This window comes from Nicotiana tabacum, chromosome 22 (assembly GCF_000715075.1).
Source record: "Nicotiana tabacum cultivar K326 chromosome 22, ASM71507v2, whole genome shotgun sequence".
Classification (NCBI taxonomy): domain Eukaryota; kingdom Viridiplantae; phylum Streptophyta; class Magnoliopsida; order Solanales; family Solanaceae; genus Nicotiana; species Nicotiana tabacum.
The window spans coordinates 12,077,345-12,221,523 of record NC_134101.1 but is presented as its reverse complement, the minus strand read 5'-3'; the positions used below and the strand labels follow the sequence as shown (position 1 = coordinate 12,221,523).

At 38.0% G+C, this 144,179-nt stretch overlaps 5 protein-coding genes and 2 pseudogenes across 13 annotated transcripts; 5 read left to right on the top strand and 2 right to left on the bottom strand.

Annotated features, from left to right (window-relative positions):
- Window positions 1–54,644: 54,644 nt before the first annotated feature.
- On the bottom strand, window positions 54,645–54,787 carry LOC142176820 (U1 spliceosomal RNA; annotated as a pseudogene).
- A 14,332-nt stretch (window positions 54,788–69,119) lies between these two features.
- LOC107832069 (uncharacterized) lies at window positions 69,120–74,904 on the top strand. 3 transcript variants are annotated; one of them, XM_016659873.2, is made up of 3 exons: window positions 69,120–69,436; window positions 72,724–72,874; window positions 73,056–74,904. In XM_016659873.2, the coding sequence occupies exons 2-3, from the start codon at window positions 72,730–72,732 to the stop codon at window positions 74,525–74,527; spliced, it is 1,617 nt and encodes a 538-aa protein (XP_016515359.1). In that variant the 5' UTR covers window positions 69,120–69,436; window positions 72,724–72,729; the 3' UTR covers window positions 74,528–74,904. The 3 variants fall into 3 exon arrangements, with proteins under 3 accessions (XP_016515359.1, XP_016515357.1, XP_016515358.1); XM_016659871.2 differs by lacking the exon at window positions 69,120–69,436 and adding an exon at window positions 71,546–72,299; XM_016659872.2 differs by lacking the exon at window positions 69,120–69,436 and adding an exon at window positions 71,670–71,859.
- Window positions 74,905–83,488: 8,584 nt separating this feature from the next.
- Window positions 83,489–86,047, top strand: LOC107832070 (uncharacterized). 2 transcript variants are annotated; one of them, XM_016659875.2, is made up of 2 exons: window positions 83,490–84,308; window positions 84,459–86,047. In XM_016659875.2, the coding sequence occupies exons 1-2, from the start codon at window positions 84,060–84,062 to the stop codon at window positions 85,506–85,508; spliced, it is 1,299 nt and encodes a 432-aa protein (XP_016515361.1). In that variant the 5' UTR covers window positions 83,490–84,059; the 3' UTR covers window positions 85,509–86,047. The 2 variants fall into 2 exon arrangements, with proteins under 2 accessions (XP_016515360.1, XP_016515361.1); XM_016659874.2 differs by having other exon boundaries at window positions 83,489–86,047.
- Window positions 86,048–89,741: 3,694 nt separating this feature from the next.
- On the top strand, window positions 89,742–95,415 carry LOC107832072 (SNAP25 homologous protein SNAP33). Of its 2 annotated transcripts, XM_016659882.2 has the most exons (7): window positions 89,880–89,938; window positions 90,412–90,488; window positions 91,191–91,739; window positions 92,221–92,314; window positions 92,453–92,583; window positions 94,765–94,862; window positions 95,102–95,415. In XM_016659882.2, the coding sequence occupies exons 3-7, from the start codon at window positions 91,248–91,250 to the stop codon at window positions 95,199–95,201; spliced, it is 915 nt and encodes a 304-aa protein (XP_016515368.1). In that variant the 5' UTR covers window positions 89,880–89,938; window positions 90,412–90,488; window positions 91,191–91,247; the 3' UTR covers window positions 95,202–95,415. The 2 variants fall into 2 exon arrangements, with proteins under 2 accessions (XP_016515367.1, XP_016515368.1); XM_016659881.2 differs by lacking the exon at window positions 90,412–90,488 and having other exon boundaries at window positions 89,742–89,938.
- A 107-nt stretch (window positions 95,416–95,522) lies between these two features.
- On the bottom strand, window positions 95,523–105,200 carry LOC107832071 (heparanase-like protein 2). Of its 5 annotated transcripts, none has more exons than XM_016659878.2 (11): window positions 104,804–105,199; window positions 103,610–103,876; window positions 103,449–103,485; window positions 103,045–103,228; window positions 101,977–102,125; window positions 101,641–101,874; window positions 98,334–98,384; window positions 97,952–98,141; window positions 97,737–97,862; window positions 97,518–97,617; window positions 95,523–96,217 (listed from the first exon to the last, which is right to left on the bottom strand). In XM_016659878.2, exons 2-11 carry the CDS (start codon window positions 103,817–103,819, stop codon window positions 95,828–95,830), a joined length of 1,671 nt encoding a protein of 556 aa, XP_016515364.1. In that variant the 5' UTR covers window positions 103,820–103,876; window positions 104,804–105,199; the 3' UTR covers window positions 95,523–95,827. The 5 variants fall into 5 exon arrangements, with proteins under 5 accessions (XP_016515364.1, XP_016515362.1, XP_016515365.1 ...); XM_016659876.2 differs by having other exon boundaries at window positions 103,610–103,867; XM_016659879.2 differs by lacking the exon at window positions 104,804–105,199 and adding an exon at window positions 104,373–104,394 and having other exon boundaries at window positions 103,610–103,867.
- Window positions 105,201–111,145: 5,945 nt separating this feature from the next.
- Window positions 111,146–113,631, top strand: LOC107832073 (uncharacterized). Its single transcript, XM_016659883.2, has 4 exons — window positions 111,146–111,730; window positions 111,914–112,082; window positions 112,224–112,305; window positions 112,377–113,631. The coding sequence occupies exons 1-4, from the start codon at window positions 111,586–111,588 to the stop codon at window positions 112,566–112,568; spliced, it is 588 nt and encodes a 195-aa protein (XP_016515369.1). The 5' UTR covers window positions 111,146–111,585; the 3' UTR covers window positions 112,569–113,631.
- A 2,027-nt stretch (window positions 113,632–115,658) lies between these two features.
- On the top strand, window positions 115,659–119,599 carry LOC107832074 (transcription factor PIF7-like; annotated as a pseudogene).
- The last annotated feature ends 24,580 nt before the right edge of the window (window positions 119,600–144,179 follow it).

Sequence of the window (144,179 nt, the reverse complement as noted above, 5' to 3'; positions counted from 1 at the left end):
CGCATGGAGACGACAATAGCTCAAACAACTACGCAGGGAGAAACATTCCGCACCACATCTATAGTTCCATTAAAATTCCTCGATTCCCAATTTACAACAAGCGCTTCACGTCGCATAAGAATGAATAGGAAGGGAATTAAGGAATAAGCCTCAAAGGAATCGAACCGCACGATGAGGTATCAAGAAGGGAAGTGCTCCTAGCAGTCCTGCAGCCTCAAGAAGATAAGTACAAACGTCTCTGTACCGATCCGCAAGACTCTACTAGACTTGCTCATAACTCAAATGAAACCTTTTAAATCTCAAGTTCTTCAATTTCAACTCCTTTCAAAACATTTAATAGCAAACTAAATCTCGCTCCCTCTCGAGGCAAACAATAAAAATACATCAATAACAATATCAACAAGGTAAGATGTGAGCCTAAAACTACCCGGACATAGGCATAGCTAGTAGCTACGTACGGACTCTCGTCACCTCATGCGTACGTAGCCCCCACAAATAGAAGCACACAATAACTTGGTTCACCTATGGGGTTAATTCCCTCTTACAAGGTTAGAAAGGAGACTTACCTCGCTCCGAAATTCCATAATCGGCTCTAAAGCCTCTCCAACAACTCAAACTGAAGTCTGTTGCTCCAAAACTAGTCAAATATGATGCAACTGAATCAAAATATACTCTAATACTCATAATTAATCATTTTATAACAATTTCCAACTCCGTTCGAAAAGTTGATAAAATCACCATCGGGCCCACGTGCCCGGATTTTGAAAATGTTTTGAAGATAAGCTTTACCCATAACCCCACAAACTCAAATAGATAATTTATTCTCCATTTCATGCACAAATTCGTGATCAAAATCCAAGAATATCAATTTCTAGGTTTCTTACCAAAACCCCATAATTTCTACAAATTTCTATGTCCAAATCCATATATAAACCATGTATTTAACTTGCAATAGGTGGGAATCACTTACCTTGATATAGATGATGAAGATGGAGCTCCAAATTAGCCCCAAGACTGGCTCCCATGGAGAAAATGAAGTGAAAATGGCCAAAACTCCCGTTTTAAAACATCTCACTGCCCATTCCTACTCCTTCTTTGTGAACGCGGCAACCCCTTCGCGTTCGCGAAGCTCAGCCAACCCAGGTCCAGAAAACCTCCTTCGCATTTGCATTCCTCACGACGCATTCACGAAGCTTTCCGCCCTCACTACTTCGTGTTCGCATACTCAGCCTCGTGTTCGCGTAGGCCAAACATCCTCAGGCCTAGTCCTCATTTCCTTCTACGCGTTCACGACTCCACCCTTGCATTCATGTAGGTTCCTCAAGTTCTTCACTGCGTTCGCATCTCACCCTTCGCGTTCGCGAAGGCCAATCTCATCAGCCCCACAATTTTCCTCTTCGCGAACGCGGGACTTCCTTCGCGTTCGCGAAGAATGACACCAGACACCAGCAACAACAGTTCCAAAATAGCCCGAAATGATCCAAAACCACCCTGAAACACACCCGAGGCCCTGTCCAATCATACCAACCAGTCCCATAACATAACACAAACCTGCTCGAGACCTCAAATCACATCAAACAACATCGAAATCATGAATCGCACCCCCAATTCAAACTTAATGAACTTTGAAACTTCAACTTCTACAATCTATGCCAAAACCTATCAAATCACGTCTGATTGTCCTCAAATTTTGCACACAAGTCACATTTGACATCACGGACCTACTCCAACTTTCGGAATCGAATTCATACCCAGATATCAAAAAGTCCACTTCCGGTCAAACTTCTCAAAAATCTCTAAATTTCTAGTTATAGCCAAATGACTCCAAAATGACCTACGGACCTCTGAATCCAATTTCGGACGCGCTCCCAATGCCAGAATCACCATACGGAGCTATTCCCAGACTCGGGATCCCAAACAGACATTGATAACATTGAAATGCACTTCGACCCAAATTTATGAAATTCTTCCAAAATGCCAACTTCCACAATAGGCGCCGAAACGCTCTCGGGTCATCCAAAACCCGATCCGGACATACGCCCAAGACCGAATTCATCATACGAACCTGTTGGAACCTTCAAATCCTGATTCCGAGATCGTTTACTCAAAAATCCAACCTTAGTCAATTCTTCTAACTTAAAGCTTCCGAAATGAGAATTTGCTTTCCAAATTAACTCTGAACTTCCGAAACTTCAATTCTGACCATGCGTACAAGTCATAATACCTGATGTGAATTTGCTCATGGCCTCAAACTGCTGAATGGAATGCTAGAGCTCAAAACGACCGACCGAGTCATTACACTGGATTTGCCTACGCAATGGTGCGTAGGCTACGCTTCTATGCTGCGTAGGCTACGCTTCTATGCTGCGTTGGCTACGCTACTATGTTGCGTAGGCTACGCAAGGCTCGCGTAGCTATTCTGCCACTCTTTAGTAAAAAGGTCAATTTCTTGTAGGAATCTACAAATGACAAACGGTTTGAATCATTAGAAACTAGACACATAGACCTTTCGTTGGATAGGTTATACACCATATAACTCTTCATATCTTGCGAGTTATACTCGTTTGAATTTAGGTATTGTGCGAACTCACTTGAAACTTTACCCCATCGTATAATTTCCAACTTGACTTAGCCTTGGGGCTCTTCTTAGACCACACATCACTTATAATATGCCTTGTACACTTATTATCATATCCAATTAATATCCATCATATTAATAGTTCTCGTCTGCACACAAAATAATATAATTAGCACACATCAACTTTCTAATTTCGCCAAAATGCGTTGAATTGTTATACGGACTTCCAACTCCAATTCCGAGCATACGCCTAAGTCCGAAATCACCATGCGAAGCTATTGGAATAATCACAACTCTATTGCGGGGTCGTTTGCTCAAAAGTCAATTCTCTGGTCAAATCTTTTCTTTTAAGCTTCTTAAATAAGAATTGTTCGTCCAATTTGATCCCGAATCATCCGAAAAATCAAACTCGACCACACAGGCAAGTCATAATACACATCACAAAGCTGCTTGGGACCTTAAGTCGCTGAACGAGACACTAATTCATAAAACAACAAGTCGGGTCATTACATTCTCCCCCTCTTAAACATACGTTCGTCCTCGAACGTGCCAAAAATTATTCTGAGGACATTAAATTACTGAGTGTATTCTTACACACATTCTCGCTGGTGATTCTATGCCACCGCAAATTTAACATGGCCTGACAACACCATCTCAGTTGCGATTATTTTTTTTATCCTCATTTATAAACTTTAAAGACAACTTCTTACACTCCAATTAATTTCAAAAGGCCTTATTATCACATCAACGCATGGTATTAGTTTCAACAAGCTATAGCAACTCGTGCCTACGCACACATCAACGTATGCACATAACCACATCTCTAGTCATAATAGTGGTTTATAATTAATTCCAGCATCCTAAATTAATCTCATATTAACTAAAATCTCATTTCAAATTTTTGAAACACTGACAGCAACACGCGAGGCATGAAGACCTCATAATTATTTATTTGAATTAACAAGTCGCATTTAACACCACCTGGACACTCACCTTATAGGCTAAAACGTAATGTTTACAGTTCCAATATGGATAAATATGCACAGAAACATATAAAAGAATTATCAAATAAGCCTAACAAGCATGACGCCCCATTAATACTATAGTTCAAATTTAATTTCACAAAGGGAGAATTTAAACTCATAAAGTTTTCACTACAGGGACCTCGTCCTTATATAACTTCCATCGCGGCTTGTAGCCTAGTTTAAATATTTCATATCATATAAAAGTGTGAGGATCTCGTACTCAACTCTGAATCACAAGTATTTTGCACATTGTGCCAACTGAAATTTTTCCACTTCCTTTCTTTCTTCTTTTTAATAAATTCCGTAAATAATTTTCACAACACATAATGAAACCCCATACCAATAGGGCATGTAATTCATAAAATTGAACTCAATTATTCCAAAATCACATCAAAACCCACTGTAGTGAGTAATAGAAAGTCATTTTTTGGACTTATAGCCCTCAATAGTGAACAAAAATAAAAATGATAGACACGTGCTAACATCATCAAATCTCCCAACAGGGATAAACACGTGAGTGGTGTACAAAATCACTAACTCACCATACATGGATCATGATAGGAGGTCTCACCTCGATAATTGTAATTGAATCAAAATAAGAACAATGCTCCTCTATTACGAGTTAAATCATACTTGTAATGACACCATCTGGTGTAGCGGCCTCGGCCATACCATATCAATTATATCAATGGGTCGAGCCTCCCCCTCTAGGGCGCCGTGTACCTGCTTGTCCTCCACCCCTAACTGGTTGTGCATGTGGGGTAGTAACTGGAATAGAGCCTGTAGCCTGAGTATTCTGATTAAATCCGCCTCTCTCAAGTCTGGGACAATCTCTCATGATATGCCTAGTATCACCACACTGATAACAACCCCTCTGCCGGTTCGTCTGCTCATACCGGGTTTGTGTCGGATAACTGGAATAACCATTATAGGAACCCCGTGTCAGTGGTTCATTAAAAGAACTCTTTGGAGCACCCATAGTATTCTGAAATTGTTTCCATGACCCCGCTGATACTAAAATGTAGAATTGTTAAGGACGCGGGAATACCGCAAGTACCAGCATCATCCCATACAATTCTCAGCTCTTAATCATATATAAGTTTTGGAGAACTTTTCAATACCACATATATACATCTCAGGCCAAAACTGATATAACACATGACCCCGCAATCTGATCGTTAATAGTGGACTCCCCCACTTGGCGCGAAGCCATAGGACACAGTCCGATGATCCACAATACTAACCTTCACCGCTCGTACGTCACCAGTCATAAGACACATCAAGCCATTTATTAGGTGCTTGTCATCCTCGTGACAGTCAAAATTGCTTCCTCGAGTGCCTTGACTGCTAGTATGTACCTTTCACAAAATGCAAATCCCATACGAACTACATAGTCACTAATACCACCAACTATCTTCAGATCTACATCCACCTCGTGACCCTACCACGATTGTGACGATTAGGCAATTAATTAAACCTTCTTAAGATCATACTTATCAACCAAATGTCAGAACCTGCTGCACCCTCATGTGCACAACTGAATGTTCTCTCAAAACTTCCGCATCCTCGATCTGGACGACACGTTGTAACAATGGTTGAGCAACCCTGGCTCCCTTATAACCCCTTTGTAGTATCACGAACCGTTGGTGCATAGTTGATACTGAGTGCGCAATTTCATACACGAGTGGATGCAAAAGAACATAAGATATATGCCTCAAGCTAAATAAATGCCGCACGATAAGGAATGAAAGAAGTGGAAATTTTCCTACTAGCTTTGTAGCCTCTCGAAGATAAGTACAGACGTCTCCGTACCAATCCACAAGACTCTACCAAACTCGTTCGTGACTCGTAGAACCTATGAACCTAGAACTCTGATACCAACTTGTCATGACCCAAAATCCCACCACAGGCGTCATGATGACACTTAGTCTCTAAGACTAAGTAAGCCAATTATAATTACAATTCAAGCTAATTTTTTTTATATATAAACCAACAACGAAAATAATTACAAACAACCTCCCAAGACTGGTAATACTGAGTCACAAACTCTAACTGAATACAAGCAGTGATCTCAAGGATCGAATACTCAATACTATTTGATTAATAATTAACAGTACAATAAAATGGAAAGACTCCAAGGGACTGCGACGACCAAGGAACTCTACCTTGAATCCTTGCGATCACACTCTAACTCTGTCTGAGTCCGATATCTCCAATACCTGGCTTTGCACAAAAATGTGCAGAAGTGTAGTATGAGTACACCACAGTCGGTACCCAGTAAGTATCAAGACTAACCTCAGTGGAGTAGTGACGAGGTATAGTCAAGACACTCACTAGTCTAATAAACTGTGCAATATAGTATACAAAAATAATAGAAAAATAAATAACAATAATGGCAACACTAATCAACCAGTGATATACACAGTAGGGCAACAAGAACACCATTAATATTGTTCAACAAATAATAAGTACAAATACACTCAATTAATCAAGTCCTTCAAATATAAATCTTCCGCCTATATGCTTCTCAAATAATAATCTTTAGGATATAATGATTTCCAATAAATATATTTCGGATATATTCCCTTCAAATAAATATCTTTCAAATATAATCTTTTCAAATAAATCTCTTTCAAATATAATTCCTTCAAATATAATTCTTTCAAATATATTTCCTTCAAATAAATATCTTTAGAATAAAAGTCACCTAGTGACACCTCATTTCAAAATCATAAAATACGGGTCTCAGCCCACTTTCATATCTCCACGGCACCTCGTGCCAATTTCTCTATCACAACCGCACGGACAACTCACGTGCCAATATCATCATCATTTAACCACGACACCTCGTGCCCACATTTCATATCATAATTGCACGGACAAATCACGTGCCAATATCATCATTATTTACTCACGGCACCTCGTGCCCACATTTCATATCACAATTGCACGGACAATTCACGTGCCAAAATCATCATTATTTACTTACGGCACCTCGTACCCACATTTTATTTCATAATCCGCCTGGCAATAGCCACAGACTCCCATTTTCAACATAGATCAGACTATTATCAAGTTTACCGAAACAACAAGACAAATTGCACAACATATAGAAATAAACACAAGGAAAATCACAACATCACATAAAAATTACCAACGTAATAACTCCACATCATCACATATCATCCCTGATAATAGCCACCATTATCACTCCTATAATAGCCTCCCTTATCCCTCCGCCCTGATCTCTCCTATTGCCACCCTTATCTCTCCTATAGCCACCCTTATCTCTCCTATAGCCACCCTTATCGCTCCGCCCAGACAATATCCCAACACACATAACAATGGTGAAATGCCACCCTTATACCCACATAATACCAACAGTGAAATGCCACCCTTATATCCTTAAAATAATAACTCAAATAACACAATAATTTATACGAAATATTATCACGGCAACATAACAAAATCGATTCATATCACAATTTGCCCAATGGCCACAACCAATTCCAAAGATATAACAAAATGAATTAATTTCACAACAAATAGCCCAAGGCTCCACACAATGTGTATAAAACCTCAAAACAACAATAGAGACGGAAAATACTCAGTATAGGGCAACACCTTCATTAATCCAAATTCTGGATAATTATATAATGCCTCAGTTTAAACTTATTTCATGAATTATTTGCAGATGGAAAATCCATAATATAATTATTTCCAGGAAATATCAAATCACCAAACTCACGGAATTCACATAAATATACAAGCAATAACCACATCAAATTGTCATATAAAAACAAATTCAACAAAGGCAAATTGAGGCATGATAAATAGATGATTTAATAAATGCCAACAATTATCCAATTTACAACACAATATGCCTAAGACTTTAACCCAATCAATTTTACACATATAAGCCCAAGTACGTACTCGTCACCTCGCATACACGGCTTTTCACATTTCACAAATGGCACATAAGACTCGATGCCTAAGGAATAATTCCCCCACTCAAGGTTAGGCAAGATACTTACCTCAAATAATGCAATCTCAATCCAATAGTAGACCTTTTCCTCGATTATCCAACTCTGAATAGTTCGAATCTAGACAAAAATAATTCAATACAGTCAACACAAATTATAGGAATCAATCCCATATGAAAATACTAAATTTTCCAATAGAAATCCGAAATTAACTCAAAAATTGTCCGTGGGGCCCACATCTCGGAATCTGACGAAAGTTATGAAATATGAATGCCCATTCAACCATGAGTCCAACCATACCAAAATTACTAAATTCCGACATCAACTCGACCCTCAAATCTTCAATTAAACTTTTTGAAAATTTCTACTATTTTCAACCCGGTCTTTACCCATTTGAACTCAATAATATTTTCACAAACCTTATTGGTACGTGTATCTATAAATAATACTCTTACACCCAAGAATCATACTCCCAATCAACCATCTTTGCCCAAAATGGCATTCTCAAGACCCACCCTTAGGGTTCATGCAATATCCCATTATAACTTCAAATAAAACTCATAAACATGCTACCCATACTCCAATATGACTTATATATAAAGCTCAAGTGAAGGGATTACCTCTTGGTGGAAGAATCTCACTTTTCCTCTTTGTGGTGTTCTTGAAGATTCAACCCATTTCCTATGGATTTGATCCATAAAAATGTTAGTGTTATCACTAAATGATATTATATAATCATCCTTGTGCCAAAACAACTTACCTTGAAGTGTATCCATGGCGGAAGAGCTCCTCATTCTCTCTAGAAATCAATTCCAAGTTGAAGAATTAATGTTTTCTCTCTCTAAACCCCTTGTTTCAGCCCCTTTAAAATGCCCCTTGAAGCTGCATAGCCTCCTGTGTAGGCTACGCACAAAGGCTACGTAGGGTAGACTTCTATCCCCCTTCAGTTGGAAGATGCTGGATTTGCCTACGCAATGGTGCGTAGGCTACGCTGCTATGCTGCGTAGGCTACGCAAGGCTTGCGTAGCTTTTCTGCCACTCATTAGTAAAAAGGTCATAACTGCTTCTAAGAATCTACAAATGACAAATGGTTTGAAGCATTAGAGACTAGACACATAGACCTTTCGTTGGATAGGTTATACACCATATAACTCTTCATATCCTGAGAGTTATGCCCGTTTGAATTTAGGTCTTGTGCGAACTCACTTGAAACTTTACCCCATCGTGTAATTTCCAACTTGACTTAGCCTTGGGGCTCTTCTTAGACCATACATCACTTATAATATGCCTCTTACACTTATTATCATATTCAATTGATATCCATCATATTAATAGTTTTCGTCTGCACACAAATTAATATAATTAGCACACAACAACTTTCTAATTTCGCCAAAATGCACTGAATTATTATATGGACTTCCAACTCCAATTCCGGGCATACGCCTAAGTCCGAAATTACCATACGAAGCTATTGGAATAATCAAAACTCTATTGCGGGGTCGTTTGCTCAAAAGTCAATTCTCTAGTCAACTCTTTTCTTTTAATCTTCTTAAATAAGAATTATTCTGTCACGGCCCAAAATTCATTAAAGGCCGTGATGGCGCCGGACACCACTGCCAGGCAAGACAACACTAAATAATTAATTAAATTCTCATTTTAGTATTTCTGAAAACATGAATTTCCTTCAATTTACTAGTAACAAATACAAACTTTATAGAAAATAATAAAGTTTTCCAATTTCAAAACTAAATATCCCATAATCATCTTAGAACACGGTGTCACAAGTGCATGAGCATTTACTAGGAAATAAAATAAAATACAATAACTGTCCGGAATATAAATTTGGACAGGAAAAATGTAAGTACAAGTACTCTGAAAGAGACTCTACTGGCTGCGAATCCTCTCATAAAATGCAGCTCACCTAAGTCCTCGTATCGACCACGCCGTTGTGCCCACAAGGCCAATAATATATGTGTCTGCACAACAAAATGTGCATCAAGTGTAGTATGAGTACGAAAATCAATGCGTACCCAGTAAGTATCTCGCCTAACCCCAAAGAAGTAGTGACGAGGGGTCGACTCAGACACTTACTATGGGCTATAATTAAAATACCAATGGTATGGTTAAGTATAAATTTCGTAGGACAGCTGTAAGCTCATTATTTTGAAGTAAGCAAGAAATTCTTTTATAATTAAGGAATATCAAAATTTATTTTCTATGTTTTAACAATTTATATCTCCGGCCAATGGGACCATATCAATTGTCATAAATTTCAAGGCAAGCAATACAAGCATGCGCAATTCATGCCGAGGTCGTACAACCCGATCCAACATAATATTTAAACTGTGCACTTCCAGAGGGTCGAATGGCGCGAATCATAGATGCATCTATTTAATCTGCCGGGGCGTTCGGCCCGTTCCACAAATAACAATTTCATTCAAGAAAACACAAGTTTCTCATTTACAGTCAAATATTTCATACAAACCTTCAAGTAGTGAATTTAACCTTATACAATTCTTTTATCAATTTCTATCATGACTAAGTGATTATATTAGCAAGTAAGGGCACAAACATTCCAAGTATAGCATGATACTGGTCCTAAACTACCCGGACAATAGCATAATAGTAGCTTCATACGGACTCTCGTCACCTCGTACGTACGTAACACCCACAATTAGGTACATACATTTATTTAATTCACCTATGAGGTTAATTCCCTCTTACAAGATTAACAAGGAGACTTACCTGCTCCGACGTTCCATAATCGGTTCCAAAGCCTCCCTAACACCTCAAACCGATGCACGTTGCTCCAAAACTAGTCAAATAAGTTGCACTCAATCAAAATATACTCTAATAATCATAATTAATCAATTTACTACCATTTCCAATTCCGCTCGAAAAATCAGTAAAATCGCCTTCGGGCCCACGTGCCCGGATTCCAAAAAATTTCGAAGATAACCATTACCCATATCCCCACAAACTCAAATATATTATTCACTTCCAATTCCATGCCCAAATTCGTGGTCAAAATCCACAAATACCAAATTCTAGATTTTCTACCAAAAACCCCATAATTTCTACTAATTTCTATATTTAAATCCATATATAGGCCAAGTATTTAACTTGCAATAGGTGGGAATCACTTACCTTGACATAGATGATGAAGGCGGAGCTCCAAAATCGTTCCTTGGTCGGCTCCCATGGATGAAAATGAAATGAAAAGGCCAAACTCCCGTTTAAAACAATATGCCCAGATGCTGCCCTTCTTCTTTGCGAACGCGTAACCTTCCTCACGTTCGCGAAGCACATGAGTCACTGCCCCAGCATTACTCTTACACGAATGCGATCTTTTTTATGCGAACGCAAAGCACACCGGGCTAGACCTTCGCGAACGTGATCCTTTTTACGCGAACGCGAAGCACAACCTCCCATGCCTCAGACCAATGCCTTCCGCGATTGCGTACTTTCCCCTGCGATCGCAAAGAACAACTTCGCCAGCTCCCAGTCAGCACTATGCGATCGCGTGCCCGTCTACGCGATCGCAATGCACAACCAAAACACCAAAAACCAGCAATCATAAACAATGGGAATTTGGTCTGAAACCACCCCGAAACACACCTGGGGCCCCCGAGACCCCAACCAATCATACAAACCAGTCCCATAACACACTACGAACTTGCTCGAGACCTCAAATCTCATCAAACAACATCGAGATCATGAATCACACCCCAATTCAAACTTAATGAACTTTGAAATATCAAACTTTTACAATCGATGCTGAAACCTATCAAATCACGTCCGATTGACCTCAAATTTTGCACACAAGTCATAATTAACATTACGGACCTACTCCAACTTCCGGAATCAGATTCCGACCCCGATATCAAAAAGTTCACTTCCGATCAAACTTCTGAAAAACCTTTAAATTTCTAGCTTTAGCCAAATGACTCCAAAATGACCTACGGGCCTCCGAATCCACTTCTGGATGCGCTCCCAATTCCAGAATCACCATACGGAGCTATTCCCAGACTCGGAATCCCAAACGGACATTGATAACATTGAAATGCACTTCAACCCAAATTTATGAAATTTTTCCAAAATGCCAACTTCCACAATAGGCGCCGAAACACTCCCGGCTCATCCAAAACCTGATCCGGACACAAGCCCAAATCCAAAATCATCATACGAACCTATTGGAACCTTCAAAACCTGATTTCGAGGTCGTTTACTCAAAATCACACTTTAGTCAATTCCTCCAACTTAAAGCATCCGAACTTAGAATTTTCTTTCGAAATCAACTCCAAACTTCCCGAAATTCAATTCTGACCAAGCGTACAAGTCATAATACCTGAAGTGAAGCTACTCATGGCCTCAAAATGCTGAACGACGTGCTTGGGCTCAAAACGATAGGTCGGGTCATTACATTCTCTCCTACTTAAACATACGTTCGTCCTAGAATGTGTTAAGAAGTGCGCTGAAGTTGTCTGAAATCACTGTTTACCACCTCGTGCACCTACCCGTGCTACCACAACTCAGTTGAGCACATTAGCTTGATCAAATATGAAGATATTCTCTTTTATTTAGGCAAATAAGCCTTAGAGCCCAGTTCCAACATCAGAAATTCTCTTCCAGGCATGCTTCCAACATACGAACACCGTATCAATCACCACACGATGTACCGGAACATTACTGCATATCTTTGCTGAATTCACACCATGCACCGCAATATTCGTATGACCATAATAACATTCTCTTATCATAATAGCTGACATTCCCCAAATCGGATGCTCACTATGCACCTCATGACATATATAAGTCTGGTTCCAACTCTTGCAATACCGCCAAGACGGAAGGGACGTGTAGAAATTCATAACCGATTGCCGAGTCAACAAATCATTGAGTCTCTCCTCCTGACTAGTATCATCACCCCATTATAACCAAATAATGGTATTTGCTCTTTACTATACTTTACATAATCCGATCGCACTGATCCCGGATCCAATAGTCTTATCTCACCCAGTATAAGCTGCTCAGGAAATAAGCCACCTCAGACACGATCAAAAGTTTCATGTGATGCCACAATGTGCCAACAAGCTACCAACTTGAACGTGATACATAAGGAAAATGAACTCTAGAAAGGATTACTCAACCCACGTAACTAATTAGACAACCGAAAAGGTTTCATGAACCTTCCTCAAAAAATGGGACACAAAACACACAAAATATAATATAGGGAATTGTACTCAACATCACACTGTTGCGGCGCGCAACCCGATCCAAACAACATGCCTGTGGCGGCGTACCACCCGATCCACACATAAAATCTATATAAGGAGATACTTACTGAGCTAGAATGCTCATTATTACAAAATACCCGAATATCGGCCACAAGCACGCTAAGTGCATAATACCATCCCTGGGGAGACAGATAGTGCTATACGCTATAAAACTCAAGCACAACTACGGTGCTATATATGATCTGAATCTCGAGAGCCATCCTGCTCATATAACATCATCGCTACGCGGAACCTCAACACATAAAAAATTTATCAAGCTGTTTCATAGCTCACAAGGCACAATATAGTATTACATGAAACAGCCATCGACGAAACGACGTCCAACGTTTGAATACTCCTCCATAAGGAGCGCTATGCTGAAATGAACTCATCTGGCCTGATATAGAGCCCATATTAATATTTAAATCCATCCACAGACCTCAAGCTGATTCTGATCGCACCGTACTAGGCTAATAACCTTTCAACGATCCATAATAACCCTTTTTCCCATAATACACAAGAACAACCATCATAACCAGAACAAACTTCCACAGTCCACAACCAAATGAATCGAGCGCCCTCCAGGCATATATTCTCGAATTAGCGATATCGTCACAATCTTCATACTTGGTTTCAATATTCACTCAGGCATGTGGCTATATGCCACTCTTATACAACCTTCCCGTGGGACACGCTCCCACGACCTTCCACACCAGACAACGAGTCAGCACATTCATACCACCGACCGTACTAAAGTTGTAAAGCAAATCAATAATCCACAATTTAATACACAGGGCCTCTTACACATGACATCGGCCTTGGGTGACGCCAAAAACAATACCATCTTGCTTTAAGCATCTAAATCCCTTTCCTGCTCATCCGAGCTCATGACATCCTTGTCAGCACCGAACTGCAAATCCTGAATCCTTAACTTTCGAATCCCACGCTGCTTGATGCACTTAATCACGCCAATGTGCAGGAGTACAAAAATTCCATCATAACTCCCGAACCACTAATAGGGCAAACACTTTATCATATAGAAACCTTATACTTAACTCTTTTCAAGAGAACCATTGCAACACGTGACTGAATTCCCATATCCGCAGAAAATACCAAGCCCAAGTAGTGGTCTAAACCACCATACTTCTTCCGGGATCCATCTACACATAACATGCCATAATACTTGAATTCCTCCAAATAAAATCAATTACGACGGCCGTCAAGCCTCGCACGTACCGCCACAAATCACATGCATAATTCAATGCGCTGAAGGAACTGATCATTGCCACTATCATGCCAATTCAACCATTGTTAGTCGACCTTTCTTTTCCCAATTTATTCTTACTTGCCTTAGAAATAATAATAGCTCCATTCATTACACCACTAACCTAAATCCGCACTCATCCCGAGTGACCTTACTTCACGAGACCACGCTATCCCAAATCCCACGAACCATCTCATACCCTCCTTGTGTGCATGTTCGCATCTTCAACCGGTACCCCTATTTTGAAAAATCCCTCTATGAATCTGAAGTTATTTTCTTCCATTCCTCCAATGCTACACCACAACTCGAAGATAACGTAGAACACTCCAAGCCCCTTTCTTAATCTGCTGCAAAAGCTCGATACTTAACCATACTACAAGCTTGAAATCCTTAGGCACCGTACTTTAACTTATGAATCCACTAAGACCGTTATTGAGAGTCACCCACTCTGACTTGTTCCCAAATACGATTAAACTCCAAGGCTCTGCTAGCATAAGGACACTCTCTCAATAAGCACCCGGCTGAATCACTTTCCTTGTACATCACATCTACACAAAACATAAACTCTAAGTCTTCCCAAAGCCTGAATATGAATCGATAAGGCCAATTATAGCACACATTCCTCAAATTCTTTGCCCAAATCACCACTGATGAACCTCTTCCTTAGTCATAATATCCCACCAATATGCCGATAACTAGAAATCTCACAAATAGACGATCATGCAATCCAACTGTAGGCGGTGGACTTCTCCCACTTAGCTTGAAGCTACCATTACATAACTCTAGAACCCACCAAGATTCTTTCTTCATCGTTGACATGATCTTTCACAATCAACCCACCAAATTCCTCGAAACCTTTCTGTTAAACTCTTCATAGCCACTCTGAATCACTAGCCATATGCACATATTCGATCGCTTCCTAAATAGCCAGTAGAATTCTTCGCAGAACTTCGTCAACCATGCAACCGCTAACCTGCTCACAGGAGATAACCCACCCGTGGAAATTACATGTCTACATCTTCCAACGTCGCTGTACTGGGTACAATTAGTACAAAATCAGTAACCCATCCTGTGCCGGTGCTCATTAACCAACTGAACAAGTTTGTTCACTCCTCATGGACATCAACTAAAGATATGATAATACAATCCAACCTAGAGTCATGTTGTATCCTTCTTCATATCAAGCAACTCATCTCTGTTGCATCAAATCTCCTGCCCGCCTAATAGCCAATATTCCAAATTGAGTCTGTAGACCTCGTCACTATCCACACTGAATCCCAAATCACTCTAAACTTTTCTCAAGGTATGTAGTCATCCTACCGCAAAACCCATATGCTACTCTGCCACTCTTCCACTTTGGTCAAACCCTCTCTTCTTTAAGCAACTACTCGACTTCTGTTTCTCACACTTGGCCTTCTAGAATTTCTAACCACTGCAAGACACCTCCCACATGTCCTTCCTCATCCTTCGCTGCTCAGTTGTTGCCTTAAATCAAAAATCTATCTCTGTAGCACTTGAACCAACAGATCGCTACTAACTTTAAACCTCTTAGAAGATCATCTTTCTCGAGCCATCAATACTAGAAGTACCAGTTCGATTCTGAAACCGCTACACTCCGTTATCTCTGACAACCGCATCTCAAGCACCATTTCACAGTACCCTGCCCCAAAGGTAAATTGAAGAAGGCCATAACATCGGCGAACTTAACACATTAAAACCAATCAAGGATGATGAAACCACATCACAGTTTGGAACTCTACTATGCTAGAAAATACCAAGCCTCGTTACTCCATCAACCCAAATCTGGACATTCATAGGCCAATTGTTTTTCCTTCGCCGAAAATAAGATACTGAATCTCGGAACCATGCACTGAGTAAACCTCCTTCCAAGTCATTCACTACCCCGACACATAGGCAAGCATCCTACCATCACATCAATACCGTGCGATTACAACTCATGAGCATCATAGCAACCTGTACATAGCCTCAAAGCATCTTAGAAGTACAGCTACTGAGCTGAAATGATAGAATATCCTTCCGCAAGGCGACGACAATAGCCCAAACAACTACGCAGGGAGAAATATCCCGCACCACATCTGTAGTACCATTACAATTCCTCAATTCCCGATTTATAACCAGCACTTTACGTCGCATAAGGTTGAATGGGAAGGAAATGAATGCATAAGCCTCAAAGGAATCAAATCGCACGATGAGGAATCAAGAAGGGAAGTGCTCTTATCAGCCCTGTAGCCTCTCGAAGATAAGTACAGACGTCTCCATACCGATTCGCAAGACTCTACTAGACTCTCTCATGACTCGTGAGGCCTAAGTGAACCTAGTGCTCTGATACCATGTTGTCACGACCCAAAATCCATTAAAGGTTGTGATGGCACCGGACACTGCTGTCAGGCAAGCTAACACTAAATAATTAACTAAATTCTTATTTTAGTATTTCTAAAAACATGGATTTCCTTCAGTTTACTAGTAACAACTACGAACTTTATAGAAAATAATAAAGTTTTCCAATTTCAAAACTAAATATCCCATAATCATCCCAGAACCTGGTGTCATAAGTGCATGAGTATTTACTAGAAAATAAAATAAAATACAATAAATGTCTGGAATACAAATTTGGACAGGAAAAATGTAAGTACAAGTACTCTGAAGGAGACTCTGCTGGCTGCGAATCGTTTCACAAAATGCAGCTCACCTAAGTCCCCGTATCGACCACGCCGTTGTGCCCACAAAGCCAATAATATATATGTGCTTGCACAACAAAATGTGCAGCAAATGCAGTATGAGTACGAAAATCAACGCGCACCCAGTAAGTATGCCGCCTAACCTCGAAGAAGTAGTGACGAGGGGTCGACTCAGACACTTACTATGGGCTATAATTAAAATACTAATGGTATGGTTAAGTATAAATTTCGTAGGACGACTGTAAGCTCATTATTTTGAAGTAAGCAAGCAATTCTTTTATAATTAAGGAATCTCCAAATTTATTTTCATGTTTTAACAATTTATATCTCCGGCCAGTGAGGCCATATCAATTATCATAAATTTCAAGGCAAGCAATACAAGCATGCGCAAATCATGTCGAGGTCGTACGACCCGATCCAACATAATATTTAAAATGTGTACTGCCAGAGGGTCGAATGGTGCGAACCATAGATGTATCTATTTAATCTTCCGAGGCGTTCGGCCCGTTCCACAGATAACAATTTCATTCAAGAAAACACAAGTTTCTCATTTACAGTCAAATATTACATACAGACCTTCAAGTAGTGAATTTAACCTTATATAATTCTTTTATCAATTTCTATCATGACTAAGTGATTATATTAGCAAGTAAGGGAACAAACATTCCAAGTTTAGCTTGATACGGGTCCTAAACTACCCGAACAATAGCATAATAGTAGCTTCATACGGACTCTGGTCACCTCGTACGTACGTAGCCTCCGCAATTAGGTACAAACATTTATTTAATTCACCTATGGAGTTAATTCCCTCTTACAAGGTTAGAAAGGAGACTTACATGTTCTGAAGTTCCATAACAGGTTCCAAAGCCTCCCTAACACCTCAAACCGATGCTCATCGCTCCAAAACTAGTCAAATAAGTTGCAACTCAATCAAAATATACTCTAATATTCATAATTTATCAATTTACTACCATTTCCAATTCCGCTCGAATAATCGATAAAATCGCCCTCAGGCCCACGTGCCCGGATTTTGAATATTTTCGAAGATAACCATTACTCATAGCCCCACGAACTAAAATATATAATTCATTTCCAATTCTATGCTCAAATTCGTGGTCAAAATCCACAAATATCAAATTCTAGGTTTCTACCAAAAACCCCATAATTTCTACTAATTTCTATGCTTAAATCCTTTTATAAACCAAATATTTAACTTGCAATAGGTGGGAATCACTTACCTTGACATAGATGATGAAGATGGAGCTCCAAAATCGTTCCTTGGTTGGCTCCCATGGATGAAAATGAAATGAAAAGGCCAAACTCCCGTTTAAAACAATCTGCCCAGATGTTGCCCTTCTTCTTCACGAACGCGTAACTTTCCTCGCATTCGCGAAGCACACGAGTCACTGCCCCAGCATTTCTCTTACGCGAATGCGATCCTTGTTATGCGAACGCAAAGCACACCGGGTCAGACCTTCGCGAACGCGATCCTTTTTACGCAAACACGAAGCACAACCTCCCATGCCTCAGACCAATGCCGTCCGCGATTGCTTAATTTCTCCTGCGATCGCAAAGAACAACTTCGACAGCTCCCAGTCAGCACTATGCAATCGCGTGCCCATCTACGTGATCGCGATGAACAACCCAAACACCAGAAACCAGCAATCATAAACAAGGGAAATTTGGTCCGAAACACACCCGAGGCCCCCGAGACCCCAACCAATCATACAAACCAGTCCCATAACATACTACAAACTTGCTCGAGACCTCAAATCGCATCAAACAACATCGAGATCATGAATGAAACCCCAATTCAAACTTAATGAACTTCGAAACTTCAAACTTCTACAATCGATGTCGAAACCTATCAAATCACGTCCGATCGACCTCAAATTTTGCACACAAGTCATAATTAACATTACGGACCTACTCCAACTTCCGGAATCAGATTCCGACCCTGATATCAAAAAGTCCACTTCCGGTCAAACTTCTGAAAAACCTTCAAATTTCTAGCATTAGCCAAATGACTCCAAATTACCTACGGGCTTTCGAATCCACTTCCGGATGCGCTCCCAATTCCAGAATCACCATACAGAGCTATTTCCAGACTCGGAATCCCAAACGGACATCGATAACATCGAAATGCACCTCAACCCAAATTTATGAAATTCTTCCAAAATGCCAACTTCCACAATAGGCAGCGAAACGCTCCCGGGTCATCCAAAACCCGATCCGGATACACGCCCAAATCTAAAATCATCATACGAACCGGTTGGACCTTCAAATCCCAATTCCTCCAACTTAAAGCTTCTGAACTTAGAATTTTCTTTCTAAATCAACTCCAAACTTCCCGAAATCAATTCCGACCACGCGTACAAGTCATAATACCTGAAGTGAAGCTACTCATGGCCTCAAACTGTTGAACGATGTGCTAGGGCTCAAAACGACTTGTCGGGTCGTTACATGTTTTTTCAATTTGATCCTGAATCATCCGAAAAATCAAACTCGATCACACACGCAAAATACACATCACAAAGCTGCTTGGGACCTTAAGTCGCTGAACGAGACGCTAATTCACAAAATGACAAGTCGGGTCGTTACACCCTAATACTAGGTACCATCACGATACCCAATGAAGGAAAAATTGGGTCGTGACAAGCTCATGTTCGGATTTGGATTTGAAAGTCCGTAGGACAATTCGGTGCATTTTGGCGAAAGTTGGAAAATAGAAGATTTTTAGAAAGTTTGACCGGGAGTTAACTTTATTGATATCGAGGTCGGAATTCAATTATGAAAATTGGAACAGCTCCATTATGTCATTTATGACTTGCATGCAAAATTTGAATTCATTCCGAATTGATTTGTCATGTTTCGGCACGAGTTATAGAACTGAAAATTTCATAAACTCATAAGTTCGAATCGACGCGCAATTTGTAGTTTCACCATTTTTATGTGTGATTTGAGACCTCGAGTAGGTCCATAATATGTTTTGAGACTTGTTGGTGTGTTCGCACAGGGTGCTCGGGTGAGTTACGGAGTGGTTTCAGACCATTTTTAGGTTATTTTTAACTACTGGTTTTTGACAGCAGTGTGCGAAATTTCTGATGTGAAGAGCTGCTTTTGGAAGCTTATATCTCGCAATCTATAAGGAATCTGGAAATTATCAAAATATGAAAATTGTAGCCCTTTGATTCTAGTTACCAGAAAGATAAACCATTTATCATTTGGACATTTGTACAGAAAGTTATGATCGATTGACGGAAGGCTGATAATGCAGTTTTTGTTTGCCTGGCAGTGTGCATCGCCAGAAATTTCTGATGCAAATGACTGACTTTGGAAGCTTATATCTCGCAATCTATAAGAAATCTGGAAATTATCAAAACATGAAAGTTGTAGCCCTTTGATTCTAGTTTCGTGAAAGATAAACCATTCATCATTTGGACATTTGTACAGAAAGTTATAATCGATTGACTAAAGGCTAGTACCGCAATTTTTGGCTTGAAAATTTTGAGACAAGTCGCATCTGTGATTGAACAGAATATATATGTCCGGAGTCCGACATTTTTGTTCATTTTTAGAGATTTAGACCTCGGTTTTGGGCGATTTCAGAGGCATTTTTTACGAGTTTGAGTTGGGTAAGTATTATTTATTCGAAATTAGTTATATTTCATGATTCCATACTTATTTACATCATGAATCCGTTAATTTATGGAAGAAAAGTCAGATTTTTATAAAATCTCCCAAAAATGAAAATTTAAGATTTGATATCCAATCCAATGTCAGAATTAGATAATTTTTGTATGGTTGAACTCGTATCGGAATGGGTGTTCAGATTTTGTGAGTTTTCTGGTTTTGAGACGTGGGTCCCACTGTCGGTTTTTGAAATGAATTTTGGATTTTTATCCGGAAAATTAGTAATTTCATATGGAATTAATTCCTACAATTTGTGTTGAGAATATTGAATTATTTGTGACTAGATTTGAAACTTTTAGACATCAATTCACGAGGCAAAGGTTTATTGGAATCTTGAATTTCGTTGCGAAGCGAGGAAAGTGTCGTGGTTAACCTTGACTTGAGGGAATAGAACCCTTGAATTATTGTTATGTGAACTTCATGTGTAACAACGATGTATAGGCGAGGTGACGAGTGCCTATACATCGTCAAATTGATTGTTTGCACATTTATCTGGAAATCATAAATAATTTTAAATCATGAATTAATTATTATATTAATTATTTCTCTGATATTTCTTACTCAATATTATGCCTTGAATCCATGCTATATTTGCTACATGCTTATTTGATTTATGTGACTTAATTGTTACGTGACATTTAGCATACTAAATATTAAATTGCCTATTTCCTCCTTAGTTTCCACAATTAATTGCTACTTGTCATCACTTGTTTCTAAATAAATCATAATTATTATATGCTTGTTGTCTTATAATTTTATATTAATTGTTGCATTTATTGAAATAATTTATTTTATAAGAATTGGTATATTATATTATTGAGAAGCGGGTTGCACGCCGCAACAAAAATGAAAGTGAATATATTGGAGGAGCGGGTTGCACGCCGCAACAGAATTGATTGAAAAGATATATTGAGGATCGGGTTGCACGCCGCAACGGAATTAAATAAAAATAAATATATTGTGGGATCGAATTGCACGCAGTAACGGAATTGAATATGAATATAGCGTGGGATGGGGTTGCATGCCACAACGGAAAGTGATTTAAGTAATAATTGGTTATGACTGTCGAGTTGGCTTGATTGTTGATATGATTTACTAGTTTAATTTCTATTCCTGTTCTCCTATATTGTTGTTGTTATTATTATTGCATACAAGTTAATGTAAGTGACATGCCTTAGCCTCCTCACTACTTCATCGAGGTTAGGCTCGGCACTTACTGGGTACATGGGGTCGGTTGTACTCATTGTACACTCTGTATTTTTTGTGCAGATACCGGAGTTGGTCCCAGCAGCGTATAGTAGATTTGCTCGAATTCAGCTATCCACAGGAGACTTGAGGTATAGTTGCACGGCGTTCGCAGCTCTGAAGTCTCCATCTACTTTATTTTAGCTGTGTATTTATGTCAAACAACTTTATTTTCATTCAGACCCTTATTTGTATTATTCTAGTAGCTCGTGCACTTGTGACACTAGTTCTGGGATGGTATTTAGACATCGCTATTATTATGGTTTACTCACTTTATTTCAAATTTTATTCCAGTTATTAGTTTCTTTAGTATTAATTAAATTAAATTGTTAAAAAATGGTTAAAATTATTCTAGCGTTGGCTTGCCTAGCAAGTGAAATGTTAGGCGTCATCACGGTCTCGAAGGTGGAAATTTCGAGTCGTGACAGAAATAAGATATCAAGAATTTAGACATAATCCCTTGTTTTGGGGACCAGTTAGAAAATGAATGAGTTACTATTAAATTCTAGTATTTTATTTAAATATACTACATTTGTAATAAAATATGCTATTATTGGAATAATCCATATATAGTAACATTAATATAAATACTAACATTTAAGAGACTTATCGCGTAAAAATCTCATAGGAATTAGGAAGCACATGGAATACTTTAAAAATTCGGTATTTTCGGTATACCAAAATATCAAAATCTTAATACCGAGGACCGTATTATTATACCAAAAATTTAGTACTGAATTATAACAACGATTCATAGACGAGGATAGAATAAAACACAAACATGTACTCATCTCAAGTTATAACTAATAAATGCCAATATAGTATATGGTAACTTTATTCTATATTTGACTCTCTCTATATATAAATATACACACACACAAACACAGACATATACATATATATATAATTAAATTTGAATTAAAGGATAATTTTGAATTTATAGATAAAGTTTTTAAATTTGAATTAAAATAAAAGAGAAAATTATCTTTTATTATCATGTTATCATACTTAATTCGGTTAATGTTCATATGCAATCATGTCAGGAACTTTTGTTATATTTTCTAATTATTTAAATACTATTTCGCCTCTATAGCTATAATTATAGTTCTTTACAGCACTATAGCTGTCACGACCCAAATTAACCCTCCGTAAGGTGTCGTGACGGCACCTAGTCTTTACGACTAGGTAAGCCTAATATTACAAAAAATGTAAAGAAAATATAATATTTTAAAGATAAACAGCATATTGTGAATAATCAAAAGAAGTACCACTCGGCATATACAAAATAATTTTCCAAGACTCGGAATATCACTAAGTCACAAGCTGCTATAATCTATGTAGCTCTATACAAAAGTCTGAAGATAATAAAGAAAGTCTCTAGGCGAGGAAGTAGAAGGGGATTCCGAGGATCTGCGGACTCAAGCAGAAGTACCTTGAAGTCTCCTAGAATCAGCAGCACGCACTAACCCCGAGGCTGATAGTTCATACTTGGATCTGCACACGAAAATATGTGCAAGAAAGGGCATAAGTACACCACAATGGTACATATTAAGTGTCAAGCCTAACCTCGGTCGAGTAGTGACGAGGTCAGGTCAAGGCTCTACTAGAGTAAATATAACAAATTAAACAGTAAAAGATATAAGTAAAGTTTACGGTAACACAGTTAAAGAAATTCTCGAAGATTTAACAGTTAAGGGAGCCCTCGGTTCAGAACAAGATAAACACAATGTAGAATCTCCCGGGATACCGTCCCGTAGTTCCGAATGAATATGCAGTACAGGGGGATCTCCCAAAATATATCCGTAGTCCCAAAGTAAATATGCAGCGCTGGGGGATCTCCTCAAATAAGTCTGTAGTCCCAAAATAAATATGCAAAACAGGGGGATCTCCCGGAATACGTCCGTAGTCCCAATTTAAATATGCAAGACAGGGAGATCTCCTAGAATACATCTGTAGTCCCAATTTAAATATGCAACGCAAGATAAAATGACAGGTATGGCATCGAGTTATATAGTTTGCACTGAACACAGATAAGGAAAATAGGGACTTAACTAAGCATGGCGCACTGAATGTCAAATAGGCAGTTAAAACACATAAGCATGCTTCTCTAATCTAAGCTAAACAATTAAACGTATTAGTGCAATTTAATAAGGGAAAACAGTTTATGATTTAGAAAGGGAAAACGGGATTTTTGCAATAATAGCCCGTGTACGTACTCGTCACCTCACATACACGGCGCCCACACATCAATTAATATCAAACATCCTAAGGGGAAAGTCCCCAACACAAGGTTAGGCAAGCCACTTACCTCAAACCGCTCAAATCAACTCGATATCACGTTCTTGCCACGAATATCCCACTCCAAATGACCTGAATCTATTCAAATTAATTGCATAATGGAAATATAACTACAAGTAACTAATTTAGCTAATTAATTTGAAGCTAAAGCGTGAAATTAGGGAAAACGCCCAAAAAGTCTCCCCGGGCCCACGTCTCGGAATCGGGTAAAAATTACAAATTATGAACACCCATTCACTCACGAGTTCACTCGAATAAAAATCATCTAAATCCGACGTCAAATTCCCATTCAAATCTCAGATTTTCAATTGGGGAACCTTTTCCCCCATTTCCAAACTTCTACCCTCAAATTCCTTAATTAGACGAGGAAAATAACAATAGATTAATGTATTATGATCAAAATAGAGTTAGAATTAGTTACCCAATAGTTCTCCTTCAAAATCCCTCGAGAAATCGTCTCCCACCGAGCTCTAAATCGAATTTTGTGTTATGAAATTTCAATTCCTCGAAATCCCCTTTTCTGCCCAGCGATCCTCGCACCTGCGGCCGTTTCTCGCACCTACGGATACCGCACCTGCGGTCCAAACGGCGCATTTGTGCATTTCATTAAAGCGGCCAGGCTCCGCACCTGTGCCCACGCTTCGCACCTGCGGGCTCGTAGGTGCAGTCAAACTTGCGCAACTACGCTCCATCACCAGCCCCACCAGTTCCGCAGATGTGCACTCCCTCCGCACCTGCGGCTCTCGCACCTGCGGTCTCCCCTCGGCAGGTGCAAAACACCAGAACCAGCAAAGGCACAAGATTTTCCTAAGACTAATTTTCATTTTGTTAAGAATCTGAAACACACCCGAGGCCCACGGGACCTCAACCAAGCCTACCAACCAATCCTATAACACCATACAAACTTAGTCGATCTTTCAAACCACATCTAACATCACCAAAATCATGAATTAAGCACGGATTCAAGCCTAAGAATTTAGAATTTTCCAAATTCTACAAACGATGCCGAACCACATCCAATCTAGTCCGAATGACCTCAAATTCTACAAACAGGTCATAAATGACACTACGAATCTACAACCACTTTCGGAATTCCATTCCGAGCTCGATATCAAAATTTCCACTATCGGCCGAAATTGTCGAAAAACTAACTTTCGCCAATTCAAGCCTAAATCTACTACAAACCTCCAAAACATATTCCGGACGCGCTCCTAAGCTCAAAATACTCAACGGAGCTAACGGAGTCGACAGAATTCCATTATGGATCCGTTTTCATAAAGTTCCGACTACGGTCCAATTTATAAGGCTTAAACTCATAACTAGGGATTAAGTGTCCCAAAACTCCCCGAATTCCATAACCAATCACTCCGGCAAATCCCAAAAGCAAAAACAAATGTGGGGAAGGCAGATATTAGGGGATCGGGGCTCTAATTCTCAAAACGACTGGATATATATATATATATATATATATATATATATATATATATATATATATATATATATATATAGATAGATAGATAGATAGATAGATAGGGTACACGTCTATATTTATCTAGATATCTATATTAGTTTTGAATCATTAGATTATGTGAAAGGTTTTTTTTTCTCGAATTCAATAAGAGGAGTATTGGTTTCTAATTGATAGTTTCGATAATGATTTTCAAGTGTAACAAAAAGTATATTTTTAAAAAAGAAATTGGTATGACATGAAATACTTGTTTTAAATGTAAACAAATTATTTGAAATGGGATTATTTTTTAAAATATAATGTAATTTTAAAAATAAATAGATAAGATATTTTTGAATTTTAGTAGAGAGTTTTAAAAATTATTATAATAGAAGTCATATCATGGATAAAATCAAGAAACCGAAATCCTATGGAATATTTACATAAATATCCGGCCAGATGTATTGTTTACTTTTTATGGCTAATATACATAGATGATATACCAACAACACACGATTATATACATATTATATATGGATTATATATAAATTACACATTCTTTAATTTTTTTAATTTAAGTGTTTGAGTGAGCACCTATTTAGGTTGATTAGATAAAGCCAAAAGAAAAATATGAAAGAATTTCAACCAAAGACTAAAAATATAAATAAAGTTCTTATGTGGACAATTTCTATTAAAACTCATCCTTTTATAGAGAAATAAATTAATTTTTTGTAATAAAATAAAAAAGACATAAAAAATAAGATAAAAGAAAATAAATATAGAAAAAAATGTATGAAAAATCTAAAAATCATATATAAGAGATGACAACGAATTTCTTATTCTGTTTCATTTTTGTTGAGTATAAAACTTTGAAAGTTGATCTCATCGATTTCAAATATTATTTTCAACTCAAATACATAGATTATAAGATAAGGATATCTTAGAATATTTTTTTTAATTTATATTGTATAACGACCCGGCCGGTCGTTTTGAGTATTATAGCCCCGTTCCCCCATTTACTATGCAGTATATGCCTTACAGTTGATATGCAACTTATCGGGTTAGTTGGTTCTGGTCCGGAAGGAATTCGGAGTGAAATGAGACACTTAGTCTCATAATTGAAAATTTAAGTTAGAAAAGTTGACCGGATGTGGACTTATGTTTAAACGACCTCGGATTCAAATTCTGATAATTCCAATAGCTCTGTATGGTGATTTGGACTTAGGAGCGTGTCCGAAAAGTTATTTGGAGGTTTGTAGAGAATTAAGCTTGAAATGGCGAAAGTTGAATTTTTGGAAAGTTTGACCGGAGGGTTGACTTTTTGATATCAGGGTCGAAATCCCATTCTGAAAATTTGAATACCTCTGTTATGTCATTTATGACTTGTGTGAAAAATTTGAGGTCAATCAGACGTAATTTGATGGGTTCCAGAGTCGTTTGTAGAAATGTGAAAGTTCAAAGTTCATAGATTTTGATTTGAGGTGCGATTCGACGTTTTGATGTTATTTGAGTGATTTGAGGCCTCAAGTAGGTCCGTGTTATGTTATGGAATGTGTTGGATCATTGGTTGAGAGATTAGTAAAGTTAAGAAATTTGGGAGTTTGACCATGGTCAATATCGGGTCAGGACAACCTCTTTTCAGTGTTTTGAGTGCATGAGCAGGTCCGTAGCGTGTTTTATGATTGAAATTCATATATGGTTTGTGTCCGGGAGGTTCCAGATGAGTCTCGGGGTGAGTTTTGAGCGAGTCCAGGCATTTCGGCTCTCTAATATTGTTCTGGCACTTTTAGGGATGCAGACCGCACATTTTTGGGTGCTGAGGCGAAGGAGGGGCGCGGACCGCACATAAGAGTGCAGACCACAGCAGAATTTCGCGGCCACGCTTGGAATTTCGCGGACCATACAATTCTGTCCGCGGCCGAGCTCCAGGGAGTTCTACAGATTCGTCGGTCCGATTTCGGAAGCCTATATCTTTCGATCTACAAGGAATTTTGAGATGATTCAAAAATGAAAGTTGTAGCCCTTCGTGTCTAGTTTTAGAAATTTAAAGAAATCATCATTTAGACATCTGTAGAGAAAGTTATGGCCAAACTACTAAAGCCTGGCAGTGCATTTGGAGGACCGCAGCAGAATTTCGCGGCCGCGCTTGGAATTTCGCGGATCGCGAAGTGGGAGTTCAGAGGGTGCACTATATAAACGGGGTTTAGGGTATTATTTCACATTTTGGACCTAGGGAACTCGGTTTGTGGTGATATTTCTTGGGTTTTTCAAGAAATTCATCGGGGTAAATGATTCTAACTCGAATTTGGTTAATATACATGAATATATCAATGATTTCATCATCTGATAGTACTTTGAGGTGGAAATTTGGGGAAAATTGTAGAAACTTCATAAAACGAATTTTTGGGATAAGAATGTCAATTCGAAGTTGGATTTGAGTGAAACTAGTTTGGTTGGACTCGTGAGTGAATGGGTGTTCGTAATTTGTGACTTTTACCCGATTCTGAGTCGTGGGCCCTAGGGGAGGGTTTGAGCCAATTTCGGGTTTTTGGTCTAAATTGGTAGTTTTTCTTGTGGAATTCATTCCATTAGCGTATATTGATGGTATTATACTGATTGTGAACAGATTCGGAATATTTGGAGGCCGAATTGAGAGGCAAGGGCATTCCGGAGTAGGACTTTGCTTGAATTGAGGTAAGTAACGCTTTCAATCGTGGTTCTTAGGGTTTGAAACCCCAAGTTATGTGTTATGTGATTGGTATTGAGGTGATACACATGCCAAGTGACGAGCGTGCGGGCATGCACCGTGAGAATTGTGACCTGGGTGATTCCATGGCACCGTTTAGTGACTCTATCATGTAGATATCCATGTTTTCATCATGTGATAAAGTAGTTGAAATGTAAATCATGCTAGATATCATATTTAGGCTTTGTGCCGGTATTGTTTAGACCTATAGTGGTCGTTTCTTACTGTCATCTCACTAGTTTCCATTTACTATTTCATACTCAGTCATGATCATGCATTTTTATATCATACCTCGGTCTTAGTTAATTATTGATTCATCATATCATTGTTCCGAGTTGTTTCCATGACATTGTGAGCTCGTGGTGAGACCGGAGAGGTTGATGACTGAGTGAGGCCGAGCGCCTGGTTATGAGTGACAGTTATGGGATCGGGTTGCATGCCGCAGTGGTTATATTGATGATTATGATAGCGCTTGGGCTGTAGGAGCCCCTCCGGAGTCTGTAACACACCCCCAGTGAGCGCGGTTGATATTATTGAGGGGTAGATCTTCCCTGGACATGGATCTTGTCCGAACTACTTGATACCCAGAGATGGATCTTCTCTACAGGGTTGGATTGGCCTTCCTCGGTACTGGGTGACTTATAGTCAGTGATGTATATGTTCTGGGATGGATCTTCCCTGGGCCGTATGGGCCATATACAGTACCGAGTGGTTGAGCATTCGAGAGTGTGAGCACATGAGGCTGACAGCATGGTGCATCACATACAGCATGTGCATTGGCATGTAGAGATAGCAGAGTTATATTCTTTACACTGTTTGGATTTGCTTCACTTTACTATTTGAATTGCCTATTTAATTTGAAAGCATGCCTACGTTTCTGTTCAGTTATTTCCATTTTATCTGTATCGGTTGAGTTCGTCACTACCTTTCAGTCCAAAGTTTGGACTTGTTACTTACTGAGTTGGTGTACTCACGTTACCCCCTTCCACCTCGTGTGCAGATCCAGGCGATACCGGTCATAGCGACGGTTGCTGATTGAGGATCCTAGAGTTTTGGAGACTATCAAGGTAGTTGCACGGCGTCCGCAGGCCTTGACTCTCCTTTCTTTATCTTTGTTGTACTTTCAGTTTATATCTCTAAACACTGTAGTAGACTGTATTTCTGATCTAGACACTCTCTCCGTTCCAATTTATGTGAACTTGTTTGACCGGGCACGGAGTTTAAGAAAAAATGAAGACTTTTGAAATTTATGGTCCTAAACAATTCAAAAAGGGCCCCAGAGTATTTGTGTGGTTATAAAAGCTTTTCATTAAGGGTAGAATTGTAAGTTGAAGCAAAATTATTTCTAAATTTAGAAATGGGTCATTCTTTTTGGAACAAACCAAAAAGGAAATAGGTTCACATAAACTGGAATGGAGGGAGTAACAATCAACTAATTTAACATTTAATGATTCAAAGAACAAAAAATCTGTATACATAGCATATTCAAAATTTAAAATATGTGGCTAGAGATATCGATAAGCTCAAAACGGAGTCATACTAAAATAAAGTTTCATCGGCTAAAGAATTATTTAAATTTTAGATAGCCGATTAAAATATATTTTAAATTAAGGATAATATCTTCACTTGCATCATTATAAAGATAATCATTATTGAAATATATATAAAGTTTTAAAAATTGGAATTTCAAAAGAATTTTTTTTTTGAAGGATAACAACATACCAAATAAGAGTTCAAGTCATAGTAAAAGAGTCACGTCATAACCAAAGAATCGTTCATATTATGTCAACCTTTGTGCTTTGCCATAAATACTTTGTGGCTATTAGGTTCCAATGAAACCAATGAGAATGGTGCAAAATTAAAATTATCACTACGAGATTTGAGAAAATGTTAGTCTTTTTTCATTTAGTGTTTCCTAATTAATATCTAACAATTATCTATAATTATCTAGAAGGTTTAAATTTTAAGGTTATTTACATATAATTCAAGTAACTCAGATATTTAATATGGTTAATGTCAACTATCAAAATGGAGTCATACCGGGGGGAAAACATTCACTAGCTAAATAATTTTTTAAATGTTTAGATAGCCGACTAAAATGAGTTTTGAATTAAGGATAATATTTTCACTTCCATTATTATAAAAATAATTATTATTGAAAAATAAAGTTTTAGAAACTGAAATTTTAAAATAGAAATATTTTTTGAAAGATATCAACACACCAAATAAGAGTTCAAGTAATAGTGAAAGTGTCACGACCCAAAATTCGACTAGGATGGCACCTAACCCACCCGATAGGTAAGCCACTTAACCACTAACCAATTTTAATAATAATTAATAAATAAATTTAAGTAAAGAATTATCTTAATCTTATATATTTCCCAAGAACTGGTAATACAAATTATGAGCTTTTAAGAATAGAGTTTACAAAACTGGTACGAGATAAATACATAATCTGTTTGAAAAGAACATAAACAGAGTTTTATGAATCTAAGGCTACCATGAACAAGAGGCAGCTATAACCGGGACACAGGTACATCTTCAATTCTGGCTCCCGTCGATCACAGCAACGTCAGCAGTCAATATCTGCACGCAAGGTGCAGAAGTATAGTATGAATACAACCTACCCCGTGTACTCAATAAGTAACAAACCTAACCTTAGGTTGAAAGTAGTGACGAGCTTGTACCAAGGTCGGGTCCACCACTAATAACCCACAAGAGTTCATAACAACATAAACAAGTAATACCAGAAGTAACTCAACAATCAAATGCTCAACAAAAATATGATTTCTGAAAATAGTTCTGCCTTTCAAGTACATCAATGAAAACCCAAATCATTTACCGGAGTTGCCAAAAATATGAATAAGTTTGAAAACAATAATTTTCCCAAAATCCTTTCAATAAAAAAATAAGATGTTTCATTTCCTTTCCAGATAACCAGTGTAAAATAAATGCATCACTATGCCCATCTGCCAACATGTGTGAGAAATCCCGAATGATGTGATATCGTACAGCATGAGGAAAACCACATCTCTTTGCATGTATGTCATGTGTGCATGTCAATGCAATGCATCTCAGAGATAAACTCATATGTATACTCTCAGAGTATCACTTCACTCAGTCCTCCCCATCACTCAGTCCTTACGGTCACTCAGTCCTCTCAGTCACTCAATCCTCCCAATCGCTCGGCACTCGGCACTCCCACTCAGTAGGAACCTGCGCTCACTGGGGGTGTGTACAGACTTCGGAGAGGCTCCTTCGGCCCAAGCGCTATAATCTGCACGGACAACTCACGTGCATGGACAACTCACGTGCTGCACGGACAACTCACGTGCTATAATAAATCCTATAAGGCCTGCTGCAGGCGGGCAACCCCGGTCCACATAATAATAAAGTATATAAAGCCAACATAGCCTGTTGCGGCGTGCAGCCCGATCCCATAATTATTCTCACAATCAGGCCCTCGGCCTTACTCAGTCATCAATCTCACCAGTCTCTCGGGCTTACAATGTCATGAAAATAGCCCAAAATAATGATATGATGTATCAATAAATAACAACAGATACTGAGATATGATATGTAATGAAACGAATATGACTGGGTATAAATTTTCAATTTAAACAAATAATTCATAGCAATATGACCTCTGTGGGTCCGAATAATATTGGCACATAGCCTCAAGAAAGCTAAACAATGCTCCAGAAATTCCATTCTGCACGTATCAACTTTCGAACGGCTTGAATCTAGCCACAATTAATTTGATTCAGTCCACAAAATTATAGGAATTAATTCCATATCAAAATACTAATATTTTCCACAAAATCTAAAATTAAACCCCAAAAATCACTCGTGGGGATCACGTCTTGGAACCCAAAAAATGTTGCAAAATCCAAAATCCCATTCAACCACAAGTCTAGCCATACCAAATTTACCAAAATCCGACCCCAACTCGACCCTCAAATCTTCAAATTAAACCAAGAGGGTTTTCTAAATTTTTCAACTTAATTCACCCATTAAATGATGGATTCAAAGGCATAATCATGGAAATTAATCAAAACTGGATAAGAATCACTTGCCCCAAATACCCACGCAAGAATCTCTCCAAAAATCGCCTTCTACCGAGCTCCCAATTTGATTTTGTGTTATGAACTCAAAACCCCCGTTTTGAAACTTTTAATTCTGCCCAGAAATACCTTCATTGCGTTCGCGGCCATAGCTTTGCATTCGCAAAGCACAAAAATGTACTGCCAAGATTCCTTCTTCGCGTTCGCAATGCCTTCCGACCTCTGCCCTTCGCGTTCGCGCGACACGAGCCGCGTTCGCGAAGGCTTAACGCCAGGTAGGCCCCCAGCTCCCTTTCCTCTTCGCGTTTGCGTCCGTCCACTCGCGTTCGCGTAGACTTCCCTAGCTCCCTTCTGCGTGTTCGTGAAGGGTAAATCCCAGCAGTCCAAAATCCTTCTTCGGGAACGCGTGAGACCCTTCGTGTTCGCGAAGAACAACACCAGACACCAGTTCCAGCAGTTGAAAAACAAGTAAAAATGATCTGAAACCATCCCGGAACCCACCCGAACCCCCCTCTCCGAAACTCACCCGAGACCCCCGGGACCTCAACCAAACATACCATCAAGTCCCAAAACATCACACGAACTTAGTCGAACCCTCAAATCACCTCAAAAAATACTAAAATCACAAATCATACCCCAATTCAAGCCTAATGAATTTTGAAATTTCAAATTTCAATAAACGACCCCAGAACCTATCAAATCAAGTCCGATTGACCTCAAATTTTGCACACAAGTCATAAATGACATAACGGACCTATCAAAAGTTTTAGAACTGGATTTCGCCCCCGATATCAAAAAGTCAACCCCCTAGTCAAACTTTTAAAAAATTAAACTTTCGGCATTTCAAGTCTAATTCCACTATAGACCTCCAAATAATTTGCGTACATGCTCCTAACTCCAAAATCACCATACGGAGCTATTGGAATCATCAAAATTAAATTCCGAGGTCGTTTACATATAAGTCAATATTCGGTCAACTTTTCCAACTTAAGTTTTCAATTATGAGACTAAGCGTCTCATTTCACTCCGAAATTCTTTCGGACCCGAATCAACTAACCCAATAAGTCATGAATATATTGTAAGGTATAAATTGAGTAGTAAATCGGGGAACGGGGCTGTAATGCTCAAAACGACCGGGCAGGTCGTTACATTCTCCCCCACTTAAACATACGTTCGTCCTCGAACGTGCCAAGAGTTGTTTCCAAGCCATCAAATCACTATTCCATATTACCACACACATACCCGGGGGTGATCCTACGTCACCCTATTCCACATAGGCTTGACAGCACAATACAACTGAAAATCCTTACTTTAACCTTAGCCTAAAAACCTTGGAATTCAATTCCCAACCTTCAAAATTTCTTTTCAAGACACGAATCTTACATTTACACACTGTATGAGTCTTAACAAGCTGCATCAACAATAACTATAATCATGAATATAATTACCCAGCATATTACACAACTCTCCCGCTCGTAGCACCATTCCTGATCACAATAACTACTCCAAACCAACCAAGTACTAGCACTAAACCCCATATCGAACAAAACCTCATCCCAACACCTTCGTACACTGTTGATAATAAAAGAAACACGCAGAATCTCGTAACCCCTTATCAGATCAACTAGTCATGGAGCTCTCTCTCCCCAACTATAACTATAATCACTTTCTAAGCCGACTTTCAATATTATACTCCCGAATATAGCACTAATCAAACCTGATAGTACCCGTTTTAGGTCCAATGACCTTATATTATTAAACACAACTATCCCACCGACACACCACATCAATATAACTCCAGCCACAACTGTGCAATCTTTGTACCCAAATATAGGAGATGTCTCAAGGAAGAAAACCGTATTGCAAGTTCAACAAGCACCACCACAACCACAATGTTACAACCAACTCCCCAAATTTCATGAAGAAGATAACCGTAGGCGCATGTGCACAATTGTAGAGGAAGGAAATTAATGAATCAGATAAATTATCAGGGAAATAAAATTCTCACACATGGCACGGACAACTCACGTGCCTGTAATATGAATTGCCCGGCATGGTCACAGGCCTCCAGTCCTAGCATATCATACAGGAGCAATTTAACAAATACACATGTATATGATAATGAAATAAGATTCTCATGCTCCTGGACTGGTATAAATAACACGTCATAGTGTAAGCATGTGCAAAGTCTGCTATCACGCTTCAAATCGGATTTTTAATGCAGAAATAGTAACTACGCCATTTATTTAGGGGATTAGCCTCTTTGTAACCTCAAGTGTAGCCCTGATAATTCTCAACAAAGGTAAGAACACGAGAAACGTTATAACTTTACGCTTAACAGTCAACTCTAGGCATATCATAGACTAAGCATCCTTTCGAGTATAAATACCTGCCCCAATGCCCGCACATTGGCTCAAACCTCACATATATGCACAATTATAGCGCATAGCTATCGCAAATAATTAACGCAACTAGTGCATCCACTGAGTTAAAATAAAATAATCACTTCAAATAGGCCGTAACCCTAAACAATATACTTCTGAGAACTTCCAGTCTCCAAATTCATTGAACACATAAATCACGGTAACTGATCCTAACTCCAGCACTAAAATGACTAACACACCTTCCATTCACGATAATCCCATGAGGAATACTTTCATAATTCTTCCGTGCCACATAGCAATAATTTGAATATCAGCAGTATATCAACCATGTGAGTACCACAATACTAATTAAACATTCGTAAGTCAAAATACAATGCGCCTTCTGAAATACGCACCCTTCTCATACAACACCAAGTAGTAATAGTATTCATCTAGTCATTTGGAACCGTTCATGTTGTCTAAGAATTCATGACCATTCTGCCCAAACTTTGTTACCTTCCTTCAAGACTAAACTGCCACCTTGTACATGTAAATCTAACTTCCGCACAACATATAACATCTATCTTGCCATTATGTGAAAAGCACAAGAATCTTATTATCAACTCTGGGTCACCAGCAAATTATATATCCGGTTAGTTAGAAACATTTATCTTGCTTCCTTCAAGGAGGGAAGCACACTAAATAACATGTTTCCCACACCAGTAGAAAATATCCGGTTCAAACCATGGTAGAAACCATCAAGAACACTTTGAAATCCATCTGCACATAACCAAGCTATTAGAACTAAATTCCTCTAACTCGACCAAACCACGTAGGTCACCAAAACCCAAGAATATTGCCACCAAAACATCTGTAGAGTCTCACCACATCATAAGCACCCAAAGAACCGATCATATCCATTACTATACTGATCTAACCTACTACCAAGATGTCATATTTCTCCGTGTTCCTTCAGAATTTGTCTTCAGATTGATACTTCTCCTTGCTTGAACGCCATGATCTTTAGCCATAACTCACCCCACAAACTTTATTTGAGTCTAAGGCCGTTTCATTCACCTTCCTGATACTGAAATATAAATCCATAATGATATACAAAAATGCCACAAGTCTCGACACCATCCAACTTAAATCTCAAATTTTAGCCATAAACAAATCTTCTCGATTGCTATATATAATTCTCGAACCTAGAACCTTCTCGAGACTCACCCATTTTGCTCAAATCAAAATTGCACCACCCAAATGGGCTTAAAGACACGTGCCTCATTAGCACAACAACACTCAAAGAGGTAATCCTGCCTTAAGACCACTGATCAAATTCATACTCCGTGCGTACTACATCATTCACAAATAACAACTCACTCATCCCATGATTTTCATATACTCATAAAGTGCAATATATCTTGTATCTAGGAATTTCAGTATTCGAGTCATCCTCGATCTCAACCTCTGCAAGTCATAACTAATCCACAAATATGCCTCAGACCAAAACTAAAATTTAACATATAACCATGAAATTGAATTGTCAATAGCAGGCTCCCCTACTTTGTTCAAAGCCATAAATTAAAACACTCGATGCTTCGCAGTACCCATACTCTATTACTGCCATAACACCGCTGCCAGTTCAACGAAAATTCTTCTCAAGCTCATACCACGTCAACCATAAAAATAACTCAATTGTCCACTAAACTCGCATTCATTCTCTTAACACTCAAGTCAACTCTCTCAACCAGATTCAAATTCAAGTCTTAACACATACGCCCCGCTGGCAGAAAAGAAACTCTCTTTATTCACATTATAAGGAACACACCTACGTATATTACTCTGCAAGCGATAATCCATCCGCTTAGCCTCAAATTGGTATCTTGTTATACTCTTTTGCAGCCACAATTACTACGCAGTCACTTAATCTTTATGAGTCCAAACTTATTAACAAGACATGAGACTTTAATTTATCCCACAATTTAACAGCGTGAAAGATCCTTCAAAACATTCATACTCGAGACTGTACGTCACATCAAAACGAAAATCAAGCACCCAATGGCCCTTCCTTTATATTTCAAGGAAACACTTCTCATCACATTTAAATCGTCTTATCGCATCCTGCAGTCATATCATAATCATCACAAATCCATTCTACCGCTCATCCAGCCACAAATTTCACTCATAGGGACATCACCGGACATATGAGTCCAAATATACAAGTTACAACTGAAGCTACCGAGCCTAAGCTGCGGTCTAAACCTGGCCTCAAGTCCTCCAGACTGGCCCATCACCAAAACACAGAATACTCATCTCGAACCTCGTTCATGAAATTATAAGCCGGCGATGCACAGCTGATACTGAGCGCTCATGTGCGCATACAAATGCGTGGAATGAATTCAAAGAGTTATATTTCAAGCTGAATCAATTCCGCGCGATAAGGAAAGAAAGATGAGAAATTACCCTAAATGCCCTGTAGCTTCTCGAAGATAAGTATGGACGTCATCATACCGATCTGCAAGACTCTACTAGACACTTGCTCATGACTTGTAGAACCTATGAACGTAGAGCTCTGATACCACCTTGTCACGACCCAAAATCTGACTAGTCGTGATGGCACCTAACCCACCTGTTAGGTAAGCCACTTAACTACTAACCAATTCCAATAACAATTAATAAAGTAATTTAAGTAAAGAATTATCTTAATCTTATACATTCCCCAAGAACTAGTAGTATAAATCATGAGCTTCTAAGAATAGAGTTTGCAAAACTGGTGCGAGATAAATACATCATCTGTTTGAAAAGTACATAAACAGAGTTTTATGAATCTAAGGATACCACGAACAAGAGACAGCTACAACCGAGATGCAGGTACATCTTCAATTTCGGCTCCCGTCGATCACAGCAACGTCGGCAGTCAATATCTGCACGCAAGGTGCAGAAACGTAGTATGAGTACAACCGACCCCATGTACTCAATAAGTAACAAACCTAACATTAGGTTGAAAGTAGTGACAAGCTTGTACCAAGGTCGAGTCCACCACCATTAACCCACAAGAGTTCATAACAACATAAACAAGTAATACCAGAAGTAACTCAACAATCAAATGCTCAACAAAAACACGATTTCTGAAAATAGTTCTGCCTTTTAAGTACATCAATGAAAACCCAAATCGTTTACCGAAGTTGCCAAAAATATGAATAAGTTTGAAAACAATAATTTTACCAAAATCCTTTCAATAAAAAAATAAGATGTTTCATTTCCTTTCCAGATAACCAGTGTAAAACAAATGCATCACTATGCCCATCTGCCAACATGTGTGTGAAATCCCGAATGATGTGATATCGTACAACATGAGGAAAAATACATCTCTATGCATGTATGTCGTGTGTGCATGTCAATGCAATGCATCTCAGAGATAAACTCATATGTATACTCTTAGAGTATCACTTCACTCAGTCCTTACGGTCACTCAGTCCTCGCAGTCACTCAATCCTGCCAATCGCTCGGCACTCCCACTCAGTAGGTACCTGCGCTCACTGGGGATGTGTACAGACTCCGGAGGGGCTCCTTCAGCCCAAGTGCTATAATCTGCACGGACAACTCACGTGCTATAGTATCAATATCTACATCTCCATGGACAACTCACATGCTATAATAAAGCCTATAAGGCCTGCTGCAGGCGGGCAACCCGATCCACATAATAATATAGTATATAAAGCCAATATGGCCTGCTACGACGTGCAGCTCGATCCCATAATTATCCTCACAATCAAGCCCTCGACCTCACTCAGGCATCAATCTCTCCAGTCTCTCGGGCTTACAATGTCATGAAAATAGCCCAAAAATGATGATATGATGTATCAATAAATAACAACAGAGACTGAGATATGATATGTAATGAAACGAATATGACTGAGTATAAATTTTCAATCTAAACAAATAATTCACATCAATATGACCTATATGGGTCCCAATAATACTGGCACATAGCCTAAACATGATTTTTAGTATGATTCTCACCCCAATTTCTATAACACATAAAACTGCATAGAAAATGCCAAGATTATTTGAATAAAAAATTCCACGAAAACAATTATGTCATAATTTCTATGGTGCACGCCCACACGCCCGTCACCTAGCATGTGCGTCACCTCCCAACAATTCACATAATACATATATTCAGGGTTCATACCCTCAGCTCCAAGATTAGAAGAGTTACTTACCTCGAACAAGACAAATCAAATGTCGAGCAAGCTAAACAATGCTCCAGAAATTTCATTCTGCGCGTATCAACTTTCGAACGGCTCGAATCTAGCCACAATTAATTTGATTCAGTCCACAAAATTATAGGAATTAATTCCATATCAAAATACTAATATTTTCCGCAAAATTTGAAATTACACCCCAAAATTCATCTGTGGGGTCCACATCTTGGAACCCGACAAAAGTTACAAAATCCGAAAGCTTATTCAACCACGAGTCTAGCCATACCAAATTTACCAAAAGCTGACCTCAACTCGATCCTCAAATCTTCAAATTAAACCAAGAGGGTTTTCTAAATTTTTCAACTTAATTCACCCATGAAATGATGGATTCAAAGGCATAATCATGGAAATTAATCAAAACTGGATAAGAATCACTTGCTCCAAACACCCACGCAAGAATCTCTCCAAAAATTACCTTCTACCGAGCTCCCAATTTGATTTTGTGTTATGAACTCAAAACCCCCATTTTGAAACTTTTAATTCTGCGCAGAAATGCCTTCATTGCGTTCGCGACCAAAGCTTCGCGTTCGCGAAGCACAAAAATGTACTGCCAAGATTCCTTCTTCGCGTTCGCGATATCCTCATCGTGTTCGCGATGCCTTTCGACCTCTTCCCTTTGCGTTCACGAGACACGAGCCACGTTCGCGAAGGCTTAACGCCAGGTAGGCCCCTAGCTCCCTTTCCTCTTCGCATTCGCGTCCGCCCACTCGCATTCTCGTAGGCTTCCCCAACTCCTTTATTCGCGTTCGTGTCTCCTTCATTGCGTTCGCGATGGGCAAATCCCAGCAGTCCAAAATCCTTCTTTGCGAACGCGTGACACCCTTCGTGTTCGTGAAGAACAACACCAGACACCAGTTTCAGCAGTTGCAAAACAAGGAAAAATGATCTGAAACCATCCTGGAACTCACCTGAGCCCCCCGGGACCTTAACCAAACATACCATCAAGTCCCAAAACATCATACGAACTTAGTCGAACCCATAAATCACCTCAAACAATACTAAAACCACGAATCATACCTCATTTCAAGCCTAATAAACTTTGAAATTTTAAATTTCAACAAACGACGTCAGAACCTATCAAATCAAGTCCGATTGACCTCAAATTTTGCACACATGTCATAAATGACATAACGGACCTATCAAAAGTTTTAGAACTGGATTTCGACCCCGATATCAAAAAGTCAACCCTCCGGTCAAACTTTTAAAAAATTCAACTTTCGGCATTCCAAGCCTAATTCCACTACGGGGCCTCCAAAAAAAATTTCGGACATGCTCTTAAGTCCAAAATCACCATACGAAGCTATTGGAGTCATCAGAATTAAATTCCGAGGTCGTTTACACATAAATCAATATCCGGTCAACTTTTTCAACTTAAGTTTTCAATTATGAGACTAAGTGTCTCATTTCACTCCGAAATCCTTTCGGACCCGAACCAACTAACCCGATAAGTTATGAATAAATTGTTAGGTATAAATTGAGTAGTAAATAGGGGAACGGGGTTGTAATGCTCAAAACGACCGGTCGGGTCATTACAGAAAGAGTCAAGTCGTATCCAAAGAGTCCTTCATAGTCTAAACTTTAGATTATTTTGCCATAAATATGAGTTATTGTTTTGCTTACTGACTATTTTTATGATCCAGTGACACCGACGAGAATGGTACAAAAAAATAGAATTATAATTAAGAGATTTGAGAAATAGTTAATCTTTTTTCACGTAGTGTTTCTTAATTAATATCCAATGATTATCTATATTTATCAAGAAGGTTTAAATTTTAAAATTATTTACATATAATCCAAATAACTCAAACATTTTACATGGTTAGTGTCCGCGCATTCGCACGGGTGCTAATACTAGTAAACATAATGTCACAAATTTGGATCAAAGATGTAATCATCTTATTTAAAAGGGATAAATTAAAATTAATAATCATCTAGATATTCATATTGATTGAACTCTTGTAAATTCGTCTATGGAATATTGACATCATTGTATAGTCAAATTTATCATTAACTAGTACCTTAGAAATTTGTCTTAATTATCATTACTTTAATTGGAACAATTTGATTGGTCTATTAAAATCTTATAAAATGTTGAATTCTTTTTAGTTATTACTTCTAAACCTTCTTACCTTTAAGATTATGAAAAGTTGTCACGATCCAATTTCACCTATAGGTCGTGACGGCGTCCAACATCACCACTAGGCAAGCCAACTAGTGAGTTAAACCTATATTTTCTGCTTTAATAAATTTCCGAGTAATTAAACTTTCCTTACTTGCAAGATTTAAGAAAAATAGAACGTCTAAATGAATAAAATCCAAAATAGTAATTTCAACCCACAATTCTACTAAAGTGTGTGCCAAGACCTGGTGTCACAAGTGTATGAGCATCTAGTAGATTATACAAACTCCTAACCACTGTCTGGATATGAAATTGTCAGAATTCAAATAAATACAAAAGAGAGAGAGAGACTCTAGGGCTGCAGAACGACTCAGGAAGCAGCTCACCACTAGGCCTCGGGATATCGGGGGTACGCACCGGAAGGACCACCTGAAGCACCTGTCTCAAATCCTGCACAAAAAGTACAGCAAGTGTAGCATGAGTACGTAAATAACGTGTACCCAGTAAGTATCAAGTCTAACCTCGAAGAAGTAGTGACGAGAGGTCAACTTCGACACTCACTATCGGTCCATAATATTAAGATAAATATTTTTAAATAAACATGGTTTATGTGAATAACAATAATTTCCTTAACGAGCAGAAATAAATAATTCTATCATAATTAATAATTTCCAATAAATCATTTATCTTCACAAGCTACAATAAAGTGTCAAAGCATCGTGTAATTATTATTATTTAGCATGATTTATGTTGAGGTAGTACGGCCCGATCCAGAGTATCGTGTACACTGCCGAGGGACGTGCGACATGATCCATAGATCCATTTATCTCCTACTGAGGCGTTCGGCCCACTCCACAAGAAAAGAAGGAATATTTATAAGCATTTAACTTAAATATTAATGAGGTTTTATACAAAAATAATACGAATTTATAAAGTTAGGCATTTAAATTTAACAAGTTTAGTGCAAGAATTCCAAATAGTTCATGAATTGGGTCCTACAACTACCCGAACAATAGCATAATAGTAGCTACACGGACTCTCGTCACCTCGTACGTACATAGCCTCCAATATTAGGAGCAATTATTTATTTACAACACCTATGGAGTAAATTCCCTCTTACAAGGTTAGACAAGAGAATTACCACGTCTCAAAGTTCACTTCCCAATCAGAATTTCACGTTAAAACCTCAACTTGGTGCCGAAAAATCCAAAACTAGCCAAATATTATATAATTTAATCAATACATGTTCAATAATTCGAAATTAAATCATTAGATTAATTAATTTTCTAAACTTCACCTCAGGACCACGTGCCCGGATTCCGGAAATTTGCGGAGAAAATCATCACCCATAACCTTACGAACTCAAATATACAATTTGCATCCCATTCCATAACTATTTTCGCGGTAAAAATCTCATTCTTTTAAAAACCTGGGTTTTTCATCTAAACCCTTGATTTTCACAATTTACATGTTATAATCTACCCATAATCTATGTATTTAACTCACAATAGGTAGAATTAACTTACCTCCAAGTTTCTAGGTGAATACTTCTCTCAAAGAGCTCCAAAATCGCCCAAGAATGGAGAAAATGGGCTCAAAAATGGTTGAGCCCCGTTTTAAGACATTCTGCCCAGTGATTTTTTGCTTCTAAGGCTCGACAGCCGCTTCTGTGGCTCCGCATCTGCGAAAGGGACCTCGCAGATGCAGCTTTCCCCTTAGCCATCTTGTCCGCTTCTACGATTAGCGGCTCACTTCTGCGAGACCGCTTCTGCGGCGCGTGCGTCTCACCTGCGACCTCCGTCCGCTCTTGTGTTGCCTTCCTCGCACCTGCGCCTTCGCAAGTGCGGTCCATTTCCCCGCTTCTGTGGTCACTGGCAGCCCCCCTCTTAGCCGCTTCTGCGGCTTGTGGCTCGCTTCTGCGAGCTCGCACCTACGGCTGTCCATGCACAGGTGCGGTTACACCAGAAGCTGGAAGCTTCATCCATTGCTCCTAAGTTCAAACTTGGTCTAAGCCTTGTCCGGTTAACACCCGAGGCCCTTGGGGCCCCGCCCGAACATACCAACAATTTTGAAATTTTAAAACGGACTCACTCGAACCCTCGGAACATGTAAAACAACATCAAAACTAAGAATCATGACTCAAACCAAATTGATTCAACTTAGAAATTTCAAATTCTTTAAACTTACTCTGAACGCGCCAAAACATACTTAAACTACTCGAAATGACACTAAATTTTACGTGCAAGTCTTAAATCACCATACAGAACTATTCCCATACTCTGAATTCCAAACGGACCTCATTTACTCCAAAACCTACTCCAAACCAAATTTAAAGAATTTTAAAACCTTCAAAGAACCAACTTTCACTATTAGGCGTCGAAATGCTCCCGGGTCGTCCAAAACCCGATTCGAACATACGTCCAAGTCCAAAATCATCATACGAATCTATTGGAACCGTCAAATCCCGATTCCAGGGTCGTTTCCTCAAAATGTTGGCTGAAGTCAAACTTAGCCTTTTTAAAGCCAACTAAGGAACCAAGTGTTCTGATTTCAACCCGAACCCTTCCAAATCCCAAACTAGCCATCCCTGCAAGTCATAAAATAGTAAAAGCACATGCAGGGAGTCTTAGTTACGGGAACAGGATTCTTGAAGGCAAAACGACTGGTTGGGTCATTACATTCTCCACCTCTTAAACAAACGTTCGTCCTCGAACAAGTTTAGAATCATACCTGGAGTGTTGAATAAGTGTGGATATCTGCTCCGCATGTCTTCCTCAGCCTCCCAAGTCGCTTCCTCAACTAGTTGGCCACTCTACTGAATGTTTACCGTAGAAATCTTCTTGGACCTCAACTGGTGAACCTGCCTATCAACAATGGCAACTAGTTTCTCTTCATAACCCAAGCCCTTATCTAGTTGAACTGTGTTGAAGTCTATCACATGTGATAGGTCGGCATGATACCTCCGGAACATAGATACATGGAAAACCGGATGAACTCCCGATAGACTGGGAGGCAAAGAAAGCTTGTAAGCAACCTCCCCAACTCGCCTCAACACCTCAAATGGGCCTATGAACCTTGGGCTGAACTTGCCCTTCTTCCCGAATCTCATGATTCCCTTCATCGGCGAAACTTTCAAGAGAACTTTTTCACCCACCATAAACGATAAATCTCGCGCTTTCAGATCTGCGTAACTCTTCTGTCTGGATTGTGCTGTATGAAGTCGCTCCTGAATCAACTTCACCTTTTCCAAGGCATCCTTCACCAAATCAGTACCATATAACTTAGCTTCGTCGGGCTCAAACCATCTGATGGGCGAACAACATCGCATACCATATAAAGCCTCAAATGGAGCCATCTCGATGTTGGATTGGTAACTGTTGTTATAAGAAAACTCAGCCAAAGGGAAGAAATGATCCCACTGACCTCCGAAGTCAATCACACATGCCCTGAGCATATCCTCCAAGATCTGAAATATCCGCTCTGACTGCCTGTCGGTCTGCGGATGAAAGGTTATGCTGAGCTCTACACGGGTCCCAAATTCACTCTGTACTGCTCTCCAAAAATGTGAAGTAAACTGAGGGCCTCTATCTGATATGATGGAAATTAGCACACCGTGCAACCGAACTATCTCCTGAATATAAATCTGGGCCAACCTCTCTGAAGTATACGTAGTCACAATCGGAATGAAGTGTACCGACTTGGTCAACCTGTCGATAATGACCTAAACTGCATCAAACTTCAGCAAGGTCCACGGCAACCCAACTACAAAGTCCATAGTAATGCGTTCCCATTTCTATTCCGGTATAGTCATTTGCTGAAGTAGGCCACCTGGCCTCTAGTGCTCATACTTAACATGCTGGCAATTTAAGCACCTAGCTACATACTCAACTATGTCCTTCTTCATCCACCGCCACCAATAATGCTGCCTCAGGTCACGATACATCTTCGTAGCACCTGGATGAATAGAATACTGCGAACTGTGTGCCTCCTCTAGGATCTTTTTCCTCAGTCCATCCACATTAGGAACACATAGACGATCCTGGAGTCGCAGAACACCATCTTTTTCAATAGTAACTTCCTTGGCACCACCCCTTAGTACCGTCTCTCGGAAAACCAACAAGTGTGGATCATCAAACTGACGAGCCATGATCCGCTCAAATAGTGAAGACTGGGCAACTACACATGCAAGAACTCTGCTGGGCTCTGAAATATCCAGCCTTACAAGTCTTTTTGCCAAGGACTGGATGTCCAAAGCCAATGGCCTCTACTTTGCTAAAATGAATGCCAAACTACCCATACTCTCCGTCTTTCTACTCAAGGCATATGCAACTACACTTGCTTTGCCCAGATGATAAAGGATAGTAATATCATAATCTTTTAGTCACTCAAGCCATATGCGCTGCCTCAAATTTAGATCCCCCTGTCTGAACACATGCTGCAAGCTGCGATGATCTGTGTAAACCTCACAGGACACCCCATAAAGATAATGCCTCTAGATTTTTAGAGCGTAAACAATCGTGGCTAACTCCAAATCATGCACCGGATAATTCTTCTTGTGAGGCTTCAGCTGACATGAAACATATACAATAACTCGCCCCTCTCGCATCAATACACAACCCAGGCCAACGCGTGAAGCGTCGCAATACACTGTATACATCCCCGAACCAGAAGGCAACGCTAACACTGGTTTGTAGTGAGTGTTGTCTTAAGCTTCACAAAGCTCACCTCACAATCATCCGACCATCGGAATGGAGCAACCTTCTGGGTCAATCTAGTCAAAGGTGCTGCAATAGACAAAAATTCCTCCACGAACCGACGATAATAACCTGCTAATCCTAGGAAACTCCTGATCTCAGTCGCCAAAGTGGGACGATGCCAATTCTGAACTACCTCGATCTTTTTGGGATCAACTTTAATACCTTTGCCCGATACAATATGCCCCAAATATTCTACAGAGTCTAGCCAAAACTCACACTTGGAGAACTTAGCATATAATTTTTGTTCCCGCAAGGTCTGAAGCACCACTCTCATATGTTGCTCGTGCTCCTCCTTACTTCGTGAGTTGATCAAAATGTCATCAATGAAGACAATGAAAAACGAATCAATATATGGTCTGAACACATTATTCATCAAATCCATAAATGTCGTCGGGGCATTAGTCAAACCGAAGGACATCACCAGAAACTCATAATAACCATATCTAGTCCGAAAAGTAGTCTTCGGAACATCCGAATCCTGAATCTTCAATTGATGGTACCCCGATCTCAAGTAGATCTTAGAGAATACCCTAGCACCCTGCAACTGGTCAAATAGATCATCAATGCGCGGTAATGGGTACTTGTTCTTAATGGTAACTTTGTTCAATTGGCGATAATCAATACACATCCGCATAGTTCCATCCTTCTTCTTCACAAATAATACCAGTGCACCCTAAGGCGACACACTCGGCCTGACGAACCCTTTGGCTAGTAACTCCTCAAGTTGTTCTTTTAACTCCTTCAACTCTTTCAGAGCCATGTGATACTGTGGGATAGATATAGGCTGGGTATCTGGAGCTAAGTCAATACAGAAATCAATATCATAATTTGGTGGCATGCCTGGAAGATCTGAAGGAAATACATCGGAGAACTCTTGGACTACTGGCACTGAATCAATTGTCGGAGTCTCTACAGTAGTGTCCCTAACATATGCCAAACACCCCCTTTTGACCATGTGTGAGCCTTCAGAAAGGAAATAACCCTACTAGATGCACTGACAGACGAACCCTTCCATTCAAATCTAGGCAACTCTGGCATCGCCAAAGCAACAGTCTTAGCATGGCAATCTAGGATGGCATGATATAGGGATAGCCAGTCCATGCCCAGGATGATCTCAAAATCGATCATATCAAGAAGTAGGAGATCCTCTATGGTATCGTGACCACATAAAGTAACAATGCATGACCGGTAGATCCGATCCACAACAACAGAATCGCCCACAGAAGTGGACACATAAACAAGAGTATCCAAGGACTCACAAGAAACACCTAGGAAATGAGCAAATAGAGATGACACGCAGGAATATGTAGACCCTAGATCAAATAATACAGAGGTATCTTTGCCGTAGACAGAAATAATACCTGTGATCATGGCATCTGAGGCCTCTACAAGTGGTCTGGCTAAAAAAGCATAGAACCGAGCTGGAGCGCCACCTAACTGGCCTCTACCTGGCTGGCCTCCACCTCTAGGACGACCCCTACCCTCCTACCCTTTGCCTCTGGGTGGCCGGACAGATGGTGAAGCAACTGGTGCTGTAATCATAGGTTGATGACCCTGCTGCACGGACCTACCCCGAAGCTTGGGGCAGAATCTCCGCATATGACTGAAATCCCCACACTCAAAACAACCCCTCGGTACGATGGACTGCTGACCTGAGGTCTGGCCTTGATGACCTGAATACCCACTGGAAGAACCCTGAATAGCCGGTGGGCGGTAAGAACTCTCTGGCATAGCATTGAAATAAGGTTGCACTAGAGCACCCTGAGGAGGCGGTGGTGCTGGGTATGGGGGCTGCTGGACTGACCTCTACCCCCATACAAGGCACATATGAACTCTTAAGAATATCTAAACCGCTTATCTCTCATAACTTGCTCTCGGTTATGCTGACACACACCCTCAATCCTCTGGGCTATCTCCACAACCAGCTCATAAGAAGTCCCCATCTCAACCTCTCAGGCCATAGTGGCCTGAATACCAGTGTGCAAACCCACAACAAACCTCCGTACTCTCTCCGCATCAGTAGGGAGTATCATAAATGCATGGCGAGACAACTCAGAGAACCTCGCCTCATAAACGGTCACCGACATCTGACCCTGCTGGAGCTGCTCAAACTGAAACTGCAACTCTTCCCTTTGGGAAAGTGGAATACACTTATCCAGGAAAATACGGGTGAACTGTCCCAAGTCTTGGGAGGAGAATCTATTGGTCTGCTAAGAAGATAGGACTGCCACCATCTACGGGCCCTGCCCTCCAGCTGAAAGGTAGCAAAGTCTACCCCATGGGACTCCAATATCCTTATGTAGTGCAGTATGTACCTGCACCGATCGACGAAGTCCTGGGGATCCTCATGTCACTTACCCCCAAAGATAGGAGAATGTAGCCAGGCCCATCTGTCCAATAGCTTTTGCGGCTCGCTGGCCGCAGCTGGTCTGGGCTCAGGAGTAGCTGCTACCACTGGCTAGGCTCTGCCCATGAGTAGTGCACCCTGGGTCTAGTATACAGCAGTTGCCTGCCTATGAGCCTGCGCGGTAGGGGTCTGTTCTCCCCCTCCCGCCTGATATGTGGTTGGGTCTGCCGGAAATAAACTGGCATGAGTCATAGTATCCATGAACAACAGCATACGACCCATGACCTCCTGAAATCCTGGTGCGGATGTGAAATCCACCGGAGCTGGCTCTGTTGCGGGCACCTCGCCCTACTCCTCGATGATAGGATCCTCTACTGGATCCACTAGTGGAATAACTGGAACAATCTGGGACATCCTCATCCCATACCACGGGCTGGAGCTCTCCCTCGGCCTCTAACAATAGGGGGCAGCTCTTCCCTGGTCTGGAACCTCAATAAAGCGTGTTCTCACCATTTGTGATGGAATAAGAGAAAGATACTTAGTACTACATCAACTGCATGATAGGAGATGAAGAAAGGTACTTTCCTAACACCCTATAGCCTCTCAAAGATAAGTACAGACGTCTATGTACCTATCCGTAAGACTCTATTAGGCCTGCTCATAACTTGTGAGACCTACGTGAACCTAGTGCTCTGATACTATGTTGTCACGATCCATTTTTACATGTAGGTCGTGATGACGCCCAATATCACCGCTAGGCAAGCCAACTAGTGAATTAAACTATATTTTCTGCTTTAATAAATTTCCGAGTAATTAAACTTTCCTTAGACACACTATCTAGTCATATCCTGCCAGACTTAGCAAATCATTAAAAAACATTTAAGCTTTGTTGACTCATCAAAAAGCCTTAATGCTTTACCTCGATTTCTGAACATTGTCTTCATCATGAAAATGGGTTGAGTTATTTAACAATATTGAACCATCATTCATAACTTTGTTTGATCTCTTTGAACCTAGCTCGTGGGATCTCCAGTCTGCTAGGTAGAGTTACCGCCATGATGACTTGTCCTAGACCTTAACCCCATTCCCTTTGATGATCTTTCAACTACCTCTCTAGATAGGCCTTTTGAAAGTGGATCCGACACGTTATCTCTTGACCTTACATAGTCAATTGTGATAACACCACTAGAGAGTAGTTGTCTAACGGTATTGTGTCTCCGTCATATATGACAAGATTTTCCGTTATGCATAACGCTCCCTACCCTGCCTATTGCCGCTTGACTATCACAATGTATACAAATAGGTGCCAAAGATTTGCGCCAAAATGGAATATCTTCCAAGAAATTCTGGAGCCATTCAACTTCTTCATCGGCCTTATCTAAAGCTATGAATTCAGACTCCATTGTAGAACGGGCGATACACGTTTATTTGGATGATTTACAAGACACTGCTCTACCCCCAATTGTGAAAACATATCCACTCGTGGATTTAACTTTAGATGATCCAGTGATCCAATTTGCATCACTGTATCCCTCGATCACGGAGGGATATTTGTTATAATGCAAAGCGTAATTTTGGATATGTTTGAGATACCCCAAAACTCGTTTCATTGCCATCCAATGTATGTGATTGGGATTACTTGTAAACCGACTCAGTTTACTAATAGCACATGCTATATCTGGTCGCGTACAATTCATGATATACATCAAACTTCCCAATACTCTTGCATAGTCCAGTTGTGAGTCACTTTCACCTTCATTCTTTTGAAGTGCATAACTCACGTCAATTGGAGTCTTGGCAATTTTGAAATCCAAATACTTGAACTTGTCAAGTACCTTTTCAATGTAGTGAGACTGTGATAATGCTAGACCTTGTGGAGTCTTGTGAATTCTGATTCCTAAGATCACATCAGCAACTCCTAAATCTTTCATATCGAATTTGCTAGCCAACATGTACTTAGTAGCATTTATATCTGCCATATTTTTGCTCATTATCAACATGTCATCAACATATAAACAAACAATGACTTCATGATCTCGAGTGTTTTTAATGTAAACACATTTGTCGCACTCGTTGATTTTAAACCCACTTGCCAACATTGTTTGATCAAATTTGGCATGCCATTGTTTGGGTGCTTGTTTAAGTCCATAAAGCGACTTAACAAGTTTGCACACTTTCTTTTCTTTACCAGGAACCACAAAACCCTCAGGTTGTTCTATGTAAATCTCTTCCTCTAATTCTCCATTTAAGAAAGGTGTTTTAACATCCATTTGATGGATTTCAAGACCATACATGACCGCTAGTGACACTAACACCCTAATAGATGTTATCCTCGTTACTGGCGAGTAAGTGTCAAAGTAATCAAGGCCTTCCTTTTGTCTATAACCTTTGACAACAAGTCTTGCCTTATATTTGTCAATAGTGCCATCAGCTTTCACTTTTCGTTTAAAGATCCATTTCGAACCTAAAGGCTTATTTCCCGGAGGAAGATCTACCAATTCCCATGTATGGTTATCCAAAATTGATTGAATCTCACTATTGACTGCCTCTTTCCAAAATGCTAAATCAGAAGATGACATAGCTGCTTTAAAAGTTTGAGGCTCATTTTCAAGCAAGAATGTCACAAAATCTAGTCCAAAGGAAGTAGATGTTCTTTGACGTTTGCTATGCCTTGGATCTTCTTTACTTGGAGTATTTTCCTTTGGTTCTTCCCGGGGTCGTTTAGGTCTTTCACTTAATGACTCACATTCAGCTTTATACGGATAGATGCTTTCAAAGAATTCAGCATTATCTGACTCCATTACCATACTAACGTAAATTTCGGGATTATCGGATTTATGAACCAAAAACCGACATGTTTTACTGTTTGTAGCATATCCAATGAAAACGTAATCAATAGTTTTTGTCCGATTTTAACCCTTTTAGGTAAAGGAACTTGTACCTTTGCTAGACACCCTCACACTTTAAAATATTTCCAGTTGGGTTTTCTTCCTTTCCATTTTTCATATGGAATAGATTGCATTTTGATGTGGGGTACTCTGTTGAGTATTCGGTTAGCTGTAAGGATAGCTTCGCCCCACAAACTCTGTGGTAATCCGGAACTTATTAATAAAGAATTCATCATTTCCTTTAATGTCCGATTTTTCCTTTCCGCAATTCCATTGGATTGAGGTGTGTAAGATGCAGTAGTTTGATGGATAATTTCATATTCCTGACATATTTCTGCAAACGGAGATTCATATTCTCCACCCCTATCACTTCTAATCATTTTGATCTTTTTATTCAATTGATTCTCCACTTCATTCTTTTATTGCTTAAATGCTTCAATTGCTTCATCCTTACTATTAAGCAAATAAACATAACAATATCGAGTGCAGTCGTCAATAAAAGTAATAAAATACTTTTTTCCACCTCGAGATGGTGTCGACTTCATATCACAAATGTCAGTATGAATTAAGTCTAAAGGATTTGAATTCCTTTCAATAGACTTATAAGGATATTTTACAAACTTAGACTCAACACATATTTGACATTTTGATTTATTACACTCGAATTTAGGCAATACTTCTAAATTAATTAACTTTTGCAAGGTTTTGTAATTGACATGTCCTAAGCGAATATGCCATAAATTATTTGACTCCAATAAATAAGAAGAAGCTGAAATTTAATTCATACTGTCAACAACCATTATATTTAGTTTGAAGAGGCCCTCTGTGAGGTAGCCCTTTTTAACATACATTTTATTCTTGCTTACAACAACTTTATCAGAAACAAATACACATTTGAATCCATTCTTAACAAGTAAAGAAGTAGAAACTAAATTCTTCCTAATAGTAGGAACATGAAGAACGTTGTTGAGCGTTAACACCTTGCCAGAAGTCATCTTCAGGAATATCTTCCCATAACCTTCAATCTTGGTTGTTGCAGTATTTCCCATGGAAAGCTCTTCTTCGGGACCAGCAGTAGAGTAAGTCACAAATGCTTCCTTGACAGCACAAACATGTCGAGTGGCTCCAAAGTCAATCCACCACTCCGAAAGCATTGCACAAAGATCATCAATGTCATCATTCTTCTCCACTGTGTTGGCCTGTCCCTTCTTCTTATCCTTTTTCGGGAGACGACAATCAGGAGCTTTGTGACCGGTTTTTCCACAATTGTAGAAGCTGCCCTTGAATTTCTTTTTGTTCTGCTCCTTAGTCTGTCCAGAAGACCTCTTTCTCTTCTTACTTTTTGGAGCAGTCTCCTCAACGATATTAGCGCCCATGATCGTTGAATTTCCATGAGACTTCTTCTCGGTTGTTTTGTTGTCTTCCTCAATCTTGAGACGAAGCATAAGATCTTTCAACTTCATTTCTTTACGCTTGTATTTAAGATAGCTTTTGAAATCTCTCCACGAATGAGGCAATTTTTCAATCATTGCAGCCACTTGAAATGCTTCATTCACGACCATACCTTCAGCAATAAGGTCATGAAAAATAAGTTGAAGCTCCTGAACTTGGGTTCCAATAGTTTTGCTATCTATCATTTTATAGTCTAGAAACTTGGCAACTACGAACTTCTTCAAGTATGCATCTTCAGTCTTGTACTTCTTCTCAAGTGTGTCCCATAATTCTTTCGAAGTATTCATCACAATGTACACATTGTACAAGTCATCTTCTAAAGCGCTTAAGTTATAGCCTTTGCAAAGAAAATCTGCCTGCTTCCACGCCTCAACAATCATGAATTTCTCGTTGTCCGGCATGTCCGCAGCAGGCACTGGAGGTTCTTCACTAGTGAATTTCTGCATACCAAGTGTGGTAAGCTAGAAGAACACCCTTTGCTTCCATCCTTTGAAGTTGGCTCCGAAAAATTTTTTCGATTTCTCTGCCGGTGAAATATCAGTCCGGCTTGACGAGGCTATCGTCGTTGCCGCAACAGTCGCAGAAGAATTTCCGTTATCAATTGCCATTTCTCACTGTAAACAACAGAAGAGTTCAATTAATGGCAAAACCAGAACAGTAAACGATACTGTTATTAACAACAAATAGTATGTATAATAAATAAAACTGAAGTTTCTATATACTATTTTACAGAAAACGATGAAGGTTTTATGTTCTTCAAATCGTTTTCTGAATTTTAATACTCTGATGAAGTTTCTATATCTTCAAATCGGAATAGTAAAATTCAGAAGGAGTAGAAAACCACACAGGTTTTAATCTCCACAAACAAAAATACAGAATATAATAAAATAATTTCCTTAAGATTGTTATAAATCTGTATTGCTGTAATAAACAATTAAACCATTAAACTTTCTGAAATATATAAACAAAACAGAAAGTTAGTAATACTTGTTTAACGAAATAAATTCTGAAAAAATAGTATAGGAATAAATTGAGCCCACTGAATACATAGTGTGTCCTTAAGAAAATTATTCCCCTCAAGTACCCGAGGTGCTGGAATATATCCTCCCAAGATAGAACAATTTAACTCACCGGAGTGTTGGTACCAAAAACGTCGGTGAACAGCGAGTCACTCAAAGGCTGTAAAATACATTGGAATTTTTGTGCAGAAGAAGAAGAAGATCAAAAAATTTCGTCAGGTATATTTATAGAGTTGTTGGCATTGTTTCTGAAAAGGTTTGCAACCTTTCAGAAACAGCCATGGCCGTTGGAACAGGTTGTTTGAAATATTGCGGGAAAACGGATTTAAAATAATTCGGGAAAGAAAACGAGCCTGACCGGACCGGATCGCGGGTCATGGGTTATTCCGAATTGAATCTTTCGTTAATTATTTAATTAATTAAATAAATAATTGAAAGGAATTTTGTCCAAAAAGATTAATCAATCGATCTTTGACCAAATCTGAATCGCCGAAGCCGAAGCCGAGCCGAGCGAGCGACGACGACGGCACGAGGCTTGCCTTCTTATTAACTCTTTAAGATCTAGAAGAAGTGCAATTATATATATACCCATCAAAAGCCTTTTCTTCCTCCAATATGAGACAATGTCCCTTTGCCAAGGAAGAAAACTCAAATATTTTATTTTCCCTCCATTTCTCATTCACCCTCTTTAAGTTATACAAGCTTAAAATCCCAACAATTAGATACTCCATATGTTTCAAAACTCTCTGATATATTTACTATTGCACTTGGCCAAGAACTGTTGTAATATAGTAGCCTTTTCACTTTGGAAAAGGAAAGCAAGCAGTTCCAAGTTCTTAAAGTCAATCTACATCCATAGATTAAAGAACAAGAATGGCAAAGTATAGCAAAAGCAATAGGATAAATGCAATCGAATTATGCACTCTTTTAGTTACAACAACTTACAAAATCAAGACAAACTTACAACTAAACAAACTTTCAAGACCAACACTAACTTTAGCACCGCTGAATTCCTGAAACGAACAAAGCGAGCAAAAGGAGCTTCGACAGGACAGAGTAAAAGCAGAGTTGGTCTAAACACAAGAGTCTATTTTGGCTTAAATTTGGGTAGGGGCCGCGCGAACTACCACAAATTATGACATAGGTTCGACCACTTGGATCGACCTTAGGCAGACACCCCTCTAAAGTGCAATGGAGGTCATCAACCTAGGCCATGAGCCTTATTGATCGCTCATTGACCCCGTCCAGGTAAGTATGTTTCCTTGTGTGCCCAGCTCGTGTTTTATATTACTGCATTTTCCCACTTCTCCTCTTTGCTTGCGATGTGGGATCAGCTACCTGTGAAAGAAGTCAATTTTTAACAAAATATATTTCAATAATAATAGCAGTAGAAATGACGATAACAACATGGAATCTTTACTATTTAATCTTAAAATTAGTTACTCTCCTCTTGACAACAGGAATATTTTTGCGTGAAAGTTAAAAATCTCACAAAACTGTTTCACGAGAATACCCCTTTCTATCAGCCTGTTTGACCAAGTTTCTTTTTGATCAAAATTAATTTTTTTGGTCAAAATAATTTTTTTTGGCCAAAAATATTTTTTTTTCAAAGTTAAGATGTTTGGTCAAACTTTTAAAAGGAAAAAAGTACTTTTAAGTAGAAGCATAAGTAATTTTTAAGAAGCAGGAACAATAGTTTTTTCCCATAAGTACTTTTTGAAAAGTACTTATGAGAAAAATACTCTTATAAGAATATTTTAAAAGTTTGGCCAAACGTTGTTGCTCAAAAGTACTTTTCAAATTAATTAGTCAAACACAAACTGGTTCTCACCAAAAATACTTTTTTGAAAAGAACTTTTGGAAAAAATATTTTTTAAAATAAGTTGATTTTAGAAACTTGGCCAAACATATTATATAGCTATAGTGATAAAGGGAATGATAAAAGATTAAGGAGTCTGGATCTTTTTTCATTTTTATTTATATATTTTTTTCTTCCATGATATGATATATATATATATAGGGTAAAATATGTTTATATTAGATGATCGCATGAGGAAGTGACACGTGGAGCCGAAGACAAAAGATAGTCGAATTCGAAGGCAACAATCTCGTCTGTTACCAGAATGAATGATGCTCATAAAGATAAAGTAAATACCTGCCACCCGGTAGCATTTAATAGGGAATATTCTATATCATTAAGTACACATCCCGTTACAAGGAATATGACATTCACTGTCTGTCATTACATATTCTTCAATGGCCCTCATAATTGATATTAAAGAGGGGCTTGATACTAGGACCTTGTTCCATAGGTGCAGCTATAAATAGTGAGCTCTATTATCATTGTAGAGGACAACGAATTTTCTGAAAAACATACGCTACATTCTATTCAAAATTTAATGCAGTTTTATCGTTTTGTTTACTGATATTGTTGTTGTTGTGCCCAGAAGCCTTGCTCCGAAAAATACTATTTCCGCTATTTTATCTTCATCCCAAGACTAATTATCACATCTTTATCTATTTATCTATTATTTTATAATCAAATAAATTCACTTGTCTATAAATCACGTATAAATTCAACTGTATCATTTTACGGGTAAACAGTTTGGCACCCACCGTAAGGCTTAGACAGTTGTGTAATTAAGTTAGTTCTTGCCTTTTTTACTAACGTGTTTGATTATTTATTCTTAGCAAAAAATTATAAAAAATGGCAGATAATGGTGTTAACAACACACACAACCTCGAGGCCCAAGGAAATCATCCTCGGCGTGAGGATTCAATCAGCGATACCCGCAGTGAGGGGAACGAGGCCATACCGATTCACGAAAGGCGGTACCCGCGAGACGTTCGAGAGACAACTCCTGATGATGATGAAGAGGAGCACGTCGTCGAAGCGGTAAGGGCCCTGTAGAAGCAGCAAGAGGCCATTCTAAGCCATTTCACATGGCAATATAAGGTTATGACATAACTGAAGTGGGCATTATCGGGTGCCTCCAATAACGCGGATGGACAAGGTCCCGTTCCTCCCGGTGCTCCCGCAAATCAAACAATGCAGATGGTCAACAATAACATCCCGAGGAGCAAGGTCGGCTTCGACGGGGACGGGGGGCGGATCCGATCACAACAATGAGAGTGATCCCTTAAAAATGAACTCATACGGTTTATGAGGGAAGTGAATGCCCGCATGGACCAAATTTCAGGCACACCACCGGTGTTGAAAGGGCCGAACTCAAAGAAGTATACTCAATTGTCGTACAAACCATGCACGGTACCATAATTGATACTGAAGCGGTTTAAAATGTCGGACGTATCAAAATATAATTGGACTTCAGATCCTCCGGAGCACATCACCACCTATACAACATTGGTGGAGGGGAATGATTTAGCTCCCCACAAGATTGAATCGGTGTTGCTGAAGAAATTCGAAGAGACTCTCACGAAGGGAACCTTGACATGGTATTCGCTTCCGCCCGAGCATTTCATAGATTCCTTCGAGATGCTCGCAAATTCTTTCATTAAGGCCCATGCCGGGGCCAGAAAGGTACATGCCCATAAGGCCGATATTTTCAGGAGAGAGTCTGAGTTGCTGCGGGAATTCGTAACCTAATTTCAGAAGGAAATGATGCTCTTACCGGTTCTTTCGGATGAATAGGCATCTGAAACATTTACCAAAGAATTGAATCTGAGGAGTTCCGATGCTTCCCGAAAGTTGAAAGAAAGTTTGATCGAGTTTCAAGCGACAACTTGGCTGGATGTTCACAACCGATACGAGTCAAAGATAAGGATTAAAGATAATCAGCTCGGTTTCTCGGTGTCGGTTAAGGGTCGGGAGAAAAATAAAAAGAAATCAAAAGATGATTTCGACACAGATCGACGGTCTTCAAGGAGCTGATTTTTGCCCTATGAACGGGCCGAAGGATGCGAGAGAGGCTTCCGATTGGCGGATAGGTTCGTTACCGATAAAAGAACTGATAGTGGCTGGAGCAACAAGTCATTACAGGATAAGGGAACGTCAGGTTCTCGAGATTATTCCTACCGTAAACTTTCAGAATATAACTTCAGCGTTAGTGTAGTAGAGTTGGTATCGGCTATGAGGAATATAAAAGAAGCACGGTTCCCAAAGCCAATGAGATATGATCCCATATAGAGGGATCCTAATTTGTGGTGCAAATACCAGGGGACGAACGGTCACCAGACTGGGGACTGCCGACATTTGCGCGAAGAGGTGGCGACATTGCTAAAAAATGGCCATCTCAGGGAATTCCTAAGTGATCAGGCTAAAGATAATTACGGTCGCAACCGTGACAAAATGGAACCCTCGAAAGTAGGAGAAGATCCCCCGTGCCTGACGGTCAACATGATTTTTGGGGAAAAAGAGATTAATGGGGTTACATTCTCGGCGGCGAAGAAGACGAAGGTGTCGGTAACCCACATAAAGAGACTCGGGGAAGTCGCTAAAGACGACATCACTTTTACGGAGGAAGACGCAAATAGATTGTTGCTACCGCATAATGATGCATTGGTAATCCCTTTAAATGTATTAGATTTTAAAATCAAACATGTTCTGGTGAATCCAGGGAGCTCGGGCTATATTATATAATGGAGGGTATTGGAGCAAGCCAAGCTTACCGAAAGCATCATTCCGGCCACAAAAATCCTCGCCGTGTTTAACCTAGCAAGTGTGACAACCCGGGGAGAGATCCTACTACCCACGAATGCTGAAGGGGGAACTCCTCGCCGCGTTTAACCTAGCAAGCTTGACAACCCGGGGAGAGATCCTACTACCCATGAATGATGAAGGGGTGATGAAAACGACCCTTTTTGAGGTGGTAGATGGTGATATGGGTTACAATATTATCTTAGGAAGATCATGGTTGCACGAGATAAAAGTTGTGCCATCGACATATCACTAAATGCTGACATTCCCAACTCCCGATGGAATTAAACAAATAAGAGGTGACCAACCGTCGGCAAGGGAGATGAATACAATTTTGGTCTCCAGAATAAATGTGAAAGAACATGCGGCATAGTAATTACATGAACCGACACTTGTTCCCAAGCTAAGCGAGGTTAACCAGGGGGGAAGAGGTGCCAGAATCTTATCAAGTGCCAAGGTATTTCCAGATACTAGAAGAGACAGATGCAACAAAATCCACAGTGGAAGATCTTGAGCAAATCGCATTATTCGAGAAGTTCCTAGAGATGAAATTTCACTTGAGGACAGGACTGCACCCCGAACTAAGGTCTGGATTTATTGAATTTCTTAAACTTAATGACGATTGTTTTGCATGGTCTCATGGGGATATGACATGTACACCATCGGAGGTGGCCGTACACAAACTAAGCTTGGATCCCAGCATTCCCCCGGTAAAACAGAAAAAACATCCTATTGCCGAGGCCAGAAACAAATTCGTCAAAGAAGAGGTAACTCGCCTACTTGATATCGGTTCAATCCGATAGGTGAAGTATCTAGACTGGCTAGCTAATATAGTAGTAGTTCCAAAGAAGAAGAAGAATTTTTTCATGTGCGTAGACTATAATGATTTGAATAAGGCGTGCCCAAAGGAATCATTCACATTGCCAAACATCGATCAAATTATTGATTGAACGACCGAGCATGAGTTAATGAGTTTCCTTGATACTTACTTAGGGTACAACCAAATTAATGAACCCGGAGAATCAGGAAAAAACTTTGTTCATAATGAATTTCGACAAATATTGCTATAATATGATGCCTTTCAGGCTAAAGACCGCCGAAGGTACTTATCAACGGCTCGTAAACAAGATGTTTGAGAAACAGATAGGGAAAACCATGGAAGTTTATATAGACGATATGATTGTTAAGTCTTTGAACGTAGGTGATCATCTTAAACACTTGCAAGAAACTTTTGACATCCTAAGGATGCATAACATTAAGCTTAACCCCGAGAAGTGTGCGTTCAGGGTCAGCTCCGGCAAGTTCTTGGGATTCCTGGTGTCACAAAGGGGGATTGAGGTTAACCCTGATAAAATCAAAGCCATCGAAGACATCCCAGACCAATTATCAAGTGTAAAAGAGGTTCAAAGGCTCACAGAGAGATTGACCGCTTTGAGCAGGTTCATTTCCCGGTCTTCATAGAAATGCCACCATTTCTTCTCGCTGCTTAAAAAGAAGAACAACTTTGATTGGACCCCGAAATGTTAACATGCTTTGAGGGATTTGAAAAGGTACCTGTCAAGTCCTCTGTTACTATCAAAGCCGGAGGAAGGCAAAAAATTATTAATCTACCTAAAAGTCTCGGAGGTAGCAGTAAGCACCGTTTTAGTCTGTGAGGATGGAGGTACTCAATCTCCCATTTATTATGTTAGTAGAATTTTAATGGGAGCAAAAACTCACTACCCACATTTGGAGAAGCTGGCCTTGGACCTCGTAGTCGCCGCTCGGAAGCTAAGGCCTTATTTCCAGTGTCACGCAATAGTTATGGTGACCATCTTTCCCCTGTGGAATATCCTTTATAAATACGAACTTTCGGGTAGGCTGGCCAAATGGGCCGTCGAAATGAGTGAATTTGACATAGAATATAAATCTAGGACTACGATTAAATCACAAGTTTTGACCGACTTTGTGGCCGATTTCAGTCCGGGATTATTACCTCTGGCAACCAAAAGAGCAGCGATGGTGTCAGAATCGACATCAGGAGTTTGGACCCTATTTACGGATTAAGCTTCTAACGTAAAAGGGTTCAGGCTTGGCATAGTTTTAACTATGCCTTCAGGAGAAACCCTAAGGTAGGCCATAAGAACGATTCCTCTAACTAACAATGAAGCGCAGTATGAAGCTTTGATTGCAGGACTCGAATTGGCCTGGGGAATAGATTCTGAGGTCATATAAATCAAATGTGATTCCCAACTGATGGTAAATAAGGTCTACGGGATCTTTGAGGTCAAAGAGGAACACATACAGAAATACGTAGTGAAGGTTCAAGCTCTGTTTGCTCGATTCCGGGAGTGGTCAATTACGCATATTCCGGGGAAAACAACTCGGAAGCGGACGCATTAGCTTACCTTGGCTCATCAATGGAAATGAAGGGATCACACTCTGATGCGGCCGTACAACTTATGCACTCGGTTCTAGACGCACATAGCTACTATGAGGTAAACACGACTAATTTGGTCTGGGACTGGAGGAATGAGATCATTAATTATCTCGAGCACGAAAAGTTGCTTGAACAACCTAAGGCGTACCGGGCGCTGCGCGCTAAAGTAGAACGATATAGATTCAAAGGAGGCCAATTGTACATGAAATCTTTCCAAGGTCCGCTGGCCCGATACTTAGGAGCCTCCGAAGCTAATCATGTTATGCTAGAAGTTCATGAAGGGATTTGTGAAAATCATTCGGGCGCATATTCCTTAGTACTAAAGTTGGTAAATGCAGGATACTATTGGCCCCAAATGGAACAAGACGCCAAAACATCTGTTTAAAAATGCGATAAGTGTCAAAGCTACGCTCCGTTGGTACATCAACCAGCAGAACCATTGCACTCGGTTTTGTCTCCATGGCCGTTCATAAAGTGGGTAATGGATATCGTCAGACCTTTGCCGCCGGCCCCTGGTAAGGTAAGTTTTTTTCTGATTTTAACTGACTATTTTTCTAAGTGGGTTGAAGCAGGTCCTTATCAAAAGATCGGTGAATGTGAAGTGGTGGATTTATTATGGGAGAACATAATTTGCAGATTTGGGATACCAAAGGAGATAGCATGCGACAACGGGCCACATTTTATAGGCGCAAAGGTCACGAAGTTCTTTGAAGACTTGAAAATCAAAAGGATCACATATTTGCCTTATCATCCGAACGCAAATGGTCAAGTGGAATAAACGAACAAAATGATTATACAAAGTCTCAAAAAGAGATTAGAAGCATCTAAAGGTAGATGGCGTGAGGAACTGCTTGGAGTACTATAGGCATATGAACAACGGCTAAATCGAGCACATGAGAGACTCATTTCTCCATTTTGTACAGAGCAGAAGCCATGATCCCGGTGGAAGTATGGGAGCCTACCTTGAGATACTTCCAAGCAAATGAAGAAGCAAACAATGAAGCAATGTTGGTCAATTTGGTGTTTCTCGATGAACGCAGGGACTTGGTGCACATAAGGATGGCAACTCAAAAGCAGAGAATAGAGAGATATTACAATCGAAGATCCAACCTCCATTATTTCAAAGTGGGAGACTTGGTTTTGAGGAAAATAACTCAAAACACCGGGGAATCCAATGGAGGGAAGCTAGGTCCAACATGGAAAGGCCCATACCGGTTTCGGCTGTCACCGGGAAAGGATCATACGAGTTGGAGAATCAATATGGTGAAAAGTTGCCAAGCAACTAGAATGTGGTACACCTCAAGAGATATTATTGCTGATAAACATCATCCATACTGAAAGTATGTGCTGTACTCTTTTTTCCTTCGTCCAGTTTTTGTCCCAATTGGGTTTTTCTGGAAAGGTTTTTACGAGGCAGCAACATAAAGCATACTACGAAGGAAGTTTAAACATCAGGAATAAGACCTTCTAATAACAGGGAACACAAGTGAAGAACCACTCCAGAGCGGTTAGATAATATTTTGCTCGATAGCTAAGTTCCCATCGGGAAGTTGAGTTTGCTATCGAACAAGGTTACCCGATCGTTCACAAGTACAAGCCACTAGGGGTTGTTAGAAAATCTTTGGCTTGATAGCATAAATTCCTAAGGGGAAGTGCAGATTGTTACCGAACTAAAGATTATCTAGCAATTCATTAGTGGAATCCTCGAAGGTGTTAAACTTCCAGTGTTCTAATTCGCATTCGAACACTGGGGGAATGATATAAGGATACGGCAACAATGACTGCCACTTCGACCGAAATACGAAACCCGAAAGCATAGTTATACTATCGAGACCGGGGACTGCGCGGCCAGCCCCGTAGAAACAAGTTGTATAGGTTAGCCATAAGAAATGACAATTTTTTTTAGCACAACGTATGCTTATGTATTTTCTGAAAATGGAAAGAATAAAGTAAAGTACTTTTATTTCTATCTTATTTATTGTCTGAACGATAAATTGATTTTTTCATTTGAAAGTTAAATAAGTACTTCAAATGCTAGTGTCGTAATGAACAGGAGACGTCCTCTTCAACAGCATCGTAAACATAAGTGGGCACTTTCTTATGAATCCCCTCATGATAAAGGGTTGATTTCGTAAGAACTTGTGCCCGAAATCCAAATGCTTTTGGGAGAAAATACACCCAAAGCCTTGCATGATCAGACGCAAACAGTAAAACTTGCGCAAAACACTTAAACGAGAAATAACACAAAGATTAAACTTCCATAAATGTTCAAACAAAAGTACGCAGAAAGACTCATGTAATACTTGAGCAAAAGGTATTTTTATTTACAATGAATGTGCCAAAACGGCGCAAGTACAAAAAGTAGGGAAAATAAATAAAAAGCTAAGTTGTTGCATCTCCAGAACCCGGAGGAAGAGAAGCATTCACGCTCACAGGAGAAGTGTGTAGATCTGCCACCGGCTCGATGTCTTGGCCTTCATCATTTTTGACCTTCAACATTTTTGACTTCCAGTTCCTCTTCAGTTTCCGAGAATTCGGAACCAGAATCAGAAGCATCAGGCCTGGCTGGAAGACCCCTTTTAGCAGTTGACTCTAGCTCACAGGCTTTAGCGATTTCGACATCAAAGTCAATGACACCCGCCTTAATTAGCCACTTCCAAGGTTTTTCTTCTCATATTGTACATAACATATGTTTTTTCAACAACGAGGGAAGCCGCTCGGCGCTTGAGTACTTCTTTAAGTTGGTCAACCTCGGCAGAAAGATTTTTTGGCGCATATCTAATAGACCAGAGGCTAACATCGAGATCACGGATAGTAGAACTGAAATGTATGTTACACTCAATGGTCCTCTTGTACTTCTCCTCAAATTGGGCATATTTTGCCCCGACAACAGCAAGCTCTTCAGTTTTGGAGTTCAAGGCTGCCTCCAAATTATTTAATTTTTCAATGGAGGCAGCCTCGCGATCGGATGTAGCAAAAATGGCATTATGGACTTTAACCCATTTGGCCTTAGCCTCTTCAAATTGAACCCTAAGCGGGGCGATCTCTTGGCTAAAGGTCTCTACTTCTTGCTCGCTTTGCTACAAATGAACCTCCAACACAATAACCTTAGTAGCTTTGGCTTCTAGTTCTAAGAGACGAGCAATACTTTGGTCACGTTCGGCCAAAAGTTGATCCCACTCGTAGGTAAGTTCCTCCTTATCTAGAATCAACATTTGGAGGCCCTAGGAAGCAAGGAAATTGGCCTGCAAAACAAAAAAGGCAAACTCAAAATACTACTAAATCAAAGATAGAAGAGATAACGGATGAGATGAAGAATATACCATTGCGGAGTTGTGCATAACATTGTTCAACAAGCACTCTCCCGAGAGAGCTTGTATCTTTTCCCCAATCTTTTTCTGAAGCCAAAGGCTTCAGATAGTTAGCAAGTTCCACCAGCTGAGACAATAGATTGCATCCGGCAGAGACCGAGAGAGTAATACTCCTCCTCCTTTGTGGATCTTCTCAGGGGCGGCGTAATTTTTCCCCAAGTTCCCATGAACTGGGGACTGGGGGGGAGCAATATCCTCTTATCGGATAGATGCGGCCGATAGAGATAATGTAGAAGTTGCTGGTGAAAGAGTTGGTGAAGAAGGAGATGAAGCTGATGGCATTGAAGGATGAGAAGTGGTTATGGCAAGCACAGTGCTGGGTGTTGGTTGCTCGTCAACCAAATACGGCAGAGATCCGGTACTCAGCCTCACGGTATCGAGCGCAGCGACTAGGATCCAGAAACGGGAGTTGGCATTTTCCACCATCTCAAACTCCCCCAGAGCGCCGAGGCATTGTCCTCAGTTAGTGTAACTAACTCAACAGATTGAGCAGTCTGTTGAGCCAAGGAAGGTCGTCATATTCTATGTTGGGAAGCCCCCCCTCGCTGGCTTCCCCATCATTATCAATCATCACGGTGTCTATGGCCAACTCGGGCGAGGGGCTCATCACCAAAACTTTCGGAGATGACTCGGGAGCGGCATTCTTCGTCCTCTTAATATTTTTTCCCGATCACGGATGAACGTCTTCTTTTTGGTTGCTTGTTCTCCGGCAAGGGACTCCGGGAAGAAGCACTCGCACCAGAAGCAGGCTAGGAGACACATGTCTGTGTAAAAGCCTCCTGCAACAGCCTCGCCACATCAACAAGATTAGCCAAAATGTCATCCTCGAGGACGACAACTGAGACCTGGGGTAGACCTGAATTCAACAAGAGAAAGAGTTAAACAACTTCCTTATGTGAAAAGTTAAAAACAAGATGAGTTCGACTTACCATAATTTTTGGCCTTCCACCGGTATTCAGGGACAACTCTTTTCACGTGTGGGTTTCGGGCGTAGTAACGTCCAAAATCTTTTGGACCCATTGGTCCAAGCCCTTAACCCTAGGAGGAACCCACCGAATCGCTGAAACATGCAAAGGAAGAAGAGCCAGTAATAATGTGGAATGACCTTTAACAGAAGAAGAAACAAACGATGGACTTACGAGTGTAGTTCCATAATTCCGGGAAAGTCAGAGTCGTGGCCGGGATGATGGTACAGGTGGCGAATGAAATGAACCGTTCCATCCACCCACGGTCGTTGTCATCATCCATGCTAGAAAGTAGTGCATGGTGGCCACGCTTGCTGAAATTTATCATTCCCCCGCGGAAGAGTTTGGGAGAATAGAGGTTCATCACTCGAGCTAAGATTAGCTCTTCTCCCGTCTCCTGGCACAGGCACCGAAGACAAGCGATTGTCTTCCACACAGAAGGGCTTACCTATGCCAAACACACCTGTAGTAGAGGCAGAACTCCACAATGACGGAGTTAAGCTCTCCGCTCAAAGAAAACGCTCCCAAAGTGAAGTGATACATGTAAAAATATGTAAAGTCCTTCTTGGGTAAAGTTATTCACTCCGCCAGGTCGGGAGCGATTATGTCCAAATATTGACAGTGACAATCTTCCTTCACAGCAGGCATATTGGAAAGACGGATAGAAGAAGGGTATACACTAACAGCCCACATACGAGGATGAGCAGAAAGGTACTTCTCTTCAAAAAGTTTGGTGGTAATCAGATTCTTTGGGATGATGGTACTCACCGTAGGGGGAGCAACATCATCATTTTAACCTTTGTTCATTGAAGAACTAGGTTTTCTTGAAGAAGAGGCCATTTTTTATGAGAATGAGGGTTTTTCTCTTGAAGAAAGAAGCTAAAGAAAGGTTAAAGACGAAGTATGAGTTGGGTAAAGAAAGTCCGAGAAAATTTAGAGTATTATGAAGTGTAAATGAAGGAGGTTGATGTGTATAAGTAGAGGTATAAGTGACTAAACTCATGGCCATAATTACCTCGATAACAGGCAAAAGTGATGCTAAATTATGGGATGATGCGTGTTTGGGGCATTAAATGTGGAGAGACGTGCGTCTAATCAACCGTCAGAAACTTTTCAGAGGGGGTCAATAAACTTTCCGCCAAAGAGGATGTTTCTACCAACTTTTCGGTGACACAAAGTTATGCCACCGAAAAGCATGGAGACTATCTGTGTAGGGTAAAATATGTTTATATTAGATGATCGCATGAGAAAGTGACACGTGGAGTCGAAGACAGAAGATAGTCGAATTCGAAGGCAACAATCTCGTCTGTTACCAGAAAGAATGATGATCATAAAGATAAAGTAAATACCTGCCACCCGGTAGTATTTAATGGGGAATATTATACAACATTAAGTACGCATCCCTTTACAAGGAATATGGCATTCACTGCTTGTCGTTGCACATTCTTCAATGACCCTCATAATTGACATTAAAGATGGGCTTGATCCTAGGACCTTGTTCCCTAGGTGCAACTATAAATAGTGAGCTCTATTATCATTGTAAAGAACAACGAATTTTTTGGCAAACATATGCTACATTCTATTCAAAGCTTAATGCACTTTTTATCTTTTTATTCACTGATATCGCTGTTATTGTGCCCGGAAATCCTGCTCCCGGAATTACTATTTCTCCTATTTTATCTCCATCCTAAGGCTAAGTATCATATTTTTATCTATTTCATCTATTATTTCAGGATCAAATTAATTCACTTGTCTATAAACCACGTATAAATTCAATTGTACCGTTTTACGGGTAAATACATATATTTTTCTATGTATTCTTCTTGACGGGTCATTCCATTCTACCAAATATATATATAAGCATGTGAATTTCTAATGCGATTATTATTTTGGACTGATTAATCTGTAAGCTTAGGAATTAATATGTCCATTTAAAAAGGAACGAACGCTTGATCTTGGAATCTGTACAACCAAATAGGGGTATTCGTCGGCCAGTACGGTACGATATTTAGACATTTCGTTTCGGCATTCGGTTTCTTAAAATCCTATACCAATACCATACCTAATTAAATTCGGTATGGTTCGGTTTTTCTCCTTTCGGTTTCGGTAACTTCTTTTATTCAGTTTGAATACTAACTAGTGCATAGAGCCATATGCTCTAATATTCTTAATTAAAGTACTCAAAAATACAAACGTGAAAATGTTTTGACAAAAGTTTTGTCCAAAACCAGCAAATATCGACCCATAGAGAGAAACCTGTACACAAAAGAATAAATTTGATCATTTAAAATGCCTTGTTACTTGTTTAGAGTTAATTGATGAACTTAGAGAATAAAAGAAAGTAAAATTTTAGATTTTTTATATTTATGTTATAATTGATAATATATGTTTTATGTAATATAATATATATTTCGGTACGGTATCGATATTTCGGTATTTTAAATAAAATACCAAATATCATACCTAATACCAATTTTTAAAAAAACTTAAACCGGCTGTGAGCACGTAATTTTTGCCCTACCAAAACATTCCTACAAAATCCACAAAAAATAAATCTTTCTAATTGTTTTTGACTTTCATAGAATTTTAGGAATTCCCTTTTTATTGTTTGTTTGCATTTTCATGCATATTTAATCAATAAAAATAAAATAAAAATAATTAAAAAAATGTTTAGTTCTTCATTGCATAGCATTTTAGAACTTAATTGCATTTAGGATTTAATTATCTGGATTAATTGCATTATTAAATAAAAAATCACAAAAATACAATAGTTATGTCTACATTTTAGCTTTTAATTTTAAATTAATTAGTATTAAATTAGCGAAAATAAGTAAGATTAATTTTACAAAATAATTTAAGTTAGAGTCTAATTTAGAATTTTATTTAGCTTGTTTAATTAATGAGTTAAGATTTTAAAATTAAAGAAAAGAAGAAGGTTGTCTTATTTTGAATTGGGCCAAGCCTTAGAGGCCCAAAACAACTCCATCCGCCCAAGCCCCAAAACCCTTCACCCGGTCCAGCTTCCCCTTCGACCAAACAACCTTATTTTGCCCTAAGCTAATCCCAGTCGTTTGCCCTAAGCTAATCCCAGTCGTTGATCTCCCACCATCTAACGGCTGGGAACTAATCCTATCTCCCCCATATAACTGTCTGTCGCCCCTCCCTCCCCCCTCCCCCCCCCCCCCAAAAAAAAACCCTAGAGATCGACCTTACTTCCCCCTAATCTCTAATCTCTTACCCTCTAACTTCTCCGCCGCCGAAAATCATCTCACGGCGGCGGGTGAACACCAAATGGCCTCAAACTCTCACCATGTGATCTACAGTGTCCCCTCATTCTAAAGCCCCTAGCCTCATCCCTTAAATCTCTTCGAAATTCCAGTTATAGTAGATCTAAAAAACGCCAAAAAAACCTAGTTCGCTTCTTGTTATTTCTTTCAGTGATTTCAGAATCGATTTGACCTAAGACTTGTGTTGATCGTTTGTTCTCAGTGAGAACAATCGATTAACATTAGTTTTGGCTTATTTCGAAGATGTCGGAATCCGACTACACCGTCGTCAGTCAGCCAATGCTTTAAATAACCCCTTTGCCAGGCAGTCGTTCTTTTCTTCAAGGGTAACTGCTTTCTTTTTTCATTTAGTTTAATGTTGCATTTCGTAGTAAACCCGTGTTTGAATTAGTCCATTACATAATCATGTTAGTTTCAATTTTGTTTATTAGTTTAATCAATTAATTGAAATGGTTCGTCTGTTGCATTAGGTTTTGTCCATATCCGTATGTTTTGTGTTTGGTGTGGTTATTTGACATAACTGGGACTTGAGGGGGCTAAAAGAAATGAGAAAAATAAGGGAATCTTGGCCTGGAATTTGCTAGAAGGTTCGAGAAGATGTTAGTAGGGGTTAAAGTGCAATAAAAACCATAAATTAGATCAGATTTTGGGTAAAAAGGAAAATTTTCAGAAGTTAAAAAGGGTGAAAATGAGAAGAAACTTCTAGAAAGGGACAACTGTCCAAATCTGTTAGAAAAGGTGCTGAATTTAGGTACAGTTGTCCATTTTCTGGTACAAAAAGATGTCATTTCCCTGAATTTAAGGGAAAGCTGGCAGATTCTTTGATCTGATCCCATTCCCTCATAAGGCTCATATAGTCTATATAAGAGAGGATTCCCCTGCAGAAATTGGACACGCATACTCATCTTCACTGATTTTTCATTGAACACACTAATTGACTGCACTCTCTCAGAAATTCCATCCCACTCATCTTCATTTTTATTAGAGAAAATTTTTGGGATTCCAGCTTTAGAATTTCAGAGAAAACATCAAAAAACAAAAAAAGTTCCTCTTCATCTTTTCTGGGTTCTAAAGTTGGTTTTCTTTAGCTTCATTTGCTGTTGTTTCTTTATTCTTGCTGGTTTTCTGCCGCTGCTTTGTTTCTTGATGTTATTCCTTCTCAACTTAAGAGACTTATTTTCTTTTGTTTGAGATTCTGCTGATTAGGTATGTCTTGTTCAGGCCATATTTGTGCTTAACCTCATGAATGCAAATGTGCTTAATCGTTAAACCTATTCCTACTTGTATTGTCTGCCGATAACTGATTTGGTTGTTTGTTTTCTGAGCTAAGCTTTGAGCTGATTTTGCTCATTACTACTGATTCTGGTGAAGTATATAATGAACTATGTTATGCAAATCTAGTCTAAAGTTATGGCACACTTGTATTTTAATTCAGAAGTAGAAGCTTATCCAAATGTAACTAATTGATATGTTGGTGTGAAATGCTCTAGCAATGCAAACAACAGTGTTCAAACAATTTCGAGGATTTGGATCAATGATGCTCACTACTGAAATATGTATTTTAATGTTTGAAGTCAAGGCCAGCATGAGAATCATGAACATGTAAATCAGGAGCGAGAGTAATAGTTTAACCATTTGGATGCCAAGTTGTAACATTTCATTTGAAATCAAGCTTGTAATAATGTTTGTTTTTCCAGCATTGTTTAAATTCGAGATTCACTCAATTGTTTGAAGTCTGCATGTATGTTATTTTGATTCTGGGCCTGGTAATGAAATGGCCCAGTTTTGAAAAATCTTTATCAATTAAGGGCAGCCTGAATATAGTGTGATTGGGCCAGCCGTTTAGGCCCATTGTTATCAGCCGCTAGGCCAAGAATACTGCTATGCAGATTTTATCTTGGATTCAATTTATTTCTAAAAAAACAAACTTTCTTCTTACCCATCTGATTTAGTTTAAGTAACTTCAGAAATCAAACAGATGCATACGAGCCTCAGATTTAGAATAATGAAAATATAGTTGGCTTCATAAACCTTGTGAGAGTATAAACCCACCTAATTCATCACCAGATTTGATTAAGTAACCCTTGCCAACAATTGTTCCATAATCAGGAACCTTGCACACGCAATCTTTAACTTAGGGAAGAATGACTTAGAAAATTAATTAACTCACAAATATTCCTAGAATGCTTTAGGCACGTTTTATAAATCCATAAATGTCATAATTAAAAGCGGTAAAAGGTAAAATACACATAGGTTCTAAAATAGGTAATTAAAACAAACAATTAAGCCAGATATGATTAAAGCGACCGTGCTAAAATTGTGAAATCCGGGAATGCCTAACACCTTCTTCCGGGTTAACAGAATTCCTTACCCTGTCTTCTGGTTTTTGCAGACTTTAAACAGAGTAAAATTTTCTCGATTTGGGATTTAAAATAAACCGGTGACTTGGGACACCATAAATATTCCAAGTGACGACTCTGAAATTAAATAAATAATCTCATTTTGATTAATGTCACTTTAATTTGAAAAACTCCCATATTCCTATTGGAAAAAAGGAGGTGTGACACCAAATACCATATCAAATACAACCGAATATTAAATACCAAAATTTTCATTTTCGATTTCAGTAATTCAGTATTTATCAAATTATCCATACAACCAAATAAGCAAAGATTGTATGTCTATTTGGGGGGGGGGGGGGAACTAGTTGGACTTTACATAGAATGACAATACAATATACTGGAGTATCAATTTTTCATGCTTAAAAAATTAACAGTATTTATATCGTTTTTTTATTTTACTTAATGATTATGTTGCTCAACTATATGTTGACATCATTACTTATATTGTTTTATTATTATCATTGTTAGAAATAATGTTGATCAAACTAGTGACAACGTATCATAGGATCCGTGATATTTAAACACATTGACTTTGTACCATAAAAAATTTAAGTACATTGACTTCATGAAACACACGGTATATATTTACTATTACACTATATTTGTTAAAGTAGAACTTGTAAAGCATTTTCACACGAGAAAGAAAAAAGATAAGGAAAAAAATTGAATTTGATATACTAATATGTCAAAAAAAAATTACGTACATTGTTATTAATTGTTTAACCAATTATAGTAGTTTAAATATCAATTTTATCGAATCATTACTTAAATTATTTATAATTATATTATAAGTAATCTGATTATATAAGTATTTTTAGTGCATGACACGTGTGTCACTTCTTTATAAAAAAAACATGACCAAATGAGTTTCCAACTCTTTAGCCCGCAGATTAATCACATAAAAAATTAAAATTGTGCAGCCATTATTGAATTATTTCCAAAGGTAAGGGCATTTGACGTAATTACCTGTGATTACGGAGTCCATTTCTGACCACCCGCTTTACTATTTCGGGGCACCCCAATAACAGATTTCCCTTGACCCACCTTTACCCTTTTTTCTCGTCAACAAATTTTCCCCCAATTCTAATTTCTCCTTCTTCTCTCCCTCGAATCGACCTCGATTTTTCTTCTCGACAATAAAATCAACTTCCGATACTTCCAATTCGTTTCATTCTCTATCGATTGATACCTCTTTTGGCTCTAGCCGCGCGGAAATCGAATTCCGAGGTTAGGGTTTCAGATCTATCGTTTTTCCACCAGATCTGTTCGATTCTGTCCTAGGATTCGTGAAATTAAGCGTTTTCTATCTCAATTTTGCTATTATCCCTTCATTTCTCTCGCCTTTGTAAAAAAAAAAAAAGGATTGATTTTTTCATATTAATAGTTTGGGATTTTGGGGATTTTTTGTTTAATCCGTTTTTCTTCTGCTCAATCGCATCAATTTCTGGTTGATTTGATCTTTTGATTTTTTTAAGCCTCGAATCTAAATTTGGGGATCTAGGGTTAGGTTTTTTTCTTCTTCCTAAAATTGTAATTAATCATTCTCGCTCACGATTTCCAGAAAAAACCAAAATATTTCATCCGAATTTCTGATTACGATTGACAATTGATCCTAATTTGCTCAAACCAAAAGATATTTTGCTCGATTTTGCGAAGACTTCTCCCAGGTACTAAAACCGTCATCTTTTCCGATAATTTTGGCTTTCTTGAACCTGAAATATCTGATTTTTTTTAAAAAAATTTGCTCATTCAATTAAAAAAGCTAGTTTTTTAAATATTTCAATTTTTTCGTCAAACTATAATAAAACTTTCTGAGCCACTCCATTTTCGCTGTACACGTGCCACGTGTCACTAATTAAAAACTTAGACAAATGATTACTGTGTCCTTTATACCTCGAGTGGCAAATGGTATCAACTAGATTCTTTGCTCATAACAGAGTGGGGTCTTATGTTTATCGTTTACTCTCTTTTATTGATAGTTTAGTTTTGGTTGTTCTTACATATAATAATATATTTAGTATACATGCAGTAGTTTTGTTAGTGACGTTCTGTATCCTTTTAACACCTCTTCAACTTGACTTCCTCTTGCAGTTAAATATGGTGCAGAAAAGACCATTTGGTGAAGAAGAGTTGTATGAAGTTTCATCGAAGCAACCGAGACATGTAGAACCAAGTAGACAGCTAGTTTCCTTTTTGGAATTTCCATGTGAATCAGTGGCTCCTCCTAAGTGTTACACTTCAGGTTAGGAAGAGATATTATCCTATCAAATTTCCGAAATGCTTTGCATTGTCTTAGCTGCTTTGTGAGTAATTGTTGGAATGCTTTTATTTACAAGATTGCTCTTTTAGCAACAAGTTTGGATGTGAATGAATTTTTGGGTTCATTATTCTTGGATGATCTTAATATCTATGCTCTTTGGTAGGTGGAGAAGATGACAAAGCTACCACTGACAAGAGACCTGGTAGTGGCAATGTGGCTGAAGTCCATATTTCTACTGAGAAAGGAACTGAGATGAGCTTTCATGGCTCTGCTTCGAACTCTTCCTGGGCCACTAGTAGCACCAGCGAAGAAGATATCAGGTCCGAGGCACCCTTTCACATATTGACAGCCTCTGAGTATTACAATATTGATCCTCCATTCAGAGTTGTTATTCATCCAAGGGAGGTCTATGCCTCTCTTTTGAGCAATTCTCCTCGAAAGTTGGTCCCCATTGGACCAGATTTCCAAGCTGAATTACCAGAATGGGGTGCATATGATAGTAAGAATAAATCCATCAAGGAGTGCACGAATGAAAGCCTGAATCTTCCATCTCAAGATCTAGAATCAGATTTTGTGGATCATTGTGATGAAGAGAGTAAACTTGCTGGGACTTGTATCATTCTAATGCCTAAACTAGAGCTACCTGCAGACCATGAGGAGAACATGGGAGCAGGAAAAATTGAGTGCTCCTGTGAAGATGCTGGTTCCTTCGGATGTGTTCGTCTGCATATCATGGAAACAAGGTTGAAGCTTAAGGAAGCCCTAGGTGAGGAAATATTTGTTAGGTTGGGTTTTTATGATATGGGAGAGGTAGTGGCAGAGAAATGGCGTGAAGAGGAAGAGGAATTATTTCACGAGGTTGTATTTTCCAATCCTGCTTCACTAGGCAGGAATTTCTGGAACCAACTTGCTGTTGAATTTCCTTTACGGAGCAGGAGAGAACTCGTTAGCTATTATTTTAATGTCTTTATTTTGCGGAAACGTGCCAAGCAGAACAGGTTTGACCCATTAAATATAGACAGTGATAATGATGAATGGCAGGAGATCGATGACGATGTTGTTGCTGCTGAAGCTAAAATGACGGATGAGGATGAGGATTCTGTGGTTGAATCACCAGTATACCAAAATTATCCTGGTAGCTATGAGATATATGAGAATGATAAAAAAGCATATGATGAGGAAGCTGGTGGTGCAGCCTTGGAAGATTATAGGACTATAGATTTTGGCAGGAGGAATGTCTTGAGTGATGAGTCAGAAGCATGTCCTGATAAGTTGATTGATAATAACAACAGTTCTGGACACAATATTCAGCCTCTAGAAAGACATTCAAATGAAATAGGTGACCATGATATACAAGATAACTCTTGTACCACTGATGCAGCTGGGCTTGGTTCAGAAGCACCACAAGGAAAGACTGACAATTCTAAACACTGGGCAAGTAATTTTGCTGGTGTTGGAAGTGGCAGTGGGCATGATTTTGTGATGGGGCCATCTAATGGTAAGGAATGGGACATTGGGTACTTAAGCTGTGCTAAAAATAAAGTTGACCTATTACCAACCTGCACTATGATTGAGGAAGTCTTTGGAGATGGAGCCTGGAGTTCCAAGAACAAAGATGGTCATGGTTTAGGCTAAGTGTTTGACATAGTCACCCACTGTTACCAACCTGCACCGTTTTTTTTTTTTTGCTGTTGCATCATCCTGGGAATGCTTCTTATGGAGAGTGGAGTCCATTTTTTCTTGTATATTGTTAGTGGTGGAATGAGAAAGCATGTAAGAAATGATTTTGCTAGGGGGATGTACATCAGCTGATTTATACATGGCCGTTATCTAATTATTTTATTGCCATTGTTTCATATTGAAACACACCAATTTGAGATTTTCGACCTTGCTTTTGGGTGGCTGTAGGAAGCTGTTTTCAGGTAGGCGCTTAGTATTGATATATGTAAAGTTACATTTATGGCCGAGTTGAGCCACATTTCGAGAAATGGAAAAGGAAATATTTTAAATTCTGATATGTGCCAAATGTTGATTATTCTTTTGTATAACCATGGACAAAAAAGAAGTTTTAAAATGTACCCTGCAATCATCTAACTATACATCAAAGGCTTTTCTTCTGGTTCTAGTTCTGAAAGTGGTGGTTTGTTCTCTTTCTGTCTTCAGTGAGTAGTGCAGCCACATCACCAGCTTTCTTGATGGTCAACCTCTTCCTTCTCTAATTACCATAAAAACATTAAGATTGCCTAATGAAGTTTGAGTAATTATGTTCTAAGGGTAACTATGATATTTTCGATGATCAGATCTGTTTTCAGGCTATAGAGGTTTTACTCTGCAAAATATTGTTTCACCTGCACATGATGTGAGAAGTTTTGTCCTGAAAAGAGCCATCGTTTCTTTCCAATGCAGGATAAAGAGTCCTGTATTGTATGGTATCAACTTACTTCGACTCTGCTCTTTTTCCTGAAAAAGCAACAATAGAAGGAGAAAAAGGTCATTGCATTAGACTTGAAAAAGGAATTAACATATCATACTAAGTACATAAAAACAACACAATTATATTCTGCCACCCACATGCCACATGGATATTAGATAGAAAAGGGGGAAGTAGCTAGTAGCAAGGTGGGGCTCTTTGCTTGGTTATATATAAAAGGGAAAAGTATCAATAATCTACTAAGTCAAAGTAGTAGTGGTAGAGTGCTTAACCAACTACTTGCATGATCCATCCTAAAGACTAAGAAATTCAAGTTGTTTTTATGGGGCTTTATTTTTTGTTTTATATCCCTTTTATTTCATTGACCTTTATGAGTATTGAGTAATCCATAAGAAATTGCTTTTGATAACTCGCCATGGACACATGCACCATTATTTTTCCCGTGAAGTGACATAGGCCGGCGGAACTAGGATTCGAAATTTAATATTTATATATATTTAATAGTTTTTTAATACATATACCAAATTTGAGCTAAAACCATTAAATTTGCTCGACCAAGGGGAAAATACTATACTTTCTAGTTATGTCTTTATATTTTATATATCAATTAATGCTCAACGTGCTTACAATTAAGGGTGTCAATGGATATTTAAAACCGACTAAATCGACTGAACCGTACCGAATCGATTTTTAGGTTTTTTAAATAAAACCGTAAGTTTTTACATAAATCTATAACCGTACCGATAATTAGGGTAGGTTTTTTATTTTACAAAAATAAATCAAAAAATTACCGAACTGTAACGAATAAATTTACATGTGAAAAATATATCTATACATTAAGGTTAAAAATAATAAAATATTTAATTTTTTCTTGAGCGTTGAAATTATGAAAACAGTTACAAGCCACGAATAATTAAGCTCAAAATCCTAATTCCCAAACCTATTATGCTACTCCTATTGAAACTAAATTATTTCCATCATATTCACTAGTAAGATACAAGGTATTCTAGCAATTATGAGTAGCAAACTACTATATGTTGAATATGTTTCCTTTCATATGATTTAGATTTATCTTTTTGAATATTAATCTTCTATAGACTTTATTCTTGAATCCCAACTTGGTTAATATCTTTCTACTCGTGTGATATATATATATATATATATATATATATATATATATATATATATATATATATATATATATATATATATATTGTATTTGCTTAATTTTTTTTACGCTGTTGTAGAATAGTTAATGGATCTATAATCTGGTCATCTTTCCTGTTTTCTTAATTTATCACTCTTTAAACAATAAAAATGTTTAGAGAGTTTGGCTAAGTCCTATACAAGTACGTGTTTTATTGCATTCTACTTCTAATAGTGACTTTTATATGACATAAAAAAAAATATCAAAAATTAACCGAACCGTACCGATACCGAAGAGTAACCGACATGATTGGGACGGTTTCGAAATGTCTAATTTTGGTTATACATAATAGAATAACCGAAAAATTGGTATGGTACAAAATTTATAAAATAACCGGTCGAACCGAACCATTTATGCCTCTACTTACAATCAATGAATCTTTTCTTATATTCCAATTCTTTAATCATGGATCTGATATCACATAGTGGACCAATAAAGCTGTGACCTGCTTGCTTGCTTTACTACTAGTTGGCCAGTCCTTAGCAAAGATTATATTGCTTTATTTGTTTGCTTGTGAGGCAATGAAGCTCCTCATCAAGACTCATTCACTTGTGAGTTGTGACCAACAAGGAAAGCCTAGTAGATCTTACTTTGACTTAAGGTAAAAGTGACCAAAAGACTCCAATAATTTTGGCTACAAATTTGATCCATTATATATCTAATGAAATTACACTTCAATGACAACATCCATGATAAATGTGGACTGCAGTTTTAGATACTCCAAACAAAGATAAGGAATCTTGGAAAATACCAGCACGGCAATATGTTTTTTGTGGCAAAGAAAGGAAGAGAGAAGAAAAGAGTGGAAGTTATAGGCGGTGAATCAAATGAATTAAAAGGGATAATCCAATGCATGAAATATCCCAAGTTTATACATGATTCACGGCCGTGGTGGAGCTACATAGTTCAAAGAGGTGCCGAATGGTAAAAATTATTTTTTAAGTATATATACTATATATTGAATCCCCTTGATTTCTTTGTTTATTTACTTCTTTAAATTTTAACACCCCTTAGCAAAAATTCTGGCTCCGCTACTGATTCGCAGAAGGACCGCACCCCAAAGGGGTATGATGTAGCGATTTACTCGGTTGATTCCAAGTCTCGAAAATGCGAATATAGCTCACATAACGATAACTTTACTAGTACTCCCAAGCTTCGCTTAGGAAACAAAATAATTAGGGGTCGTTTGGTAGGGGGTATTAGAAAAAAATAATGTAAGTATTAGTTTTAAGTATTACTAATCTCTTGTTTGGTACATTTTTTCAATATATTTGGTATTATCCTATGTATAATTAATATAGAGCAAACCATGGTATTAACAATGCAAGAGTTTTTAATACTTGCATAAATATGGTTAAGGACATAATTTCCCCTCAAAACGTCTTCAAAATACTTTTCGCCATGTTTTGGAAGGTATTTTTGTAAATAATTAATTTTTTATTATAAATTATGTCATGCTTTAATACATCAAAACAAACAGTAAATAAGAAATAATCTTCGCATAATTAATGCCAGCATAACTAATCTCAACATTACTAATAGTCTAATACCATTACTAATACATCATATTCAACATTATTCTTACAGCTCCTGTCAAACGACCCCGTAGTGAAGCAGAAGAAATCTAGATTGGTTTTAGATAAAGAAAATTTTGAATAGTAGATGGCCGGCTAGCTTTCTAGCTAGTGGAAAATTAGCTTGTCTACTAGTAATAGTAATTCAATGTCCCCCCTATCTCTCCTAGTGGGAGAGTGTTCAAGCCTAAGTCTGAAAAAGGGCATGAATTTGATAGTAGAGGGAGCTTGACACTCAAAGCATAAAGCCAAAGTGGGCATCTTATCTTAAAGAGTAAATAATGGACTCAAGACATGGAATTGAAGAAGACAGGAAGTGACAAAACTTTACTTGGAAGAGTGTCTTTGTTTGTCAATTTGGAGCATTAGTTTTGGCAAAAATAGAGTCCTAAAACTTCTTCACTCTCAAGTGAAGTCACTTTGGGCAATAGGATATGCCATACAAATGTCCACACGTATTTGAGCAATTTAGAATTGTCTACTTTGTAAGCTATGTTGCTGCATTATGTATATATTATAACAAATTTGTGGTCCTGCTAGATAAGTAGTATGCAATGAAATTAAATTGCCACATGCTAGAAGCTCTTCTAAGCAATGATGCATGGTTAGTTTTGTGTCACACATTTGATAATATATATTATATATATTTTTACACTATTAGTATAATTTAATATTTTTTAGTAGATTAGTAACTATTGTTACTAGCTACTAATTATTAATGTTTATCATAAAATTTACCTCTAATTAACTTATAAGTGATCTAATTCTGTAAATATCTTTTACTTATGTTGGTGTAAATATCCAACTGGTTTGATATATGCCACCTTACGATCAAAGTGGTTGAGCAGCTATCTCACCAGCCATCTAGTAAGTTAGCTAGAGGAAATGTGGCCAAAAAAAAAAAAAAACTTAAAACAACCTATTATCCTATTGTATTAGCACGCATATTTTCATACCTTCCACAACTTCATCGTCTTATGCAGAGGACGGAATCAAGATTTAAAGTTTATAAGTTTGAGATTCTACGTAGTACTTTTAAGTTACTGGATTCTAAATTAATAAGTTGTAAATAATTAATATGTTTCTTAAGACAAATAAAGAGTTTCGACCAAAGCATCTGGATTCGACCGAACCTATAAGTTATAATCTAGCTCCATCTGGTGATGGACTTTGGTATTATGTTGAAGAGGAGGAAAAGGTCTGCTCGAGGAAGACCGAGAATCAGGTGGGGAGCCTTGACTAAGTATAAAACCCAAGAGTTGGAGGGGCGGTTGTCGGCTATGGGAGCTTGGAGGAGCAGTGGTGACACGAGCACTATGTGGTCAACGACAGCAGACTGTATAAGGGAGGCTGCGAGAGAGGTGTTAGGGGTCTCAACGGGCGTCGCTGGCGGGCACAAAGGAGACTGGTGGTGGAATGAAGTGGTCCAGGGTAAAGTGGAAGCGAATAAGGCGGCGTACCTGAAGTTAGTGGGGAGCATAGGTAAGGAGGAGAGGCGTGCGTGCATGGAGAGGTATAAGGTAGCTAGGAAGGAAGCTAAGTTGGCGGTCACGGAGGCTAAGACTGCAGCTTATGGTCGTATGTACGAGGAACTGCGGGAAAAAGGCGGGGAGAAGAAGCTATTCCGGCTGGCCAAGTTGAAAGAGAGAAAGGCTCGGGATTTGGACCAAGTGAGATGCATCAAGGACGACGATGGTAGAGTATTGATGGAAGATTCTCAGATTAAGAAGAGATGACAGACTTACTTTCATAAACTTCTGAATGAAGAAGGGGATCGGGATATCATGCTAGGTGAATTGGTGCATTCCAAGAGTCACCGTGACTTTGGGTACTGCAGGCGCATTAAGGTTGAGGAGGTCGTGGGAGCTATGAGTAAAATGAGTGGGGGTAGAGCGACAGGGCCTGACGAGATTCCGGTGGAATTTTGGAAGTGTGTGGGAAGAACAGGTTTGGAGTGGTTGACTGGGTTGTTCAATGTTATTTTTAAGGCGAAGAGGATTCCGGATGAGTGGAGGTGGAGTACGGTGGTTCTATTGTATAAGAACAAATATGATATCCAGAGTTGTAACAATTATAGGGGTATCAAATTACTGAGTCATACTATGAAAGTGTGGGAGAGGGTGGTTGAAGCGAAGGTGAGGATGTCAGTGTCTGTTTCTGACAACCAGTTCGGGTTCATGCCGGGTCATTCTACTACAGAATCTATACACCTTGTTAGGCGGTTGGTGGAACAGTACGGAGATAGGAAGAAGGACTTGCATATGGTTTTTATTGACCTAGAGAAAGCATATGACAAGGCTCCTAGAGAAGTTCTTTGGAGATGCTTGGAGGCAAAAGGTGTGTCGGTTTCTTACATTATGGCGATTAAGGACATGTATGATGGGGCTAAGATACGGGTAAGGACAGTAGGAGGCGACTCTGAGCATTTTCTGGTTGTTATGGGGCTACACCAAGGCTCTGCGCTCACTCCGTTCCTATTCGCCATGGTGTTGGACGCGTTAACACACCATATTCAAGGGGAGGTGTCATGGTGCATGCTATTCGCCGATGACATAGTTATGATTGATGAAATGCGATCCGGTGTTAACGAGAAGCTGGAGATTTGGAGACAGGCTCTTGAGTCTAAGGGTTTCAAGTTGAGCAGGACGAAGACGGAATACCTGGAGTGTAAGTTCAGCGCTGAGCCGGGAGAAGTGGGCGTGGTTGTGAGGCTTGACTCACAGGTCATCCCAAGTAAAGGCAGCTTCAAGTACCTTGGGTCAGTTATCCAGAGGGGAGGGAAAATCGATGAGGATGTCACACACCATATTGGGGTAGGATGGATGAAATGGAGGTTAGCATCTGGAGTTCTGTGTGACAAGAGAGTGCCACCGATACTCAAAGGTAAATTCTATAAAGCGGTGGTTAGACCGGCCATTATGTACGGGGTTGAGTGTTGGGCTGTTAAGAACTCACATATACAGAAGATGAAAGTATCAGAAATGAGGATGTTGAGATGGATGTGCGGGCACACTAGGATGGATAAGATCGGGAATGCTGATATTCGGGAGAAGGTGCGCGTGACTCTCATTGATGATAAGATGCGGGAAGCGAGACTCAGATGGTTCGGGTATGTACAGAGGAGCAGTCCAGATGTCCCGGTAAGGAGGTGTGAGCAGCTGGTTGTGGAGGGCACGATGAGAGGTAGAGGGCGGCCGAAGAAGTATTGGGGAGAGGTGATCAGGCAGGACATGGCGAGGCTTCAGATTTCCGAGGACATGGCACTTGATAGGAAGATGTAGAGGTCGAGTATTAGGGTTGTAGGTAGGTGAGTCTTGCCTTACTTCGTACCGTTGTGAGACTAGTCTGGTAGGGTTTTTGTCTAAACTAACTAGTGGTAATGTCGTGTCTTACTATTTTGCGTTTCAGTGCCGGACCTATTTACTAGCTATCATTTTTGCTTTGCATCTTTCTTCTGGATTTCATGTTGTTCCTATTTTTCCTATGATTTCTGTGGTGATACTGATATTGTCTCCTTTTGTCTTTTTGTTCTCTTGAGCCAAAGGTCTTTCGGAAATAGCCTCTCTATCTCTTCGGGGTATGGGTAAGGTCTGCGTACACACTACCCTCCCCAGACTCCACTACTGAAATTTCACTGGGCTGTTGTTGTTGTCGTCTACCATGGCCTTATGCCCTTATATTATGAATTACTATGCTAAATTATGTTTTGTAATTAAATTAAATTAATATGAGGAACAGTGCTTCTCTTATAATATTAAATCATACTTTCTAGAGAACCAATAAAAATGATCCACATGCATGTGGTTGTTCCTCTTAACTGTGAAAAGGCAAGTCTGTCCTATTTTTAAATATCAGACACCAAAGAAGTTAGATATGAACTTTAAAGTACTAAACACTGACATGACAGCCATATAATGAGTTGTTCTACTCACTTGTGCTTAAACCTCAGAATTAATTTGCTCAAAGTTGACCAGAAAATGAGATTTGATGCAGTGTTTCCTCCCAATCATTTTTGTCCCTCAAAAAGCTTATCTTTTCCTAGTGATTAATCAAATTCAGAAAACCTAAAAATCTCAAGAATTTGCCTTTTAAAATCCAAGATTCTTTAGCCAATCACAAGACATTTTGCCTCACACAACAATCATATTGCATGTATTATGTATACTTCACAAGGCGAAAGTTAGACATAAAATAATGTGCTCGCACATGTTTGATCTAAAAAATTTCTTTGTTTAATTTTGCTCAAGTAGAGAAGGAAACAAAGAGAGCAAAGGAAAAATCCCAAACACAAATTTACAGCTACTTCTTGTGCTAAGATTGCCGACTTATAAAACAGGCAAAAAGGGTAAACAACTTTCATCACCTACCTTCCTAATATGTGATTAATATCCTTAATATATAATTAGATATTTACGTTGTGGTTAGTGATATGATCATAGCAGGCTGCAATCAAGTCAGGCCGGCAACCTCTCTCATTTTACATTTTCATCGCTGTTCGAACAAAGTCTCACATTGGTAACTGAAAAGATTGGGAGCTTTCATATAAAATGCAGGGATCTCTTAGTGGTGTGAGACGACAAAACCGTACGGGCGTGGCTCAAAGCAGACAATATCACGCCATGTTAAAAGTATATTTGGACTCGTTTTAGCCCAATGACTGCTATCAAAGCCTAGGTTTGGCGAGACAAGTATGGCTATGGCCGAGTGATGGTGCGGGACTCGGTTTGCTTGTACTTATGAGCTTGGAGATGCGCACACAAGAAGAACTAGTTGCAGGCTTCGCTTGTCATAAATAATCTGACGATGCGACTTGGCTCAAAGCGTATAATATCACACCATATTAAAAATATATTTAAGTTGATTTTAGCCCAACAAGCGCAATTCAAACGATGCGACTTGGCTCAAAGCGTATAATATCACACCATATTAAAAATATATTTAAGTTGATTTTAGCCCAACAAGCGCAATTCAAACAATATACTAGTAGGCTATTGCTCTATTTTTCAGGCTATCCTATAATGCTCGTAAAAAAATTAACTCTAGGTTAACTTAACCTAATAAAATAAGGTGAGTTATTTATTATTATAACAATACAATGTAAATTTTTTGTCACTATGTAAAATAGAGTAAGAGCTTGATTTATACTATATACAGCGATTGAGTTAGTAAGTGAAAAAAGAGTTGTTAAGTGAAAAAAGAGTTGTTAAGTGAAGAAACCGCAAAGAAGGGAGCTGGCAGGACCTACAAGTCTTTGGAAAAATAGAATAATTAGGAAAATAAACAAGAAGACCAGAGAGTGGAATTTTTATTTATTTTTTCTATCACTTGAAGTTGTGGGCTTCCTTAATAGAAAGACAAAGGGAAAAAATAGTTATAAACAGTTGTTTAAGTGTGTTTGAGCAGGAGCTAGCTAAGGTCAGTTCAGCCACAGAGATGCTCAAATGTCAACCGTTGGATTTGGGTTAGCGTAGGATTCTCAATTAATTACACGTGTTACTACCATCTTCCCCTTTACCTCTTCTTTTTATCTTTTGCTTCCATGCATGGTTTTGTCCTCCTAATTCCAAATTTAGCATTGTAAATTGCAAGAGAGAGAAACTCTAGAGAGACAGTAAACTGCTAGTACTTTAAATTTTCTTCTCTTCTTTTAGTAGCTTGTTTATTCACCAGCTTCTTCAGCTCTCTTTTCTTGCCTGGTAGATCTTGTTATTGATCAAAAATTCATTTTTTTTGAGCTAAAAGTTCAGAATTCTGAAACCCCATTTCATATTTCAGCTTCTTATCTGGTTTATAATTGGTTCTGTTTTTTCTTGGTTGACTCTATATCATTAGCTTGTTGGTTTAGTACAATGGTATATAGAGTTGAAGCATATCTGTGAGGAATACTAGTTAAAGTTTGGTTTTTTTCTTGATCATCAGATTGGATTCTTGTTTCTTGAATTTTCATTAAATTCAATGAAAGAAGATCAAGAACTGAAGTATGTATGCAAATTTTGCAACAAAAGTTTCCCTTGTGGTAGATCCTTAGGGGGTCATATGAGGTCTCATTTGATCAATTCTTCCTTTGATCAGACTAAAAAGAAGCTTCCATCTATTGAAGCAAGTTCTCCTATTGCTGATTATGGTCTAAGGGAAAATCCAAAGAAAGCTTCAAAATTTGCTGAGTCAAGTGAAGATACTAATTTGGTTCCAAATCAGATTAAGGTATGTAAAGAATGTGGCAAAAGTTTCCAATCTTGGAAAGCATTATTTGGCCACATGAAGTGTCACTCAGAGAAAATAATATCATATATGAATAGTACAGTAGAAGAAGATTCTTGGAACAATGATGCTAATTATGCAATTCACAAACAGGTTATGGATATTCAATCTGATACTGAAACAGCAACTCCCAATAAGAAGAAGAGATCATCAAGAAAGATTAAAAGGTACATAACAACTACAACTTCCTCTACTGTAACTGAGATTGAACAAGAACAAGAGGAGGTTGCTATGAGTTTGATTATTCTTTCAAAGGATTCAGGAAATTGGGTTGGCCTAAATCTTTTTACTGATGAAAATGGGAGTAAGATCTCCAAATGTAAAGATGGTGAATTGGTCAAGCTGAAGAAAGTCAAAAATGGGAAGCCAGAACAAGGTGAGAGCTCAAAGTCAAATGCTAGAGCTCTTAGGATTCCAAGAAATGGTTACAAAATGGACAAATCAGAGGAATCAGATGATAAGCAAAAGAAGATTAAAGAGGATAAAGAAAATAGATTTGAGGAGTCTCAAATTGAAGTTCACTACAAATTAGACAAAGGGAGCTATAGCAAGAAAAGAAACTTTGAAATGAATGAGTGTGATATTAGTGTAGATAGCAACACAAAGAAACTAAGAGATCATGATTCTGATTCTGAGAAAAAGATCAAATTTGAGTGTACTACTTGTAACAAGAGCTTTTACTCTTACCAAGCTCTTGGTGGTCATAGAGCAAGCCACAAAAGAACTAAAGGTTGTGAAAACATTACTATTGCGATTGAGCATACGCAAAATCAAGCTGCTGATAACAAGCTCACAAACACAAAGAATAGCTCTAATGACAGTACAATTGATGAATTTGGTGAAAAGGTTGAGACAAGTTCTGTGTCCAAGAAACTAAAGGGGTATGAGTGTCCAATTTGCTTCAAGATTTTCCAATCAGGACAAGCTTTAGGAGGTCACAAAAGATCCCATTTGATTGCTAAGGCCAAAAGCAACAACCAAGCTGTTATATTACAGAAACCAACACCAGAAATCAGAGACTTTTTGGATCTTAACTTGCCTGCTCCAGTTGAAGAAGAGAGCAGTGAACATGTTGGGTTCCAAACATGGTGGATAGGAAGCAGCCACAAACATGAGCAACTAGTGGGCCTAATTTCTAACTGAATCTGGTTCCACCATTGGAATCAGTCATTCATGCTTGCATCAGAGTAGACTGCCTACATCAGACCCCTTGGGGTGCGATCCTGCGTGAATGTGGGATGCTTCGTGCACCGGGCTGCCCTTTTATGCATCAAATATTCAAAATTCACTGATCTAACTAATCTGGATTAATGTCACGTAGGACCTATTGAAGGATGGACGTGAGACCTCTCGTTACTCCATTCTTAGAGTACGAACGTGACCATTCTTAGAGTACGAACGTGAAACCTCTTGTTAAGGATTGGAGGGATCTCATGGTTCACACTGGGTTTCAATCTTTCATCCAAGGTTCACAAGTGTACAGATTCATTTAATTCTTTACATAATTGAAGTGTTCAATTCAGAGCAGTAACATTTTGCATTTGGCTCCTTGAGCCACTAGGCACTCTTTTACATTTGCTTAGGGAAATGAATCTTATTTCTACAAGATGTAAACTTGATTTCTATATTGGGTTGATATTTTAATACACTTTAGCTCCTAGTTGAGCTAGACTTGGCATGAAGAGTAAAACTTTTCTGGTATAATTATTATTTTTTCTTGACATTGAAGGGAGATGAATTATGAGGTGTTGAATATGGGATTAGAGTATGAAGTCATGAAGGAGAAAAAGCATTTTTATATTGTAAACAATTAAAGAAAAGGTAGTTGTTTAGGTACCTATCATAAAACATGACAACACATCTCATTATATTGCTTTATCTTAATCCATACTAAATGAAAAGTTATCATACAACAGAGAAATGAAGACTCAGTAGACAGGACCACCAATACTGATTCTCACAAAAAAAAAAAAAAAAAAAATCTCTTATTAGGAGTTTATCCATTGAAAATCTGGGTATTAGACTAAGTATAGGTTGCCAGAAATTCAACTCTTTAGTGTCACTCTTAATATTAAGAGGGCAATAACCACTTTTTCCTCATAGCGAGCACTATTTTGAGCAGAAGTCCAACTTTAAATTTTTAGTCCAAAACTTCATTGATAACTTTACTTTTTACTTTAAACTCCAAACTTAAATTATGGAAAATGATAATGTTTCCTTGTATAACAGTGTTGTGGGCCTTTCTAATCCCCAACTATCCATAACATCATTAACAGGCCCAATAAGCTTGGAGGCATTAAATTCAAGGGAGAATGACAAAAATAGGACATTTTGATATCACTGTTGATTTTTTAATCCCGCTAATCGAAGTTTGGAAAAACTGCCCCATGCCATAATTTTTCTCTAAGTAGAATTTTAAAGCACGCAACAGTTATGGTAGTCATCAGAATTTTATCATAAATTCAGACGAATCACCAAAATTTTCAGCCACAAATTTTGGTAAGCGTATTTTAAAACTATTTTTCTATTTTTTCTTAAGCGAGATCAAAATATAAATAGTGATGAGATTTCGAGTCAAAAAACTTAATTAACAATGTAAACTTAGTAGTTAAGAATTGTTCTATACACTATCATTAATTCTTACTGGTTTCCTGGAAGTTGCTAAGAAACTGCAAGAGCTTCTTTCCCGAAGGGTGTCTTCTAGAGTTTTAGGTGTGCTTCCTCATTTGTACTCATTTCCAATATCTATGTTTGGCTAATAATTAGTTGGTAAAAATGTATTCGCATCGAGTGTTTCTATCCAATCATACATTTTATTTTGGTTAAGTAAATTAATCAGGTGAGAAAGTAAATTAATTAATCATGATTAATTTTGCAAAAATAAATTTATTTAAAAACACATGTCATAACTCTATTGGTTGGTGTAATTATCTGGTGTGGGTAACTTCTTTTTTTTTCTTAAAAAGTGCAATGGATCATTTAGACTTCAATATAAATTATGTGAAAGGAGTAAAGTTAATGAGATCGCAACATATCGTTTTCTTGTTACTTGAAAGTTTTGGTACTCGGTAATGGGGCGAAATTCAAAAATAGCCAGATTTACAAGTAGTAATTGAAAAATAGCCATAATTTCAAAAGTAATCAAAATTTAGTCACTTTTCATGTAAAGATAAATTTGAACGAAAACACTGTGCAAAATCCGAAAAATATTCCAGCATAATATACTGGAGTTCGAATTTTTTACATGTGAGCTTCCAGCATAATATACTGGAGTTTTAGCAGAATATGCTTGAAGTTCATATACAAGTGCTCCAATCTCCAGATATCATGCTGGAACTTTCCGTGTGCTGGAGTTCCAGCATAATATGCTGGAAGTTCATACACAAGTACATCAATCTCTAGTATATTATGCTGGAACTTTCCGTGTTGCAGCAATATAGTAGTTATTTTCCAATGACTTTGTAAATGCTGACTATTTTTCAATTACCGGTCCGAAAACTTACCGTGCTATTTTCACGCGGTAATGTGATACTGATCCATTATACCATGTCAATATTGATTTACAATTGTTGTCGTTAGATATAAGTACTAAAAATAGTAATATATTGGCTTTAATGCACAACTTGCTAATTTGGCAAGTTTAGAGGTTAATATTTTTATTTTTAGGAAATAAAAATACTGGAATTTCTAGACTAATTCAATGCTAATAATTCTAAGTTAAGCAAATGGCAGTGAAGTTCTTACGTGTCAATAAACGCAATGACATTAATACCTGTTTACTTATTCTGCAATCTAGTACCACATCCTTTTTTTCCTGATATACATTTTTACTACTAAAAAGTAAAAAAGAAAAAATATGATCTTTGATGTTTGGTGTTTTCCCCCATATATTTAAAGATATAAGTATTTCAGATTTTTACTAGAATAATGTGGAGTAAAATATGATTGTCAATAGGAAATGAATGAGTATATATAGTTTTTTCTTCAAGTAATTGTTAAGAATTTGTCCTGATTTTTTTATCTTATTTGAATTTATTCTTTTACTTGAAGAAAGGGTAGAATATTAACCATAATTATTTTATTTTTCCTAAAAGAAAAGTATAGATTCTCTTCTATATTTGACAATTTCTTTCTTGTAAAAAAAGCTTGTGGACCTCTATAAATTGAGGATCTCTCCTTCATATATAACACAATAGAATCCACAATGTAGTCATTACGATAGTTTTGTTTAGGGGGAGAATTTATCCTCTCATAAGCTTTTTTCTCTTTGATATTAGTAAATCATATATATGTTGGTCACTTGACCGAACTATATTAATATAGTATGTTTATTTACTATGTTTTCTTTTTTGTCTGATTTATCGTCACCTAAGTTTGTTTTATTAGTTTTCGCATGACGCCTTGTTATTTTCGATCCCCACGATAATATAATACCTTCTGAATTTTTTTTGAAAGGGTTAATTTTCTTGTACTTCTTAAGAAAGAATACTCTAATTCTAAATCACTTTTAGAATAGAGTATATTAAATAGTTTCAACATATTTACTTATATAGGTCAAAACACAATACTCCAGCACTTCCAAAAACAAACTTTATAGCAAAATGATTATTTAATTAGCAAAATGACATGTTAATTAATTTCTTCTGCATTGTACAAGATTATTCATCACATCTAAAGGCTCAAGCAGAGAGTTTCTAGGGAGAAGAATTTGATGTTTAAATTGGAGAGCATGTAGTTTAACTAGACCTTAAGGAAATTAGACTAGTATTTTTCTCTCTTTTCCAAAAACATACTTAATTAAATGTGAGAGATAATCATTCTAATCGAAAAAAGGAAAAACATGGCAGGCAAGTTGATCTCGGCCAATGGGGAGCTAACAGGAGCCAAGGAGGCTAAATTTATTTTTTCCTTTTAAAAATTATACTGTATAAATAAGATAAAAGTGGAGTCTTGGCGTAACTGGTAAAGTTGCTGCCATGTGACCAGGAAGTCACGGGTTCAAGCCGTAGAAATAGCCTCTTGTAGAAATGCAGGCTAAGTCTGCGTACAATAGACCCTTGTGGTCCGGCCCTTCCCGGACCACGCGCATAGCGTGACCTTAGTGTACCGGGCTGCCATTTGTATAAATAAAATAAAAATAATTTTCTTTTCCATATGAACTATTAAATTCTCTTGACATAAGAAAAAAATTCCAATATAGTGTATAAGATTGAGAATGAATTTGGTGAGGTGTAATTGTTTAATTTAAAAATTGATATAAATCACAAGTGTAAATCGTAGGTGTAACTTTTATTTAAAAAAATCAACAAAAGAAAAAGGGAAAAGAAGAAAAAGGAAAGGAAATAAAAGCAGTTGACAAGAGCAGGTCAAGTCTACGTAGGGATACGGAGAGGAAACGGTCCAATTTGTAACACTGTTTGTTGGCTTACTCAAAAAGTCTTAACATCCCCTACTCCACGCTTCTTTCTTCACAAATATCATCCCCTATATATACACCAAACTACAGTTTTTTCAATTCTATTCAATCTTTCTCTCTAGATTTTCTGCATACTTAATCTTCTTTGGATTTTCAGGTAATCTGCACATCACCCACTTCTTTCTTCTTTTGGTTTTATTCTGTGTTTCAGTCATGATATTCCAAATTCAACATATGAATATACTGAGTTTATGTCAAAATATCTTTGTTATTCATATGGGTTAATTGTAACTTCAAACTTTATTACAGTGATATGTTTTTTTTTATTTCTGAAATTATCATTTGGAACTATCATTTCTACTTTTTAGGGAAAACCCCCTATGCTTCTAGCTATCAATCTTGGTTTCTGTTTTGGGTTTTCTTATATGATTTGTGGGTCTTTGAGAAATCAGCATGAAAGCAGTTAGGAATATGACTATATGAGTGGAGGAATATTCTTAAATTTCTGCTTAGCTAAAGGATGATTGCTGTAATTTACTTCTACAGAAGAAATTTGAAATAACGTTTTGTTATTATGGAGATGTAAATAGAACCAGATATGCACCTTAATTTTCGATATTATTCTTGTAGAAATTGGTCCGTGTAGTCGGGGGCGGATTTTGGCTATTTTACCGTGCACGTGAACTCATGATCTTCCACTAAACTAGGTATTTAATTGATCTTATATTATTTGTTTGACCTCATACTCCAAAAAGGTTGAATGGTACACCTGATTGAATGTTGAGTTAATCCAAAGGAACATGAAATCACTTAGTACTTCTTTTTTCTCCCTTCTTCGGTGGTGCACTCATGTTCTCAAAATCCTAGATTCGCCTCTGCTTTTGTTGTGGGATTTTTCTTTCTTTCTTTTTCTCGAATTTTCCTTGGAGAACAGTGTTCCAACTTAGGTCAGCCCGTAGGTTGGAGGTGGAAGCTACCAACAAGCTATCCTCTCTTGTCTGTGTAATTTGTATTTCATCGGTCCAGATAGAGCTAAACAGATATCGAGGATTCAGATATCCAACCACAACTTGCTTGGAATTAAGGCGTATTAGTTTTATTACATTAGAATTGCATACTTGATTTTTGGCTTTTCCATTACTTATTAGTGCTATTTCTCTGTATTCCTGAATATTTGTGTTTTTCCTATCTGAACAAAGCTTGGTTTGAGTCTTTTAGTTGAGATTTATTCTCTCTTAATCTTTTAGCTCCTTGCCAATCGTTGTGTTCAATACCGTTAACTTTCATTTATTTAGTTGATATAAGCAGGGATCTTTAACTGAATTTCCTCCTTGTACGTGTCTCACAGAGACAGACTAACTATTGTTTCTGTGAACGTGCTCATAATTTGATCTTGTGTCTTTCTGCAGATAGTTCCTTAATCTGTAGCAGGTCCCACCCGTGCGGTTGCTTCATATCCATAAAAAATGCATGGTTTTAAGAAGTCTCCTTTACATTGGAATGCTAGAAAAAACTCTGCAGATCCTGCATTCCATGGTAAATCTGGGTCAAATCCCTTTGATTCTGATGATGAATCTGACAAGAGGCAAACAGTCAAACCATCAAGGAGAACATCATCAGAGCCTTCTGTAGCGACCCCAAATTTGAGTGCAAATCCTTTTGATGATGAAGAAATTAAAGAGACTCCTTCACGTGCTTACTCAACTTCGACAGCAAGAAATAAATACAAGAATGATTTTCGGGAGTCTGGAGGATTTGAAAACCAAACTGTAGAGGAATTGGAAGACTATGCTGTATACAAGGCTGAAGAGACTACAAAGTCTGTTAACGGCTGCCTGAAGATTGCAGAAGAGATGCGTGAGGATGCAACAAAAACGCTGATCACCTTACATCAACAGGGAGAACAAATTACAAGAACCCATATGACTGCAGCCAACATTGACCATGATCTTAGCAGGGTATGGTTTGTTTAGTCCGCTGATATCTTATTTGGTTTTCTGCAAAAGCAGAGACAACTGTGGCCAACATTATCATCTATGTTATTGGCTTTAATTAACTGCCCATATCCATTATGTGTTTTATATTTCTGATAATTTTGTTAATCATTTCCTGAAGCAACTATCTTCTCTTATTTTTTTTCTTTGTTTGTTGGGTTTAAGTGATAGTTTTTACTTTCTATTTCATTTGAAGATGAATCTTGTTCGTTTGTCCGATATGCGTCTTTTAGAACGAAATAGATTTTGGTAAGGGTTTTATTAGATCATAAAGAATCTGCTTTACCCTTTACCTAGACGCCCTCGTGCCTTATGTCTCACGAGCTGTAAATTCTTCATTACATGTTTCTTGATTAGGTAGATTTTGCATTTAATTGCTTTCTGCAACTGTTTTGCTATTGTTGCTTGTTATCTTGGGTGACTTAAGTTTGAAATTTTATTTCAGGGTGAAAAACTCGTGGGAAGTCTTGGGGGCATCTTTTCTAAGACTTGGAAGCCAAAGAAGAATCGCGCAATTACAGGACCCGTTATCACAAGAGGTGACTCATTTAATTTTGTTCTTCTCATTCATTTAATACGATTTGATATCTGGATTAAATGTGCACAAGATGCTTAGTAACGGAAAGGTCGTGTCACCTGACAATGATAGCTAGTCTGACACTGTGTTAATGCGGCAGATGATCCAGTTCAAAGAAGGGGGAACCACTTGGAGCTGAGGGAGAAATTAGGATTGAGCTCTGCACCTAAGGCAAGGTCAAGTTCACGAACACCACCCCCAGAACCTGCGAATGCCCTGCAGAAAGTTGAGGTATGTGCATGTGACTTGATACAAGATAGATAATACTGATTTACAAGAACTCTTTTATAAAGTCGTTGAGTGAGTTATGGAATTGACGTTGCATGGAGTAGAAAAGTCAAAGTTGCTCCCTATAGCATTGAATGAAAAGTTAAGATTAAGATTAATATGTGAACTTTCATTTGCCAAAAGGCTTTTTCCTTATTCGTTTTGCCGTGTTTTCATCAGCATGGAGTTATAAGAGTTGTCATCTAAACTTTCAAGGATATCATCTTGCAAGCTATAGTCTTTGATTTGTGATACTTTGTCCTTGAAAGTCATTTTTCTTGCTAAAATGGGCTTGGAAATGAGGATTTGTGACTCATGGTGATTTTAGGAAGAGCTAAGAGAGAAATAAAAAGCATAAAAGAAAACAGACCAGAAATATGCCGTTGTCATTTGTTCACTTTCGGTGTCTACCAACTCCGTTCTGAAATCATTAAAACCATGTAAAGTGAAGATAAGATTTGTGGCATTTTTAAAGCAGTTATTATAGTCTGCTTCAAGTTATTGTGCTTTCACATCCCGTTTTGTAGATGTGGCTCTTGGATGTAAGAGAGTCAGATCCACATATCCAAGTGTATGAATTGCGTGAATTTTGATTTAAAGCATATTTGTCAAACCCTTGATAGGAAGGTATGGAGGTCGAGGATTAGGGTAGTAGAGTAGGTAGTCTAGAGTGTTCATAACAGTAGTATTGGCATGCAGTCTCGTTTTCTATTCGTAGTAAGTTTTTATGACTAGCCGTTGTTTTCTTTCATTGTTGATCACCTTACTATCTTGTTGTTTTTATTATGCTTTTATATGGCTTTTTGTTACTGCCCCTTCTTGTATATATTTTCATTAATGTGGTGCTTATGCTTTCATGAGCCGAGGGTCTTTTGGAAACAACCTCTCTATCCTCACAAGGTAGGGGTAAGGTCTGCGTACACACTACCCTCCCCAGACCCCACAGTGTGGGATAATACTGGGTATGTTGTTGTTGTTGTCAAAGCGGGGGTTGGATATGTATAATTATGCAGGATCAACCGTACCTGTGATTGCACAATAACAACCCTGACAGACTAAAAGAATTATGTAGAAGTGACAATGTGCTTACGTGTCTGAATCTTTCTCGTCTTTCTTTAATTCTATTCTATGATATTTTCGTTTTGGTATATAGATAATAAAATTTTCTCTCTGCAAAGTTAAATGAGGAAATACTAACTAATTTGTTATATACTCTTAATCATCAATATTTCAACTGGTAAATTGCAACTTTAAATGAAAAGGCGAAAATGCTAGAAAAGTGGATGGCAAAGTGAGGAAAGATGCAGAAAGCCACAGACCTAAGTGTGACCAAAACTAATCAATAGGGTATCCTGCATATTGGGTAGTTGTAGTTTTAGTGTGTATGTGGATCTCGGGAACTTCCTCATTTAATTTTTGGTTCCTTATTTCTAACTCGGATATTCACTGAAAACTTGTTTGGTGAGCTAGAAATATAATTCTAGAAACTCAACTTCTCCCGAACTTCATTTAAATGATGAGTAAAGAAATGTGAACGGAGGAAAAATAATAGTGGATTTAACGGGAGGAAATATCCACTTGCTTTTGGAAGAGTGACTTCTATTCGTATTCACGAGGGGAGGAAATATAAGAAAATAGTTGAGCTGATCTCTGAGTGAAACATTGAGAAACAACCTTGTTCCATTTTTAATGTGGCTTATTTATTTTTTATGACGGTGGTGTCCGGACAAGCTTGCGCGCACCTCGATTATTCCACCGTGGATACCTATTACCTCCCACCAGCACAGGTATCGGGTAACTTTGCCCACCAAGGCTCCAAGTGTGGCTTTAAATTTGAGAGAAGTTTCATTTTGGAACCCCAAAAGCTAAACAACAAAAGTAGTAAAACATTGTGATCCTTGCAGTAACTTAGGTTTCTTGAAAAGTTTGCCTTTGTAATGCTTTGGCCTGTTGGACCATGAGACGATACAAATTAGTTCCGACAAAAATTTTAAGTCCTAGTAACAAAACATTGTTTATCCTTTGCTACCAGATTGGAGATGGCTCAGCTCCTCCTTGTTTTTCCCTTTTTCCTTTCTTTCCCTTTTGCATGAATATGAATAGTAATATCATTTAGCTAAGTTACTTCATTTGAAATTTTGACAGCTTGAGAAAGCAAAGCAAGATGATGGCCTATCAGATCTCAGCAACCTGTTGGGGGAGCTCAAGCATATGGCTACGGACATGGGATCTGAAATTGAGAGGTTAGTCTTCCTTTACCTTTCCACTTTCTCCTTATTGTGTTAGTTACTTCTAAGAATTATGTATATGCAACAACTACACCTCAATTCCAAACAAGTTAGCGTGAACTCTATGAATCCTCACTTTCCATATCATTTTATTTAAACCTGTCGCAGTCCAATATTTTTTTGAAAGAACATTCTCTAGCACTAGAATTCTCCACAATTTCTTAGAATTCTGTATATGCTGTTGGATATTACAGGCAAAACAAGGCATTGGATCATGTTGAAGATGATGTTGATGAGATTGCTTTCAGAGTTAAAGGAGCCAACCAGAGGATTCACCGTTTGCTTCGAAAGTAAACCAGTAGACGTCTGTTGGACCTGCTAATAATGAGCTTTCGGATGTCAACTTGCTTCAGTTCTTTATCCTTTCAACTCTTCTGAGCTCTCACAAATCCCCCTTGATTTTAATATTTTGTTATTGTAAATTTCAATTGTACTTTGTATTATGCCTTTACACAACTCTATTACAGTAAACCAAATTTATCGTCTGATATTTGGAAAGTTCAACAAATTGCTGTCCGCATAATGCATCTTTTTCTTCTTTTCGGATAATTTTATGTCCTAATAACGTTAAACACAAATGTACAGTTTATGAAACACCGATATCAAACAGAATTATATTTGATTCTTCAAAGCCTTTCTAACCAATATTGGCTGGAAGAAAAATCATTTCCCATCCACTTAACATGATACCTGCTTGTGGCAAATGTTTAAATACAGCTGTTTGTCTGCTTACAATGCTATGCTAGTTGATAACTAACTTTCATTACATGACACATGTTCCTGGGAAACACTATTAGTAGGGGGAGGGATATATCTAGCTATATAATACATAATTGTTAAAAAATTGGCTACTCATTTTGTTGTAGCTAGTGTACAATTACTAAGGTATGAATCAATAGAGTGAGCATTATTTCCTAATCCTATCTACAACCTGGAGAATTATAGTTGGGGAATACTAAGAATTTGATGGACAAGGGGGCAACTGATATTGGGGACTTTATGTTTACAATGACTGGAGACAAACTTGGGATGTCTCCATCTTCTGTGAGCTGTAATGGTAATCCATTCAGGAGCATAATTTTATTGTGAAGGTTCCCATCTAGTGGAGTCAGATGATACTCTTCTCGTGATAATGTAACGTCTGATGATTTACTTCCAACCCATGAAAAAGTTTTCTTAAGACCATGTATAAACGACTTCTTGTGATTTGATTTCTCGTTGGCATGCGAGGTGGTGGTTGCACTAGATTCGATGCTGACTCCATACTGAGTTTGGTTGCTTAAATTGATCAAAAGTAATGTCACACCAGCCTGCACAAAGGAAACACCAGGAAATTGAAATGTTAAGTTTTAAGCACATCCAAATCATCACATGTTAATTTGAAACTAGTATATATTAATGAATAACAACAACAACAACAACAACAACAAAAAACCTAGTATAATCCCACAAGTGAGGTCTAGGGAAGGTAGTGTGTACGCAGACCTTACACCTACCTTTAAGAAGGCAGAGAGGCTGTTTCCGGTAGATCCTCACCTCAGGAAAGATAAAACGAAGTATACATTAATGAGAAAACTAAATTACTGCAGTATGGCTAGGATAAAATGGTAAGATTAGCAACCAGAAGCTGGCTTCACCAATAAGCCACAAAATGGTTCAGTAGAAGGGCGTTCTATCCTACATCTGGTTGACATTTAGGTTCTAGCCTATCCAAGAGTAGACACTCAAGTTCTAACTATCCACCAGTAGTAAGTTCGCCTACAAAAATAAGCACAAGGGAGAGCCAGCATCCCTTAGGAAAGAAAAACTAGTTGAGACTGAATAGCATCAACTCTGATTATAACACTCAAAGCATTTAAACAAATTCTTTTAGTAATTATTACTCCCTCTGCAGCATTAAAGCATATGGTCTTTACAAGTTACAATTTTGAAATGATCTTAAAGATAATAATCACGAAAAACAGCTTGCTTTGCTATCAATTAATCAATTAACTAAACCTCAATGCTAAAGTAGTTGGTGGCTACTTGAATTATTTCCTGTATATCTGTTTTGCTCTATTCAAACCATTTCATTCCAGTGCGAATACTTTCAGGTCCTAGGCCTTTCATGGTATTGGAACTTAGCGTAAACTCTCTCACACCAACACAATGATGTGATGGAACGCCTTGCCCATTTAACAGTAATACGGATGCCACGTTCCAGTTCAACATTTAGAGGTTTCAACATATTATGACTATTTTTATGCTGACAACCAACCTACCACAACCCTTCTCCTTAATCCGGGTTTGGGCCGACTATGCAAAGCTCATATAGTTGAATTCTCACTGCATCTTTGCTGCCTAATTAAAAGTAGGTGTGATGTTTTAGCCTCTACAAACAAATAGATTGACCAGAAGCATGAATAGACTTGATGCAACAGAAGAAGTAATAAATATCACTATTGATGATGAACAAGGATTATCAACCAGTAATTACGTGTGAAATTTTAAGACTTCCTTCCAGGAAACCATCAAATTACTTCCTGTAAAGGTTAATTTATCTCCACTCTCCAGCCAAAGATGCATCTAAATTCTATAAGTGAGTGATTCAAAAATCTACGGAGCTCTTACTCTATCTCTTGTACAGTGGGCATAAGAGCGCAGATATGATGATGAATTTCTGCTAACAGCAAGAACTCCTTTTCCCATCAGCCGATGCCAAAGAAGTGCACTGTGTTCGTTGAAAGAGGTCGGATCAGATTATCAGGGACTTAATAACAAGAATTAAGGAAGATGTTCTTTTTAGTAGCAGAGAGAATCAACCTTGAATTGGTAAACCAATCACCTCACCTGTAATAATCAGGATTTGGGATAAATGTGCTTGTGTCAAGGAGCCCATAATTTCCACCAACAAAAGTCTGCCTGCAATATACTTTAGTGTGGTACTTGGCTGCCATCCCAAGCTGATCCAAGTACCTAAATTCCACGACAAGGTAAGGCATAAAGCAAACAATTAAATGATTATAGAATGATAAAAAATAAATCGAGTCGGGCAAGAAATTTACCAAAAACTGTTCACAAATGTGTTAGACACGTTATGACCTCCATTGTTGAAGGCCCCACCAGATTCTCCAACCCAAGCTGACGTCCAAGGACCATTCATTGCAATGGTTTGGGTAAGATTACTGAATGTGTCGGCAATTTTATTTAAGTGCAGGGGATTTAAAATTTTGTTGACGAGATTGCGGTCAGATCCTGAAACAAATAAATTTCAAGGTTCTATTCAATGGAGTAACATGAACAAATCGACTTACAAATCCAGATAACGCAAGTAGTAATGTAACTTTGCACACAAACCACTTATGAGAAAAAGATAGATAAATAAAGTAAAATCACCCAACTACCTAAGCAGTTGTTCATAATTTGAATTAAACAGAAGTAATTTACCTAATTTTGTTCTACCAACTAGTTCTCTTTTACTGGATGGTTCCCAACCTCCTAATGATGTCCAAAATATTAAAATATTAGTGACAAAGAAATTTTCATAGAAGACGTGAAAAATGTTTTATAAACTGAAACACATGATGTTTTATAAACTGAAACACATAGAAGACCATTCACCACTGATGCTTCAATGTGGTAGTTGGGGTCCAGTCAAATCATACTTTAAGTTTGAAAACTGGTGGCTGCAGACCGAAGGATTCAAAGATAGAGTACAAGAATGGTGGAACTCTTTTACTTGTGAAGGAAGGCCTGATTTCATCCTAGCTTTCAAACTTAAAGCATTGAAGGCAAAGCTCAAAGAATGGAGCAAAACTCTCCAAGGCAACTTAGCACTGCAGAAAGCAAGTATCCTCAGCCAACTTGCAGAGCTGGAAGAGTTACATGACCAAAGGAGGTTGACAGAGGAGGAAATATTTACAAAAACCTCTTTGTCCATAGAGTTTGAGGTGATTGCAAACCATGAAGAAGTAGGAGACAGAGGTCTTAAAAGAGGGAGACAGGAACACTAAGTTCTTCCACAGAAGAGCTAATGCTCACAGGAGATATAACAATATTAATCAGTTGATAGTACAAGGGGAATCTCTGCAGAATCCAGAAGATATCAAGAGGGAGGTTATCAGATTTTACCAAAACCTCTACACAGAAGAAGAGGAGTGGAGGCCACTAGGTTCCATCAGAAATAGTCAGATGATTACACCAGAAGATAACTTAATGCTACAGAGCCCCTTTGAAGAACATGAGATATGGGAAAGTGTAAAGGCATGTGCTGGCGACAAAGCACCTAGCCCAGATGGATTCTCAATGGCCTTCTTCACTAATTGCTGGGAAGTGGTAGTAGCTGTTCAGAACTTCTATGACCAAGGAATATTTGAAAGGAGCCTTAATGCTACTTTTGTGGCTTTGATTCCTAAGAAGGTGGGGGCCAAAGAACTGACAGACTTCAGGCCTATCAGTTTGATAGGCAGTATATACAAGATTATATCCAAGTTATTGACTGAGAGGCTCAAGAAGGTGGTCAACAAACTGGTGGATTCTCAACAAATGGCATTCACAAGAGGCAGACAGATTATAGATGTTGTCCTAATTGCCAATGAATGCATTGACACAAGGAAAATAAGCAAGGAACCTGGGATATTATGCAAGCTGGATATAGAGAAAACATATGATCATTTGAACTGGAATTTTCTTCTGGAAACCCTCCGGAAAATGGGCTTTGGTGGAAGATGGATTAACTGGATAAAATTCTGCATTTCTACTGTGAGCTTCTCAATACTTATTAATGGAGCACCAGCTGGTTTTTTTCCTTCTCAGAGGGGTTTGAGACAAGGGGATCCCCTTTCCCCATTCCTATTCATTATTGCCATGGAAGGATTGAATGATATGTTAAAAAGAGCTCAGACAAATAATTGGATAAGGGGCTTCAATGTGAATTGTAGGACTGATAGCAACATGATGATTTCCCACTTGCAGTATGCTGATGACACCTTGGTGTTTTGTGAAGCTGATAAAGAACAACTGAAAGTATTAAGGGTGATCTTCATTCTTTTTGAAGCCACTTCTGGGCTACACATAAATTGGCACAAAAGCTTTGTTTATCCAGTCAATGAGGTAATGGAGCTACAAAGTCTTGCTGATATTCTTGGTGGGAATGTAGGTGAATTACCTACTGTATATTTGGGGATGCCATTGGGAGCCAAGAGCAAATCAAAAGGAATTTGGAATGGTGTGCTGGAGAAATGTGAAAAGAAGCTAGCAAATTGGAAGAATCAATATCTATCTATGAGGGGTAGACTAATCTTGATTAACTCTGTACTTGATGCCATGCCTACTTATATGATGTCTCTATTCCAATTCCAGCCAATGTAGTGAAAAATATTGATGCATTAAAAAGAAATTTCTTATGGGAAGGCAACAGTGAGAAGAAGAAGTTCCATCTGGTTAAATGTAATTCTTTTACTACTAGCAAGAAGACAGGGGAATTGGGAATCAAAAACCTGAGAGTCCAGAATCATAGTTTGATGATGAAGCGGCTATGGAAATTTGTGGCAGATGAGCAATCACTGTGGAGAGAGGTCGTTAGGGAGAAGTATGGAATGGAAGGAAAATGGACAACCAAACCGGTGAGAAGACCATATGATGTCAGTTTGTGGAAGTCAATTAGGAATTTGTGGCCAAAAGTGATTAAGAAGTCCAGATTCAAAGTAGGAAATGGTATGAAGATTTCCTTGTGGGATGACAATTGGCTAGGCCAAGGCCCTTTGAAGCTACTTTTTCCTGACATATATACTTTGAATCAACAACAACAAGCAACACTAGATGAATCTTACCTTTAGAAGACTTGATAAACAGATTTGATCTTGACCGATTCAATTAAGGTATTAGTGTTTGTTCTATTATACAACAAAGATCGCATTTTTTTCACTTCGTTCAAATAATGGTTTTTCGAACAACCTAAATCTGCTTATAAGGAATTCAACTGTCTAATAACCAGGTTGGATGTTGGCCATGGAAGATGATATGGAAAGTAAAAATCCCTTACAAGGTTGCTTGCTTTACATGGTTACTAGCAAAAGAAGCGGTTCTAATACAAGATAATCTAATCAAGAGAGGTTTTCACTTGTGCTCTAGATGTTACTTATGTGGAGAGGAGGAGGAGACAATTAGTCATCTCTTTTTGCATTGCAAATTCACCGTTCAAATATGGAGGATTTTTATCAGTTTATGGGCAATGCCGGGAAGAATTCTTGATGTTCTAACTTGCTGGAATAAAGAGGGCTACCTTTCTAGTTATAAAGAGAGATGGAGAATTGTCCCAGCTGGCATATGGTGGACAATCTGGGAAGAGAGAAATCAGAGATGTTTTGAAGACAAATCCAGGAACATCCAGAAGACGAAGATGAAATGTCTAGCTCTTTTCTATTTTTGGTGTAAAGGAAAGTTTTTGGAAGATCATGAATCCATTTTTGATGTGCTAGATTCCTTGTGAGAAGACCAAAGATTATAAGTGTTTTAATTTTCTTTTTGGGCACTCATTTTGTAATTATGGGTGACTTCACAAAGTTAGTGAAGTCTATATATTAATATACAAATATGTTACCTTCTCAACAAAAAAAACTGAAACACATCATGAGGCAGGAAAAAGTGGTCAACACTTAATTTTGACGTAATCATCATTGCGCTAGATTTTCTAAATCAATAGAAGCTTTCATACAGTGCCAAGCTATCTGTAAAAACATTTATGCTAACTTACCTGGACCAAGATTATATATATGATGAGTCAAGGCATCGACAGTGCCTGGCCCTGACACCTCAAGGAGCTTCTCATACCACTCTTTATCGTAGAATCCTCCTGGTGCTAAGAGAAGTGGTCGGGGTTGGAAATGCTTATACAGTTGGTCTATGAGATTGTTAAGATGGATAACATCTGTTCCGTATTGCTCGGCATTAACATTTGCACCAATCCCCTTACCACTCAACTCATTTCCTGCAAACCAAGGGGAAGCATTGTTCAAGGAAATCCAACCTCTCCATTAAAGAAGAGTGACTTACCAAAAGAAAGAGAGAAGGAAATTGTCAGAAATCATACCAAATTCCCATGAGTGTATCTGGTAGCCCCTGGAAATAGTGTAATTTATGAAATCATGGGCGTTGCTGGAATCCCAATTCCCTCCCCACAAACGCTTACCCGTCCGCTGCCTCCCATGCAAGGCATTCAGGCCAAAGGTCACAAGTGCTCTGCAGCATAAGCAGTGAAACTGGGATGAACTTTGTTGAATTGAGTAACCACCTCATCTAAAAGTTGAGCTATTAATAGGGGACACTTTTATTTATCTTATTATGCCTTAACACACCCCTCACATGCAAGCCTAATGCTTTTTCTTTTCCTCTTTGCCAAGCACATGGAAATACTTTTTGTCAATAGGTGGTGCTGAGACTTGAAACCAGGACCCTTGTTTAGCTCTAATACTATGTTGAAGTCAGTTACCACCTCATTTAAAAGCTTAAGCTGTTAGAGAGAGTACACTTGTTTATTCATATGTCTTAACAAAAGTAAGTTTCGACATACTCCTTAGTATCATAAGAAATTCAAATTAATACCAAAATGTCAGGTAGGACTGTTACGCCAGAAAGAATGGGAAGTATTAAAAAAAGGTAACAGCTTTCAGAGCTTAGTTTCTTGATCTCTAGATTGCAGGAATCTCAACAAGCATGTTGAAATGTACAGGAATCTGGTTACTAAATGCTAATCCATGATTCCTATCAGCATTCACAATCTCGATTTTCTCAGATGCAAATCCTGAAGAAACATGAATTATACAAGAATTTGGTTGTGTAAGTGTAGTATACTTATTGGTTGTTAAGCAGTGGAACTCTAAATATCCATCTATTTAGATTCAATGATCCCTTTTGAAAACCTTACAAAGGTTAATATTGGTATAACCAATTTAGGGGCAAATTTTCCTCAATAGCTTCAAGACAAAAAGAAAAGAACAAGAAAAAATAAAGAAAGAAAGAAAGGAACGCAGGAATTACAGCCAAGTCTATAAAGCAAAGCAGATTATAGTGAGATTCTAGAGTTAAATCTTAGGGTACTTTAAATGCAATGTGAAAACAAAATTGGAACAAGAAAGCAGCACAAAAGTTAATAACTCACCCCGTCTTCTTGAAAAAGCTATTTAGCTCATCCCATCTATTCATATGTAAGCATCCCTTTGAAAATCCAAACAACCCATCCCCCTGCTTGGTAAACGGATGGCAACGAGACTCCAAATTGCCTACGTCATATATTACTCGGTTTTGCAGAGAACCTCCAAGTCGTAATCTCAAAGGGTTGAAAGCTGTACCACCAATTAAGTAGGCAGCAATCAGAACAGAAGAAAATATGTGAGCAGCCCAAACAAGCATTAAGTCTAATTTGCTCACTATTGCAAGTAGATGGATGCTTTTGACGTTAAGGTGAAGTTATCGAGTTTACCAATCAAAGTTTGTTAATTAGAGTAAGAACAACAAGATCTCAAATGTTAAGGTGAAGTTATAACATGACGGAAACATGCAAACCTTTAATAGAATTTGCCAGAAAGGGGTGAGACAAATCCTGAAAAAAATCAAAAGAAAAATCATAAATGTTAACTGCTCGTTCCATCATCTGAAACTGCATGAGAGATGTGCACTAACTATTAGAAATAGCAATATGACAATAACAACTAGTAGGATTTTACCAGATTCATCAGAGATGTGTAGCCCCAAGGGCATTCGTTGTAGTTACATTTTTCTTTAGGCCACCAATCGAGGGTAGCGCATACATAATTAGCATCTGTCTCAGCAATTTTTACAGTTCCATCAATCACAAGTGCTGTATCTTCAACTATTTGTGCCAAAAATGCAGGACACAGCGCCAGAAAGATTAACAAGAAGGGTGGGAAGCCCATTTTCTGTTAACCTCCTCAGCTTCACCCCTCTTTGAACAGGGTCATCAACTGCAACGGCTAACGAATTAAGTGTTAAGAGAAGTTTACCAAATATAAATGAACTTGTACATGAATGAAATTGAGGAAAAATATCAAACAGAAAGCTAATAATTCTCTTATTAAGCAGCTTAACAAAATAACTTCTTCTTGCCATTCTGTATTTAAAGCCTTTTCAGTATCTTGAGGAATCTAACAACTAATTTACATATAACCATTCTGAAAACTATGAATTTGATCATTTTCTATTGGCTAGGTTAAATGATCCCAACATACAGTGGCGGATGCGTGTAAACGATGGGTTCAAGTGACTCAGTATTTTCGACATGGAGTATATGCAAAAAAGTAATTAAAATTCTAAAACACTTTGAACTGAGAATTTCTAAAGTATAATGGGTTTAGTGGTAAAAAACTAAAGGTTGAACCGATCAAATTGAAATCCTAGATCCGCCTCTGCCAACGTAATGTCAAAAAATATTAGACTAACAAAATATGAGCAGGAAATAAGGGTACAAACCAAATTGCTTATCTTGGTCAGATGCTAGTAGCTCAAACCAGAACTGGTCAAGTGCACATAATTACATTTTGGAAGTACTAAAAAGACACTAAACATGCAGTATGGACAGAAAAACTAAAAATTGAAAAAATAAGTTTGAACATTTGTCCCCAGATCCTATTGAAGAAAACAAATAGAATATAAGCAATCATTATCTATTAGCCACATATACCAGCAGTATAAGCAAAGTCTCCATTAGCATACCATATTCATTAAGATAAACATGCAAATTAACCAATCAGAATCAGCCAACCAGAACTAGATCCAACTATTATTTAAAAGTCCCTTATACTTACTCTCAATAATTGAATGCAAAACAACAAAAAGCTAAGACCTTTTACATTCAGCTAATCACTTACAATAAATTGAGCTAAACCCAGATGAGAAATTACCTCAAACACTACAAGATTTTGAATGACAATACTAGAGCACAAGTTCCAAAAGAAAGCACACTAATAGCGTGCAGCCTCAGTGCTAAAGGACAAGAGATTTATATTACAGCACCTTGTGGTTGGAGAAAAGAATGCACAGGTGAAGGACAAGAAAAGTGTGTTAAGTAAAAAAAAGGTTTAAGTGTCAGATTTCAAAGTGTATCAGCTTAAGTTGGAGTTGTTTTAATATGGGTTTGTTAAATGGCAATAGCTTTTTTTCTTTATTTATTTTTTGGCTAATAAATTAACAGTTAACATTCATTTATTCAAGAATCAAGGGTTTTTGTACAAAACAGCTGGCATTCTTGAAGTTTAGACAGTAAAATGAGAAAGAGGAAAGACAAAATTTATAGAGTGAGGTGGCATGACCATAAGTCCAATATATATGTTGGATTTCCAGTTGTGAGTTGTCTTAAGCTTATAGCCATGCCGTCACTTTGTCGTTAGCAGTGGCTAACTGACAAAAAGGAGATTAACACTGGCTGAGTAATACAAGTGGTACTACTTTGTTTTTTTCAGAAATGTATTTTATATGGATTTTTCAAAATTGACTAAGATTTGGTCCAATTCGGTCAACATCAGTCAAATCCAATGAATAGTTAATTGGAAAATAAAACTTACGTGAATTCTAATATTGGAAGTTTGGAAATAAATAACTGAAATTAAAAAAAAACAAATGTGGGTGGTTATAGTGTAAAGTAATCTCCAATAACCCTATTGGACCTTCGTGCTTAAAACACACTGGTGGATTCATGTTGTAGACCTCAACTTCGTAAATCTATACTCAAGACTTGATTTCAATTCAAATGCATGTTATTATTCTAATTTTATTAACTCACAATTTTGAATTGGGATAATATGTCTTCATTTTAGAATTTTGTCCAATTTTTATATAGATGCGACCCTAATACTTTTGATATGTTTCTAAATATGTAGATAACACTTAAGAAGCTGATAAATGGCCAAAAATACATGATTTTGAGTGTATTTTCATCTCATTTGTCGTGTGAGTTGTGGGAGATTACATGATATTTGAAGTGAATTATACTCATTACGTATTTCTTATTTGTAGGAGTGAGCTTGAATGATAATGGAGCAAAAGATATCAAATTATTGCAAAAAGGAGAAAAATTAAAGGATTGGGAGCTCGTCTATTCTCGTGCGTGGCACGAAAACGGACGCGAAAAAGGAGAAAAGTGAAGCCACAAAACAGTGAAGCGAAGCAAAGGCACGGATCGCTTCGCGAAATGGAAGAATTTCAAAAGTTGAATCTGCGTCCATGGGCGCGCGACGCGCGAAGGCAGACGCAGATTCCAGCTTCTCCCAATCGAAGTTGGATTGGAAAGTTCCGCCCCTTAGCAACCTTAAGTGATATAAATACATCAAAGAATTACTTTTTAAGTGTTACACAACATCTTTGAAGGCAAGAACAAGCAAGGAGCAATACGGAAGATTTGGAAACAAATTTTTTTTTAATCTTTCTTCTCCCATTTTCTATTATTGGTGGTGAATTCTTATATTGTAGTTGTGAAAATAATTATGAGTAGCTAAACTCTTTATTCTAGGGGTTGATGGAACCTCTTGGAGGATGAATTTTTGTTGCGTTTAATATAAGTTTGCCATTGGATTTTCTGTACTTGTTCCACTATGTTATTATTGTGGTTGATTGAAGGGTTCTCAATTGACTATGCCTATTTAGTGTGTATTACTTGAAAAAGGGTATATATTTAGGTAGTTGTTGAACATATCATTCCTAACATATACGAGGGATCAATACGGAGGATTTAAAGGTGGGATTAGGAATAACGAAACCTTGGTACGATCTTAGTGAGTGGTAAACTAGTGCCAGCTAGCGTAGTTTGGAAAATACGTTTAGTAAATTGTTGTATTTGTTCGGAAGAGAATTACGACACCTAAAATACTCACGATCGGTAGAGAGTATCTAGGCAAATTTATAGGAGACATAACAGGGAGGATTCTGATAAGATGGGAAATCGAAACCCTAGATCTTTCCAATATTGTCTACAACATTTGCTTTGTTAGTAATAAAATTACAGCTTTTTAATTACCTTATTTTTAGTTAGTAAACACTCAACTCATTATTCAATATTTTTGAAAGTTGATTATTTGAATTCTTGTGAAACTAGCATTTGTGATTAGTTAGTTAATTCCCTGTGGGATTCGACTCCGGACTTGTAAAGCGAATTATATTTCTAACGACCGCTTAGTCCTTTTTATAAGGCATAGTTGGGCGTGATCAGAAACTCATGTTCATATTCGAACAACAATTAAATATATTGACATGCGTGTTGCGAACCCTGCAATTCTGTTGGAACGGAAGGAGTAATAAACTAGCCGTGGGGAAGTGCACGGTTAGCCACTAATTAGACATGTATTTACTCTTTAGCCAATATTTAAAATATATTTATTTTTTAGCCAGTGCTTAATAATATTTTACCCGCCCGGACGAAAATACCCATGTGCTAATATTAAGGACATGGTGTCCTTAACTTCACGAATGTTGTGTAAATATTAAGGACAAAGTGTCATGTATTTGCACTTTCCATTGTTAAACTTTAGGACATCATGTCCTTAACTTCATATGTGCAGTGTAAATATTAAGGACATGGCGTCCTTAACTTCATATTTGCAGTATAAATGTTAATGATATAATGTCATTAACTTGTATTTGCATCTTCTGTTGTTAAACTGTTACACCCTGTCCGTCCCAAGGTGACGTAATGAATACAAGACTTATTAATCATGATTTAAATGATTTTCAAGTCATAATATGGCTATATATGATGTTTGGATAGAAAATATGAAGGTTGGAAAAAATCGGATTAAAGTTGCGGAAACACCGACTGAGGATTTGCCCTGTAACAGAGATTTTTGAGAAATATATTTTGTATGCTATATGAGGTCTTTTGGGGACATATTATATACCAAATTGAAGGTCTTGGAATGTAGTTTATAACTCTCTTAACCGTTTATTTCATTCGACGCCCGGATAAAAAAGTTATAAGCATTGGAAGAAGGGTCAATCATAGGGTGCCAAGTAGCACTTATTTTACTTTTAAAAAAAATGGGATATTTACATCCCATCTCATCTCTTTCTCCATTTTTCCAGAGAGCTCGCCCAAATAATACTCTTAACTTTACTCTTAAGCTCTTTGCAAGAGCTTCAAACAAGATTATCATCTCGGGCACGGAATCAAGAAGCGATAACATTAAAACGATCCCTACGACGTAAGTATCGCTATATTGCCTCTCTTTTTCTTTGTAGTTTGAGTTTTGGAAGGTACTTCATAGTTAAAAAAACGTATACTTTCTGTATTTAAGTGTTTAAAAATCAAAAAATGGTGATAAATTCATTTCCTAATAGTTAGAACTCACGGGACGGTGATCGGAAGCCGTGAGTTCGAGTTATTTGACTTATAGTAGACTATTTTGTGAGCTGTTTCGTGTTGCCTTTGGGCTGTATATTTTTCTACTGTTTAATGGAGTTTTGGAGGACAAATAGTGTGGAGAAACACCACATAATGACGGAATGGTGGGCTGGTCGTTCGTCTTTACATTATTTTTAAGTTGTTTGACACTACTTTGGTTGTCGTTTTATGTATGAAGTGAGTAGGGTGTATGGGCTGTTTTGTGGTATATTGTGATGGAGATAATGTTAGAAAATAATGCTTACATGTTGTTATTATTGTGTTCTTGTTGTTGTTGGTATATGGTATTGGAGGAGGGCCTAGTTACGGGGGGGATGCTGCCCAAATTTACGTAAACGAGCTACTAGTTTAAGTTGCGAACTTAGTCTTTACTCAGCACTGATTTTGAATCTCCTTATGATGTGGTAGATTTAATTGAGTTGTTTGAAGAATTTCTTGGAAGGTATTAAGGACTCAACGGAGTTAAGGTATGTTAAGGCTATACCTTCTTTCTTTTTGGCATGATCCAAATGATACAAACGAAACGAGCAAAATACGCAACTTTCATAAATGACTCTATTCATAGAAATACTAGGGGTGTCTATATTCTTGATTCCCCATGTGAATTATTATTATATCCTCTGTTCATGGGTCTTAGAAAAATACGTATTTGATAAAGTTTGTCCGAAAGGCAGATTGATTTTATGATATTCGAAAAATCTTATTAAAGTATTTCTTATGCATTTCATGCATTTATACATGTACATTGACCCATGACTAGAAGGCGTTATATACGCGTATATTATATGTATATGGGATATGGAAAAAGGTTATGGCATTATATACATACCACCGCCTGATCAGCTGGTATACATTAATGATTTTGCCCACAGTAGATGAGATGATATGATGGGATGCCCTCAGAGGCTTGATGATGTTATGTACGCATATACCTATGCATGGTATGGCATTTATACGCACATGCATGATATTATAAATTTTCATGATTCACAGAGCTATTCAGAATTTCAGGTTGAGTTCTTTACTCCATGTTTCTTTCATGTCTTTTATATACTACTGTCATGCCTTACATACTCGGTACTTTATTGGTACTGACGTCCCTTTTGCCTGGGGACGCTACGTTTCATGCCCGTAGGTCCCAAAAGACACGTTGAGATTCTCCTAGTAGGCTATCGGCTCAGCAGAAGGTGTTTGTGTACTCCACTTGCTCCGGAGTTGCCTATTTGGTCAGTATGATTTGAATATGTATTATTTGGTATGGCGGAGCTCTGTCCCGACCTTTATGATATTTATGTACTCTTAGAGGCTTGTAGACAGATGTCATGTATAAGGATACTGGTATGGCCTTATAGGCTAGTACGTCATATGTATAAGTCGGTATATCAAGTTGGGTCACCATATATTGAGTATTTCCTCATGTTTTATTCTACTTATCTCACGACAGCCTCTCTGGCTCATTTACCTATGATAGTATGATACGAAAGATACGTTACGTTGGTACTCGGTTAAGTAAGGTACCGGGTGCCCGTCGCCTTCCATTGGTTTGGGTCGTGACAAAAACTTTAGGACCTCATGTCCTTAGCTTCATATGTGCAGTGTAAATGTTAAGGACATGGTGTCCTTAACTTCATGTGTATAGTGTAAATGTTAAAGACATAGTGTCATTATCTTTATGAGTATTGTGTAAATATTAAGGACATGTGTCATTAATTTCATGAATGTTGTGTAAGTATTAAGGACAACGTGTCCTGTATTTGTACCTTCCGTTATTAAACTTTAGGACATCATGTCCTTAACTTCATATGTTTAGTGTAAATATTAAGGACATGACGTCCTTAACTTCATGTGTGCAGTGTAAATGTTAAGGACACCATGTCCTTAATATTTACACAGCACTAATGAAAAAAGGGTAAAAACGTCTTTTCGTATTAATTTTAATAGAGTAGTGGCTATTTTTGCTCAGCATTAAAAATATTGGATAAAAACTAAATACCATGTTAAAAAGTGGCTATCCCACGCCATTTCTATCCCACACCATTTCTACTATGTTTTACTATTAAATGGGTTGGACCACGAAATATATCATAGGGAAAACTACCCCGTATAGCCGTTACAAGAAATAATAGCCGACACAATATATATTTTTTGTATAATAATTATAATATATTTTTTTTTATACATAATCAATGTATAATTTTTATATATTTGGCTAGCGTATGTAATTATTTTTGGTCGACAGGCCAAATTTGTAACTTGCCCAATATTGTACGAAGAATACGACTTTCAGGTCTGGGTCCAGTAAAATTGTAGTTGGGCCATATAATTTACAAGAGGCCCAAATACCTATCTATTGGGCCGCTTGGGCTGACTGCACAAAAACTCTGAAAAACTCCAAAGAGATACCTTTCCAGCATGACATGCAACAGAAACAAGAGACATACCTTTCCTCCAAGACTTACTTTGATCTTACACTTCAAGAAGTCAAGTTGAAAGAAAAGGTTTGTCAATTTGGTTAAGGCTTCCCTTTACATTTTTTGCTTCTCTCTCTCTCTCTCTCTCTCTCTCTCTCTCTCTCTCTCTCTCTCTCTCTCTCTCTCTCTCTCTCTCTCTCTCTCTCTCTCTCTCTCTCTCTCTCTCTCTCTCTCTCATTTTGGCCACATGGGATATGCCTTGAGAAAAGATTGATAGGAAAATAAGATGAAAAAGTCCATTGCTTTTGCAAGAAACTATTCCAAACATAGTTGCAAAGATTCTGCACATTATATATATAGGGCATATATATATATATATATATATATATATATATATATATATATATATATATATATATATATATATATATAGTCCTGTTTTCTGTTCATGAACTAAATACTAAAGCTGGCTGTACAAGAGTTTCTTACAGGAGAAAACCAAATGTTAGTATTTGCATTGAAATTAGCAGATTCTGGTTAAAAGAGGTCTACATGAATTTGAGGTAGTGATAATATTGAAAACAGCAAATGAAACATCTGGTTTAAGTAAAAAAGTGTAGCAATACCTTTCCCAAAAATAGAAACAAATTGAAGTCTTATTAGTCCTGTTTGGTTCTTGATTTTCAAGATTTTTCAATCAAAGTTGTTTCTTATCTGTTACTGGTATTATTGACATCAAGGCTGACTTTTCTTTACATTTGAAGCCAAGAAAACATATATACAAAGGTTTTGATCCAGGTTATTGAATATAAGGGGAAGTCAGAAAGTTTTAAATAGCCATAATATTGTTAGCAAAGCACCAGAACAGGTATCAGCTAGATAGATGAGAAGAAACTATTATGATTTGGGTGATGGAGAAATTGCAGCAGCAATTGCAGCTTGTGCATTTGCTATATATTCCTTTGAAGAAAATGCTGGCTCTCAATATCAGACAAAAACAAGAGGACCCGTTCGGCCTGCAGAAGCAGGTAAATCTCTGCCTTGTATACATAATTTTCCCTGGATTTTAGTTGTATATAACTGACACTTACATCATCAGTATAATTAAATATATTAGTTATCATTTTTACTAGTTTTCCAATTAATATTTATCATTGATATTTACGCGAACATATCTAGTGCATTGAACTTAAACTATGTTTGATTTGAAGCTCCAACGAGAAGGCTATCGATGCAAAATGGTAAAACGTCACCAGCAATAACGACCATAACTCCTGCTGCTAACGATAAAATTCAAAATGAAATTTCAAGAGGAGGCAGAAAGGCTGAAAACAAAGCTAATGCTTGGGAGAAAGCTCAGACCGCGAAAATAAGGAAGCGGTACACTTTTGCTGCATTTTTTTTAATCTTATTGAGGTTGATGATTTTAAAACCACATATAACACACTTTTTAAATCTTTTGTTGCAAGATATATTGTAATTTAGTGGTATTTTAGTGTAAGGAATATTCTCTAATTTCAGACATGATGAACTGCTTTCTGCACTACTTGCTTGGGAGAATGAAAAGAAGATGATAGCAAAACAACAAATGGAAAGAAGAAAGGTTAGTTTTTGAGATGTTAATAGTGCAAAAGGGTATTAGAGCTTAAAATGACTGTTGTTGAGAAATTGCAGAATCAATTGGAGCTTGCTATGAAAAGGAACTTGCAGCATTACAAAAATAAACTAGCAAGGATTGATCATATTGCTAAAGGAGCAAGAACACAAGCAGAAGAGAAAAGAAAATATGAAGAATCTATTGTGAAAGAGAAATCAAATAAGATTAGATCAACAGGAAACGTCTCTGTTAAATGTTTCTGCTTCTAAGTGTAAAAAAGTATGAGATCTGAATATGAAAATTAAAATCCATTGAAATTCTATTTCCACAAAATTGTACTGGCTTTAATATTGAAATCCATCTTTAAAAATTGGAATCAGGTCACGAGGCCGTGGAATCAGCCACTGATGCTTGCATTAGGGTAGGTTGCATACATCACAAACTCTTGGCTTGGGGTGCGGCCCTTTCCTTGACCCTGAGTGAACGCGGGATGCTTTGTGCACCAGGCTGTCCTTTTTTCATCTTAAAGAATTGTTGTCCTAGTGTGCAATGATTGGTAGGTAAATAACATTTGAAGTGAATTAATTCTGTTGTACTGCAATTCACTACAAGAAGCGGATGTAATCAAAAGAAAAACCAAGGTTCATGCCAATTCAAGTGTTTAAGTGACTACTGCTGCTATTGTGCTGCGGTTTGACATGGTTTACGCGTGACTGGTTCCTGCACGAGTTAATATCTCAGTAGGCTAAACCGTTTCTTACCCTTGGATTCGTATTTTGTTCGTGCACAATCAACAGAGCCTTGCCGACATGTTGCAACCTCTCCAGCAGCATGTTGTCTCCTGTTTTCTGTTGACATTCAGAACCTTCAAATGAAGAACAACACTAACTGTTGCTCAAAAGTAAAACTGTCATTTTCATTTGATAATCTATGTATGCTAATGAGCAAGCAGAATTCAAAGGTGGCCCTTTTTTGCCTGATGATGGACCAATACAGTAACATGTGATAGACAGGCTGACTCAAAGAAAATGCCATCCTGTCATTATAGCTAACACAGGGATAGTTAGAACCATAAATTTTGTTTCTCAGAAACCAGAAGAGCCGGCCTAGCTAGAGACTAGGACTTCTATCTCAATCATTAGGTGGACCCTAGTGCCAGAAGGCTCCTGCCTAGGCTCATTCGGGGGAAGGCGAGGGAGAGGCTGGTTCATAAGATCAACCCTGGTCACCTATAGAAACGCGTCGCGCACCTTTTTCTATCTCAATCATGGAGAGAAATAATCTATTTCCACAAAGTTTGAATGGTTCAACAGATTGTGAACTCATGTCTCTATTTAGTTATTGATGGACATTCCATTTCCAATATCTAAGCTTGGACTTGCAGTTTTCAGATTTTGTAAATCAATATCTGAAACACCAATTAATAAGGATCACATGGAAACAAGAAATACTACAAAATTATTTCTGATACAGGTATAGGTAAATCCCCTTCTGGAATTAATTATTGGTGCCCACCTGACTCCTTTCATGAGACCATATCTAAAGCACTTACAATTGAGTGCAATATACGTTGAAATGTTTGTTTTTGTAGCAAAGAACACTCGAAATATGTCTATCCAGATCAACTGTGACCTGATATCGCTTCAGAACCAGTGGCATAAGTTGCAAGACTTCAAGTTTCATGCAATGTCGACGATGTAAAAGATATTTATATAATCATATCACTTATAAGGTAATTACCGATAAATCTCTATAATGAACATTATTGATAACTAACCTATTGTCTCAGGTTAAACTATACAAATAGTTTTAAGGACTTTTTACACTCTCAGTGTGCATAACTTAAATCAAAATCGACAAACTAGGTACGTGGAACCTGGGGCAGAGGTAGAGTTTCGACTACGGTCGACTATGGACTCGGCCGAATCCAATAGATTTCATCAAAACCCTATATTTATCTTAAGAAATTCATTTAATACGTATAAATTTATCAATTTAGAACATAGTAACTCACATGGGTTAACATTCTGAACTCATACACATCAAATCCTGGCTCCACCTCTGCATGGGGCCTCCTGGTTAGGTAGTATAGCATAAATGATATCTAATTCAATTGTCACCCAATCTTCCACGTGATGACAAGGTGTTGCGGAAGTACTTGACATGTTTGATTCAGAACAAAACAATACCAACTTAGAGAAAACCTGTTGTCCCTTTGCCTAGGCTAGAAAATGTTTGACACAGGACTTATGCTCTTTGTCTCTTGAGATGATAAATGCTACGACAATAGCTCTTGGATTCTTTATCTATTAGTTTCTATGTAAACAAAGAAAAGGTAATGAGCCCTGCACTACACTAATGCTTTAAACTTCCCTGTTATCACAAATTTATTTTGAAAGAGGGTAACAAGAAATGAAAGAGGGAATTGATTATGAGAATTCTTGGTTCTTTTAAAGCAGCATAATTTCTGTTTCGTGGTAGCTAATAGTGGTAGTACTCAATATGCAACTACTAAGCTGGGGTAAAGTGCTTAAGTTATAAAAAAGTTAATTACTAACCGCATTAACTTATAAATCTAGCACACATTTACATTGACTTTGAGATCTCTAAGGATTCTAATTTTAATTTAAGGGTGCTTAGAACTTTATAATGTTTATAGGAGATCAGGGATGAGAGTGACAAGAGATAAACTATAAAGGACCAGTCCCACCTCCACTTATGAGGTGGGACATAAATTAAGATTGCTGAATCACTAGTTACAGTCAAACCTCTCTATAAGAGTCTCGTTTGTTCCGAATATTTTTGGATGTTATAGCGAAGTGCTGTTATAGAGAACATATATTATAACATAATATAAAAATTGATTCCGAAAAAGCTTGGCTTTTATAGAAAAGTGCTGTTATAGAGAGGTCTGACTGTATATAGAGAAACCAAAGTCCAGATATAGATCGCGACAAATTGAATCGAATTGAATGCTTTTAACCCCATTTAAGTGGAAAATATCTTTGTTAAGGTAAGAAGAGAATAGTTCCATATATTGCAGATCTTTAGGTGGATGAATAGTCTTAATTTCCCACCAGAGTCTATTTAGTAAAAGGAGGAATATAGGCAGAATAAGAATATACAAGTTACTATATATGAATAGGCAGGTTGACAGATATGAACAGTAGAGAGGAAGAAGCCAAAACTTATCCATTTGGAAATCCAGGCTTTACTTGCTACAGTATACATGGTGTGTATACAGTATATATAGTCAGCTGAATATGACATCTCCTAAAGGGGACCAGAATGACATTAAGTACATTTAGTATAAAAGAGAGAGTAAGCCAATGTATTCATTATTAGGAGTGGCAGTCTGGCACTGAGAAGAGTTAGACTCTGTCAGAGGCATCAAAATGAGTCATAATTGGAATCATAGGCAACAAAGACAAGAACAAGTAGTAGAAGAACAAGAGGAAAACAGATACCCACACGTGCATAACCAGCAACCTCAGAATCATCTTGTCCCCATGTATGTTCTCTTATACTACTAGTAGTCTATGCTGCGCGGACTCTCCAAAATGCTGCCACACTCGTATTGGATCCTCCAAAAATACATTACTTTTGAAGGATTCGACACGCACCCAGCAACATCTTTGGAGAGTCCGAGCAACATAGCAAGTAGTAACATTTTTCTTGAAACTTAATTTATTGCTTTCTACTTATCTGATTCTCTTTGTTCAAATAATCAAAGTTTCATGCTCAGTAAATAAGAAAAACCAGAAGATTTTTTTGTGCTGCTGCTAGAAATCATAACCCCACTAATGATTCCATAAAGGCAGCCCGGTGCACTAAGCTCCCGCTATACACGGAGTCCGGGGAAGAGCCGGACCACAAGGGTTTATCGTACGCAGCCTTACTCTGCATTTCTGCAAAAGGCTGTTTACACGACTCAACCCATGACCTTCTGGTCACATGATAACAAATTCATTTAAAATTTCAGGTCAAAATGTGAAGTTGCAGAGCTAACATGGGAAAATGGGCAACTAGCTATGCTCAGACTTGGAAACAACCTCCCCAATGAGCAAACAAAACACACATGGGAAAGGGCCAGTGACACATTAGAGTCTGTTGTGCATCAAGCCACTAATTGCCAAAAGCAAAATCTTGATCTAAAGGGAATAAGTGACAAAAATAAGGCAAACATCAATACTGAGAATATTGTGAAGCAAGAAACAATAGGTGGAGTGGCAAAAAAGAGGATGAGATCAGATTCTGACCCCCAATTATATGGGACTAGTGGAAGATTAGTAGGAGAATTTCATAAGAATATTGTTGATCAGCATGCTGAACCTAGTGCTTCTGCAAGTGCTAGGGACACTGTTATGACATGGCCTAATTATCATTCCCTTGACGAGTCTTCTCGCAGCTTTAAGTCCAAAGCCACTTTCAATGAGGATTCTGCCTGTCATATTGCTGGCTTGGTAATTTTCTATATGTGCAACTATACTAGTACTGATTAATTATAATCTCCTTTTCTTATTTTGGATTTAACTTTTACAATCAAACTTCTCGATAACAATTAACAACCCCGTTTGTTCCGATATTTTTTTTCTGTTATAGTGAAGTGTTGTTATAGAGGATATATATTATAACATAATATAATAATCAGTTCCGAGAAAAAACTCGGCTTTTATAGTGAATGTCTATTATATAAAGATATTGTTATAGAGAATTCTGACTGTATATATAAGGATATAAGATTTTTTTTATACTTTTAATGTAGATTTAACTTATTAGTAAGTTAGTTATTATCATTTTTATTAAGTTAGCGATTAATATTTATCATAAGGATTTACCTATGATTACCTTCTACTGTAACTAAAGCATACCTACAACCCCTTTATACGTGACAACATTACATGCTTCTACGAAATATAATTCGTTCTTCTATATACATATAAGTAAACATATACTCCATTGGTATGATTCCAACATAAAACATTCTTTAGATATGGTTAAGTATAAAGAATTGTGATAGTTAAATAACTCTTCACATGGTTCCTAAAAATATATTTCTAATTTATATCCCACTCAACAAAAAAAATGTTTAGATCCTTCTAATTTGAACTCTCGTAATCCTTGTACTAAAAAATGTATATTTTGTAGCCAGTATGATGATATAATGCTATGTTCTTGTACTACATATAGTACTTTCGAATATTTTGTAGTGGTATATCTAGCTACCTCGAGAAAATAAACATATCATCAAATTCTCAATCCATATTGGATCATGACTTGTGACAGGAAAACAAGGAGACAGAACGTGAAACAAAAGCCCATAACACGTTAGGACGCAGCCGAACAGCTGCTGTTCATAATCAGTCAGAGCGGGTATGTTGGATCTAATGCACCTTAATTATAGGGATGAATACCTTAATATAACATCAGAAAATAAGGTAGTGAAACAGTACTATTTCCTGTCCATATAAACTGAATTTATTTAAAAATATTTGACATCTAGCTAGAAAACAATTTTTTCCCCTTCTAATTCACTATTACTGCACCAATTAGTTCATTGTTAACTAAGTGAGATGTTTAAGATAGAAATAGAGGAGATTTTAGACAAATACTATATAGTTAAGGTTATCAGTATCTTTCTTTACAAAAAACCTTATGGACCAAAAATATTTAACTTGGCAGAGGCCTTATAATAATATGAAGTACTAAATCACATTTTTTGGGGGTTTTAGAGACGCCGCGATAGAATCAATGAGAAGATGAAAGCTCTGCAGAAGTTGGTGCCAAATGCAAGTAAGGTGAGTTAGCTACAACATATATATCTAATGCCACACTGATAAATGCGGTTTCTCCGCATATTCATCATGTAACGAGCACAATACTTAATTGCGTGATTATCTTTTAGGTGACCTGATAGTTGTTAAAAGTTGATACTTTTATGTTGTTAGTGTATAACAATTAAACTAATAACTTAAAGGTTATTTAATTTTCACAAAACTGTGGATTATACAGACAGATAAAGCATCAATGTTGGACGAAGTCATAAAGTACTTAAAGCAGCTTCAAGCACAAATTCAGTTAATAAGCAATGCAAGAAACATGGAGTCTCAAATGATGATGCCTCCATTGTCTCTAGGATTAATGCAACTACCACATATTCAGATGCCTTTACTAGCAAGAATGTGGCATGGGTGTCAATCTTGGCATGACAACAGGAATGCTTAACAATATGACTGCTAATTTAGCTCCAGCTGCTGCAACAACTCCTCATCAGTCTCTTACTGCTCCCTTCATTTATCCAACCTCAATTGCTACTTCCTGTCCTCCCTTCATGTCACCGGCCTTTGCCATGGCCACGACCATTCCTACTCCGCCACAAGCTAATGGCGATGCGAATGCAAGCAGAGCTGCATTTGGCGCCCCCAGTGATACCCATTCATTCCCTTTTAATGACCCCCGCAGTGCATTTCTAGCGCAAGTAAGTTAATCCTATGTTCTTGACAAATTTCAGTACTCATACACTGGTAACATTAAGAATTTTAAGCTATTAATGTATTTTAATCCGTTGCGCGCAGTAAGTAACTTGTCTTAGCTATCAGGTAACTGATCTCATTTTCTATATATGAGGTTACTTGTAGGTTTTAGGTTATCCTTTACATGATATGATATATGTAGTTACACTCCTCTTGACATACCTTTTTTCATCCAATCAACAATGTTGTTTAAATTAACTCTTTTTTTTTCAAGTAGTGTTTGATCAAGGTTATATTTCACCTCATAACTTTTAAAATTTCAACATTTTGATTAGAAGGTACAGATATATATATATATATATATATATATAGGTTCTAAAAAAGAGAAAGTTGGCTTCGTTATTTATATGTTTAATATTTCCTTAAAAGGTTGAAAACTGAAGATTTGGTCAATATCACTCCTTGCGTCTTAGGTCTACTATAGAAAGCTAACGTTGAACCAATATATATTATTTCTATGTTTTGGTAATTTTTGAGTTTCTTTATTTTGTGGTTTCTTACAGTCAATGAACATGGAGTTCAATAACGAGATGGCTGCGCAGTATATGCAGCAGGCAAATAATCTGTCTATGCAGACAAGAAGCAAGAACTTGAACCAGGGAAACCTCAACCAAAGGCAAACGGAATGATCATAATATATACCGCATTTTTCTTATTTTCGTGCATTTGATGCATTTAAGTGCACAGATCTTGTAAACTTTAAGGTATTATCCAAGTTTTACTGTGCAATATCCTAGCATTGAACTTTCTTTACTCTTTTTTCTTGTAGAATAAGTTTTCTCGAACAATGTTTTAAACAAAGTATTTGTCAATTTTGTTATTTAATTGAAGTAAATAACTCTAATTAATTAATACTCAAATAAGATTGTTTATTCTTAAAAATAGATAATAATTGAATTTATACGCAGTTTTAAGGATATGTAGATTAATTCGATACAAGTGATTAATAAAGTTAGATGAGAGATAGATGAACATCCAAATCAGTAGTAGTACTGAATCCGGGCTTGGTTATGAGCTTAACAATTAGCCTGCCTTTGGTTCGGAGCCAAACACTTATGAAGAACTATAAACAAAATTAAGAACTTTGAATAACTTTTAGAAACAAAGAAAATAAATGTATATTGTCTTGGTACGCATGTTACAGAGTATTTATTGAATAAAAACTATTTTCTTTATATAGTAGGAGAGTTTTATCCCTAGTACAATTCTAAAAAAGATAAAAAATTTTTTTTCGTTAATCACTGATCTGCTGTCAATACGGGCCGAGATTCACGCCGTGATACCCGATCGGGCGCGAATATCACGACCCTTCGCTAGTCGTGTGCAACTACTTTGTAGTGTTTTTCGGAGTCATGGGGCTCGAACCGTGTCCTTGTAGTAGGACTAGCGAAAGGACGTCCTTGCTTCGTTTTGACTCACCGGGAAATCGGGGTGCTCATTAGCCCCGGTTTCACCCGTATACAAAGATTAAGAAGGATGTCATTGTGAACGATTTTTTTTCTTTCGACGATATGAAATTAGATTCACAACTCTGATTTTTTATCACCACTCGCGAAGTGGTCATCCTCATCCTCATACGAAAGGGAATATAAAAGGAAAAGAAAAAACAAAATCGAGAACCAATTGGATTATCTCGAAAAGATTTTGTGTGGGTTCTACACGAAACAGTCTCTTGATATATAACACGACTTTCACATTATAAAAAAGTCAGCCCGACACATATAATATTATGTGGTCACATAAGGTCCAGGAAAGTGCCACGGCTCAAGGGTATGATTTAGACCTTCGTATTATAAATGTGGAAAATTCTAGAAATGAGAGATGGATGGTGATAGAGTTGAATATTGCAACAAATTAAAGTTTCGTACCCCAATGCATTAAAGAAGAAGCAGAATTTAAGGCGTTTGATGAGGTTACATTGGACCATTTGCATCTTTGTCATAGGCTGGACCTAACAGAAATGGTTGGAGTCATTTGTATACTTGAAAAGGAAGGACAATGTTTTCCTTGCCATTCTTGACATTCTATATGTCCCATATTACTAACTGGATGGAAAATCTCTTTCAGAAATTTAAGACTTTTCCAAGATGCATGATATCATTGGTACAAGCTTATTGGTTTCCTTTAATAGATAGTCCAAATTGTTGAGTTATATTGTTGTTAATTCACACGGATTGAGTAAGGGTTCCGAGGGTTTACAAATATCTTGGGTCACTCTTTTCTTAAGATTTTGAGTTAGGTATTTAGTAGGGCGTTTGGACATAAAAATAATATAATTTTGAAAAAAAGTAATATTTGGAATTAAGTTGAAAAATAATATTTGGAATTAGAAATTATGTTTGGACATGTATTTCACTTGAAAAATATTACAATTTTGTGAGATGGGAAACAAAAATTTCTGAAAATTTTGAAAAAGACCACTTTTTGGTTTTTGAAAAAATTCCCAAAACTTGCAAACTTTCATGGACAAACACGTTTTTGAAAAAAAAATTGAAAAAAAAAAATATCTATGGACAAATGGGTCCTTAGATTTTCTCCCCACATAGTATCAAATCTTTGACAAGTACGTTTTGGCACTCGTAAGCTAGCATTAAAGTTCGCATATGAATTCTCAATGGGGCTAATACGAGCTTAGGATATTGGCGGGCTAGCCAGTTGTCGGATTGATAATTGAAAAATAGCCAACATTTACAAAGTTATTGAAAAATAGCTACTATTTTGTTAAAACATATGAAGTTCCAGCATAATATGTTGAATTATGGAGCTCATGCATATCAATTTCTAGCATATTATGTTGGAACTACAGCACGCGGAAAGTTCCAGCATAATATGCCGAATTATGTAGTTCCTGCGTAGAAAATTCCAGCATATTATGTTGGAATTCCATTACGAAATTCCAGCACATTATATTGGAATCTCATAAAAGGGCAGCCCGTTGTACTAAGCTCCCGCTATGCGCGGAATCTGGGGAAAGGCTGGACCACAAAGGTCTATCGTACGCAGCCTTACCCTGCATTTCTGCAAGAGGCTGTTTCCACGGCTCGAACCCGTGACCTCCTGGTCACATGGCAGCAACTTTACCAGTTACGCCAAGACTCCCCTTCAATATATACTGGAATCTCATATGAAGAATATTTGAACTCCGGCCTATTATGCTGAATTTTTTCGGATTTAAGGGTGCTTTTGTTCAGATTTTATCTATACATGAAAAAATGGCTAAATTTCGATTACTTTTGAAACTATGGCTATTTTTCAATTACCAGTTGCAAATCAGGCTATTTCTGATTTTCCCATAAATTACATTATTATGAAATATTTCTGTGATATGTGTATATCAAGTTGTATATTATGTATATCCATATATATCACACACATTTTCATGAATATACACAGATATACATAATATACAGGAAATAAACATATACTCCTATATGGAGGAATATAAATTGATACACAGGGGTTATACAGGAAAATATACACAGATGAAGTCATCTTCAACTTTGAATTTTTCAATATGAAAATTAGCTAAAATTTACCTCCAATCTTCTCCAAACAATTTCATGATTTAACTTCAAGCTTCTTAAGATGTTTTCAATAAAATCCGTATCACCCAATCGAAACAAATTATAATCACGCAAATTGAAAAAATTTGAACCAAGGTTCAATGGTATTTTTGGGTCTTACTTCAAACTCAAACAATGTATTCAATGTTATATTCACGTTTTTAACCTTCAGATTTTACAGCCATGGTTTCAATGTTTTCGGGGAAAAGTTCAACACCATATGGACAATTGAAGAAGGCAGAACATAACGGGTGATTGAGCTTGGCTTAAGCTGCCAATGGGCCGGGTCGGGTTTGCCCAACCTAGATCATGTGGGCTTTAGCAATTGACGGACTGGACTGGGCTAGTCCACCATTTTGATGGGCCTTATAATGGTCAGCCCATCCCAGCCTTATGTGGGCCGGGCCTCCACGGGTCGGCCCATTTTTTAAAAAAATATAATGTTATATTTTTTCTTTAAGTTCTAACCTAAAAAAGGATAAATATTTAAAAGTCAATATCTTATTGAAATATTTTTGTAAAATTTAATAACTTTTATACTGTTCCAATATATCACAATAAACACTAAAAAAGTAAAATACAAGACTATATTTTATTCACTAAAAATCAAAACTCAAAACAAACTATTCAAGAGAACGTCCATGACGCTTATGGAATATCCAACACATCGTCTTTATCAAACACATATGAATCCGCTCATGACAAGGTTGTCTTAACATTTTCACTTTCATCTATATCTACAATTCATATGTAATATTAATTAGTTAAATATTAAGAATAATAAGATTTTAAAAAATTAATAATATTCAAATTCACATAAAAAAAATACTACCAGTTTGAGTTTGGGAAAAGCCGTGCAGCCAATTCAAGTAATAATAAGTGTTGGGATATTTTCACGATGGATGCAACTTCTGTACTTTGTCAGAACACGCCCACCAATGCTAAATGTTGATTCTAATGCTATAGTGGTCATATGAATACTAAGTACATCACGCGCCATCACTGAAAGATCGGGATATTTTCTAGAATGGTCCTTCCAATACATCTCTTGAAACTTCTTAAGATCAAGCTTTGGTTTCTCTAAGTAAAGACCCAATTCTTACTTTCCATTGCTAGAGGCAATATACATTTTATATCTTAAATAAATATTTTTGTTAGGCCCACGAGCCGGCCCAGCCCAGCCTCGGTCAAGCCTCACGGGCCACGAACTTATTCGGGCTAGGCTTAAAAGCCTCATTTTAAAATGGGTTTCAAAAATTCTAGCCCAATTCTGCCAAATTAAGGGTTGAACTGGCCCAACGGGTCAAACCCATATTGACGGCTCTAGACATATGGGTTAAATGTGCCGACAAGGAGAAAGGCCTCTATTTTATGTCAATCTTTTGCCTGGCTAGCATATAAATGTCAATTTCTCATTCTTTATAAAGTGAAAAAATGAGCTTTTCTTAATCAATGAAGAACACTCCCTTTTGAGATACTCACTGTTCCCCAACAAGCTTACAATTACGGAGTAAATTTTTCAAATGGTCATATAACTATGATTTTTTTCACCAAAGCCATATAATTTTATTTTCTCACACAAAAATCATATAACTATGACTTTTTTTTACCAAAGTCATATAACTATATTTTCTCACACAAAAATCATACAATTTTTATTAACTCACACAAAAATCATAGTGATCGAAAAATATAACTTTTAGTAGTATTTTTTTTATTTTCAGTCTAATAAATAATAATCCAATTAAAATAGGGATGACACAACCCGACCTGGCCCACCCAACCCAAAACATGATAGTTCTATCTTTTATTTTTCTTTTCAAAATTTTTATTCAAATTGATAACATTATTTTTTCATGTGCTCTCTAATTATACTTTTTATTTCCTTGTTTTTTTTGTCAGAATCTCATGCATTCTGAACTAAGTTTTTATGGGTGAAGAATTCACTTTTTAGTATTATTTTAACTTATGTAAATGGGTATTGGATCAGGATGAGTTGGGTCATTCCTATTTTAAAAAAATAAATATAAAATTAACCGGTCGGCCGAAACTAATTGCATTTGCTAGTCAAAATATATACAGAATGTGTTTATTATATATAAAAATATTTTATCGGCTATTATTTTTGGGAGCGACTAAAACTATACTCATATTTCTCCTATTTTAATTGAGTAATTATTTATTAGTCTGAAAATAATAAATAAATAAAACGTAAAAAAATACTACTGGAAAATTTATTTTTCGACCGCTATGATTTTTGTGTGAGTTAGTGAAAGTTTTATGATTTTTGTGTGAGAAAAAAAAGTTATATGAATTTAGTGAAAAAAAAGTCATGGTTATATGATTTTTGTGTGAGAAAACAAAGTTATATGACTTAGGTGAAAAAAAGTCATAGTTATATGTCCATTTGTGAAATTTACCCTACAATATACACTTATAAATGTTCCACTATTCACTGGTGTTATAGCCAATAGTTTTTCCTAAGGAATTTTCATCAACAATCTTTTACTTGATGTTGGTGCATTTTTCTTTATTGTGTAATTTTCTTGTAACAATTTTCACCACTTGGATCTTAAATTAGTCTTTTGAGTGTTTCGGAGCTGAAAATAGTGCATGCAGAATTGTGAAGAAGTGGATCTATAATTTATAATATTTGACTGATTTAATTTTAGTCTCTTACCATGACTCACTACACTTTTAAAATTATAAGTTTAAAATTATATTCTTTTTGAAATTTTAGTAATTTTTACATATATATGTTTAATCCGCGCCGAAAACAAGGGATTTGAGCTGTCAATTTCACTTGTAGAGATGCACCCAATAATTATTGTACCATAATAGTCTTTGAGCATGAGTTCACGCACACATATTTAAGTAATTTTAAAAAAATATAACATTATTATACATGACTTAGGGAGAGGAGTATTTGTTCACGTGAACTGTTACGCGGCGCCTTCCTGAAGTTCCTTGGAAGGGCGACGTAAGGCTAAGCAACCGATGTCAGTACGGTTACTGTCCGCCAACTGAGGTCCCCTCCGTACGCTAGACTAGATTGTCAGTGCCGTACGGGAAAACCAATGTCATGAGCAATTGAAAGAGAGCAGCAAAGAGAATTGAGAATGAAAGAAAGCTTGATTGCATTGAATGAAAGCTATTACAGAAAATAAGACGGTGTCGGGGGGGAGAGACACCAGTACAGAGAATTGTTTGCTTGCTTGAAAGTTTTGATTGCTTGGTCCCCCTTAATAATGCTTAAAAAAGTAAACCAAAGTTACATGACTAGATCTATGAAAGCTGAAAAATCACACTTAAAAAAAATGCAGGAGACCGACCAATATCAAGCCCAATTCGATACCGAGCCCCGAGTCAATATCGAGCTCGAGTCAATATCGAGCTCGAGTTAATATCGAGCTCTAAATCTGAAAATCGACCAATGCCAAATTCGACCAAGATCGAGCCAAGAGACAAGAGCCGTTACAGCCGCACTAAGGAATAGAATCTCGGTGGGAATTAGGGAAAAGCTAATCTATCATGGGATCCCCACTATGTATTTTTAATTATATCTAAAGTAGGATTCCTCCACTATAAGAGGGATAACTACTATTTCTGTAGAGGGATACAACATTAAGGCATCGATACACTCTCATATTATTGATATTCACAGAGAAAAACATACTAATACTCATATAGAGATTATCCTTTTTTGGGTTTTATATATTGATTCGTCTTGCTTGTTCATAAACCGTTTTCCACTCAGTTTGGTTCGTATTTCATTCTTTATACAGTCAATACTCAATATATTTCTACTTACTTTCCGATTTGTGCCAAGTTATACCACGTATCCTTAGAATTACGTATAAATTTAACTCTATCCATTTTTCGGGTAAATAGTTTGGCGCCCACCGTTGGGCTAAGGATAACAATGGTTATTTGGTACAAATCTCTGCAAAACACACCATTTTACACTTGCTCTTGGAAGTATCTTTGATTTCAGGTTGAAAATGACGAATTCTCAATTAATGGCCCTACATATCGACAATGAAGCTGGCCTTCAAGATGAGAACAACAACTTAACCCCCGGGGGTGGAAGGCCTCTCATCGATCCCGTTGGAGCTTGGGTCAAAGAACTAATAAACGTCAATTCACATGCGGCAATCGAGGCAAACCAATGCTCCGACCCTGAAAATAGCATTAATGGTGGAACTCGATCTGCAACTCGAAATACCCAAAACCCTGAAGAAAACGGAATCAGCTTGCGTATAATTTTCGAAATGTTGCAAGCTCAACAAGTAGCAATAGCCCAATTATAGAGCCAAACCCAGGCACCGACCAGACTCGAGCCCAGTCAACCCCGAGAAATCACCCACAAAATGGGGCCAGCTGTAGTAAGGTCGAATGAGCAAGAATCTGGGACTAATCCCGAAATTGTTAAGATGTTCGAAGAACTGACAAAACGAATAGAGTCGGGAGAAAGAAGGATTGAAGCAAATGACAAAAAGGTGGAAACATATAACTTTAGGGTTGATCAGATCCCGGGGGCACCACCGATATTGAAAGGCTTGGATTCCAAAAAATTCGTACAAAAACCTTTTCCCCTGAGCGCAGCTCCGAAACCTATCCCCAAGAAGTTTTGCATGCCCGAAATTCCTAAATATAATGGAATGGCTGACCCGAACGAACATGTCACCTCTTACACATGTTCCATTAAAGGGAACGATCTAGAGGACGATGAGATCGAATTTGTATTATTGAAAAAATTCGGTGAAACCCTGTCAAAGGGAGCAACGATATGGTATCATAATTTACCGTCTAACTCTATCGATTCTTTTGCTATGCTTGCAAATTCTTTCGTAAAAGCACATGCTGGGGCCATAAATGTCGAGACCAGGAAGTCAGACCTATTCAAGGTAAGTCAAAAGGATAACGAGATACTAAGAGAATTCGTATCTCGTTTCCAAATGGAATGAATGGATCTACCACCACTCAGAGACGATTGGGCTGTTCAAGCTTTCACTCAAGGCCTAAACGAACGAAGCTCGACGGCTTCATGACGGTTGAAGCAGAACCTGATTGGGTACCTAGTTGTTACCTGGGTCGATGTACACAATCGGTATCAATCGAAGATCAGAGTTGAAGACGACCAGTTGAGTTTTGGGTTCATTATTAAAAGGGATACCAACCGAGAACAAAGGCCGATCAGGGACCGATACCGGCCGTATAGTCGAAATCCTACAAGCTCGGTGTGATAAACGGCAATTAACTACCAAGCAATTGGAACGTGTCACACCTAAAACGATACTACTGCTAAGGTACGACCCTCCCCTGTTCAATTATATTTCGAAACTAACCCTTGCAGGTGTTCGACCAGAGACATGTATGGATTATTCAACTCGAAGCTTTTAGGCCAGAAAGCATGCGTTGCACTCTTTTTCCCTTAGACCGGTTTTTGTCCCAAATGGGTTTTTCGACAAGGTTTTTTAATGAGGCAACTATTGATCGTGCTAACTTGAAACAATTTAACAGTATCCGAGGCCTCCTTACAATCAACCTCAAATACTGGGGGGAATTGTCATCGAATATATCAACGATGATTATCAAGTTCGGTGCAAGAAAGTTACTTCGTCACTTCATGGCAACAGGGTCTCGACGGGAAAAAATGTAAGGGCCAAATGGTCAAACAAGCCATGCCCATGTAGTTGGCCCGAGCCCTGGCACAAAACATGAACACATGTATAATGACTTATAAAGAAAAATTTCTTCTTTACCGATATCTTATATCCCATAAAAATTCCTCTATTTCGTGATCTATTATGCAAACAGGCTTAAGGGCTGACCATTACCCCATAAATCGGAGACTGCCAACCAAAATAATAACGAGATCGAGCACCACAAAGCCTAAGAGCTACCTTATTTCGAGTTCGAGCAAATCCTCACTCGACCACTAAACCTAAGGGCTATTCTTATTTAGAGTTCGAGAAATCATTCTTATTCAACTACGGTGCCCAAGGGCTACCTTATTTCGTGTTCGAGCAAACACTCACTTGACTATTTAAGCCTACGGGATACATTATTTCGAGTTTGAGCAAGCACTCACTCGACCAAAAAGCCTACAGGCTACCTTATTTCGAGTTCGAGCAAACACTCACTCGACTATTAAGCGTAAGGGCTACTCTTGCTTCGAGTTATAGCAAACACTCACTCGACCATAAGGCCTAAGGGCTACATTACTTTGAGTTCGAGCAAAAATGCTCACTCAACCATAAGCCTAAGGGATACTCTTACTTCGAGTTCGAGCAAACACTCACTCGATCGTAAAGCCTAAGGGCTACTCTCACTTCGAGTTTGAACTAACACTCACTCGACTGCTAAGCCTAAGGGCTACTCTTACTTCGAGTTCGAGCAAACACTCACTCGACCGTAAAGCCTAAGGGCTACTCTCACTTCGAGTTCGAGCAATCACTCACTCGACCATAAAGCCTAAGGGCCACTCTTACTTCGAGTTCGAGCAAACACTCACTCAACTTTTTAAGCCTAAGAGCTACTCTTACATCGAGCTCGAGCAAACACTCACTCAGTTATAAAAACTACAAGGTTCGACTTCAATCAAATTGCCTAAAGCCTCGAACTTATGAAAACTTTCATAAGGCATGAATGAAACAAAATCTTCACAAGGGAGTGAATAAGACAAAGACAAGTCGGGAAAGGAAAAAGATCTTTTTATATATATATATATATATATATATATATATAAGAGTATTTACAAGGTTCGATCAGGACCCTACACAAAAAGATCAAAATAGGAAAAACCCTAAGTTTCCTGATTATCTCCAGGGGCAGTCTCTTCTCCATCGGGCTCCTCCCCACTCTCAGACCCACTCTTGCTCTCATCATCATCATCATCATTATCGGAAGCCAGGGCTCCAGCATCGACTTCAAGTTCTTTAGCCTTTAGTATCTCTTTGGTAAGATAAAAACCTCGAGCATGGATCTCCTCGAGGGTTTTCCTCCGAGATTGGCATTTGGTGAGTTCAAAAACCCCATATGCTCGAGTTTGAGTGGTCTCGGCTGCCTCTCTTGCTTGAACTTGGGCGGCTTCGGCATTGGCCCGATAGACAGCCACAATTGCATCCGCCTCGACCTTTTCTTATTCGGCCTTGGAAAATTCAGAAGCCACCCGAGCTTCAAGATCCTCTATTTTTCTTGCTTGAGCCGAGCTCTTCTCCTTCATGCCTTGAAATTGACTTTCGACCGATGATAATTGAGCTCGAGCGGTCTCTTTCTCTGCAGCAAGACGGTCCATACCTTCTTTCCATCCCAAGGACTCTGCCTTTATCGTGTCGACCTCCTCACGAAACTTCTCGATCCTCTCGATCTTCTACTGCAGATGTGAGATTGAAATGTTAGCCACCGTTCCCGAGTCGAGCCTGTGAGCTTTTAAAATTTTCATTACCTGCTCGATCAGGTCTGTCTGATCTTGGTGAGCCTTGGCCAACTCGGCTTGAAGATCTTTGATCTCTTCCTCTCTCTTCCCACTAAGAAGTTTGAGGTCATTTCTCTCCTCTGAAAGCCCTTGGAAGTCGGCCTCACGTTGGCTCAACTCTGCCCGAGACTTGGAAAAATCCTCTTGATGAAGAGCTAAAGCCTATACGAAAAAGAGAAAAAGTTAGGCAGAAAATGGAAAAATATGACATCAACAAAGGGAATCGAGACTTACCCGATTTAGGGTTCGTTGAACCTCGAAGAAAAGACCCGACGCATCACTCGGGCAGGCAGCATCCTCGATACCAGTAAACAAATTACGAAAGGGGTCCTCTCCCTCATGGGCCCTGTCTACCTCGAGGGTCCCCAAAGCTCGGGCTTTCCGAATTGCCCCTTCGGAAAAAGCAGGGAGAGTAGGCGAGTCTCCGATTACTATTGCCCCAAGCGAGTCGCTTGGGACATTCTCCTCAGTTCGAAGAGCTTCAGGGCCGGCCCCTTCAGATATACCGACCGTTTGTTAACTTTGGTGGGAGGCATCCTCGATCTCTAATGACTCGGGGACTTTGTCTGAGTCCTTCTACGATATCCCCTCAGTTCGGGATGGAGCCTCATCAACCGCCATCGACCCAACTGCCTTTGAGGCATCGATGGTTTTCTTCACTGGGGCCACCAGTATGGACCCGTCATTTTCTTCTTCTTCTTCTTCGTCTTTATCCCTTAGATGCCGAACTGATTCTTCGGTCAAAGGGATAGTATTCTTCCTCGGCTTACGAGCCATCCTTGTCTTAAGTTTTGGATCCTCGGAAGTAGAGGCCCTTTTTATCTTGTTGTCCTTCGCCGGTTTTGGAACCGGGGCCGAAGTCTCTTCCTTGCCAGACGAGGGCCTCATGACCGCATCTTTGCCCAGGCCTATACACAAGAAAATTGGTTAAGTATAAAAAAGACATTTTATTTGAATCATCAAAGACATGGAAAAGAGGCTTACCATGAGTTTTAGCCTCCCATCGGCCCTTTGATAAGTCGCGCCATGAGTGCTCGTCATATGTGGAGGTCGAAGCCAGGTCCCATACCCAGCTCTCAATGTTAGGAATAGCACTGGGCATCCAAGCAACCGCTGCATCATGGAAAAGGATCTCGGTGAGAAAGAGACGAAGGAGCAAAACAATAGGAGTTAACAGTAGAATTATACTTACACTTCATGTTCTATTCCTCGGGAAATGGAATCTTCTCGGTCGGAATTAGGTCGGAGGTTTTCACTCGAACGAACCTTCCCATCCAACCTCGGTCCTTGTCCTTGTCTATGCTTGAGAACAACACTTTGTTAGCCCGGCGTTAGAGTTTTATTAACCCACCTCGATAAAGGCGGGGGCTGTATAATCTAATGAGGTGGTCGAGGGTGAAAGGCATCCCCTCGACTTTTTTCACAAAGAAGTGGATCAGAATAATGATCCGCCAAAAAGAAGGATGGATTTGGCCTAGGGTTATTTGGTATTGGCGGCAAAAATCGATGACAACTGGGTCGATTGGGCCTAACGTGAAAGGGTAAGTATAAACACTTAAAAACCCTTTCACATGAGTAGTAATATCTTCTTCGGGAGCCGGGATTATCACTTCTTTGTTCTCCCAGTTGAAATCTTTCCTTAACTGTTTAAGATGTCCCTCGGTTATCGAGCACATATACCTCGATACTAGCTAGCATCGATCGGGAACCGGCGAGGCTTTGTCGATCTTAAAAACAAAGGTAAGAACACACTCCCCGGGAACACACTCCTCAGATCGTGGCTCCACCGGTGTTTTATCACCGGCGGGCCGCGAAGAAGAAGTTTTTTCTTTTTGAGGAACAATTTTTGACGTTTTCGCCATTTGGATTTGAAGATTTGGAAATTGGAGATGTAAAAGTAAAAAATGGTAAAAGAGGAGCTATTTATAGGGTTGGCAATGACGGTTCAATATCAGCAATGGCCGACCATCGTCTTACACACATTTAATGCCTTGGTAACTGAACCGACGGGACATCTATCACGTACTCATGGTCGGGCTCGATGCAAATGTCAGTGTATATCTAGTCATACCATTGGAAAATCACATAGTTTCTCGTCACATTCTTCCCGAGAAATGAGGGGACTATCTGTATACGGTCAAAACCGATTTTGACCTTCTTATGATTAGTCAAGATTGAAACATAATGGACCGAAGGTCATCTTCATAATATCGAGATAAAATTTAAATCTAGGTTACCAAGCTAAAATTTCTGGGACCAATCAAATACCGAGCTCGAAGTCATTACCGAGCTCGAGTCCAAATCGAACTATGAAGTGAAGCGGTGTCATCGAGCTTAAGAGCCAGAGACCGACCAATATCAATCCCGATTCGATACCGAGCCCCGAGTCAATATCGAGCTCGAGTCAATATCGAGCTCGAGTCAATATCGAGCTCGAGTTAATATCGAGCTCTAAATCTGGAAATCGACCAATACCAAATCCGACTAAGATCGAGTCAAGAGACAAGAGCCGTTACAGACGCACTAAGGGAGAGAATCTCGGCGGGAATTAGGGAAAAACTAATCTATCATGGGATCCCCACTATGTATTTTAAATTATATCTAAAGTAGGATTCCTCCCACTATAAGAGGGATAACTACTATTTCTGTAGGGGGATCCAACATTAAGGCATCGATACACTCTCATATTATTGATATTCACAAAGAAAAACATATTGATACTCATATAGAGATTATCCTTTTTGGGTTTTGTATATTGATTTGTTTTGCTTGTTCATAAACCGTTTTCCACTCAGTTTGGTTTGCATTTCATTCTTTATATAGTTAATACTCAATATATTTCTACTTACTTTTCGATTTGTGCTAAGTTATACCACATATCCTTAGAACTACGTATAAATTTAACTCTATCCATTTTTCGGGTAAACAACTTTCTTACGCAGAAAAAATGGGGGCGCGTGGTAAGTTAAGATATCAAATTTTATAGGCCCAATACATAGACAACCCATTAAACTTGGCCCAATTTTTTATTTTGGTACTCTAACTCAGTCTTGTTCCATTTGGCCTTCCAACCCTATTTCTTATGTTTCACTTTGGCACAAAAGCTGACTAGATTCAGCGTGTGAGTTGTCTCACCCTTGTAGGCGCGTGAGGGAGATTTTTTTGGGCAAATTTACTTCTTAAACGGTAATAACAGCCCATTGAACATGACTCCATTTTTTATTTTGGCACTCTATCTTAACCTTGTTCCATTTTGGCCCTCCATCTCTATTTCTTATGTTTCATTTTAATACGAAAGATGACTAGTCACATAGTGTGAATTGGCTCACATGGTAGGCGCGTGAGGCAGATTGTTTATGGCAAAAATTTCTTATCCAACAGTAATAAAATAACTGTTGGCCCCATTTTTAATCCCCTAACTTCCTTCCCTCATATTTCATCTTCACTATTTCCTTCCCCATTTACTATTTATATGAAAACTGATCGATTTCAGTCGGTTTCTTAAAAAATAAATTTTGCGGGACACTAAAAGAGTTTCCTGTATTTTTGCGCAAAAAAAACGACCGAAGTTGGTCGGTTTCGTAAAAAAAAAAACAATTAAAAAAAAAATATTTTGAATTTTTTTTTATATTTTGTGAAACGTGTGTGCATGCATATCCTGAAATACCCACAAATTTCATAAACTTCCGAACCGCTAAACTTTTGAAACCGCGAACTTTCGAACCCGTAATGGAAAACGTTTGAGATAGAGTGCCAAAATGAAACATAAGAAATAGAGTTGGAGGGCCAAAATGGATCAAGGTTGAGATAAAGTGCCAAAATAAAAAATGGAGCCAAGTTCAATGGGTTTTCTATGTATTTGGCCAATTTTATATCATGATATAAGTTAGTTTCTTTTTCTTATAATTGTTTATTCTATTTTAAAATTGATAAGCCTAATTTTAGACCCAAAAAAAAAATACTGTATGCCAATAGATTTTGGGTGTTGTATATGCATGTCATTCCCATTTTTCTTTTATTTTTGCAAGTTTTCTCAGTGAAACTTTTGGGCGCATTTTGCTCTTAAGGCCATGATACTCTTACAACATGCTGATATTTAGAGTTTTTTTTTACATTGTAGGTCACTAATAAAAATTATTTGTACTAATATTACATTTATCTATGTACATACACAAATACACATACACATATTTATCCAATGCATTACTAACTGAAGAAGATTATTAGCTTCTCTCTATATTTTTTTCTTCTTGTACAAAGTGCAGAATTGGTAATTAGGGAAAGGATGGAGAATAAGAATAAGACATACATTTGATTTTTCTTGTTTTATTATCAAATTAAATGATTGAAACGGAGGCAAAGGAAGTATCTTTCACTTTGATGCATTATAGTTTTGGGCAACTGCCATACTTCCCATGTCAAATAAGCAACTAGAAATGAGAAGCATTGATCAATGTCCAATGATTACAAGAATAGTGGACCAACATCTAACTATCAGACTTTTGATCATTTGTTATCCTCTTTAAATTTTAGTGGGCGTTTGGACATATGAATTGTAGAATTCTAAAATAGGGGAAAATATTTTCAATTAAAAATGGTATTTGAAATTTAGAGTTGTGTTTGGACATGAATATAATTTTGAGTTATTTTTGAAGTTTTATGAGTGAAGTTTTTGAAAAACAGCTTTTTGGAGTTTTTTAAATTTTCAAAAATTTCTGAAATGCATCTTCAAGTAAAAACTGAAAATTTTATGGACAAACGTTGATTTCGGAAAAAAGTAAAAAAATTTTGGAAAAAAAAAAATATTCTTATGTCCAAACAAGCTCTTATACACTCACACTATAAAATATTTATACAATCATATCACTTAGCATTAACAAATTGTTTGGTTGATTGTTACATATTTATATTGTACCATATTGTTACTTCAAGTAAAATATTTATTTTGATTGTGTAACGATCCGGTCAGTCGTTTTGAGAGTTGTAGCCCCATTCCCCCATTTACTGCTCATTTTGTACTTTATAATTGTTATGTGACTTGCCGGGGTAGTCGGTTCGGGTCCGGGGAGATTTCGAAATGAATTGGGACATTTAGTCTCAAGGTTGAAAGCTTAGGTTGAAAAGGTTGACCGAATATTGACTTATGTGAAACGACCCCAAAATAGAATTTTGATGATTCCAATAGCTCAGTATAGTGATTTTGGCCTTAGGAGCGTGTCCGAAAAATTATTTGGAGGTCCGTAGTTAAATTAGGCTTGAAATGGCTAAAATAGAAATTTGAGTTTGGAAGTTTGACCGGGGAGTTGAATTTTTGATATCGGGGTCGGAATCCAATTCTGAAAATTTAAATAGGCCCGTTATGTCATTTATGACTTGTATGCAAAATTTGAGGTCAATCAGACTTGATTTGAAAGGTTTCAGCATCTAATGTAGAAGTTGAAAATTCTTAAGTTTCATTAGGCTTGAATTGGGTTATGATTCGCGTTTTTAGCATTATTTGATGCGATTTGAGGCTTCGATTAAGTTCGTATGATGTTTTAGGACTTGTTGGTGTATTTGGTTGAGGTACCGGAGGCCTCAAGTAAGTTTTGGATTGTTAACAAACCAATATTGGACTTAGTGTTTTGCTGAAGTTTTTCTGGTGCACTGTCTGGTTTCCTTCTTCACAATCGCATGAGAAGGTCCGCGGTCGCGTAGGCTTAATTGGGCAGAAGAGATTTTTGTGCTATGCGATCGCGTAGGGATGTCCGCGATCGCGAATCAGTTGGTCAGCAGTGCTACGCGAACGCGTGGATTAAGTCGCGTTCACATAGAATAAAGAAGGGAGGTGGAATGTTTCACGCGTTGTGCTACGCGATCGGGTGTGGTTGTCCGCGATCATGTAGGGTTGAGGAAGTTGTGCTTCGCGATCGCGTGATGGAGTTCGCGATCGTGTAGGGTAAATTTTGGTCAGTGAAAAATTGTGATTCGCGATCATGAGACTTGGTCCACGATCGCATAAAAGAAATGACTGGGCAGAAACTTTAAGTTCTGAAAATGGGACTTCGTCCCATTTTTTATTTTGACAAATTGTAGCTCGGGAAGAGGCGAGTTTTGGGATATTTTCAAGAAAATCAACGGGGTAAGTATTCTTAACTCAATATTGGTCAAATTACCCAAATCCATGGTTGTTTAAACATTTAATTGGTGATTTAAGTTGGAAGATTTAGAAAACCCTCTTGGTTTAATTTGACGATTTGAGGGTCGAGTTGATGTCGGATTTTAGTAAAAATGGTATGGTTGGACTCGTGGTTGAATGGACACTCGTATTTTGTAACTTTTGTCGGGTTCTGAGATGTGGGCCCCACGAGCGATTTTTGGGTTAAATTTTGAATTTTGTTAGAAAATTTGTGTTTTCATTTGGAATTTATTCCTATAATTTGTATTGACTGAATCAAATTAATTATGACTAGATTCGAGCCGATCGGAGTCGTACAATCAAGGGAAATGCATTCTTATTGACTGATTGAGCATGGTTCGAGGTAAATAACTTGTCTAACCTTATGTGGAGGAAATTTCTCTTAGGATTAGTATTGATATGAAAATATTAATGTGTTAAAAGTCGTGTACACGAGGTGACGAGTATGTACACGGGCTAAATGTGAAAGATTGTATCTTTAAATTGGGTAGATAACTGTTGCATATTAATTAAATTATTTTATTCTGTTGTATTCATCATCATTAATATATTTTCGTATTTTAGATTTGCCTGACCTGTTCCTGCTAAGTGTTTTACCTGTTTAGTTGAAACTCTGTTTCTTTTGTTCTGTGCATTATTTGAAGGTTGGATTTCTTAATTTAAATATTATTAAAATGAAGTATTTTACATTTAAAATTTTGATATTAATGCAAGGTGTTAAATTTGTGAAATATTATTTTTGTTGAGTTATTGATTCCTGAATATTTTGTTAGATTTTTTACTCATTGTGATTAAGCCGTGAGCTCCTTATTGTGGAAAATATTGTTGCTATTGATTTATTTTGGCAAGTTGAAATATTTGGGCATTTGAGGTGCAAATTATGATATATTGTGATATTGATACACATGCGGTGGTATAAGCTCAGGGTGTTGAAACGCATGCAGTGAGATAAGGGTGGCATGATACGCGTGGCTAGTAGGGGAACTACTAGAAGTCATGCGGTGTGATAAGGGTGGCTAAAATATGGGATGCTATTTTGGGAAAAATATTTTCTTTAAAATTAAATGTGAAGTCTCCCGCGATGATATAAGGAAATGAGATATTGTGAATTTATTTATGATTTGAGACTACGAGGCGGTATCTTGGGAGTGCCCTTGTTGATATTTCTTTATGGCTGCATTTGCCTTTGGTTATTTTGATAATTTCTTTAAAGTTGTAAATTTCTGTTTACTTTCCACGAGATATTATTTGTCCCTTTTCTGTGAAGTTAATTTGTGACATACTACTTACTTGATTCATTCCTGTAACGACCCGGCCGATCATTTTGAGTATTACAGCCCTGTTCCCCCATTTACTGCTCAATTTATGCTTTACAGTTGTTATGTGACTTGCCGAGGTGATTGGTTCGGGTCTGGTGAGGTGTTGGAATGTAATGACCCGACTTGTTGTTTTAAGAATTTAAGCCCTGTCTGGCGGTATAAGGCCCTGAACAACTTCTTATTATGTGTATTAACTTGCGTGCGTGGTTGAATTCAGTTACCGGATGATTCAGAGTGATTTGGGACACTTGATCACCAAAACGGAAGCTTAAATCTTAGGATTTTTACCTTAGTCGGAACTGTGTGAAGACGACTCCATAAAGGAGTTTTGATGATGTCAATGGCTCCGTATGGTGATTATGGACTTAGGAGCGTGTCCGGAAAATTATTTGGAGGTTTGTAGAGGAATTTAGCTTGAAATGGCGAAAGATGAATTTTTGGAAAGTTTGACCGAGGGGTTGACTTTTTGATATCGGGGCCAAAATCCGATTCTGAAAATTGGAATAGCTTTGTTATGTCAATTATGACTTGTGTGCAAAATTTGAATTCATTACAGATTGATTTGATGTGTTTCGCCACAAGATATAGAATTTGAAATTTCAAAGTTCATTAGGCTTGCATTGGGGTATGATTCGTGGCTTTGATGTTGTTTGATGTGATTTGAGGCCTCGATTAGGTTTGTGTTATGCATTGGGACTGGTTGGTACGATTGGACGGGGTCCCGGGGGCCTCGGGTTTGATTCGGGGTGGTTCCGGACCACGTTTGGGTGTTTTGATGCTGCTGGTTGCTGGTTCTGGTGTTGTACTTCGCGTTCGCGAGGAGCCTCTGCATATTTACTTTGGGACTACGGAACGGTATTCCCGGAGATCCCCCTGCCTTGTATATTTACTTTGGGACTACGGAATAGTATTCTGGGAGATTCCCCTGCCTTGCATATTTAATTTGGGACTACGAAACGGTATTCCGGGAGATCCCCCTGCCCTGCATATTTAATTTAGGACTACAGAACGGTATTTCGGGAGATTCCCTTGCCCTGCATATTTACTTTGGGACTACGAAACGGTATTCCGGGAGATCCCCTTGCCCTGCATATTTACTTTGGGACTACGGAACGGTATTCCGAGAGATCCTCCTGTCTTGCATATTTACTTTTGGGACTACGAGGTGGTACCTAGGGAGATCCCCCCTGTCTTGCATATTTACTTTTGGGACTACGAGGCGGTACCTCGGGAGTGCCCTTTGTTGATATTTTTCTATGGATGCACTTGCCTTTGGTTATTTTATTTTTCCGTGATATGTAAATTCTTGTATTCTTCCGTGATGTATTATTTGATTTTATTATGTATTTTTTATTCCTTGTTGTATTGTATTGGCTTTGGCTCCTTGTACAAGACTCTACAGATTTGTGTTTATGGTTTTTACTGGTTTTCGAGAATTGAGTTGTTTCGAATAAAAGAAATTGTTATTAAGTTTTAATTTAATAAATTTTACATCCAAATTAGTAGTTATCGGATGCTTCATTTAAATTGGAATGTCATTTTCTTCACCCAAATGGTTTCTAAAATAAATTTATTCCTTTGTTGATTTTTTACTTGATTTAAAGATTTTAACCTTACTTTAGTGAAAATAAATTGATCCTCCAGATCTTATATACATTGATATTTGACACGTGAGTGGTCCGTGTGATGGTGATAGAAATATGGGCACGAGGTGCCGTGGAAAAAATATGAAAGTGGGCTGAGACCCGTAATTTTTATGATTGTGAAATGAGGTGTCACATGGTGACTTTTACTTGAAAATATATTTATTGAAAAGTATTATATCCTGAAAATTATTATTTGAAAAACATATAGGCGAAAAAATTTATATTTGAAGTACTTGATTAATTGGTTGTACCTGTGTTCCTTATTCGTCTGAGCAATAATTTTGATGTTCTTTTTGCATTGTTGTTATATCACTGATTGATTTTGTTGTTATCATTGCTAGTTATTTTCTAGTATTATTTTGTATACTATATTGCACAGGTTATTAGACTAGTGAGTGTCTTGACTGTACCTCGTTTCTACACCACTGAGGTTATTCTTGATACTTACTGGGTACCGACCGTGGTGTACTCATACTACACTTCGGCACATGTTTGTGCAGAGCCAGGTTTTGGAGGTATCAGACCCGGACATAGTTAGAGTGCGATCGCAAGGATTCAAGGTAGAGCTGCTTGGTCGTCGCAGTCCCTTGGAGTCTGTTCATTTCATCGTACTGTTAATTTTTAATCAAACAGTATTGTATATTTGGTCCTCGTGATCATTCCATGTATTCAACTAGAGTTCGTGACTCAGTACTACTAGTCTTGGGAGGTTGTATATTTTTATTTGTCCCGTTGTTAGTTTTGATTACTTATTTAATTAAACAAAAATAGCTTCAAAAATATAATTAAAATCGGCTTACCTAGTATTGGAGACTAGGTGCCATCACGACGCCTGTGGCAGGATTTTGGTTCGTGACAAGTTGGTATCAGAGCTCTAGGTTCATAGGTTCTATGAGTCACGAACGAGTTTAGTAGAGTTTTGCGGATCGGTACGGAGACGTCTATACTTATCTTCGAGAGGATACAGAGCTAGTAGGAAGAATTCACTTCTTTTATTCCTTGTCATGCAGCATTTATTCAGCTTGAAGCATATATCTTATGTTCTTTTGCATCCACTAGTGTATAAAATTGCGCACTCGGTATCAACTATGCGCCAATGATTTGTGATACTACCGAGGGGTTATAAGGGTGCCAGGTTTGTTCAATCATTGTTACAACGTGTCGTCTAGATCAAGGATGTGGAAGTATTTAGAGATCATTCAGTTGTGCACATGGGGGTGCAGCAGGTTCTGACATCTGGTTAATAAGTATGATCTTAAGAAGGTTTAATTAATTGCCTAATCGTCACAATCGTGGTAGGGTCATGAGGTGGATGTAGATATGAAGATAGTTGGTGGTTTTAGAGACTATGTAGTTCGTATGGGATTTCTATTTAGCAAAGGTTACATACTGGCAGCCAAGGCACTGGAGAAAGCGAGTTTAACTGTCACGCGGGTGACATGCGCCAAATAAATGGCTTGAGGTGTCTTATGACCGGTGAAGGTTAGTATTGTGGATCATCGGCATGTGTCCAATGGCTTTGCGCCAAGTGAGGGGAGTCCACTATTAACGATCAGATTGTGGGGTCATGTGTTATATCAGTTTTGGCCCGAGATGTATTTACGTGATAATGAAAGGTTCTCCGAAACTTGTATATGAGTAAGGGGTAAGATTTGTAAGTAAGGGGTAAGATTTGTATGGGATGATGTTGGGGCTTGAGGTATTCCTGCGTCCTTAATAATTCTACATTTCAGTACCAGCAGGGTAACATCAACAATTTCAAAATATTCGGGGTGCTACAGTAAGTTCTTTTAATGCACCATCGGCACGGGGTTCTTACAGTGGTTATTCCAGTTAATACTCCACGTGCATGGTTAGTTAGAGGTGGAGGACAGGCGGGTAGAGGGCGCCTAAGAGGTGGAGGCCCGACCCATTGATATAATCACTATGATTTTGGCTAAGGCCGATACACCAGATGGTGTCGTTACAGGTACGATCCTGATTCTGTTATAAGAGGCTATTTTCCCTTAATTTGATTTGGTTCAGAATATTGAGGTGAGTCCCCCTATTATGCTCCACTTATGGGTGAGCTTCGTAAATTTGTGACTCACTTATATGTTTATCCCTATTGGGAGATTTAAAGATGTGAGCCCGTGTCTGTCATTTTATTTTTGTGAACCATTTAGGGCTATAAGTCCAAAAGCAAAGTTTTATTATTCATTACAGTGGGGTTTGATGTGATTTCGGAATAATTGATTTCAATTTTTATAAGTTATATGCCCTACCGGTATGGGGGTTCGTTATGTGTTATGAAAAATGTTTACGAAATTTATTGAAAGGAAGAAAGAAAGGAAATTGAAATTCAGTTGGCACAATGTGCAAAATACTTGTGATTTGGAGTTGAGGACTAGATCCTTGCATTTTTACATGATGTGAAATATTTAAACCAGGCTATAAGCCGCGGTGGAAGTTATATAAGGACGAGATCCTTGTGGTAAAATATATATGAGTTTAAAATTCTCCCTTTGTGAAATGTAATTTGTACAATAATATTAATAGGGAGTCATGCCTGTTAGGCTTATCTGATAATTCTTATATATTTTCTGTGCATATTCATCCATTTTTGTGCTGTAAACATTGAGTTTTAACCTATAAGATGAGTGCCCAGGTGGCGTTAAGTGTGACTCGTTAAATCGGGCAAAATAGTTATGAGGTCTTCATGCCTCACATTATGTTGTCAGTATTGAGAAAAATTTGAAACGAGGTACTGGTTAATATGAGATTAATTGATGATGCCAGAATTAATTATGAACACCTTTTAAGACCTGAGATGTGGTGATGAGTATACATATGATGTACTTCATGTCCCGATATCATAATGATAATGCAATACTTATAATGCTGAGATCAGTGTTATTGATATATACCTTGTGGATGTGTTGCTAGGAGTCATTTTGGTGTTACTCTGGCAGGTGGATAGGCCCATTTACAGGGGAGACTCTGCCGAAATTTTGTGAAAAATTTGGGAGTTAGAAAAATTTGGGAGATTAATATGTGTGAAAGAAGAGATAAATTATGTTATGTGTTTGAGGACGAATGATCCTAGGCGGGGAAAAATGTAACACCCCAAATTTTTTTTGAAGTACTTCAACACTATCAAGAAAATTGATATGGGCGTAGGCACGAGTTGCTATAGCCAGTTGAGAATAATACCGTGCGTTGTTGTGAAAAAATAATTAGGCCTTTTGAAAATGCTTGGAGTGTAAGAAATTGGTCTTAAAGTTTACAAATATAGATAAAAGGAATAATCTCAATTGAGATGGTGTTGTCGGGCTTATCTCAAATGCGGTAATGTGGGATCAACCGTGAGTATATTTGTAAAAGTAAAATCATCGATTTGGTAACCTCAGAATAATTCTTAGCACGTTCGAGGAGGAACGTTGGTTTTAGGGGTGGAGAATGTAACGACCCGACTTGTCATTTAATGAATTTAAGCCCTGTCTTGCGGCATAAGGCCCTGACAGCTTCTTATTATGTGTATTGACATGCGTGCGTGGTTGAATTCAGTTACCGAACGATTCAGAGTGATTTGGGACACTTGATCCCCAAAACGGAAGCTTAAGTCTTAGGATTTTTACCATAGTCGGAACTGTGTGAAGACGACTCCGGAATGAAATTTTGATGCTGTCAATAGCTCCGTATGGTGATTAAGAACTTAGGAGCGTGTCCGGAAAATTATTTGGAGGTATGTAGAGGAATTTGGCTTGAAATGACGAAAGATGAATTTTTGGAAAGTTTGACCGTTGACTTTTTGATATCGGGGCCGGAATCCGATTCTGGAAATTAGAATAACTTCGTTATGTCAATTATGTCTTGTGTGCAAAATTTGAAGTCATTCCAGATTGATTTGATGTGTTTCGGCACAAGATATAGAATTTTAAATTTCAAAGTTCATTAGGCTTGAATTGGGGTATGATTAGTGGCTTTGATGTTGTTTGATGTGATTTGAGGCCTCGAGCAAGTTCGTGTTATGTATTGGGACTGGTTGGTACGATTGGACGGGGTCCCGGGGGTCTCGGGTTTGATCCGGGGTGGTTCCGGACCATGTTTGGGTGTTTTGATGCTGCTTGTTGCTGGTTCTGGCATTGTTCTTCGCTTTCGCGAGGAGCCTCTCGCATCCGCGAAGAAATATTTTGCTGTTGGGACTTTGTTCTTCGCGTTCGCAAAGAGGTTTGCGCATTCGCGAAGAAGGAAAGTTTGCTGTTCGTCGTCTGATTTTAGAGGCTCATATCTCGCAATCTATAAGGAATTTGGAGATGATCCAAAAATAAAAGTTGTAGCCGTATGATTCGTGGCTTTGATGTTGTTTGATGTGATTTGAGGCCTCGAGCAGGTTCGTGTTATGTATTGAGACTGGTTGGTACGATTGGACGGGGTCCCGGGGGTCTCGGGTTTGATTCGGGGTGGTTCCGGACCATGTTTGAGTGTTTTGATGCTGCTGGTTGCTGGTTCTGGTGTTGTTCTTCGTGTTCGCGAGGAGCCTCTCACGTTCGCGAAGAAAGATTTTACTCTTGGGACTTTGTTCTTCGCGTTCGCAAAGAGGTTCGCGCGTTCGCGAAGAAGGAAAGTTTGCTGTTCGTCGTCTGATTTTAGAGGCTCATATCTCGCAATCTATAAGGAATTTGGAAATGATCCAAAAATAAAAGTTGTAGTCCTTTGTGTCTAGTATTCAGAAAGGTAAACCATTTGGAATTTGGAGTTGTGTACCAAAGGTTATAGTGGATATACTACAAGCTGTCTAGGAAGAGTTTAGAAATCTTTGTTGCATAGGGCTGACTTTGGAAGCTTATATATCGCAATCTATAAGGAATACAGAGATGAGCAACAAATGAAAGTTATAGCTCTTTGAGTCTAGTTTCCAGAAAGGTAAACTATTTGTCATTTTACATAAAGTTATGACCATTATATTAGAGGCTGTCTGAGAGGAGTTTGAAAATGGTTGTTGGAGAATTTGTTCATCGCGAACGCGAGGGAAGGGTCGCGAACGCGAAGAACAAATCCCTGGGTAGCAGAATAAAGTCCAAATTCGTCTCATTCTTTCATTTTTGGACCAAGGAAGCTCGGGTGAGGCACTTTTTTGAGAGTTTTTCAAGGGAAACATTGGGGTAAGAATTCCTAACTT

What these genes read in the sequence shown, in the direction of transcription:
- LOC107832069 (XM_016659873.2), top strand. Translation starts at nt 72,730, where the DNA reads ATGGTGCAGAAAAGACCATTTGGTGAAGAAGAGTTGTATGAAGTTTCA. An exon ending in TCCTAAGTGTTACACTTCAG is followed by an intron (nt 72,875 to 73,055) that starts GTTAGGAAGAGA and finishes GCTCTTTGGTAG; the next exon opens with GTGGAGAAGATGACAAAGCT.
- LOC107832070 (XM_016659874.2), top strand. Translation starts at nt 84,060, where the DNA reads ATGAAAGAAGATCAAGAACTGAAGTATGTATGCAAATTTTGCAACAAA.
- LOC107832072 (XM_016659881.2), top strand. Translation starts at nt 91,248, where the DNA reads ATGCATGGTTTTAAGAAGTCTCCTTTACATTGGAATGCTAGAAAAAAC. An exon ending in TTGACCATGATCTTAGCAGG is followed by an intron (nt 91,740 to 92,220) that starts GTATGGTTTGTT and finishes ATTTTATTTCAG; the next exon opens with GGTGAAAAACTCGTGGGAAG. An exon ending in AGGACCCGTTATCACAAGAG is followed by an intron (nt 92,315 to 92,452) that starts GTGACTCATTTA and finishes TTAATGCGGCAG; the next exon opens with ATGATCCAGTTCAAAGAAGG.
- LOC107832071 (XM_016659878.2), bottom strand. Translation starts at nt 103,819, where the DNA reads ATGGGCTTCCCACCCTTCTTGTTAATCTTTCTGGCGCTGTGTCCTGCA. An exon ending in TCTGGCAAATTCTATTAAAG is followed by an intron (nt 103,229 to 103,448) that starts GTTTGCATGTTT and finishes TTGGTGGTACAG; the next exon opens with CTTTCAACCCTTTGAGATTA. An exon ending in TATATATAATCTTGGTCCAG is followed by an intron (nt 98,385 to 101,640) that starts GTAAGTTAGCAT and finishes GGACATCATTAG; the next exon opens with GAGGTTGGGAACCATCCAGT.
- LOC107832073 (XM_016659883.2), top strand. Translation starts at nt 111,586, where the DNA reads ATGAGAAGAAACTATTATGATTTGGGTGATGGAGAAATTGCAGCAGCA. An exon ending in ACCGCGAAAATAAGGAAGCG is followed by an intron (nt 112,083 to 112,223) that starts GTACACTTTTGC and finishes CTCTAATTTCAG; the next exon opens with ACATGATGAACTGCTTTCTG. An exon ending in AACAAATGGAAAGAAGAAAG is followed by an intron (nt 112,306 to 112,376) that starts GTTAGTTTTTGA and finishes GAGAAATTGCAG; the next exon opens with AATCAATTGGAGCTTGCTAT.